General features: G+C 43.6%; 2 protein-coding genes across 3 annotated transcripts in view; one reads left to right on the forward strand and one right to left on the reverse strand.

Annotated features, from left to right (window-relative positions):
- Positions 1 to 38,276: 38,276 nt before the first annotated feature.
- Positions 38,277 to 113,785, reverse strand: TMEM182 (transmembrane protein 182). The gene is made up of 5 exons (XM_036263028.1): positions 113,490 to 113,785; positions 113,200 to 113,299; positions 111,496 to 111,594; positions 62,568 to 62,705; positions 38,277 to 40,081 (listed from the first exon to the last, which is right to left on the reverse strand). The coding sequence occupies exons 1-5, from the start codon at positions 113,619 to 113,621 to the stop codon at positions 39,861 to 39,863; spliced, it is 690 nt and encodes a 229-aa protein (XP_036118921.1). The 5' UTR covers positions 113,622 to 113,785; the 3' UTR covers positions 38,277 to 39,860.
- Positions 113,786 to 134,796: 21,011 nt separating this feature from the next.
- Positions 134,797 to 144,179, forward strand: part of MFSD9 (major facilitator superfamily domain containing 9) — a 22,028-nt gene continuing 12,645 nt past the window's right edge. The window contains exons 1-3 of one of the 2 annotated variants that reach the window (XM_036263472.1): positions 134,797 to 134,878; positions 140,416 to 140,503; positions 141,492 to 141,535. In XM_036263472.1, the coding sequence (XP_036119365.1) occupies positions 140,434 to 140,503; positions 141,492 to 141,535 (114 nt within the window). In that variant the 5' untranslated portion in view covers positions 134,797 to 134,878; positions 140,416 to 140,433. Of the gene's footprint in view, positions 134,879 to 140,415; positions 140,504 to 141,425; positions 141,536 to 144,179 lie in introns of both variants that reach the window. The other variant, XM_036263471.1, reaches the window with a different exon arrangement.

Consider the following 144,179-nt stretch of genomic DNA (forward strand, 5'->3'; position numbering starts at 1 on the left):
GGCTCTGTGTGTGTGTCTTTCCCCTTCTGTCATTAGCAGCTGCCCTATCATGACAACACCCAGGCAGCCTATGCGCAGGTCCACACGGCAGGGAACTGAGCACTGCCAGCGACTACATAGATGAGCTGGCAGGATTAGTCAGGCATGGAAGCGAGCGAGGAAGTGGGTTCTTTAGCTTGAGTTGAGACTTGAGACCATTGCAGCTCCAGAAAATATCTTAATTGCAGCCTCATGAGATTCCCTGAGCTGGAACCATTGTGCTTAACCATCATAGATGCCTGACCCACAGAAATTATAAAATGATAAATGTTTTTTTTATTTAAGACACCAAGCTTTGGGGTGACTTGTTACATTGAAATAGCTAAATAATACATATTTTGGTACCTGAACATGGGATGCTGCCACAAAAATACCTTAAATGTGGTAGTAATTTTTGAACCAGACAGTTGGTGGAAGCTGGAGGGATTTTTAGGAACATGTTAAAAATCATAAATTTCTTTGAACAGACTTGTAGTAGCAGTCTAGATTTTGAAGACACTGTGAGGACTTACAAGGAAATGACAAACATAATTTTGGAAATTAGAAAAAGGTGTTTCCTAGTTATACAATGGTGGAAAGATTTGCAAATTATCACCTGTAGTAACATGAAAAGTACCTTATGTCAAATGAACTGAGGAGATTTTCAAGCAAGTTGTTGAAGGTACCAAATGGTTTCTTTTTGCTGCTTACAGTAAAATGCAAAAGGGGAGAGATAAATTGTGGGAAAGACTGTTAATCTAGGAATTTCTGGACTTCAAAATCCTCAGACCCTCAAATAAAGCAAAAGTTAAGAAATGGCTTCCAGTTTTCAGATCCCGGGCACTGTCAACAAATTATGGTCTAGAGATGCAGCTGCAGGTGGGATCATAAAGCCTCTCCTAAGCCCTTAGAACTATCAGAGTTGATATCCCACAGTACTATTCATTCACACAGAAAGCCCTTTAAAAAGATTAAGAAGCACATCACAGTTCCTCTCAACTGAACTTCAGGACCTCTAACAAGCTTAAAGTTTTATTTAAAAGGGATCTGGAGGTATGACTTTTGTTTAATGTAGTGAACCACAAGGAGATTTTAAATAAGTCCACAAAGCTTTTGAGAGAATTATGTTAGGAGAAATATAAATGGCTTTGACTGAAGGAGCCGGAGATGGTACATCATGGAAAGGCATTCAGACCCTCTCCCAACTCTACTGGCAGGAAAGGAAACTGCACAGATGCAAACAATGTTCCAGTTCACGAGAAAGAAAAAGGATTTTGAGGATGGAATCAAGAGCCATGGATAATCTTTCCACATCTTGAGACCTAATCAAGAACTTCTAATATTTTTCCCAATTAGATTTCAAATTTGCTATGGACCAGTGACTTCTTTATTGCCCCAATTTTTTTTCTATTTTTTAAACAAGAACATCAGTATAGCAATTACCCTATGTCTTTCCCATCATTGTATATTGGGAACGTGGAAGACAGATAACCTCTCCCCTCAGTTTCATAGATTACAGATAGAGGATCTGTACATGAGCAGTGACACGCAGAGAACTATGCATGAGGCCCCTCATCCATGTCTGGACCTGATCCCAATGACAGATTCTTAACTCTGAGCTAATGCATTATTGGAAGGAGACGTCTTTGTGTCTTGAGAGGATGTGGATGTACTTCTTAGGTTAGAGGGACAAGAATCAAGGGGGACCAGAGGGAAGTTGAATTAGGCAACCTATACAATGGGTACAGAACCTGTACATGCTCTCTGTGCTGGCCTCTCATTAGACTTCCATCTAGTTAGAAATAAAAATTTCAACATTTTAGATGCAAAGATTACAATAAACAATATTCCACTCTGATAAGGACATACAGTACTTGTCCTAAAATTTTCAACTATAAAAATAAGTTATTTATTAGTTCTACCTTAGACACTGTTCTGGTTTTGCCAAGCCTCTGACATATTTCTGTTTTGTATGAGAGATGATGTGCACAATATAGGGAGAGACAAAGTCATAATGTAGAATCTGGTGAAAAATAATCTATACTCATTCTACACAAAGAGCAGTCTGCAGATAGCCTGGTCTTCTAGTTGTTCAGTTCATGCGGAGAAAAGAACAGGGAGTTGAGAGCAAGTGTTACGAGACCTATACCGCAGTTTGGCATTTCCATGACACCCAAGTGTGTGGCTGGTGCCTCCTCTGCTTGAGCATTAGCTGCACCTGGGAGTTGCTGAGCTCATATTTGGAGTCACGTGGCTGGCCTGGCACAGTACACAGTAGGACAGGAGTCCGTGTACCACTGGAAATGTTAAAAATGTGTCTTCCACAGCAATAATTTGAGAAGCACTGATCATTTACTAGTGTCAGTTTATGTGCTACTCGACCCGCTAGCTTTACTCTCTGGTTGAGTCACCCAGCAGCGGCTGACCATGCACTGGTCACCCTGCTGGGAGCCCATGCACACTGCCAGCTGCCACACCTGCCCTCTGGCAGGCTAATGTCCATGGGGGCTGGCTTGTCCAGTGGCTACCTGGACGGAGAGGTGTCACAAGTCAGAAGTTGGGATGTCATCCCTTGAGGAAGCACCGATAAACTGAGACGAGAGATGCGAGAGAACTGTAGTCGCGTTCTTCTTCCTTCCTCACCCCAGGCAACACGCTCAACGTGTTACAACGGGGCCTCTCCGAAGCTCAACAGCATACACCCTTTTGTCTTGTTTTCCCTCCTTCCCTGCTCCCTGTTTCGTTTTTTCTTCACACCATCTTCCTGGAATTGCATACCCCAATTAAGTGTGAGCATACAAACTTTGGTCTCAGGCTATGTTTCTGGAGAACCTGGGCCAAGACAAATATTATGTAAAGTGAACCCATAAAATGCTTTAGACCATGGCTCTCGAAGTGTGGGTGCCAGATCAGTGTCATTTGTGACATTGGTAGAAATGCAAATTTGGGGGTCTAACTAGTAAGAACTAATAAATCAGAAACTCTGGGGATGGGACCCAGCAGTTTGATTACGAAGCCTTGCAGACAAGTCTTTTGCGTGTACGTTTGACAATTACTGCTATGAACTAGCAATTAGACCTGCAACCAGCTTCTTGCATCTTGAAGTGTAGCAGTGTGATGAAAGCTGAACGCAAGGCTGGACCACTTCTTATGTGAACTATCACCTAACTAGACAATATTATAATGGTATATAATCTACTTGCTAAATATAACATTTCTGTAATAGTACCAGATCAGTTGAAAAAAGAATTCTGTATATTAGATTTATTGTGACTTCTATTTTTTTAAACCTCATTGTTTTTTATTTTCTCTTTTTATTACCTAGCCCCATGCAGAAATAACTCAACCCTCCAGACTGGTACTCCTGCTTCCTTAAGTCATCTCCCTGTCATGTAATGTATTTGACCACTCATTGCATCCCTCTCTCTTCTTCTTCTTCTTCTTCTTCTTCTTCTTTTTTAATCCTCACCAGAGGATATTTTCCACTGATTCTCAGGTAGAGTGGGAGGGAGGGAGGGAGGGAGGGAGGGAGAAACATTGATGCGAGAGAAACACACTGATTGGTTACCTCCTGCACAACCCCAACCAGGGCCGGGAATCAAACCACAGCCGAGGTACGTGCCCTTGACCAGCATCGAGCCTGCAACTTTTTGGTCTGCGGGCCAATGCTCTAACCACTGAGCAAAACTGGCCAGGGCACATTCCTCCTTTTTGATCTACCCTCTAAGATAGCTATCTAAAATAACTACCTGGTTTTAAACAAAGAATATTAATTCTAGTTTTTAGACTTTTGCAACAGCAACATTCCTGAAGGTGCATGGAGGCCCTGTAGGCTGTTGACAGCATCAAGTTTTGTAGCTGCTGCTCTGCTCAGCACCCTGAGCGCAGGTGGAAGCCCCGGGAGCTTTGAAATCATGCACGGCTTGCCCCCCCCCCCCAAGAAACCCGGATATTGGTCCAGGGTTGGGACCCAGGCATTGTCTATTTCAAAGCCCTGAGGGTTATTCTAATGTGTAGCCAGGGTTGAGAAACACTTTGAGGCCAACTCTAGCTCACAGTATGCTTTCACTTTGCTCCTTGACCCCAAGAGCTCCAGGACAAACACACTGAGTATTTCATGTGTTTCTGCCTTTTAAAGGTGATTTAAAGGACAGTCCCCACTACCAATACCTTGCAGCAATCATAAAGAGTTCTTCTGGTAAAATGACGCTCTACAAGTAGAAGTCAAATCAGGATCCACTGAAAATTACTCTCAAGCTGCACTTCCAACAGACACATAGGACTTTGGGTTTTGTAAAGTTTGATTTTGTAAAACTGGTTTGTACAGTTTGGTTTTGTAATAATGGTTTGCAATCTTCTCACAGAATTGCCGCTTGTGCTCCTGGCTCCCTTAGGCCATTAGAGGGAACTTGCTCTACAATCCTCGCCCAAGGACTGCCACCTGGTGCTCTTCGAGGCACCTGCTGGGTCGCACGGGAGCCCAGACCTGGACTGTCCAGCTCCGTGCACCCAGTGCGCTCTCCAGGGGCTGGGCCCACTCTCAGGAAGGCTTTGAGGGACCAGAGCCCCTGAGCCCCCACCAGACTTCAGCTTTATCATTACTCAGGTTTGGGTGAATGTTTGTGTTTTATTCTTACCTTCTATCCCTTAGTGAAAACCCCATCATCTCTAATAACTGTTTGTCAAGAAAAGACATGAATTCTGTGTAACAACAGAAGAACACTGCACTTGCTTTTCCAGGTAGCCTTAGGCAATACCATTTTATCTCACTTTCTCCATTTGTCACATAAAGACGAACTTCCTGCAGAAAGAAGGGAGGTACTTTAGGATGGGGCACTTTTGAGAGAAGGAATTAAATCTCTACAGCACAGAAGGAGGTCTATAATTTTATATATATATTAAAGTCTGGCAAAAATATAGTACGAATTTGCTATTAAAATATTATTTGCACCCTATCATTTCTAGATAAATTCACAAGTGGAGCAAAAGCAGGGAGGTGACTCACACTGCTTGTGTACGTCTTGAAATTGATTCAGAAGCATCAGCGCTCACTACAAAAGAGCGTCACAGTTTAGTCAGGATGGCTCAGATCCAGCATCTATATTTAGGATAAACAGTGTAGAAAGGAGAATCATCTAGCAACAGTCTAAAGGGGAGGGAACTTGATGCAAAATCATACTGCAGCTTTTCTCGGATGACCATACAATTTCTGAACTTTTGTTTGTCATTGGACACAAACTGAAATGTCTAAAGATTTTACCTGTTCAGCTGCGAAATGCATTTTAACTAAAATTCTCTATGAATTTTTAAATGGGCACTTACACCAATCCCTCAACTTAACTTAAGACCTATGTGATATGCTTAGATTAAGTACAGATGATTTTGGCATTTAACTTATATCAAAAAACCTCATTAAAATTCTGAATGTACAGAAACATTTTATCTGGTTAATATTTTGGCTCCGTTTCCAAGGGGGTGGCAGTGTTCTCAAGGCACTGTCATTAATTCCTGTTTTCTTCTCATCGCTGGTGGATCAGCAGATAAATAAGTTCAAACTCAGGATGGGACAGAAACATAGGATCTATTTTTTAGGTTTTTTTTTAATTTTATTTATTTTTTTATTGATTAATTTTTGTTACAGATGTTTCTCCTTTTTTCCCCCACTGATTCCCCCCTCCCCCTCCCTCCCTGCCCCTTCCCCAATTGTTGTCCATGTCCACTGTTCATGCATACATGTGTATAAGTTCTGTGGTTCATCCCTCCCCCACCTCCCCACTTTTTAGGAGATTGTCAGTCTGTATCCCGCTTCCGCGTCTCTGGGACTACCCCATTCCTCAAACTGTTATGTTCATTATATTCCACAAATAAGTGAGATCATATGAAATTTGTCTTTCTCTGTTTGGCTTGTTTCACTTAGGATGATAATTTCAAGGTCCCTCCATGTAGTCTCAAAGGATAAGAGATCTTTCTTTCTTACCGCTGCGTAGTACTCCATTGTGTATATGTACCACAGCTTCTTGATCCATTCGTCTACTGATGGACACTTGGGCTGATTCCAGATCTTAGCGATTGTAAATAATGCTGCTACAAAGATGGGGGTACATATATTCTTTCTGATTGGTGTTTCAGGCTTCTTAGGGTATATTCCTAGAAGTGGGATCACTGGGTCAAATGGAAGATCAATTTTTAATTTTTTGAGGTGACACCATATTGTTTTCCATAGTGGCTGCACCAGTCTGCATTCCCACCAGCAGTGCACTAGAGTCCCCTTTTCTCCACACCCTCGCCAACACTTGTTGTTTGATGATTTGTTGATGGCGGCCATTCTGACAGGTGTGAGGTGATACCTCATTGTTGTTTTGATTTGCATCTCTCTGATGATTAGTGATGATGAGCATTTCTTCATATGTTTCATAGCCATTTGTATGTCCTGTTTGGAGAGGTGTCTATTTAGTTCCTCTGCCCATTTTTTAATTGGGTTCTTTGTCTTCCTTTTGTGGAGTTGTATGAGCACTCTATATGTATTGGAAATTAACCCCTTATCTGATATATCATTGGCAATTATGCTCTCCCATACAGTGGGTAGCATTTCCGTTTTGATGATTGTATCTTTCGCTGTGCAGAAGCTTTTGAGTTTGATGTAGTCCCATGTGTTCATTTTCTCCTTTGTTTCTATTGCCTTAGGTGATGTGTCAGCAAAAATTCTGCTGCGTATGATGTCTGAAATTTTGTTACCCACAGTCTCCTCTAGGATGTTTATGGATTCATGAGTTACATTTAAGCCTTTTATCCAATTTGAGTTTATTCTGGTGTAGGGTGTAAGTTGATGGTCTAGTTTCATTTTTCTGTAAGTAGCTGTCCAATTTTCCCAGCACCATTTATTAAAGAGGCTGTCCTTACTCCACTGTATGCTCTTGCCACCTTTGTCAAATATTAATTGAGCATATTGCCTTGGGTCCATTTCTGGGTTCTCTATTCTGTTCCACTGGTCTATATACCTGTTCTTGTGCCAGTACCAGGCTGTTTTGATTACAGTGGCTTTGTAGTATAACCTGAAATCTGGTATTGTGATCCCTCCAACTTTGTTCTTCCTTTTCAAGATTGCTGTGGCTATTTGAGGCCTTTTTTGGTTCCATATGAACTTTTGAAGTAATTGTTCTAATTCTGTGAAGTATGCCGTTGGTATTTTTATGGGGATTGCGTTGAATCTATAGATTGCTTTGGGTAATATGGTCATTTTAATGATGCTAATTCTCCCAATCCATGAACAGGGTATGTGCTTCCACTTTTTTATATCTCGCTCTATTTCTTTTTTCAATGACCTGTAGTTTTCTGCGAATAGGTCCTTTATTTCTTTGGTTAAGTTTATTCCTAGGTATCTTAATTTTTTGCCGCAATGGTAAATGGGATTGTTTGCTTAGTTTCTCTTTCTGTGAGTTCATCATTGGTGTATAAGAATGCCATCAATTTCTTGACGTTAATTTTGTATTCTGCTACTTTGCCAAATTCATTTATTAAGTCTAGTAAACTTTTGGTGGAGTCTTGGGGTTTTCTATGTACAGTATGATGTCATCTGCAAATAATGACAATTTCACTTCCTCCTTTCCAATTTGGATCCCTTTTATTTTTTCTTCCTGTCTGATTGCTGTGGCTAAGACTTCCAGTACTATGTTAAATAGGAGTGGCGAAAGTGGGCATCCTTGCCTTGTTCCTGTTCTTAAGGAAAATGCTTTTAGTTTTTGCCCATTGAGTATGATGTTGGCTGTAGGTCTTTCATATATGGCCTTTATTATGTCTAGATATGATCCCTCTATTCCCACACTGCTGAGCATTTTTATCAGAAATGGATGCTGGATTTTGTCGAAGGCTTTTTCAGCATCTATTGATATGATCACGTGGTTTTTATTCTTCATTTTATTTATGTGGTGTATCACATTTATGGATTTGCGAATATTGTACCAGCCTTGCATCCCTGGGATGAATCCCACTTGGTCATGGTGGATAATTTTTTTGGTGTATTATTGGATTCGATTAGCTAGTATTTTGTTCAGGATTTTGGCATCTATGTTCATCAGGGATATTGGCCTGTAGTTTTCTTTCCTTGTTGTGTCTTTTTCTGGTTTTGGAATTAGAATTATGCTGGCTTCATAAAACGAGTTTGGAAGTCTTCCTTCTTCTTGAATTTTTTTAAATAGTTTGAGGAGAATGGGTATTAGTTCTTCTTTGAATGTTCGGTAAAACTCCCCCGTGAAGCCATCCGGGCCTGGGCTTTTGTTTGCTGGGAGAGTCTTGATTACATCTTCAATTTCTTCTGTTGTTATTGGTCTGTTCAAGTTTTCTATCTCTTCCTGATCCAGTTTTGGGAGACTATGTGTTTCTAGATATTTGTCCATTTTGCTTAGATTTTCGAATTTGTTGCCGTATAATTGTTCATAGTAGTTGTTAACGATCTTTTGTATTTCTGTGGTGTCAGTTGTTATCTCTCCTCTTTCATTTCTGATTTTATGTGTTTGGGTTCTCTGTCTTTGTTTCTTGGTGAGTCTAGCTAAGGGTCCATCAATCTTGTTTATCTTTTCGAAAAACCAGCTCTTTGTTTTATTGATCCTCTGAATTTGTTTTTGGTCTCTATGTCATTTATTTCTGCTCTGATCCTTACTATTTCCTTCCTTCTACTTGCTCCGGGGTTTTATTTTTGTTTGCTCTCTAGTTCTTTAAGTTGTGAGGTTAGGTAGTCTATTAGAGATTTTTCTTCTTTTTTGAGGTAGGCCTGTAGTGCTATGAACTTCCCTCTCAGAACTGCTTTCGCTGCATCCCATAGATTTTGTGTTGTTGTGTCTTCATTTTCATTGGTTTCCAGGAAGTTTTTGATTTCTTCCTTGATCTCCTTGGTGACCCATTCATTGTTTAATAACATGCTATTTGGCTTCCATGTGTTCAAATGTCTTTGTATGTTTTTCTTGCAATTGATTTCTAGTTTCATGCCATTGTGGTCTGAGAATATGCTTGATATGATTTCAATCTTCTTGAACTAGTAGAGACTTAGTTTGTGCCCTAACATGTGGTCTATCTTTGAGAATGTTCCATGTGTACTTGAGAAAAATGTGAATTCTGTAGTTTTGGGGTGTAGTTCTCTATAGATATCTATTAAATCCATTTGGTCTAGTGCTTCATTTATAGTCTCTGTTTCCTTGCTAATTATTTGTCTAGAGGATCTATCCAGTGATGTGATCGGGGTGTTGAAGTCTCCTGCTATGATTGTATTGCTATCGATTTCTCCTTTGAAGTCCTCCAATAGTTTATTAATATATTTTGGTGCTCCTATATTGGGTGCATATATGTTTATCAAGGTTATATCTTCCTGTTGGATAGATAGGATCTATTTTTTAAATCCAGGAAATGTGTTTAATGATTTTGTACCAATTATATTGGTTTAGCATCCAGCCAGTTGCTAGAGGAGGACGTGAGTTTGTAAGCAGACGAGTGGTTTTGGGTGCTGAGCAGGGTGTTTCTCTTCCTCTTTCTCTTCTTTGCAGTGACCTAGGTCTGGGTTTGCATATGCTGGTCAGTGATTTCCCTGAAGCAGTTCGGATACTCTGACTCACGGGCTCCGGTCACCAGGGACGAGCTCCCGAGTGAGCGGGCCTCTCCACTGGGGTGTGGCCGCGCCGCAGACCAGACAGATGCCAGGCTCGCCGGAGAGTCCGAGACTGCAGAACTGGTTACTTGCCTTGGCTGAAGGTTTAGTTTTAAATTACAAGAACATAAATACTCCAGGTAAAATAGTTCTTACCTAATTTTATCTAACAAATAAATTGCAAAGCTCCGTTTCAGAGCTTCAGTGTGCACTAGCCACATTTTAGTGAATTAATTTCTCCTCATTTACTGACTTTCCAACAGTTCTAGCTGCTCTGCTCAGTCGTTCTGAAGTCAGGCCTCTCACTCAGGTGTTAAGTGTCCCGAGTTCACTGGGCTGACTCTGCAGACCCAGTGTCGCTGGGGTCGCCCGTTCTGGGCTACCCCTATTCGACGGCACAACGATCTGACAGGTACGCCGATCAGATGGATTCACTTCATCTTCGAAGCGTCAGCTACAGATGGTTGTTCATGTTCCAGAAGTGAGTTCCAGAGTCACGTTCCAGAGCAGAGGGCAAGCATGACTCAGTAAGTTGGTGCCAGGGACTAATGCAGAACCAGCTTCCAGGTCACCATTGGCATTCCCTGGGCAGTGCCTGTCACTGTTTTGTTTTTATTTAAAAAAAAAAAAAATTTTTTTTCTTTATTGATTTTTGGAGAGAGAGGAAGGGAGAAGGAAAGAGAGATAGAAACACTGACGAGAGAGAACACCGATTGGCCACCTCCTGCATGCCCCCCACTGGGGATCGGGCCCACAACCTGGGCATGTGCCCTGACCGGAATAGAACTGGTGACCTCTTGGTGCAGGGTCACCGCTCAGAGGCTGAGTTGCACCGGCGGGCACTGTTCGGTCTCTGATGAGGGTGCAGTTTTGTGAAGTTGCACCGACCCGTCCAGGAGTCACCTCACAGTAGGAGGGAGGAATGAGATAGTAGGATGCTGTCTCCCTGGAGCCCTCAGCAACTGGGCGAAACAGTCGGCTGCTGTCTTCTGCGGGGAAAGCAGAAAGGGCATCTGACGAAGGGGTCACAGCCGACATACAGGTGTTGGGCTGCCGTCATTTTCTATCAAAGTAGCTGAAACATCCTGATGTCTGATGCTTACAGTAATGCAAATGGGAAACCTTCAGTCTTCAAGCAAAAGAAGACAAACGACAACAAAAGAACTTCTTCTCTACCTTGGAATGAAGTAATCAGGAGGCGAGCTGGTGATGGTGTTGGCAGGCAGGCAGCGGGCTGCTCAGCGGCCATGCCCCCTCTAGCCAGTGAGTGACCTTAAGAAAGAGGGACGATGCCAGGGGAGCCACCAGCCGGCCGGACGCACTCCTTCTGCAGGCACTGCTACTAGGACGGCACCAGGAAGCCCAGAGAACACAGGGTCAGGAAGGGCAGGTCAGCTACAACGTGGAGGAGCACCCAGGAAGGAAATGCTGTGCCACAGGTGGTCTTTCCTGAGAGACCTTTATTAAAATAAAAATCTCTGAAGTTTTCCTGCTGATGATCAGAATTTAATCAAGTCTCAGGTCTATCAGCAGCTGGATGCAGTGGCCCTGGAGGATTCAGTCATCCAAATCCCAAACGAATCTGCAGGACAGATAACCCGCTTTCTTCCACAAGTTAATGGCAGGAAGAACAGAAGAATGTCAGGGAGGTAGTAGGAAGACAGGAGAGAGGGGCACCTGTTCTAAAGGACACTGAGGAGATACACCAAGGCGATGCACTCAGTGTGTGCATCTCATCTGGATCCCGATCTAAACACATCAACTGTAGGAACACATTTTTTAGCTAATTGGGGACAATTGAATATAGCCTGGGTATCACAATATTATTGTTAATTTTGTTGATACTAGTATTGAGGTTTATTTTTAAAAGAGGGGTACTTTATCTAATAGATAGATAGTATCCATTGTTGAAATAATATAATATCAGAAAATTGTTGTTAAATAGTCCAGAAAAAGGTGGGGCTGGGAATAGGTGAAGGAGACAGGAGGGCGGTGATATCGTGGAATCAGGGAACGGACACATGGGGTTATTGCATGGTTCTTTATACTTGTATGTTTGAAAGTAACTTCAATGCATTTTTCCAAAACTCTGCTAGTTTACTGGGGGAAATTATTGATAATATAAGTTACATATAATGCTATATAAAGTATATATTGCTCTTTGATCCATCCTGAGGTGAATTTTCTTGTGCTTATCACCTTTCTCTTCACACACAGGCACCTTTACCGTACCAGTTGCCACGCCATGTCCCCTGGTGCTGTGAATGCTATATATCAAATCCTGCAAAAGAAAGTTGGCGTTTGAACAACCTACTTAAACAAAGTGTCTTCTATCCCATTTGATAATCTACCAATATTGAGTCCATCTTGTTGTGGCTTTTCTCACTGAAATCTGGAGACCCTGCGATTTTTCTCTTCTCCTTCGTCCCTTGCCATGGCGCACGAAGACAGAAAGAAGCACAGGGAATGGCTATTTCTTTTCTTTAAAAAATCTCATTCCTTGAACACATTTTAACATATTATCAACCAACTTTGACAACAATATAACATAGTATGTTAACTGAAAGTCAAATTAACACTTTGTATTCAAATTCCAAAAACACAGCACTGTCATAATAAAGCTGCATTTATATGTCGAGGAACTAAAACGAATTAGAGCGTTCTCATGAAATTGAGCATCAGCTGGCTTCGATTTTCTGGTTTGAATTTCCAAAGAACAAGAACTTAGACCATCGTGCAAGGATAAAATTCCAAACAGATAAAGGTAATAAATAATTCTTTCTCACTGAATTTAAAAATTTCACTAAAAATATATATTTCTCTCCAAAAACATTTCCTAGTTTTGGGTACTTGTTTTATTTTTGCTTGAGGGGTGAGGTGGTGAAGGACATAAACACACCAAAAACGTCATTGCAATAGCAGCCCTCCTGGTTCATGAGTGCTGTTTCTGAACCAGGGAGACGCTGCAGGTGTTCAAAGATGCTAAAAAAAACATTGTTGTATATATTTCCATTTTCCTCGAGTTGCTGTTTCTCTCCACCCAAGAGAGGCTTTTGGTTTTGCTTCGCAGTCTTCAGGAAAGTCACTGTCTCTGGTCCTACGCGTGCAGAGAGACTGGAGCCCCGTGACTGCTCTTGTTGAAGGCAAACGGCTGGGTCACCATCACCCAGAGGCGGGGGCTCTGCCTGCACCTCGGCGCAAATCCCCTCTGGTGTCCACGAGTTTAGTGAACAGGACAATTCGTTTCAGTTCCTGTTTTCCTCGAGTTGAAAAGGGCCGTAAATCATACCACTGTTGGGAAGATCCAGGGTCCAAGTGCTCCGGGGACGGAGCAGGAGCAGAGCGCCCTGGAGCTCTCCAAAGGGGGCGCCTTGCCGGCCCTCAAGCCCGCCGGCACCGTGGTGGCTCGTCCGCTCTCCTGCCGCCGGACGCGTCCGACCCCAGGACCTCCGACTCCAGGACTCCCGACTGCTGCCCCCTCCGTTTAGAAATGTATCTCAGGCCAGCTCTGCGCGCCAACCCCTGCTTCTCCTTCTGTCCCAGCTCCACTGTCCGCACCCCGGAAGCCTTCCTTTACCCTGAATTAACCTGCTCCAGACGCGAAGCCCCAACATGTCCTTAGGGTCCTGCGTTTTCCATACTTATTGGTGGGTGAGAACAGTTGTTAGTAACTCAACACCACTCCTGCCGGACCTTGAATTCTGGCAAGAACGGAACTGCCGCTCCATCCACCGCTACGCCCGCGCGCTTGGCACACAGCAGGGCCAGCATAAGCATGTGCCAGGAACGTGCGGTCTACGGAGAACACACAGGTTTGCGCAGAACCACCAGCGGAACCCCGCCCAGGTCCAGCCGCGGGAAGTGTGTGGGGCAGGCAGGAGAGGGAGGAGTTTCAGGAGGGTCACAGGGTCTCCCAAATGGCCAGCTGTGGATACACACACAGATGCACAAAAGGCCAGGGTCACTGCAGTTCATTGGACGTTTACACTGTGCCCAGCACTAGCCTAAGAATGTGCCAGTTCTTCTAATGCCCCAGTAATCCTGAAGAATTAGAGATTAAGATTATAGCGCTTTACAGATGAGCCGCTTAAGATACAGGGAAGTGCAACGAACATCCAAGGTCACCCTGCTAGCAAGTGATGGAGCCATGCACTGCAAACTGGGGCGAACTGGGGACCACTCTGCTTAGCACTATGCCATTCTGCCCAACCCAGTACCAGCAGGGGTGCCTGCATCCTCGGGGTATCTGTAGCTGCAGGCGCACCCTCAGCCAGAGACATAAACCAGGAGAGAGGAAACATTCTTTTTTCCTGAGCTGTAGTGTAAACACTGTTGTATTTCTTTCAGTTTGCAGAACAGGCTACCTGTCAATAAATAAATTTATGTCATCAAGCAGAAGGCTGTCACCTAATATACAGGTGAACTGGTTCCTCATATGCATAGTTCCTGGGGAAGACTGAGTCATAACTATGAGTACTTACAGAAGCACTCTCTTTATCCAATGATAATAATTCTTATGATTCTTATAAGAATACTTGCTATAAAAACAGACACTATGCAACTTTGGAAAAATTACTAATCTTATTTGTGCCTCGGTTTCTGCCACTGCAGACTGGGATTAATAAGAGTACCTGCCTTGTAAGGTTGTGGTGAGGGCAGGTGAGAAAGTACTTGAATACGGGTAGCTGATTTGTGCACCAGTTCACGGACATCGGCCCACTAGCACGCGTGCCCTGCTGGCCCAGGACCTGGGACTGGACTGGGAGGAAGAACAGACACACGGCGGCAGCCCTGGGGCTTTCCGGGGAGCACAGTCTTTGAGTGTCACAGTCCAAAGCCGCCCTCCGTCTGCCCGCAGGGCTTCAGCCTTCCTGCCTTGCTGCTGAGGCGAGTCTCTGCCCCCATCTGGCGAGCTGAGCAGTTCAGCCCAGAGGAGCTCTGGGCCTCCGAACGGAGGAAGAAGGCCACTCGCAGCAGCAGCACAAAGGATGTAACTACTGGGGTGCAAAGCTCTTTTAGTGGCTGGACCCTAAGCTAATTCCAGACTTATGGGAAACCCCTGTGCCCATCATCCTCTGCACCCCCACATCTCCCTGCATGGCCAACCTTTGCCCTACAGGGCCAGTGAGAGGTCCTTAGCCTGAGAGGTCAGCAGAAGGCAAGGCAGGCCCACGCAGAAGACAGCCACAGGAAGAAAAGACATTTGTCCCAAGGCCAGACTGGCCTGGCTCCAGCCTGGAGGGACCATCCCACCTCCCAGTCAGGAGGGCCCGGGGAACAAATCAGGCCTCCCGCCTGGATGCAATTAGCTACCAACAGGCTCTGGGAATCTGTGTGCAAAGGTTTCCATAGTGCGACCCTGGCCATTTTCCATAGCCATCATTTTGTTTTTAAAAAAGCCTCATGCAAAGATAGAAATATCTGAGACAAGGTGGCCTCTGCTGACCACCAGGTCACCATGGAGGTTTCTGGTCACTAACCACTCTTCATTAATCATCCTGACAGGAGCCATTACAAAGCCGACATTCTAGAAAGGAAAGTTGGCATTTCCCTCTGCATGTGAACCGATGAGGGATGGATAATTGGAAGCATTTTTTGAAAAAATAAATACTATACTCCCGAGTTCCCTTTAATTATAAGTATAAGCTTCCTTCATTCATTCAATAAATATTTATAAGACACGCACAGTAGGGGAGGGACACTTAAATAATGAGAATTTAGGAATAAGACTGGGGGAAGATGAAACACCAGCATTTAACAGGAACATGACAGAACAACGTGAAGACCTGCTCTGTTCCCACCTGGGCTGAACTTCGGGGCGAGGCACTAAATAAGTGGGACATAAGTGGCAACACAGCCCAAATGTGATAACCATCAGTGACTGGCTCACAGCAGCGGAGGAAGATGTCACTGAAAACTGAAGACCTTTCAGGAAGGGGCCGGGCCTCGGGGCTGTGAGATGGGGGGACAGGGGAGAGGAAGTTCCATGTGGAAAAGGTTGGAATTCATTAGGAGAATCGCCTGGTTGCAAAGAAGAATTTCTCCGGGAATTGTGGGAAATAACATGAGTTGGGTATTTGAACTACATCATAAGTGGAATAAATCTCCCATATGTATCAGATGATGCCCTGTCATTTGCTGACGAGAGAGACACACGGGTCGCAGACAAAGCCTTACTCTTTAGCAGGACAGTACTTACAGAAGGGACGTGCTTGTGGTCCGGGCAGCTGCTGAGAGGTACCTATTTTTTTCTTAATAATTTTTTTTTCTTTATTGATTTCAGAGGAAGAGGAAGGGAGAGGGGGAGAGAGAGATAGAAACATCAATGAGCCCTGGCCGATTTGCTCAGTGGTTAGAGCTTCGGCCCGTGGACCAGAGAGTCCGGGTTCGGTTTCCACTAAGGGCACGGACCTCGGTTGCAGTTTGTCCCTGGTCCTGGTTGGGGTCGTGTAGGTGGCAGCCATTCAATGTGTCTTTCTTACATCAGTGTTTCTCTCTCTCTCTTCCTCCCTCTCTCCCTCCTGCTCTATCTGAAGATAAATGCAAAAAAAAAAAAAAGAAACATCGATGAGAGAGAACATCAATTGGCTGCCTCCTGCATGCCTCCCACTGAGGATTTGGCCCACAACCTGGGCATGTGCCCTGGACAGGGAACAAACTGGCAACCTCTTGGTGCATGGGTTGATGCTCAACCACTGAGCCACACTGGCCGGGCTAAGAGGTACCTATTATAAGTAAATACGTGTCAGGTGACAGGCCCTTTGCTCTGTGAGATGTCACCTGGCTACAAAGTTAAGTCTGTTCTCTGTGAAATGAAAATCAGGAAGGTCTCAGCAGGGACACAATTAAAATAGGGCTTTAAGGAGAGCCTTCTATCTGTGAAGTGCACTTTAATTTAAAGGTAGAACTGACCTGAGGTCAGAAACATATATGGTGTCTCCTAATGGAATCCCGAGGGTATGGTAAGCCACGCCCGTTCACCCCCTGTACTGGGTGTGGATCCGGGGCCTGGCCGCAGTGTTTGGAGAAAGCCCCTGGCACACTCAGCAGCCACTGAGCAAGGACAGCAGACTCACACCTGCCAACAAGCGACTGGACAGCAGCAGGCAGACAAAGGAGATGCTGCACGTTCGAAGGCGCCATTGCCAGGGCAGGGGTCTGTTTGGACATAGAAGAGGATGTCAAAGTCGAATTTGAGGTGATCCCAACAGTTCAAACTCAGGGAAAGGGGACAGCACTGTGAATGGAATAAAGAAAGCAGAAGGTGCCATTGGGCCATAGAGATCATGAGTTTGCTTTGAGTCCCAGCAGGACATATGAGCAGAGACGGGCAGTAGGCATGGGGCCCAAATGAGATAAGCAATTATTGTCCTAGGGGTCGTAATTTACACATGGCTAATAATGTATGAAGAGCATCTATTCAAAATGAAATTAAAACATTAAGATAGTAATGATATCTCACTGGTATTTCAGTGATGCATCTGGATTCAGATTTAACTAACCGCTTGAGATACTTTTGTGACTGTTACTTTAGTTAACAGTTGCAGTGACCTGACATGGAACTGAGCTGCCAAGCTCTGAAGGATGTAAAGCACCCAAGGCAGCGCTCACATGGGGGTGGAGGCCTGCGACTCTCCAGCCAGCGTCTGGATTCCCTGGTTCTTCCGGTACACCGTTGCCTCCCAGGTTAAAAAATAAACAGCAAACAGGACAAGAAATGTATACTGCTGTCAACGCTGTGAACTCCAGATACCTAGCTTCTGAATGTTTGTGTGGATAATAGTTCCACTTCCTAAATCTTAAAAATCCAAGTGAACGAAAGAGTTCAGACACACGTGGCTGCAGAGTCGCAGCCTGGGGTCAGCAGAGAGTTCTTTCCTGCCCCCACGCCACTGTGCGCAATTTCAGTTGAAGGTCTTCGATTTTAGCTCACTAAAACGCAGCTCCTTTTTCTTTCCATTTTAATAATTCCACAGTGACACCTGGTGGGAAGAAAGACGTGCCCGCGTGTGCCTGCAGGGAGCTCCGGCCTGTAGAGCGCACGCAGCCCTGGGGCAGGGACCACTGCCGCTGCCCCAGCCCACCTCCCACTGCCCGGGTGCCACTGAGGGAGCTCTCCCAGGAGAGCGAGACCCGGCCGGCTCCCCTCCAGCCAGCTCGCAGCAGGACCTCATAGCCTGTGACAGTTCTGGCTCCTCCCTGCCTGGGCTTACAGCCCTGCTCGCCCCTGCCCCCGCATCCTGGACGCTGTTTGTTTCCCGGGGCCTCTGCGACCCTGCACTGAATACCACAGCAACAGAGGTCCCCTGGCAGCACCGGGAGACACGGCTTCCGCGGAGTGCCACCCGTGCGAGCGGTGAGCGGAGACACGGCTTCCACGGAGTGCCACCCGTGCGAGAGGTGAGCGAGCAGAGACACGGCTTCCGCGGAGTGCCACCCATGCGAGAGGTGAGCGGAGACACGGCTTCCGCGGAGTGCCACCCGTGCCCGTGCGAGAGGTGAGCGAGCGGCGACACGGCCTCCGCGGAGTGCCACCCGTGCGAGAGGTGAGCGAGCAGAGACACGGCTTCCGCGGAGTGCCACCCGTGCGAGAGGTGAGCGGCGACACGGCTTCCGCGGAGTGCCACCCGTGCGAGAGGTGAGCGGCGACACGGCTTCCGCGGAGTGCCACCCGTGCGAGAGCTGAGCGGCGACACGGCCTCCGCGGAGTGCCCCCCGTGCGAGAGGTGAGCGGAGACACGGCTTCCGCGGAGTGCCACCCGTGCGAGCGGTGAGCGGAGACACGGCTTCCGCGGAGTGCCACCCGTGCGAGAGGTGAGCGGAGACACGGCCTCCGCGGAGTGCCACCCGTGCGAGAGGTGAGCGAGCGGAGACACGGCTTCCGCGGAGTGCCACCCGTGCGAGAGGTGAACGGCGACACGGCCTCCGCGGAGTGCCACCCGTGCGAGAGGTGAACGGCGACACGGCCTCCGCGGAGTGCCACCCGTGCGAGAGGTGAGCGGAGACACGGCCTCCGCGGAGTGCCACCCGTGCGAGAGGTGAGCAGAGACACGGCCTCCGCGGAGTGCCACCCGTGCGAGAGGTGAGCAGAGACACGGCCTCCGCGGAGTGCCACCCGTGCGAGAGGTGAGCGGAGACACGGCCTCCGCGGAGTGCCACCCGTGCGAGAGGTGGGCGGCGCACACCAGGGCGCTGGCCTGGTCCACAGGGCAGGACGGCAATGTCTGCGATGTGTGTTTCACTAGGAACCACCTAATATAAACGGAATGAGTGTGTCCACTAGGCAGTTCGTGCGGCGGCAAGTCTGGAAACTTATACAAATGGGAGGATGACCCGCAGAGCAAGCCCAACCTGGGGCTCCTGAGTTATCGCTCCCTAAGGCTGGTTTTCCACTTTCTGGAAATACTTTGCTTTCTGTGGAAAAAACTGGAGTTACACATTGTCAAATGTGTTGTGTTTTAATCACCTTTCTTCACTTTTTATCCCTCAGCTCTGCTTCAGCCCATGATGTTGAGTGGCCCCCATTTGCTGTACACAAATCACAGTGACCTGACCCAGAAATACCCTGGATTCACGTTGGGTTCTGCCCCATTTTAGGGGGATGGGCCCTTGGGAACACAAGGGAGCATTTGCTAAATTGGGATCCCCTCCATAGGAGAGTTACACTGAGATAAACAGTCGTTCATTTCTCTGTGGGATGTGTGCTGTGTGCACTGAGGCCACAGGATCAGGAAAATGCAGCATCCTAACCTGTCCTGTTAGGTACACACCTTCCCCAAACGCTATCCAAACATACAATTCTCGATCTCATGCAATCGAGATCCTTAACCCCCCCCCAGTCCTCCTCCACCCCACTCCAGCCTGTCCGTCCCCACCACTCTTCCAGCTGAGCTCAAAAAAGCCTTTTGGCAAGTTCCTGGATCTCCAAGAAAAAATTTCTTTATAGATGGAATGAGCCCTCTAGTGGCCACTGTTCAAGATACAGCCTCTAGTTTTGGGATCTGAGGATGCTGAGTCAGTTTCCTGTTTCTTTTGAAGACACACCCAGAGCTAGTAATTCTCACTATAAATTGATGTAAATCCCATTCCTTGTTACTTCCTTTCCCCCAAACAATCCTGCATGCCTGTTCTCGTTTGCAGCATCCTGAGAATCCTTCTCTTGTCTGTGATACTCTGTGCGATACATTCCCACCAATCGGCTGCTGGAGAAGCCATCTGGAATCCTCCCCCTCCTGCTCTTCTGCTGCTGACGTGCTGACCTTCTGACGTCAGAGGCTCGGTGCTAGAACAGTCTGGGAACGTGGGCAGCTGGTCAGGTGGACTAGCAAACACTCTCTCTGAACAGAAATGCAATGCAAACAGGACCCTCCCCACAGAGGGCTCACATCACAGTCTGGCCAGGAAGTACGTCTAGATATATCTAGAACTATATCTAAATATGGGAACCATGTCTGAATGTCATGATGTTTCAATATTTATCCAAAAATTAAACTGTTGCCTGCCAATCCACCATATCTAACACCTGCATCTGTGCTTTTATAGTGCTCCAACCAGACTACAAAGGCACTTTCCGCCCACATGCATGAGGGTGCTCTGTGGGTACAGGTCTAGGCTGGACACACAGGGATCAGAACTCGGTGCCGACTCAGACATGTGCTGCCCAGGGTGCGAACTGCTCTAGCTCCATCGAACCCCAGTGTTTAAATCGACAGAGAAATCCACATCGCCTTCGACACAGCTTTGCTGTCCTCCGTGGGGTCCCAGTCAGTGAGACAATGGCACGAATCCAGCAGTCAGCACCCACTGTGTACACACGTGAAACATTGTTTCAGAGGCAAGAGGAAGACTCCTAGTGACCTAAGTGCTCTGGTCAAAGGCAGGAGAGAGTCAAACCAGCCGATGGAAATCTGTCACATGCACAGTCACTGCTGGTCATGTGGCGCTATCTGGGGTCTCACTAACAATGACTGCCTGCTGTTCCCCCAGGCGAGGTACAGACTGCTCACATTACCTTGGAGAAGACTGTGGGTCCTTCACCATCCTCACCTCTCTCTCCCCCTCATTTCTCACACACACAATGTATCTTAAATTAATTCCCTCATCACCCTTCCTCTGCCAATGGCTTGGCTGAGGTCTCAGGGTCTCAGCCTGAACAGCGGTGAGACACTTATGGACTCAAACACCTTCCGGCCGTTTCCCGGAGGTCCAGTCTCCGCAGAGCCCAGGACTGCTTCTCTCCTCTCCCCTGTTTTAAAAGTCATCGGCAGCCCCCTGTTGTCCTCAACAAAGGTTTCCAAAGTGTTTTCAGGATTTGGATTCCTTGAGATGTCACTACTGACAATGGAAAAAGGCTTCTCTTTGGGAAATGGCCAAGGTGCCCTGTGAGTCACCAGTGGGGGGACCCAGCAGGTATCGCTTCTCACTGAGATATGGAAGCTGAAACGAGGTGCTTTGTTCATCTTCACTTAACTGTATTCTGATAAATGAAGGGTTGGGCCTGAAGGACCGTCTCCTGCCAACACAAAGATAAGAAGACGCACTAACACGGGCAGGGTCAGCTTCCTGGCGAGTACCCTGAGCAGTCACACCGGGCCCACACTTAGGACCCAAACTTGGTCTCCTGCTCTGCTCTTTACCTCTCAGTCATCTTCAACAAGGAGCCCTGCGTTTTCCTTTCGTACTGGGCCCTGCAGGCGATGCCACCAGTGCTGCCGGGCGCTCTCAGCTCCTGCAGCGTCTGTGGAAGACCTCTGCCCAGAGCGGTGAGAACCGAAGCCAGCCTGTCCCCTGGGGTGTCTGGAAAGCATGAGAGTGGTGCACCCCAACCACCTGGGGCACAGCAGCCCAGCAGCCCCAACGCTGCCTCCTGCCAAGCCAGCTGCCTGCTCCTGTCTCCACCATTGCCTTATTCACCACGTTTCAGACACAGGCACCGCGGGTCTCACCAAGGTGGCATCACAGCAGCTGCGGAGTCCGACAGTGCCCCGAGCCTCTGCACAGAAGGAGACCTCACTCCCTACCTCTGAGTCCTGCACCAGGCCTGATATTGTCGAGAACGCCCCGCCCCCACCGCTAACAAGATCAAGTCCTCTGCAGTCTGTCTCTAAAAGGTGGGCAGTGTTACTGTCTGTGCTGGTCTAGTCTCTAATTCAGGTTGAAAGCAAATCAGTTTTCTGAGTTTTCTAATGCTTGACATTTTTGGAATTTTGACCCCTTAAATTGAAAAAGAAAAGCCACAAACTTCACCTTCATATGCCTAATATATTGTTTTCAAAATTGAATTGGGTTGGAACTAATATTCTAAGAATTCTCTATTCTGTATGAAAAAATTCAAAACCCCACGGGGTATTATAGAACTGGGAACGAAAACCACCTAAGAAAACAAGGACCCTGGGAGGAGGCCCCAGGACCACACAGCTCTCGTCTGTGGCTGCTGTTCACGCACCGTGCAGGCGACACATGTCAACGGGATGGCGAGGCTGAGCTAGGTTTATGTGTTACACTCAGAGAGCTCCTCTTTTGCTAACACAAGCCTTCAATTCAGTGAGTTTAAAGTAGCACCAGGTCTGAGAAGCTTGGAACACCGCGGTGTGTCAGGATCCTCGGGAAAAGCCACAGCGCGCACCTTCCACGAGACCCCTCCGGACCGACCGGTGACTGAGAAGCAGGGTGCGGGTCAGAGGGCAAGGCTGACAGGGGCAGGGTCTCCTCCTGTGTTCCTCCAAACAGCGCGGCTTCCAGTGAGCCCTTCGCCAGGCTGGAACCCATGTCTCCTTCTGGAAAGGAGGGGCGCAGCCCAGCCTGCAGCCTCACCTGCCCCACCTGCGCTGTGCGCCCTGCGCTCCCGGCTCTGGACTCGATGTTGGGCAAGGTAGGTCCCTTTCTAAACGTCCGTTTACTTCTCTGTCAAATGGAAAGACAGAATCACAGCACCTGCCTCACAGGATGTTTGAGAGGATTAAGTGAGAGTATTGTTTAGAGTGCTTACCTGCTTACCCAGTGTCCGGCAGGGAACTAAGCGCTCACAGACTTCCAGCGCAGTGAGACAGCCGGCACACATCAGAGGCCCCAGTGCAGAACGCTGGCGACAGCGCCGCCGCAGGGGGCTCGCTCACGGACGGTCACCGTTTCTTACAAAACTACACCCACTCTTACACGATTGAACAGCCATGCTCCTTGACATTCACCCGAAGGTGCTGAAAACACGTCCGCACAAAAACCTACACACAGGTGTTTATAGAAGTTTTGTTCATAATTGTCAAAAGTTGGAAGCAACCAAAATGTCCTTCAGTAGGTGAATACATTAAAAACAAAAACCGTAGGTACATCAGACAATGTAATATTATTCAGTGCTAAAAAGAAATGAGGTAGCAAGCCATGAAATGATATGGGAGAAACGTACATGCATATTACTCAATGAAAGAAGCCAACTGAAAAGACAACTACTATGTGATTACAAGTAACATGACATACTGGAAACATTAAAACTGCGGAGGCAGTAAAAAGATCCTTAGCTGCAAGGGGTTAAGCAGGAGAGAGGGATAACAGGGGAGCACAGAGAATTTTAGGGCAGTGAAACTACTCTATATGATACTGTGACAGTGGATACCTGTTATCATACATTTTTCCAACCCCCAGAATGCACAGCACCGAGTGAGCCCGATGTAAGCTGTGGACGTGGTGGTGACCATGCACAGTGGAGGCTCATCAGCTGCAGCGAAGGCACCACCTAGTGGGGTGTTGATGATACTGTAGGCCATGGAAGGTTGGGCAACAGAGTATATGGGGAGGACATTTCTGTAGCTCCTGCTTAATAATATTGCTGGGAACCCAAAACTGCTCTAAAAAAATAGTCTATTAAAAAAATGTTAGCTGTGGGTATTGTTATCTAAAACCTCTCCAGCTTTAGATCCTGATGTTATATGTAGCCAACAGTATTTGTAGAGTGGAGTTCATGTTTATGGAGCATTGGGTTATCCTGGCCTCCGGAGGTGAATGTGCAGAGAAGTCTTATTCTACTGCGAAAGCACTTCCCCCGACGTTGGCTTTCCCTAAGTTGTCACATTTATTGAGCCTTTCCGCCCCATGCGTTATAATTGCTTTGTGTGCAGTTGATTACTATTATTATCGTTAATTTCCAGAGGAGGAAACGGGCACAATGGGTCCTCACCTAGGTGTTATTCGGGCATAAATAACACCTCCAGTCAAACAGGTGAGGCACAATTTGCATCTCGACATTAAATTAGAACTAGACCCTAGGAGAATTTTATTCCTGAAATAACCACCACTAAGTGGGAAAACCAGAGTGATTAACAAAGGTTCCCAGGCTTTCATAACAACTTAGCCCTGAATTCAGAGTCTGAGCCACCTGCTTGTGGACTGGACTGCTCTCAAGGCCTGAGGGCTGTCCCTGGGCGGAGTCGAGGGTCCAGACAGTGGGCTTAGTGTCCGAGCACTGGCCCCTCGAGCTGACTGCACGGCCACAGTCATAACCTCGACAAGTCCTTGAACCTTGCTAAGCATCAGCTCATCAGTTGTTGTTTTTTGTTTGTTTGTTTTCCATTTGCAGAGTGGAGATAACACTCTGATTTTCCACCTCCAGGGCTAAGGAGAAACATGTAAATGTACAAATGCAGATGCAGAGACGGCTCCCACAGCGATAAGTGCATCGGCGCGTCCTTCTCAGGTCTGCTCGTGCGCAGAGCTCACCCACAGATTCTCCTTCAGCCTCACAGGAGGGGCCAAGGCAAAGGGGCCAGGCTTGGCTCGCTGATGGCTACAAACAGCTATAGTACTACCAGAGAGAGCCTTGTTTAGTTATCATGATGGTCACAAATCATCGAGCACAGAAATTAAAAGGACAAGCCCAATCAATGATCTGAAGGACTGAATACTTACTCAAAGCACACACACGCTGTTTAAACTATATTTCTACTAAACTAATCAGTAACGTGAGGTTAGCTGTGCTAGTTTGCTAACTCAGGCCCTGTTCACAGGTGGAATAGATTGCATGCCACTGACCCCACCATGATTCAGGGTACCATCGCCATGCTGGGCTACTTTAATGTCCTGAGCCTCCTGATATGATGCACTGGGAAGGGTGCGTCATTCCTTCCCAGAACCCATAGCTCCACCCTGTCAGAACATCACACAAGAACGGAATGAGACACTGGACAAGGCACTTGTCAGTGTCGTGAAGGGCGAGGAGGGGCCCTGGACTGGAGGAGGCTGAGGATGCACTGCAGCTAAACCCAGGGCGGACCCTGCACGGCCCAGGCACCAAGAGAACGGGTGGGAAAGACTGGCGGGGTCCGAGGGGGGCCCAGTGAGGGGAGCCGTGCCCGGTAATTTCTTGCGTCATTCGGTGCTTCCATGAGTGTGAACTTCAGAGACAGCGGTGAAGGGATGGGCGGAAGTTCTCCACTTTATCTTTGCAACTGTGCTGTCAGTTTAAATTTATTTCAAAATCAAAAGTTTGAGAAAGAAAAGCATGTGCTTGATCATCCAGGCCCGGGGCCAGCAACGCCAGGGCAGCACTAGGGGCGGATTAGGTGGAGCCGGGGATGAAGTAGTAGCTCTGCGCTTGAAATTGAGGCCGAGGGTCAAGTTTAACACACTTATTCCTACAAAAGTCTCTCCATAGATGGTTTGTACCAGAAGTGAACGAATAACAGAAGTGTTTGACAAGCTCCTGCCGGCCCCACCTTTAGCCCCCCCAGAGGCTGCGCCCGGGGGTCACTGCCCGTCCGTTTCCGTGACCACTGCAGGGGCACCAGCTCCCCCCTTCCACACTGTCAGCATGAAGTATGCCCTTTGGGGCTCAGAGTAAGAAAACACCAAACGCCGTCCTGATCCAGCCTGGGTGTGTTTGGAGACTCCCCGACATCACTGAGGAGAGACCCGGCAGGTCTCCCCGGCCCGGCCCTGACCGTGCGGCGTGGCCATGTGCAACTGGGCAGATCTGTTATCAGGCTATAAACTTTTTAAATTATTCAAAGAATTACATTGCGTAAATTATGATAAAAAGTTTACTTTATTACTAGGCAATTCTTGAGGGTAGGGGAGAAAAAAAAAAAGTAAGACATGAATAGTTTCCCCACACAAAGGCTGTGCTGTGTAGAACATATTTTCCAAGGGGCAGATGTGGTTGTTTCCCACTCTGAGCGCCAGCTGCCTCTGCATCTGAGCCTGTGAAACTTAGCACCGAGCCCAGCTGTCCCTCAGATGATGTGATGAACGGGGTTTGCCATAGTTCCGGCTTCTTTTGGCTTATATTTACGTGCTGGTCTTGAACATAGCTGTACTGTATGATTCTGTCTTTGGCTCAAGCATCTCGCCCCAAGTCTGTGTTCCACGAGAATAAGTCCCTTTAAGGCCTTCAAAGGATGATAATCAAGCCATCACCTTATCAAGTGGAGTGAGGCCTTTTCCAATCAGAATTATGAAATGTTGGTGATGTGCACATGGACATGTAAATACAGTAAAAAAGGCAGCAACACCTATGACATTAACAAAATCAGGAAGTATTTTTAGTGAAAAGAAATTAGAGGAAGCTTGAGGAGAATCATTGAAACAGAAGGGTTAATTCAGAGCTCAGAAATTCATCCTTGGGATATGTTTTGATTTATGTACAAAGTGACAACGTGGCAGAATGAAGGCTGTAGGCAGAGTCCAGGGGAACACGTGGCCACTGCTCCATCAAGGCCAGGTGGTCATCTGTCGTCCCCCACACTGGCATGGAGAAATGGGCACAGGAAAGGCCAATGTCAGCATTTTCCATCTTGAGTTTTCTCTACTTGTCATACACATTCCACCTTTATGTAAAATGTAGGTCTGTGTACTACAAAAAAAAAAAAAAAATTGTAGCAAAACTTGTAAAAGGCTTTTCTTGACAATACTGTGCTGGTTGGGCACCATGTCTGCAGTGAGTCGGGGCAGAAACGCCCGTGAGGGAGCATATCTCCGAACCAGAGCCTGTGCGGTGATTCTTCCCGGCTCTTCTTTTAACGTGACCATGTGGGACATGTACGCAGACAGGACCCTGTCTATAAATGGTCCGTGTTCCAAAACACTGTCAGTTGGTGAAAACTGGACTGTACTTCCCATTGCTGCAGTGTCGTGAGCAGTGTTTCTTCCAGGCAGCTGACCACGGCCCCAGTACCAGAGCCGACCACGGCCTCGGGCGCCGCTGGTACGAAACGCTAAGCCTGGTGCTGGAAGCGCTGAGCTCACACCAGCTGCGCGCCAGCACGCGGCGCGCTGAGGCCGGAGTCCACAGCGCAGGGATGGCCATCACGACACGGCGGTCAGAAACTGACTATCAAGTCTGAGGATTCCGATGCTAAAATGATAGGTAACGGTTCGGACATGTGAGATGAACAACAGTAACGAGACATCTATGAGTTATAAGAACAACCAGGAGGGCAGGGCAGAAATCAAGCTCTGCGAGACGTAACCCGTGAGCAGAGCTGGGTGAAAGGAAATTCTCAGCTGCTACAGCGTTTGTGACCACCCCTGGTACAGAAGCTCTATGAACATACTCCTTGTTATACTTCAACTATTACCCTACAGGCAATAAAGACACTGATCTATTGGCCAGGAGGGAACTGCCCCTAAATTGTTTTTTTCTCTTTTGGTTTGGCGTTTGGGTTGCCAAGAGTGTGGACAGGCGCAGTCTAGTTTAAATGGGGGAGGAGAGTGTTCCAACAAAATGCATGGTGCAGTAAGAGAAAGTCTCACAAAAAGCCATGAACAGGACTTATAAAGACCTAGGATATCGATTCCTGGAGCTGAGGCCAGGAGCCCCCAGTGGCCACGGCAGCAAAGCCTCTGGCTCTCACGACAGCCACCTGGCGAGAACGGGGCTCCCTTACCCCTCCACGCGGGCGGCTTTCTGACCCGCAGGCAGAAACCTGCATGTGCTTTCTCATGGCCTCCACCTCTGCAAGCCTTCTGACTGCTGGCTCTGTCTCCACTTCTTCCTAGCACCTCTGGTGGGTCCCCGAAACACACCCTGGGAGGGCAGCAGCAGGGGGACAAGAGGGAATCAGGGAGGGAAGAAGGAAAGGAGCCCGGCCACCGAGCCTCCCCGCGCTCCGGAGGCCGCGGTCCGGCGGCTAGACTATGGACTGGCTGTCTGTGGGCCCGGTGCCCAGGGCGTGAACGAGGGACCTGTTTCTAGGAAGCGTGACAGGACCCAGCTCGGTGACATTAGTACATTTTTTATAAGTGTTTTTGATAAAGCACTCTAAGTAAATAAGAAATTCTTAATCCGGTAATGCTCAGTGTAAACGAACAACTCCACCTGGCGAGAAACATTAGCTATCTCATTCTGTCAGCCTTGCACGTCAACTGCTGCTGGAATTGAAGGAGTCATTGCCAATTAGTGTACATAAAAGAGAAAGACAGAATCAGTATATTTGCTGACTTCTGCTCTGTTCCAACTCTTTAAATGAATGACTTTTCTTTTTCTAAATGACCAGAATATTTGTTTAATAGAAATGTTTATATGCGGCTTCAGTTTCCTCTACATCATTAATAAAAGTACTGTTGCTCCGGACCAAAACTTCACAGCAGCTTGATCCATTTACTCCATTAAGTCACTCATTTAGTTAATGTTCATTGAGCGCCACTGTGGAGACTCGGTCAGAGAGGGGCTACCGGCGACATTCCCCTGACCTTGGTGGCCACTCATGACACTTTGACTGACACATCGTCTTGTACCAGAACCAGTGGGGATGTCAAAATCAAGACCCGTTTTCCTGTTGGCCTTTTGTAAAGAAAACATGTGAAAATCTGGAACACTGGCTGTCTACTTGTTTTCCAAGCTCTTTGAATGATTCCTTTAATTTTAAAATTAAATAGTCTTTTCTAAGATTATGACAACTATTGGCCATGAGCGAAAGCATGTGCTTGCCTCCGCTCTCCCACACCTACGAGCAATTCTGTCCTATTCTCGGGGACCCGCCACGCGTGACCTGGACACCGCCACGCCCTGCTCACTCATCAGGTAGGAACTTGACTTCTCTTCTTTGGTTAACAGCTGCACAGAGTCCACCCAAAACTTTCCACTGCTGTACTCCACACGTCACTGTTCCCCAGTGAGCGTATCAGCCAGCTCTTTGGGAGCTGCTTGTTTTCATGAGTACCCTGTGAAACGTAGACATTGCACGAAAACCGAGGTTCAGATTCGCTCTTCTGAGGCGCCACCCAGCCGCATCTCCAACCCTTGCTGCAGTTCTGAGGAAGGGGAAATAGTTTCTTTCAAGAAACAATCTTCTAAGATCAACAACACACAAAGTACTTCTGCTCAAAAAGAGAAGACGAGAGGAAAGCAAAGAAAAAAGATTAGACTGTATGGCCTTGAAGTGAGATTTTTTTTTTTTTTTTGAATCTTCACCCAAGGATATGTTTAGAGAGAGGAAAGGTTGGGGGGGTGGGGAAGAGACATTGATGTGAAAGAGAAACATCGATGGATTGCCTCCAGTATTTTCCTGAGTGCTCCGACCAGGAATCGAACCCACAACCTGGGTATATGCCCTGACTGGGAATCAAACCCTCAGCCTTTTGGAGTACGGGATGATGCTCAGGCTAGGACATTTTTTGAAGTTATTCACAAAAGCAGTGTCAACTCTGGACAGGTCATTTCACTCTAGCATTTTCTATTCTCCACACTTAGAAGCTCTTAAGCAATGGAGGAAGAAGAAAAAGCCAATCTGTCTGATAGCAGAGTATAGCAGACTGACAACTGAGTTTCCCCTGTGGTGCAAGACACTGCTCCAAAAAAAAACACGTGAGAGATCCTGCCTTCACACTTAGTTTCAAGGAGACCTGAAGCTGAGCTCTGTTTAAATCGGGTAGCCCAGCTGGAACACGTGGGGCCCCGCAGTGCGGGCGGAGCTGTGCAGCGACAGTCCTGGTGGCAGGTCGGGGACAGGCCCGCGGCCCCGAGCCGTGCCGGAGGGTGAATACGGCTGCCGAGCAGGAGAGCCGTGTCTCACAGCAGTGCTGTGTTCCTTTAGAGATATGTTTCAATGTGTTCTCCATTTTAAAAGAGTACTAATTCATTTTTTTTTTTTTTTTTGGTTGGCCAACCACCTTTGGAAACTCACCTAAATAATTTCTGAAATAAGTTACCTTTTTTGGTGGTCTGTTTCCTTTAAAAGGGACATCATGTGGCTATTGCCACCCATTTCCCTGTTTTTCTGGCTCTCGTCCCACACCTGGGAAATCTTAAAGCAGAGGCAGCGAACTGTAAGATGTTCCTGACATGAGAATACGAATGAAGACCTGGTCCTGGAAAAACGTATCCACTAAACTGAAAACATAAGAAATCCTGAATCAGCAATTATAAAAACATGGAAACTGAAAACAATAACAACAATAAGAATACAAATAGTGGCTAACTCTTGTTAAGCACTTCCTCTGTAACCAGCACTGTTCTAGATCAAGAGATCAGGAGGTCAGAAAATCAGGAGATCAGGAGGTCAGGAGGTCAGGAGGTCAGGAGGTCAGGAGATCAGGAGGTCAGGAGGCTGAGACAGAGTTTATGGAATTGCTCAAGACCATGCCGCTAATGGAACTCCGATTCTGATGCTGGCTGTCACTCTCTCTCCAGAACCCTCTCTCCTAACTGAAGGTCTCTTGCCCTGCTACTCTCATGGGTGTTTCTGGGAGCTCTGTTAAGAGCCAGCTGTAGACTGGACACTTCAATTATATTGCTCAGAAAAAAGTGAGGGAGCTCAGTAATCCGCCTGCGGATACACAGATCGGGTTAGACTCAGTCTGTCTTTCTGCAACCACAGACCTGGACAGCCTCTCTAATGCCTCCCATGGCTTCCAAGAACAAGAACTGTAAGATGTTCCTGACATGAGAATACAAATGAAGAACTGGTCCTGGAAAAACAGTATCCACTAAACTGAAAACATAAGAAATCCTGAATCAGCAATTATATGCTGATTATATGGTAACTCAAAACAATAACAACAATAAGAATAGCAAATAGTGGAAGCCAACAGGAAGCCAATGCCAGGTGATACTGGCTTTCTAAAGAGCAGATGTTCTTCTTTGCCTCCAGGGTGGCATAAGCCATTCAAGTGGCTTCAGACTTCTATTGCCTCACAGCAGATTCTGGGTCACTGAGGTCACTGAGACTGTCACAGGGACTTTGACATCCACACCATCCCTCTCGTTTTATGCTTGAGCCCAAAGAGTACCTCGAAGTGAGTAGTAGTCAGTGGAGGGTTCTGTGTGTGCAATTTGATTTTTCTTTCATGCAACTGATTCAGCATGTAACCATGCACAGATATCTCTCTGTTTTCACTCAAATATGTTAAAAATATCTTCCCTCCACTGTTCGGGAGAATTCAATTGTTATTATAGAAAGAGCGTAAATTTTTAGACACTTAGATACCCACGCCGACCCCTCCTAGCTGTGTAGCCTGGGGCAAATTACACAGCTTCTCACCTTCAGCTCCCTTCACCCCCAGTGGGACTGGCCCCACCAGACAGCGTGGGAAAAGCTCCCAGACACAGGAAGTGCTCAAATATCAGGTATCGCCATTGTTAATTCTGTCTTCATTTTCATTTAGTGGAAATTTACAGAGCATTCTTTATTTTTCTAATATGATTTTTGATGGTTGACAAGTATTTAACTCACAATAACCTAGGGTAGATGGTCACTGTTATTTCTCCCCTTAAAGTTATGTCCACGTGGAGAACAGCAAAGAGGCTGCTAAGACCAGCGGCCTGTCCTGGAGCACAGGCCAGTGCCACGCTGCCGGCTGTGCTGGCCTGGCTGTTACTGAAAGACTGCAAATATTCTTTGAAATATTTATTTTAAAATAGTATTTTTCTTTATTTATTTTAGAGAGAGAGGAAGGGAGAGGGAGAGAGATAGAAACATCGATGAGAGAGAACATCGATCAGCCGCCTCCTGCATGCCCCCCACTGGGAACTGGGCCTATAACCTGGGCATGTGTCCTGACCGGGAATCAAACTGGCCACCTCTTGGTGCATGGGTCAATGCTCAACCACTGAGCCACACCAACCGGGCTCTTTGAAATATTTAAAGACACAAAATTAATATTTGGTAAAAAATTAAGTTTATAAAACTTTATTCAGTATGAACCTCTTCTGTTACCTATTAGAACCATTTATACTGCTTGACTCTCATGGTGGAATTACACTATGGGTGAAATGTGTTTCTTTCTTTTTGCCCATTTGTACTTTCTGAATTGTCTAATGAATATGTATTAATTTTGTAGAGGGAAAAAACAGCTTGGAGCATTAAAAGATTCAACTTTTTTTTTTTCTGTCCTATTGTGTCTGTGAATAAGCCTTGGAAACTTTTTTTCTGAAAGCTTGGTATGTAGTAACATTGTAGGCTTTGGGGTTCACCATTTTGTGATTAAAGTAACAACTTTATGAAGCAACCAGCTTAATTTGGAACATCATGCTTTCTATGCACTATCATGTGCACTGGTAAAAGTATCAGAAATCAAAAGTGGATTCATAATGTTGTCAATAGATAAAAACCACAATATTTACAAGAATGAAATGTACTCCGTATTCCCAGTTCCCTGAGACACTTCACTGATGGTGCTAGTGGTCATTCAGGCTAATTATATAGAGTAATAAAGACAACTGCTCTTCTCTATTCCCTTTAAAAAAGAAATTCCTTTAACTTTACTACTGATGAATTAATACCATAATTGCTTAGAATCTAAATGAAGCCAATTTTTTAAATCCTCTTTCTGATCATTTTATTTCATCACTCCTCTCATATACTATGCTGTATCTTAGGGTATTTTCCAAGATAAAAATGGATAACTGAAAACTGCAGAATCCAGCTCCAGGTTCTAGTGTAGCATCTGTATGTCTTGATGGCCCTCAAACAGGGGCTGAGCAGCCCATCCCAGCAGTGATGGGCCTCTTTCTGACAGTCACAGATTTTACTAGGTAGGAAGAAAAGGAATGTCATCAGATATAAGCAAGAAATCTTCGCAAATACGTGTCCAGATAAGCAAGTCAGAGGGCACTTAACTAACCAGGAAGGTGGGAAATCCAGAGGCAGTAACATTCTGACATGCTGAGTCTGCTGTCCTTTTCTGTTCCCAAAGTTTCATCAGCTGTCTTTCAGCTGTGTTGACTCCCTGGAGTCTTATTTATATGCTTGGCTTATAAGCAATATATCTGACCTATGCAAGGAGATTTGCCAAACTTTCTGTAACCCCCGACACCCAATGTTGGAGCTAGTACATGGTAAATGTACAGTAGAATTTTCGTCAAACTGAGTGTAATGAGAACTTTCTACATTCTGGATATTTTCTAACATGTGGCCTCCTTTGAAGTGAGGTAGGTACTGTTGTCCCTCCATGCATACATTAGCATGCTCCCCAATCCACTCTGGTCCTGGTCCTTCCTCACATCATTGGCTTCTCTGGACAGAATCCTTTTCAAAACACATAAACTAGCCCTCATTTTCCCAGGTCTTAAAGTTTTCTCTGGACCTCACACTCTCCCTCCAGCTCCACGACTCTTTGCTTACCTTTAAAGAGTCTGCTTCTAGAAGCTGCACACGCTTCCCCCACTTCCTTGCCTCTCATTAACTCAGGCCAATTACAGCTGACTTTTGTTCCCACCACTAGGCCAAGACTTCTGTCCTCATTTCACAAAGGACCTCCAAGCTTCCACATTCAAAACTCCCCTTTCCTTCCATCTTAGCCATCATCTCAGCAGAGAAACCCAGTCTCTTCTTTTCCCACTGCATTTCCACCCATCGTTCTGCGTCTACGCCGACCTCTCTGCAGGCTGTCCTCTCGCACCCTCGGGCGCTGGGCGCTGCAGCGCAGAGCTGCCCCCCCCTCCTAGGCAGCTGGGCATTAACACCGGAAGGCGCGAAGGGGACGCACTGAGGAGCCTCCTGGACTGGGAAGCTGACTCCTGCGTCCGGCCTGCTCCACTAGGAAGCTACAGCTTCACACGCTCCCCGGAGAACCACGGTCAGTTCCTGCAGATTCGTGGGGGGAGGGATAGGAAAATTAAGGGGAAAGTCCTGTGCTGGACACACGTCCCGCCCCGTAGAAGCCAACATGGCACAGGGGAGGGGCCTCCACTTGAGGCATGCGCAGTCGGAACAGGACGGCCACAGGGGGGGGCCTGGCCTAAGAATGGACGAGGGACACAGACCCCGCCCCCTCCCCAAGATGTGGGAAATTGATTAGTTGGGAGGATGACCCATCAGAAGCCCTCAAAGGTTTGGGAAACTGATTGGATTGAAAAGGCGCCTGGTCCTTGGCTTCCCTTCGAAGCGGGAGATGCTACAAGCCGCACTCGCGCGTGGGCGCAGTGCCCGGAGCGCGCGGGGAGCGCAGGCCAGGCCGGTCACAGCGGCCGGGACAACCGCACGGAGCCGGGGCGCAGAATGGGTGGCCGCCGACCTTTATTCTGGGCGGAGGCAGGGTTGGACCTCTTCCTCAGGAGGACAGTGCCGAGACCCAGGAGCTGAATCCGGGCGTCCTCTGCGCTCGCTCCAGCTTCTTCCACAGTCTCACCGCGGAACCTGCACCGACACCGCGCCAACTCCGCGAAGGCTCCGATTCCGGCGGCAACAGCCTCATCTTCTCCGGGACTTGAAATTCGGTGCGTCCCAAGTGTTAGTGTCCATCTCACACTGCTCCTGACTGCCATGCCCAGTTGCCTGCCATATTTCAACTTGGACATTTTATGGGCATTTCGAATATTACATCATCAAAATGAACCAGGGATGCCCGATACCCCAGCTTGTTCCTCTCCTGGCTGATTCCAGTCTTCTCCGTCTACCCATTGCTCAGCCAGGAAATCTGGGAACAAAACTTGATTTGCCTCTGTTCGTCCCATATCCATTCCACCAAAAGTCCTTTCACTTTTTTCCTTTAAAGTATACTGCCGTGGCTCAAGGACTCCGAGTGGCTGGGCCTTTCCGACTTCCCCACCTCGTCAGAATCCTCTCCCCTGCCAAGCTCGCTTCTCCTTTCGGCGGCTCTCCCACGCCCCCCCGAAGGTGCTTCCCGCCACTTTCACCCACGGCCCTTCATGCAGGCCGTGTGTCAGACACTCAGAATTCTTTCCTGCAATTCAGAAATTTCTCCTTACAAAGAACTCCCCTAACTATCCATCAATCATGGTTTTATCTGTAATTATGTCTCGTATATCTTACTTGAGGGTATTTATCACCATTTACAAATTCAGCTCTCTTTTGTTTACTTATTTGTTGTCCATGTTTCTTCCTTGAATCTTAGCTTAAAGAACGAAAACACCATTATCTGTCTTGGTTAATAAAATATGCCCGCTATATAGCACCATTTGTGACACAATTACTGTAGTTGAATAAACGAGTAAATATTTTAGATGAAGAAACTGAGCCAAAGTGGGCAGTAACTCGTCAGGTTATGAGCTGCAGGCCAGGGCTCGGGGTGCAGGTGCTCAGCCTCGGGTCGCACCTGCCGGCACAGGGCCCTGCCAAGGTGGCCACGTGAGGAGCTCCTGGAGATCCACTTGACTCTGTATCAGTCGAGGCATGTTGCTTTAAAAAGGAATTCTTTTATACAAAAATATTTATAACTATTAAAAAATATGCATTCATAGCTATCCATTGCTAAGTATTAGTTGCTAGAAGATGCTCAAAGACAGGGCCATTGCCAGTGGGCATTCGTGGGGTGAGACATGACCAGTCCATTTCACGTGCATCAGCACATATGCCCTGGGTGAAAAAGAGGGGCCATGACAGCAGGCACTGAGTCTCCTCTGCACCCCACTCCCCAGCGGGACAGGCATGCAATAGCGTAAGGACAAAATGTGCTTCCTTTCAGCCAACCCCAAGAACTCAGGTATGCCCGAGACAGATATTTGGATATGTGTATATGCACATATAATTAAAATGCCAGCATTTCTTATTTACAAACATATATATAATAAATGTGCAAACTATCTGTGTATATTCAGATGTGTTTCTATTGACATTTATATATATACACAGTTTTATCTAAACATTTATATAGATATGCATACATACCACATAGTACATACCTAGACATTTGGGTATATGTGTACACACACACACACACACACACACACAGAGGTTAATCCAACTTTCTGTTTGACGTCTCTTCAAATATTTATATACACCCATAAAATTCTTGAGAAAACAAAGGTTTCTTGTATTTTGGGGGGAGGAAGACAACATATCAATATTTCTTAGAGTGTCTTTGTATTCACCACACCAAAATATGAGGCAGTAGGCATTACTTTTTACCTATCACTTTTTGAAAAGCTATTGTATAAAGGGAGAGCCATCTACATTTTTAGTGAATGTGTCACAGTAACTCCTGGACTCCAAGAAGATTGAGAATATTAAGGTTTTCGCTGTGTGTCCTGATCCCAGTGAGCCTCCCCACCCCAAATGCCCTGCATAGTACTCAGGGTCAGAGCAGGACACCAGCTGCTCCAGCCATGCTTATTTCATACAGACAGTTTAGACCACTCCCGCCATTTGTGTGAGCCAAGACATCATCAGTACTTAAAGAATTCAAGATCCTTCCAATTTATGCATCGACACCACAGATAAATTACACACACACACACACACACACACACACACAAAATAGAATGATTAGACCATGTGATTCTTGATATATTCCTAACAAAGTTCAACCATCCGGCTGCCCTTCAGTCTTTCACAGTCGTAGCTGCACATCAGTGAGAAAACCAGCCCTTCAAAAGCCGGAGCGGGACTGCCAGGCAAGCTCCACGCCACTGCCCGCTGACACGGGCCCGGCTGACCCTAAGGTTCCTGAAGACAGCTGCTGGCACTGGCCTGGTCTGCAACCAGAACCTCCGCGCTCCGCTGGGCAGGTTCCTTCTTTCCTCTTTACCTGCAAACTGAGTTAAATATCCTTTCGTTTAGTTTATGCTTATTATAGTACGTGTGATGTTAACTATTTCCCCGCCCTCCTTGGTTTTTACCATTTCTAATAGACTGTCTTCCTAAGTTTCTGTTGGAATTTTTCTATCTACATTCGGTCACTGCTGAGGGAATGTCTCAATATATTTAATTCCTTCAGACAAGCAGCCAGGACTTAGTTCCTTATTATCTTCCCTTTTGTGTGAGTCCTCAAATTGCTGATGGTGTCCCACCAAAATAAAATTGGGGACCATCTTCTTACCCATTAATATATTTCTCTCCACAGAACCCCCACACTCCTGGCCCTTCCCGCAGGCTGCCGCCCCGCCCCCGGCTGCCTGCCGCGGAGCTGGAGTCTCTGCGGCCTGAGGTGTACTTTCAGGGACACGCACGCTGAGTTATGTGTGGGACTCAGCACATCTTCCTCAGAGGAGTCAAACATAAAACAACACTCAGAGAGACACAGCTGTATTACTGCACCCAAGAGAAACCGAGTTTTAAACATGTGCTTATCTCAAATATATTCATTTCCATCGTTCACTTTCTCTCTTTCTACCCAAACTTACCATTGTAACACATACACATTCACATGTTGATGATAGATGACAGATGACAGATGATAGATAGATAGATAGATAGATAGACAGATAGATAGATAGATAATTACCAAATACTGACACCTCTGCCACCATATACCCTTATAAGTGGATTTAATTTTCAAATTCAAGAACCATATTTCATAGATTAGTCATAAAAGTGACTCAGTGACCAGAAGGAACCCGCTCAGCACACTCGAGTCATCATCAGCCCCACGTTGCACAGCCTCATCCAGCTTCTCTGTGAGGTCCCCCGCCCTGCTGCCTGGCCAAACTGGACCCACTGAACAACCAGCAGGTGGAGAGATCACGGCTCGACCCAAGTCCAAGGGCATGACTCACTCCCTCTTCTGTCACTTCCATAATGGTCACAAAAAATATCTTATTTGTCAAATTGAAAGTTTATGATGCAAATCTATACTCTTAAGATTTAATACTTTGTTTGGAGTCTTCTGAAAATTAATCAATATATGCAATAGAGAAATAAAAGGAAACATACTATACCAAATCAGACATAAGACTGTTACAAGAATATACCACATATATCTGCTGTTGTTAAGTATATTTTACTATGACAGCAAACACAACTCACCTTCCTTCCTTCCCTCCTTCCTCCCGTGGTGTCGATCAGGAGACGTGCTGGAGTATGTGACTGATGCATTACAGCCACAAAGTACTTCTGAAGTGTGGGTCTGTGTAGAAGTGTCACACATCCGATATCCAGCCAGTTGCCTTATGATAACTATATGGTAGCCACATTAGACAGTGAGGGTAGCCATCTGACATGTATAAATGTTCAAACTTTCACTGAAAGCAGCTTGTATGTGAAATTTAAATGACATATAACACACCAGAAAAAGGCTCAGTTCCAGAGTTCTACAAAAAGGAATTGTATTTACAGATGACATGAACTAATGCAATACATCTAGCATTGTCTGGAGAACTTAATGGCATGCCATAATTTAGCATCACAGTCAATATGCATAACAGAACCCATAATTATTTTTTTAATCATCAAGCCAAAAGCAAAGATCTAAATGAAGCAATATAAAAGTGAAACAGGAAAATGAAACTACCACAAAATCATTTATAATATCATTAAAATGGCTTGAGAAACTACTTAAACTCCTGGAGCTTTGTTGCCGTTTTTTTGTTTGTTTGTTTGTACTATATGCAAGCCCTAACCATCCCTAAACACTCAAAGGCCACTCATGATTCTACAGATAGCTCAGACGCTAGCCATTGCTCCAGACGACCCTCCCACGCAGGGCGGAAATGGAAACACAGGGTGTGGAGAAGCGTAGCCCTCTGCTCCACGGCACCTCCAGGCGGCCCTCAGCCTGCTGCTGAGTCCCGCCTTGGCATCCAGGACACCTGTGTGCAGAGTCTGCCGCTGAGCCAGGCTCACTGCGGCGCCCACTGTTCCTGCAGGAGCACCGACTCCTCCCTGGTGGAGGTTTCCAAAATGCAAACACGATCTAGGCTTCTCAGATGGATTTGATTTCAGTCAAAATGAGTGCCGGACAGACATCTTTGATATGCAAAATGTTTATGCTAATAAATAATACAGAATTATTCCACCCCTACCCATCCCCTTGCAAAAAAGCAGTTTTCTTCAAAGAGATGAATGGAAATAGCAAATCTGTAAATGTTAAATACGTGTTGTAAAGATGAAACACACTGAGGGCAATAATTAAGGGAATCAAATGATCAGAAGAACTACAACCCATACAATCTTGGAAAAGTTAATATTTCAGTCTTTAATAAAGCAAGTCTATTATCATCCTCATATGGAAGCATTTTGTGCATATTAAAAGCGCATTTCATCAATAAATTTTCATAAGCTGAACATATTAGCAACATAATTTTAAGTGGGAATTTAAAAAAATCAAATCGAATTATGTGTAAGCTAAGGTTCTTGGTTTTTACATATTTTCAACTATATTAAATAGATAATTAACCCACTTTAAGTTCTAAAAGTCCAACCTGCATTCTTTGTATTTTGGTGTACAGATTTCTACTTTCAAATGTAGGTCGAGGTCAGGTAAGCATGCACACGGAGCGACTGAAGTGAGGGGACCAAGCACGGCTGCTCAGAGCGCAGGGAAGGTGGAGGTCCCGGTTTAGTGCGGCCCATGTTAACTGACGAGTGTGTGCGGCTCCTGCTACGGGAACAACTGCAATCTATTTTTAAATCATGAATCGCTTGCCCAGAGGAGTCAGTGAATGTAGCTGTGGGTGTGGATGTGTAGGGAGGAAATGGAGTAAATTCTCTGACGTCTGTTTTCCATCCTTAGTCATCCTCCAGAGGGTTTGAAGTACAGCGGACGTGCATACGAGAAGCGGCTGCAGCCACACCCGACTGGCCCTCATGGCTGTGCTGTGGTTACGCTTGTGTGTGTTTGCAACAGGCATGGACTCTGACACATGCGGTGAGAGGGAGGCCATGGCCTCCCCGAAGGACTGGGTTCTTGACAGCACTTAAACAGATGAAAACTTCTTTTGGTGTCTGGAGAAGTTTTAGAACCTTCTTATTAGACAAAAATCACAAGTGAAATGGTTAATTCAAATAGCAACTAAAAAGTTACATCAACTAATTCTATGCTAGGATCACTGAAAGAAATAAAAATAAAATATGCTGTTTTCAAATCACTGGTGGCAATAGTTTGATTAGTCATGAATCTGAATATGCCGTCCAACAACTAAGAATAGTAACCCAGAGAGCAAAGAAAAAAATACTCCTGCTGGGGCCAGAAAAAATGACCAGCCATACAGAACAGAAGGCGTGAAGTCCGAGCAGTCTTTCATCTTCATGTTCTTGTAGCTCTCCATGTCAGCCACTGCCTGGACCCAGATGACGTAGAGCACCACCACCAGTGAGAACAGGATGCCTGAGGAAGACCAAACACACACCTTTAGCCTTCTGAAGATGTTTTCCCGGACACTCACCAGTCATTTACAATGATATACCTCTAAAATATAATCCTGCTTCGTGTCAGCCCCCTGAGTGTGAACTGTATGTGCACAGTGGCGGGGTCTCATCTTCCGAGCACTGAGGTGAGGCTGCAGCAGCACAGGACCCATGGCGAGGTGACAGAGGACGTGCTCGCAAACTTCCTGTGTGCCAGGCGCCCTAGCGGGCCTGTGAACAGGAGCCAGAGATCTCTGCCTAGGGAACTGATTCTAACATTTATGCATCTTTACTGGCGCCTCGTTTGGCATGAGCACTGTTTATGTACAATAAACTGGTATAAAAAAAAAAAGGTATTATTAACAGTTAACAAGGTAAAAGACTGGTACTTGGTCTTTTTAAGTATGTGCAAATATAGCTAGTAGTTTTCAGAGCTGATTTCCAGTTCAGGTCTTTCAGACTAGTACTGTTACATTATAATAACACAAATAACTAGTGTTACAGTTAAATATGGCCGGATAAATAAAAGCCAAGGTAAGTACCAGATAAGAGAGAGATGAAAACACTAAGCTAATGTAAAAGAATATATGATTCTTTAAAATTGAAATATATATGTTGAAGATTGATTGCAGCATAAAGAAACATTTCCTTTTTTAAAATAAGTTCCTTATAAATTTTGGATATTAAGCCTTTATCAAATGTATCAGTGAATATGGTCTCCCATTCAATGGGTTTTCTTTTTATTTTGCTGATGGTTTCCTTTCCTGTGTAAAAATGTTTTAGTTTGGTGTAGTCCCGTTTGTTTATTTTTTCTTTTGTTTTCTTTGACTGAGGTAATATATGAGAAACAATGTTGCTATGAGAAATGTCCAAGATTTTACTACCTATGTTTTCTTCCAGGATTTTTATGGTTTCGAGTCTAACATTTAAGTATTTAATCCATTTTGAGTCTATTATTGTATATGATGTAAGTAGGTTGTCTACTTTCATTTTTTTGCATATATCTGCCCAATTTTCCCAACACATTTATTGAATAGACTATCCTCACCCCATTGTATGTTTTTGTCTCCTTTGCCAAATATTAATTGACCATATAGGCATGGGTTTATTTCTGGTTGCTCTATTCTGTTCCATTCATCTATATGTTTGTTTTTTATGCCAGTACCATGCTGTTTGGCTTACTATGGCCTTGTAGTATAGTTTGATATCAGGCAGCATGATTCTTCCAGTGTTGTTCTTTCTCAAGATTGCTATGGCTATTCAGGGTCTTTTGTATTTCTATGTACATTTTTGGAATATTTATTCTAGTTCTGTGAAATATGCCATTGGTATTTTGATAGGAATTATGTTGAATCTATAGATTGCTTTGGGTAGTATGGACATTTTAATGATATCAATTGTCCTTATCCATGAGGATGGTATATGCTTCCACTTATTTGTATCTTCTTCAGTTTCTTTCTTCAGTGTCTTTATAAATTTCCAAGTACAGGTCTTTTACATCCTTGGTTATATTTATTCCTAGGTAATTTTTTAAATAAATTGTAAGTGGGATTGTTTTCTTAGATTCCTTTCTTATAGTTTACTATTGGTATATAAAAATGCAACTGATTTTTGGATATTTACTTTCTATCTTGCTACTTTACTGAATTCATTTATCAGTTCTAGTAGACGTGGAATTGCTGGATCATAAGGCAGCTCCATTTTAAAGTTTTTGAGGTAACTGTACACTGCTTTCTACAGTGGCTGCACCAACCTGCATTCCCACCCATAGTGCATTCCCACCATTTCACTTTCTTCCACATCCTCACCAATACTTGTTATTTGTTGACTTTTTGATGATAGCCATTCTGACAGGTATAAGGTGATATCTCATATGGTTTTAATTTGCATTTCTCTGATGATTAGTGATGCTGAGCATCCTTGCGTATGTCTATTCACCATCTATACGTCTGTAGAGAAATGTTTGTTCAGTCCTTTGCCCTTTCTTTATTTGGGTTGGAAATGCAGATTGGTGCAGCCACTGTGGGAAGCAGTATGCAGTTACTTGAAGATATTAAAAATGGAACTGCCTTATGACCCAGCAATTCCACTTCTGGAAATATAACCAAAGAAACTCAAAACACTAATTTGAAAGAATATATGCATCCTATGTTCACTGCAGTGTTATTTACAATAGCCAAGATTTGGATATAGCACGAATGCCCATCAGTAGATAAGTGGATAAAAAAGCTGTGGTACAGCCGGCTGGTATGGCTCAGTGATTGAGCATACACCCAAGCACCAAGAGGTCACTGGTTCAATTCCCGGTCAGGGCACATGCCCAGGTTGTGGGCCTGATCCCCAGTAGGGGGCATGCAGAGGCAGCCAGTCAATATTCTCTGTCATCGATGTTTCTCTCTCTCTCCCTCTCCCTTCCTCTCTCTCTAAAATCAATAAAGAAAAAAAAATTAAGAAAAAAAAGGTTTGGTATATTTACACAATGGCATACCACTCACCCATAAAAAAGAAGGAAATCTTACCTTTTGCTACAGCATGGATGGACCTGGAGAGTACTATGCTACATGAAATAAGCCAGTCAGAGAAAGACAAGTACCAACCATATGATTTCACTTATGTGTGGAATATAATGAACAAAATAAACTAACAAAGTAGAGACAGACTCATGGATACAGAGAACAGACTGATTGCTGTCAAAAGAGTGATGTTGGGGGCTGAGTGAGAAGGGTGAAGGGCTTCAGCAACGAAAAAAAAAGAAAGACTCATGGACACAGATAACAGGATGGTCATTGCCAGAGGAGCAGCGGTGGAGGTGGGGGTTAGAAGACAGTAAAGGGGGGATAAATGGTGATGGAAGAAGATTGGGCCGGTGAACACACAATACAATATATAGGTGATGTATTGTAGAATTGTATACATGAAAGCTGAATATAATAATTATATTAACCAAAGTCAACCCAATAAATTCAAAAAGAAACACTGCCTTGAAAAAATGAGGGAGAAGACTGAAAATAAAAGATTCTGTGGAAGAGAAAACCACAGGTTTGAGGTCAAAAGCCTATTAAACAAAGAAAAGGATTGGTGAGGAAGGGAAGGAGGGAGGGAGGGAGGGAGGGAGGAAGAAAGGGAGGGAAGAAGGGAGAGGAAGGAAAGTAGGAAAATGTTTAACCACTAACTGGAAGGTAACATCACAATTTATCAACAATTTCAATGCAATTGTAACCCACTTGTTCAAAAATACTGTTGGATTATGAGAGTAGAGAAAATATTATAGTGTTGGACACTTGATCTTAACAAGTGAAAGGGTTAGCAACATTTTAAAGGGTAAAGGTAAAAGTTTGCAAAAGGCGGAAACCGAAAAATGTGTTGCTTGCGTGATCTTTGCTCAGCCTTCTGTTGAGTGAGGATTATCGGATTATCCGCAAGGCAGTGAATCACCCAGCAGATGCAGGATGAGATACCAGACCAGTCCAACTGCAAAGTGGACAATGGGCCAGGCAGCGTACGTCAGCAGGAACTGCAGGAAGCTAGAAGTAGAGTATATAACCTACACCCCAACTGTTATTTGAGGCTGACCCCTTTTCGGCTCAGCCCACCTGCACCCAGGCACATGCAATAAAATCGCTTTGCTCTATATTGGCCTTGAATAAATGCTAAAATTTGAGAATACCATTAAGCATCTACTTTCCCATGTGACTGTGATTGTAGGAACAGAAGGGAGCCAAGGGGCACCCACTAAGCGGATTCTCTAGTGAGTGAGTGACAGGTCCCACACACACCCACATATCCTGAGGGGTTCAAATTTGTCCTGAAGCAAAACGCACTTGAAATCACTTGCTATTTGTCCAAAAGTTCAATCCAAACATGTCAAGTACCTATTTACTCTTTGATTTAACAAAACTGACCCATCAGGTTTAAGATCTCCATTCTCTAAATCCTGGTTTCTGACAGAGAAACAGAACTGTTACTAGGAAGCGGAGACTCGGGCATACTGGCAGGAGAGGGTCACTTGGAAGAGCTCAGCTGTCAGTCAACTTTCTTGAATTAATTGTGCTTCTACAGTAGCCAGGATGTCCTCTCTCTCGAGCCATCAATTTCATAAATGATCTTAACAAGTAAACGCGAAGGAAGAAGCGCTCACAAACATGTCAAGGTGTGTCCCTATCACAGCGTACAGTTGCTCATCATCATGACACAAGCACAGAGCACGGAGCCATCAGCACAGATGCTTCCCTAATGGGAGACAGCCTCCACGCTGTGGTCTGTGCTGTAAAAGCAAGTACTGGAGCCAGGGCAGAGCCTTTAACCGCTGACAACAACTGCATCGCAGGGGACAGAAAGCCCTAGCGAGGCAGACTCCCCAAGCCCGAGGCAGACTCCCCAAGCCCGAGGCAGACTCCCCAAGCACGACCTCAGATTTCACAACAATACGGCAATGCCAGGTGTTGTCTGGAAAATGCATTTCAATACATGTTTTCAGCAAATATGCGGACAGTAATCTCTGCTAATGTAAAGGTTTGATGTAGTGATTTGCATACTATTTGCAATGCGAACACATTGGAAGCCTTTGTTATTAGTTGATATGGTTTTTACCTTCCTGTGAGTCTCCTGTGCTTGCGGGTGTTTTTTTAAGAAGAAAAAACTGCCTTTGTGAAAAAGCAGTAGCCTGATACACATTTTCTAAAGTTGCAAAACCCACTTCTTAGAGTGTTTAAAAAATGTATTGCTGATAATCATGTAAATGGTTCTTAATAAGGAAGAATTACTGACATTTAAATATTACTGTTATTTGAAGAGCAATTACATGCTGAAAGCAATGAATAATAGGCGTTGCTATCACTACAACATTTAACTTGTTCATTAATTGAAGATACAGTCCATTTAATTCATTTCAGATCACTTTATGATTAGAGCTTATGCGTGGGGTGAAAGTGTTTCCTTGCCCATTAAACTGCCAGTGTTTCATACACACGTGTGTGCACAACGAAGGAAAAGAAACTAACAAATATGGGGCAGTATTTACACCAAATGCCAGTGGATTCGCTGACACAGGGCCCTGCATGAGGAATGTAGCCAAGAGAGCGGCCAGGAGACTGTTAAGTACAGGTAAAATGATCACATAAACAAACACTTTGAGGGTAACTGGGCCAGGTTTTTCACTGCCTGAAAGGGGAGCTATAAATGTAAACACAGGAGAGCTAGAATGAACTCTGTGGTGTGTGTTTGGAACTGAATGTATCAGTGTGAATTTATGGAGTTGGATGGATGAACAGAGAAGTAAAAGCGTGTGTGTATTAAAATACACCTGTGCATATAAACCTAGATATCTTTCCTGACAGGGTCTGGGATCAACAGTACCCCCATAGCATAGTGCGCATTAAGTGCCCATTAACAGTACTCCCATAGCATAGTGCCCATTAAGGCTAGATACCAGGAACCGGGGCATCTTGTAGAAACAGCTGAATTCAGGAACAGCAGGCCCACGGTGAATCTGGAACGTCTTGTCATACCAAAAATCAAGATGTGATCAAAGAATGAAGCGGGGGGTAGTGTTCAGAAGCCAGATTGATGGGACTTCCCATGGCCAATTCTGAGACAATTTGATGATCAAATAAATAATGATAGTGGCATATAATACATCATTGAATAACATATGAATCCATGTGCCCAAGTGATACAAATAAAGAGTGAGAAGAAGGGAAAGCTTATCCTAAGGAATGCTGCCTGTCAAATGCTGAAGAAATGGTTGAAGTTGAAATAACCACTCGACATTCATTTAAGTAATAATTCAGGCAAGAACAAAAATGGGTGCTAAAACTAGTGGATGAAATTTGGAGGAATAATACATATTTACAAAGGTTACAAGTTTCTTCCCACAAAACACTGAATAACTCTAAGTAGGAAAATAGTTACTTTATGCTAAAGAAACCTAGCAAACATCACCTTAGTCAAGTGAGCAAACTTAACTCCACTAGTGACATGGCAAATGGGTGTCATTTACCATCTCAGGAGATGCAATGGAAAGAACACAGTATCACTGCTGTGATACTACAGCCAAAACAAGGAGCCTAAATCCTATCACAAGGAACTACTGGACAAACCAATTCAAGAACATTCTAGAAAGTTAATGGCCTGTACTTTTCAAAAGAGTCAAGGTTATGAACGACTTACTTTGGTTTGCTGGAGAATCAAATGACACAACTAAGCGCAAAGCAAGGGCTGAGTGTCTTTGTTATGAAATACACTATTGGAACAGCTAGTGAAACTTGAATGCTCTGGGAAAAGGGACTTGTGACTTCTATGTAATTCAGGAAAACATTTCCAAAGAACACTTGTTTGATGATTTGTTGATGGCGGCCATTCTGGCAGGTGTGAGGTGATACCTCATTGTTGTTTTAATTTGCATCTCTCTGATGATTAGTGATGTTGAACATTTCTTCATATGTCTTTTGGCCATTTCTATGTCTAATTTGGAGAGGTGTCTATTCAACTCTGTCCATTTTTTAATGGGGTTCTTTGTCTTCCTTTTGTTGAGTTGCATGAGCACTCTATATATTTTGGAAATTAACCCCTTATCTGATGTATCATTGGCAATGATGTACTCCCCTACAGTGTGTTGCCTTTCCATTTTGATGGTTGTTTCTTTTGCTATGCAGGAGCATTTGAGTTTGATGTAGTCCCAAGTGTTCATTTTTTCCTTTGTTTCTGCTGCCTTAGTTGATGTATCAGTTAAAATTCTGCTGCCTATGATGTCTGACATTTTGTTGCCTACATTTTCTTCTAGGATTTTTATGGATTCATGAATCACATTTAAGTCTTTTATTCATTTTGAATTTATTCTTTTGGGGGGGGGGTACATGCCCCTAGCAGAAACCCAACCCAGGACTCTCTGGTCTGCAGGCCAACGCTCCAACCGCTGAGCCAAACTGGCCAGGGCTTAAGTTTATTCTTGTGTATGGTGTAAAGTTGATGTCTAGTTTCATTTTTTGCATGTAGCTGTCCAATTTTTCCTAACACCATTTATTAAAGAGGCTGTCTTTACTCCACTGTATGCTCTTGCCACCGTTGTCGAATATTAATTGAGCATAATGTTTTGGGTCCATTTCTGGGTTCTCTGTACTATTCCATTGATCTATGTGCCTGTTCCTGTGCCAGTACCAGGCTGTTTTAATTACAGTAGCTTTGTAGTATAACCTGATATCTGGTATTGTCATCCCTCCTTCTTTGTCCTTCTTTTTCAAGATTGCTGTGGTTATTGGGCATCTTTTTTGTTCCATATGAACTTTTTTCTAGTTCTGTGAAGTATGTCATTGGTATTTTGATGGGGATTGCATTGAATCTATAGATTGCTTTGGGTAGTAGGACATTTTAATGATGTTAATTTTTCCAATCCATGAACAAGTTGCGTGCTTCCACTTTTTTCAATGTCCTGTAGTTTTATGCAAATAAGTTCGTTACTTCTTTGGTTAAGTTTATTCCTAGGTATCTTAATTTTTTTTGCCGCAATGGTAAATGGGATTGTTTTTTTGTTTCTCTTTCTGTGAGTTCATCATTGGTGTATAAGAATGCCGTCGATTTCTTGATGTTAATTTTGTCTTGCTACTTTGCCAAATTTATTAAGTCTAGTAGATTTTTGATGGAGTCTTTAGAGTTTTCTATGTATAATATCCTGCCATCTCTGAATAATGACAGTTTCACCTCATCCTTTCCAATTTGGATCCCTTTTATCTTTTCTTCCTGTCTGATTGCTGTGGCTAAGACTTCCAGTACTGTGTTAAATAAAAGTGGTGAAACTGGGCATCTTTGTCTTCTTCCTGTTCTTAAGGGAAATGTTATTAGTTTTTGTCCATTGAGTATGATGTTGGCTGTAGGTCTTTCATATATGGCCTTTATTATGTCTAGATATGATCCCTCTATTCCCACATTGCTGAGTGTATTTTATCAGAAATGGGTGCTGGATTTTGTCAAATGCTTTTTCAGCATCTATTGATAAGATCATATGGTTTTTATCTTTCATTTTGTTTATGGGTGTATCACATATATTGATTTGCGAATATTGTACCAGCCTTGCATCCCTGGGATGAATCCCACTTGGTCATGGTAAATAAATTTTTGATGTATTGCTGGATTTGATTTGCTAGTATTTTGTTCAGGATTTGGCATCTATGTTCATCAGGAATATTGGCCTGTAGTTTTCTTTCTTTGTAGTGTCTTTTTCTGGTATTGGAATTAGAATTATGCTGGCCTCATAAAACAAGTTTGGAAGTCTTCCTTCTTCTTGAATTTTTAGGAATAGTTTGAAGAGAATGCGTGTTAGTTATTCTTTGAATGCTTGGTAAAGCCATCCAGAGTTGGGCTTTTGTTTGGTAAGAGAGTCTTGATTACATCTTCAATTTCTTTATTGTTATTGGTCTGTTCAAGTTTTCTATCTCTCCCTGGTTCAGTTCTGGGATACCATGTATTTCTAGAAATTTGTCTATTTCACTTAGATTGTCGAATTTGTTGCCATATAATTGTTCATACTATTTGTTAACGATCTTTTGTATTTCTGTGGTGACACTTGTTACTTCTCTTTTATTTCGGATTTTGTGTATTTGAGTACTCTTTCTTTGTTTCTTGGTGAGTCTAGATAAGGGTCCATCAATCTTGTTTATCTTTTCGAAAAACCAGCTCTTTGTTTAATTGATCCTTTGAATAGTTTTTTCGGTCTCCATATTATTTATTTCTGCTCTGATCTTTACTATTTCCTTCCTTCTACTTGCTCTGGGGTTTTCTTTTTGTTTTGTTTCTAGTTCTTTATGTTGTGAGGTTAGAAAGTCTATTAGAAATTTTTCTTGTTTCTTGAGGTAGGCCATAGTGCTAAAAACTTCCCTCTCAGAACTGCTTTCCCTGCATTCCATAGATTTTCTGTTGTTGTATGTTCATTTTCATTGGTTTCCAGGAAGTTTTTAATTTCTTCCTTGGTCTCCATGGTAACCCATTCATTGTTCAATAACATGCTATTTAGCCTCCATGTTTTCATGTTCTTCTTGCAATTGATTTCTAGTCGCATGCCATTGTGATCTCACAAGATGCTTGATATAATTTCAGTCTTCTTGAATTTGTAGAAACTTAGTTTGTGCCCTAACATGTGATCTATCTTTGAGAATGTTCCATGTGCACTTGAGAAGAATGTGAATTCTGCAGTTTTGGGGTGTAATTCTCTGTAGATATCTATTAAATCCATTTGATCTAGTGCTTCATTTAGAATCTGTGTTTCCTTTTTAATTTTTTGTCTAGATGATCTATCCAGTGATGTCAGTGGGGTGTTGAAGTCCCGTGCTATGCCTATATTGCTGTCGATTTCTCCTTTGAAGTTCTCCAGAAGATTTTTAATATATTTTGGTGCTCCTATATTGGGTGCATATATGTTTATCAAGGTTATATCTTCCTGTTGGATAGATCCTTTCAATATAATGTAGTGGCATTGTTTGTCTCTAGTTATGGTCTTCATTTTGAAATCTAATTTGTCAGATATGAGTATTGCTACCCCAGCTTTTTTTCCTTTCTGTTTGCTTGGAAGATTTTTTTTCCATCCCTTTACTTTCAACCTATGTGAGTCTTTTGTTGTGTGGTGGGTCTCTTGTAAACAACATATATGTGAGTCATGTTTTCTTGACTAGTCAGCTACTCTGTCTGTTTATCGGAGCATTCAATCCATTTACGTTTAAAGTGATTATTGATATGTAATTATTTATTGCCATTTTTGTTTAGTGTGGTTCTATTTTTCTTCCTATTCCTTCTATGAATTACAGCAGTCCTTTTAACATTTCTTGTAGTGCTGGTTTGGTGCTAATGTATTCCCTTAGCCCTTTTTTTTTTTTTGTCTGGGAAGCTCTTTATTTGACCTTCTATTTTGAATGACAGCCTTGCTGGGTAGAGTAGTCTTGGATTCAGATCATTGTTTTTCATGACCTTGATTACTTCATGCCATTCCCTTCTGGCCTGTAGTGTTTCTGTTGAGAAGTCAGCTGATAGCCTTATGGGGGTTCCTTTGTAGGTAACCTATTGCTTATCTCTTGCTGCCTTTAGGATTCTCTGTCTTTAATTTTTGGCATTTTAATTATTATGTGTCTTGGTGTGGGCCTGTTTTGGTTCTTCTTACTTGGGGCTCTCTGTGCTTCTTGAACTTGAATGCCTTCTTTCTTCACTAAGTTAGGAAAGTTTTTTGTCACTATTTTTCAAATATATTCTCTAACCCTTCCTCATTTTCTTCTTCTTTGGGGACTCCTAGGATGTGAATGTTATTACATTTCCAGTTGTGGCACAGTTCTCTTAAGTTGTCTTCCTGTTTTTCAATTGATTTTTCCTTTTGGTTTTCTGATCGGTTGATTTTTTTCTACCCTGTCTTCTAATTCAGTGATTTGGTCCTCAGCTTCCTCTACTCTACTGGTTAGTCCTTCCAATATGTTCTTTATTTCTACTATGTTATTCATTTCCACTTGGTTGGCTTTCAATGTTTCTATATCTTTACTCATGGTGTTGATGTCCTTACTCATGCTGTTGAGATTCCTCAAGATCATGGCTCTGAACTCTACCTCTGATAACTTGCTTAGCTGCATTTCATTTATCGCATCTTCGGCAGAGTTCTCTTGTTCTTTCATTTGGGATTTGTTGCTTTCCTTTACCACTTTGGCTATCTCAGTAGGTTTTGGAACCTGCCAAATTTTCCCTGTGGGTGTTGGTGTTCTGCTGTTTGTGGCTCCCTCTACAGGGTTTGGATGAGCATGGGAGGGCTCATGTTAAACACCCACTGTCAAGTCTTACTTTCCTGGGTAGATTTGCAAGTCCAGGAAAGGTTCAGTTATCCTCTAGCTTTTTGCCTGGAGGCTATTAGTCTCAGTTACTCAGGGCCTTGTAATGTAGCCCTCTGGTGTTCTGTGTAAGAGGATTTCCAGAGGGTAGGACAGATGCTGGTTATTAATGAGCCTCAATTTGCATTTTGTTGGCTCACCTGGAGGGGGCTGAATCTCTGAGGAAGGGGCTGCTCTTTCTCCCCACAGCTCTGGGAAGTAGCAAGCTAGCCACAATCCTTTGTGGCTGTGACTCAGCAAAAACTCTGAGTGTCCTCCAAATCCCGGGTGTCCCCACAGAGTTCTAGTCCAGTCTGCCCTCCCTCTGCCAGAGCCCAAGGTGAGTGGCTGTAGCCAATCTAGTGCCCTGTCCTGGCCCTCTGCATTGTGGAGCCTGCTTGGAATTTTAACCCTGAGGGTGCTGCTCACAGCTAAGACTGCTGCTGTCTGTAGGCTCCCAGCCCACCACCCTCTGGCGCCTCCACAGATCCTACCAGTGTCCCTGGTTATATGGTCCTTTTCTGCTGCTTTTCTGTTGCTTTTTTCTGATGATTTGTCTTTATTTCAGTTGTAATTCCCGTTTGGTCCTGGGAGATCGTCTGTGTAGCTTCCATTCACTCTGCTGCCATTTTTTCTCTCCACAATAGTACCATTTAAAAGTATTATATTAAGCTCAAGTAGTTTGAATTTTTTTCTAATGGGTAAAAAGCATTCAGGTTTATTGTTCTCATTCTTTTAAATGAGATATAATTTACATAGAGTAATATACAAGTTTTAAGTGAATGTTTTAATGAGTTTTGATAAGCATAAATATCAGTATAGCCACAACCCATGAAAAATAGAACATACTCATTCCTGTCACTCCAGAGAGGTACTCCCTGCCTCTACGCCACCACCCCTCCCCAAAGCAACTGTTGCTGTGGTATGGCTATACCTTCAGAACTTCAAAGAAGTGAAATCATAACAGTATGCAGTCCTTTCTCTCTGCTGCTTTTGGTCAACATGACTGAAAACCATCCATGCGGCTGCATTACTAACAGTTTGCTTCCTTTGGCTATTGAGCAGTATTTCATTGTATTTATCTATTTATCCACTGGTGAATATGTGGACTCTTTCTAGGATTTAGCTATTCTGTGTTAAGCTACTATGAATAGCTTAATTTGTGATGCTCTAACTCAAATATAGAGTCTTGAAATTATGGATACATTTCCTTAGACAAATGGTTTTGAAAAAAAAAAATGGCAACAAAATCTTTTTCACAAAACATGGTCTTGTATCAAACTGATAAAATGGGCTTACTGATGCTACGGCGGTGACCTGAAACATAGCTGCTCAAGCTCACCCACCAACGGCCTAGCAGCCCTACTAAGAGTGCAGTGAAATTACAAACCACTGCCTTACATTACCCTTCCCAGACAGCACTCTGTCAACTGAACGTTGACAGGCATCCAACAGTGCTCACTGAGCAATCAAACTCCAAGTGCTCAGATCACAGGATTTTTTTGTGACTGGTTATTTTCAGTTCCTTAATTCTCTTTTTAACATTCATTATGTATTATTTGAAGCATATAAAGTATGACACATAAATGAATGCTATGAACTCTATTATAAAATGAAGCTCCCTGCGGAGCCAGAACACTACCCTAGAACCAGTTTTTTCTGGAATTCCTTCAGGAATAGAGTTGCCCCTCAGATATTCAGGGAGAATCTTTAGACTTTAAATTTGAGGACAAAATTTAGAGGCCTGAACGCGCTAGACTCTTTCTGAGAACTGGGGAGATCGGACCCCTTCAGATGGAATCATTGTGCCCCTCAGTGTATAGGTGACATTGGAATCCATTAGAATTATTTGATTTGAGACCTACATTCACACAAAACTTTGGATAATATCTGCAAATTAAGTTATTGATAGGGTTATTACTTTCATGTAGTATTTTAAATGTATACGTTAATGTATTAAATGTAAACACTTAAAAATGCCATAATATTTCCAAGCCAGTTTTTCTGTGTATCAGCTTTTTAATACAGTAGGCATCTTGAAAATGGCAGTATCTGAGGCCTTCTCAAACTTCTGAGGAGGCTGGTGTGTCTTGCTAAAGGGGGGACGTGGCATCGTCAGATCCATTTCAGATGCTAAATTGTATACTTTTTCCCTAAACATTATATGATGAAGAAAGAAAAATTTGCCAATTCTACATTTTCTAAATAATAGTACTTGTTCTTATATTGTAATAGACTTTTAAAGTAGTCTTGTATACATTATTTATTTCATGAAAAATTAGTTTCTCTAGAAAAATAAGCTACAACTTATTTAAAATAATTTAAAATGTTTTTGTAATAGTTCTTTCTTCTTTAAATTAATGTTATTTTTTACGATTAAATTATGCTGTTTTACAAGTCATATTTCAGAAATCATAAAACAAATGCAGAATGGTCACCATAACCATGATTGACTTATCTCCATTCTTCATTTTCTAATGGTCACTTTTCCACTAATTTTTCTTCAGCTTTCTAAGATCGCCTGAACAGTTTATATAGTTATAATTTCATAACTGTATACTCTTATTACATCTATCTGACTCTCAAATATTCATTGCTGCCCATACTTCATTATATTACTTTCCAAATATATTAAATGCCTCTTCCCTTCATTTTCTGGTCTCGTGTTTTTATTTAGTCACCAAATCTATATGTCTATCAGATTTCACAAATATTGATTATTTTCTTAGATTGGCAACAAGCATAGGCATTAAATATCTTGTACATTCAATACTCAGTACTCTCTTGAGAAACAGTTATTGATAAAAAATGATCATGAGGGTTTATCCATCTCTACAAGTAATCAGGGGTTTAATCTGAAAAGCACAGTTTAAAGTTGAGGAAGTGGGGTCTCTCAACAACTGAGTTTCAAGAAGTAGGAGGAGCTGGAGATCACAGGCTGGATTCTGACTACCCTGGTTCTAGGTTTACTGTCTAGAAAGCTTCACACTTTATTGGCTAAATAACCAAACTTAAGTAAGTTTTTTGCTTCTGTCTCAGTTTTTTATTGAAAAAATAGACATAAAGTAAGTGCCTAGCACAGAAAGCAGTCATGAGGAAGTGGTGGAAGTACAGCAAGGTGCCTGCAACCTGGCCAGCACAGGATCAGCATTGGCTAGCACTATTATCATTATTATTATTACGCATTGGCATGAGATACTGCTAATGGCTCGCAAATAGTATTCCCTGAAATATTTTTAAAGCATCAAAACTTCTCATTTGCCTGCCTATTTCAGGACTGGCCAAGAGGTAAGGGAATAAATTTGCCACTCTGTCTTCCAGTTCTAAGATTTCATAGAGAAGTGAGAGAAAAACTGCTTCAAGAGCCATGTTTTACTGGAATGCTCCACCAGGTGGTACAAATCACCTCTCAGTCCTATTAATGAACGTTTTAGAAAAAATAACATCAACTGAAGCCGGACTTGTGCTTAGTCACATTAAGGACATTTTCTGCTTCAAGTGTCCAGTCAAGCAAACCGGCCCCTCTCCAACAGCCCTGCAGGTACAGGAAGTCAACATTCTTTCAGGATCCAGCGTATGTTGATCTAATCATTCAGCTGAATCTGCTCCTATGCATTTCTCTTTCTACATGAGAAAACGTAAAGAAAAAAATGTCCTCAGAAAATGCATAACAAAATTTAGTAAAGAAACCAATATGCTTTAGCCACTCACTAGGAGTCATTTTTAAACAAAATTATTATCTGGGTTAAGAGTGTGGAATGAAATGGTATTTACAAGGAAATGAAATCCCTTACAGTACTGAGTAAATAACAGATGTTAATGATACCCATACTTTGGAAAAGGAAAAGTAAACAAATAGAAACTCATTCTGCCTTTTCACTATGACAGACCTAACCCCAACCCAGAGATCCTATTTATAGGCCAGAAAGACTCTTGTTGCCTTACATACCTGAGAACTCCCTTTCAGGGTGGAGAGTAATCAACCCATAATGAAATGTCAGTTAAGTAAAAGCATTCATTTGCCAGGCCTGTCAGTCTAGTTCTCAGAACAACAGCACAGATACATTTGTTAAAAGGGGGTAGGAGCCGGGCTGGTGTGGCTCGGTGGCTGAGCATCGACCCAGGCACGGAGAGGTCGCCGATTCCCTCCCCGGTCAGGGCACATGTCCAGGTTGTGGGCCAAATCCCCAGTGAGGGGCATGCAGTAGGTGGCCAATTGATGTCCTACCTCATTGGTGTTTTTATCTTTGTCTCCCTCTTCCTTCCTTTCTCTTTAAAAGCAATAAAGAAAAAAAAAAATGTATCCCTGGCCTGTTTGGCTCAGCGGTTAGAGCGTAAGCCTGTGGACCAGAGAGTCCCGGGTTCGGTTTCTGCTAGGGGCACGTACAAAACAAAATAAAATAAAAAGTAAAAAAAGAAAGTTAAAAGGCGGGGGGGAGGGAACACGGATTCAAGTTGGAAGCTCAAGTTTTTCCAGATAAGTTCCACCAAAGTTGTTACTGAGTTGACTTGCACTCACTGGGTCTGTGGAGGCCGGAGCTAGACCATTACTCAGAGTGCCTCCCACAAGGACACACACCACGCCCGGCGGGGCGGGCTCGGGAGAAGGACCACCTCTCTCTGGAGAGATGGCTCTGTGTCCCTCTTCCCCTCCGCACTCTCCCACCCTGTCCGTAGCCTTCATCTGGCTATGAGGCTGCAGACTCAAAGAACTGGGTTTGGGTGTCCCTCTTGAACTCTTCCTCTGGGGACCTGTCACCTCACTTTACCGTCACACATCTGCCATATTGGCCCTCATTCGAAACCCAGTAAGGACCAGTCTGAGTCGAAGGGCCTGGTACACACATTTCAACTGATGAGCACCGTGAGGAGAAATAAACTTGCAAAGATGTGTCTGACTCCGGAAAGAAATGAGGCCCTGGCCAGTTTGGCTCAGCGGTTAGAGCACTGGCCTTCGGACCAGACTCGTGGGTTCGATTCTGGTCAAGAGCGCACGTACCTCAGTTGTGGTTCGGTCCGCAGCCCTAGTTGGGTCGTGTGGGAGGCAAGCAGTCAATATGTCTCTCTCACATGGACGTTTCTCTCTCCATCCCACTTCCTCCCTTCCTCCCTTCCTCCCTCCCACTCTATCTGAAAATAAATGGAAAAATATCCTCGGGTGAGGATTTAAAAAAAAATAGAAGAAGTAACGAGGCTTTAAAATATTTCTGCAAATAAAATCTCTTCACAGCTCCCTTCTATTTAATATTAACCAAGGTTGACTTATTCTGCACTTGACATTTATATAAAATGTCAGGTGAGGGACATTTAAGTTCCACGTGAAAATCTGAAGGAAGTATTATAATAGGACAGTATCCAAAACAAGTTTTCCAGAACAATTCCTCACCGTGACGACAGAGCACACAGGAAGTGTCCCCAGCAGTCAGGGTTGGCATCTGCAGTGGCTGGTTCTCCTGGCCCTGCTGAGAAGCAGACTTGGCGCCTCAGCGCCTGGTTGGGCCACACGCGCCCGGCCACCCTGGCTTAGATCACACATCTGAGACCCTAATTCTGCTGCAAGAAGAGTATCTGCTGGCGTATAAGGACCCTGAACTTTTATTGATCACTCTTTCTTTTCCTACCGCCCACCTGCAATAAGCCAGCTTTGAATAAAATGGTCAGTCCTGGAGCTGGTGAAATATTCTGTTCCCTATTGGGAAGCTATGCTTGTGATTTCCTGGGGAAAGCTCACTTCCTGCCCACAAAGAAAGACTGGAAGCTTCGCAAAGGCCATTCTGGCAAGAACTCCCCGGCCCTCGGGCATGCTGTCCTCACAGGTGCCCTTGATGTCCAGGGCAGCAGCTCACAGCGGGTCCCTCACTGCCTGGGATGGAGGCAGCAGGTGCTGGGCCCAGGCTGAGCCTGCAGGTGACAACGCCGGCCTCTGGGCAGTGGGCAGCTCTTCCCTGACCCCTTTGCTCTGGGTGCCTGCCCAGGCAGCTCCTCTCCCCCCACCCCCGCCACCCCACACACACACCCCACACACCTTCCCCTCAGGCTTCTGCCCCTGCTCCCCACACATAGCCCTCTCCCCTCCCCTGCCCCCGCCGCCTCCCCAAACACCCCACCCACCTTCCCCAAGCCCTCTGCCCCTGCTCCCCACACTTAGCCCTCTCCCCTCCCCCCCCCGCCGCCTCCCCAAATACTCCACCCACCTTCCCACAGCCCTCTGCCCCTGCTCACCCCACATAACCCTCTCCCCTCCCCTCCCCCGCCACCTCCCCAAATACTCCACCCACCTTCCCCAAGCCCTCTTCCCTGGCTCCCCCCACACTCGCCCCCGGCTCCCGCACACTCGCCCCCGGCTCCCCGCACACTCGCCCCCGGCTCCCGCACGCTCGCCCCCGGCTCCCGCACGCTCGCCCCCGGCTCCCCGCACGCTCGCCCCCGGCTCCCCGCACGCTCGCCCCCGGCTCCCCGCACGCTCGCCCCCGGCTCCCGCACACTCGCCCCCGGCTCCCCGCACACTCGCCCCCGGCTCCTGCTGCACAGGTTCTGCTCTGCCTGGAGGAAGCTGTGAGGAGCGGGCAGGACACCGAGCCTCCTGTGAGCCAAGTGCTCAGGCTCTGCCCAGGAAAGGAACATCTGAAATGTGTCCCTTGGTTTCTGTGAGCTTTTTTCTCTATTGGGTGTGGGGGTCTCTTGTGGTATGCATCCATCTTATTTATCTTATCTCATGCAGAAATAAATGGTTTACTGATGAGATGCTGCAAATGGGGGGAAAAAAAGAAGAGAAACCACAGATCTGATTTACTTCTGCGTCAGCACTACCTGCTAGTGGGGGACCTTGTGTGCCTTCAGAGCCACCCATCTCCCTAACACCCCTCTGAGTGCAGGAGTAGCTGCACTTTTGCAGAACACTGTCCTCCAGGCCAGGAGGGGGCAGCAGTGGTCACAGGAGGAGGTGTTTCAGGCCCTTTGTCCCACAAGACAGAGGGCTGGCTGCCCGAGGAGGTTATGTCAGCTCACTCATAGTGGCCCTGGTGACCAGCAGCAGCTCGGACACAGCTGTCCAGGCGAGGGCCGCGGCCTGCAGTCCCAGAAGCAGGAGCCAGGCCCGGACTTCGCCTCCCCGAGGTGCCCAAGGACTGGGACCCCGCAGAGGTCCTTTCCTCCCTCCCAGACATCCTTCCCGGAGGAGGCCGCTGTGTTCCCCTGACATACACCCCACTCAAAGCTCTAACGAGGGGTTTGGCTGAGACTCAGGCCTTTCTTTCCAGGCTGCCAAGCAGAGGCACGTAACCTGTTTGCCATTCTGGAACAGGCGATTTCAGTGGTGGAAGGAAAATCCTTCTCCCCCGATATGCTGGTAAAGGAACAATTTCCAGTGTTTGTGGCTTATCATCTACTGCCAGTGTCCCAAGCACCCAGATCATGTCTGTATTCTTTCTTGTACACTTAGAAGTCTTACTGATGAACAGTAATTCCTATACTGATGTCTCTTTGCACAGCATTAGAAAATTCAGCTTTATGAAATTTCCTCCACATACCCTAATGCTTTGTATTGGGATGTCAGCCCATTCTCCTCCTTCTGCACCTTCCCTGCGGCCGCCAGGGCACAGGGTCAGGAGACAAGAGGCATCCCCTTGGCATCTAAGACGTTTCCAAAGCCCACATTAAAACAATTTCAGGGTAAAGGGGGCTAAATGGAGACGGAAGGAGACTTGACTTGGGGTGGTGAACACACGACACAATATACAGATGATGTATTGTGAAATTTTTAAAGATCAAAAATACAAAAAAAAATGTCACTAATGATTTAATCACTGTGGAGGTGTGTGATGAGACTGACACAGGCTTGGCATCATAATGCCTTGAAAATGACCACACACTTGGTCCAGAACGGAACTCCCTGGGGAACCTGGCCTGGTCGGCGAGGAGGCCTCTGCCAGCTCAGGGAGGGGTTACCAGAGCAAGAGGAGCACCTGGACGCTCGCCCCACCACGTAGCACCAGCATGTCCGCCGTGTGTGGAGTGCCCCAAACAATCTCGCTGATGCCAAGAGCCATTCTGTGTGCACACCCAGCTGTGGCCATCGGTCCAAGCGAAGAGCACGCGATCTTGTCTGCGGTGCTGGCAAAGCAGCCCCAGCCCACAGCCCCGCGCCCTGCTCCTCCCTGCCCTTTGAGCACAGCGTGGTGACCGGCAGCATGGGGACCACTGGCGGCGGGACACAGCGAGGCCTACACCCCTACACCGAGGCGTGTGGGAGTGCTGGGTGCATGGAGCAAAACCACCTCATGTTGAAATATAAAATCTGACCAAGGAAAGCATTATAAATGCAGTTTACCTCAGTAAATGGCTAGGTGCATGGTTCCATATTAAATGTGATACAGAAATAATTTGGCACGGCCACAAAGCTAGTGTTTATTTCACACTTTCCTCCTCTTTGCATAGCACAGCATGTCATTTCCAACTTCAGCTTTGAAGAAAATAAGTTGCCTTTTATATTGTCTGGGAAAATTAATAATAGAAAATTGACTTTTAAAATTCTTCTGTCAATAATTATTCAAGTTTAAGGATGATTTATTGGCCCCGTAACTACTTGAACAGATTGTTTCATGAGATGAAAATTGCAACTAGACGTTAAACTTTAGTTACTCCTGAGAACATCATTTTCCCTGTTGGAACTGATAAGATGAACTGTAATATTTTATCTCATCCAACAGAATACCTCTTTCTGTTCTTGGGGATCAAACAGTTCTACATGAACAAAAAAGAATTGGGCCATGAAGGAAATTAAGTCAAATTTTAAAGGAAGTGACCCCATAATCATTTAGTTCAGTGGCTTTCAGAATGGGCTGCCATTGGACACCGCTCAACTCCCAGGGTCAAAGGACCTGAACAAGGAGGATCTCAGCCCATACCCACATGTAATAAAAGATTCATTGAAAACGAAAATCCGCTTGTCACGGGCATATGAGTACATATCAAATGCTTTGTACGGATCAGTATCAAATGCTTCTACAAGGTTCTTGGCCAAATGCAACTGCTTTAAAATTTTTTATTAAAATATAGTTGTACATGATATCATATTAGTTACAGGTGTACAATATAGTAATTCAACATTTATATACCTTATGAAGTGATCACTCCAAAAAGTCTAGTTGGATATACTCCTTTCTCACACAATTATAAAATGACTAAAATTTTTTCAAAAGCACTAAACATAAACACACACACACACACACACACACACACACACTTCTCTAAGACCAAACTTGGGAGCAGAACGTTTCTGAGTTTAGATCAATTGTGCTGCCCATGGTTAGTGTTAAACAACTGTGATTACACATCACTTTTATTGACAAAGATTACAAAAGAAAATCAAGGAATGAGAAGAAAAAATATTTATATATTTTAGCAAGGAGCTGTTATTTCTGGGAAGATCAGGGGAAAATATGCACCTTAACTAGCTTTGAATGCAATGAGAGTAGAATGTGGTTTGGGGAGGAAAATATGTGGAAAGGCAGATGTTAAGTCAGAGGGGTTTGGTATAAGGAGCTATGAATTGAAGAGAAATGATAAATTGTGAGATCCAAGTGAAGAAGCCAGACACAAAGGCCACATATTTGATTCCATTTATATAAAATATCCAGAAAAGCCAAATCCATAGAGACAGAAAGTAGATCAGTGGTTGTTGGAGTGGGGTGAGCAGAGGAGAGGATGGGGTTTCTTTGAGGTGATAAAGATATCCCAGGACCAAACACTGACGCTGTTTGAACCACTCTGTAAATGTGTTAGAATACACCGGACTATATACTTTAAAATAGTAAATTTTATTGTATGTACATTACATCTTAATTTTTCAATGTTATTTTAAAAATTATGAGCTGAAATGGGTAAGTCTGTGCCCTTAAGAAACCAGTGAAGAACAGAGGTTGAAATAAAATAGGCTAAACAAGGCTCTTGATCTCAGTGTTTGTTTTTTGTTGTTGCTGTTTTTTAATGTTCATTTTATTTTATTTTATTTTGGTTTTTTTAAATTTTGTTACAGATGTTTCTCCTTTTCCCCCCACTGATTACCCCCTCCCCCTTACCTTCCTCCCCTTAATGTTCATTTTAAATAAAATATTTAAAATGTTTATTTTTTTATTTAAAAAAAATTTATCTTTACTGTTGCAAGTATTACAAATCTCCCTCCTTTTATCCCCCATTTACCCCCCTTCCTACCCTCCACCCCACTCACTGCACTGTTGTCTGTGTCCATGGGTTATGCATATATGCATATAAGTTCTCTGATTTATCTATTCCCTCCACCCCTCCATCCCTCTTCCCGCTGAGGTCTGTCAGTCTGTTCCCCACTTCTGTGTCTCTGGATCTATTTTGTTCATCAGCTTATTTTGTTCATTATATTCCACAAATAAGTGAGATCATGTGATACTTGTCTTTCTCCGAGTGGCTTAGCATAATATCCTCCAGGTCCCTCCATGTCATCTCAAAGGGTAACAGATCCTTCTTTTTTTTACAGCTGCATAGTATTCCATTGTGTACATGTACCACAGCTTTTTTATCCATTCATCTACTGATGGACACTTGGGCTGTGTCCAGATCTTAGCTATTGTAAATAGCGCTGCTATGAACATAGGGTGCATATATTCTTGGTGTTTCTTTGTTTCTGAGCTTCACAAGCAGAGGGTCCATATCTGATTATTCCTTTTATTCCCTCTGCAGAATTAAGCACAATATTATGTAAAATGTGTGCTTAAGAAACTGTTAACTGGTCACTGATTAAATCCTGGACAACCTCCTGGGCTGTCTTTATGATGGCGATAAAGACAATGACACTATCCATCCTGTTCTGTCCTTTGCTCTGGCCACCACCTCAGGTAGACATACTCTGTCCTTCTGATCCGCTGTTATAATATGGCACAGTCATGTAAAGTTCCGTCCGTGTCATTCTGACATTTGTCTAATTTTCTAGAATTGTTATCTTTACATAACCTTGGGCTTATGTTTTCAAGTCAGTGTTCTGGTTTTTACTTCCTAATTAAAGGAAAAAGGCTTAAAATTCACAAGACTTGCCTGTTCAGTTATTTTTCTTTAATTTGTGCTATGATTATTTACTAGGAATTAGGCTAGTTGGAAAGCTGACTAAAGTAACTGTTGGCTTTACAATAAAGAGACTGTGCTCAGATAATGCACGTGAACCACAACTGAGAGGACTGAACAGGGACATTGGAGGAAAAGGTGCTTTCTCCTGTGGGTGGATGAAGAGTCAGGAGAGCATCATCATGGGGCTGTCCTTTTCAGAGAACACGGCAAAGTTCACCTACATCCTGATGTTAGAGACATGATATGTCCCCGTTTTCAGACAGAAGATTAATGGGGTAAGAGAGGTTAAAAGGCTCTTCAAGCAGAGATGTCCCCTCTGTTGTCCTCTTTCAGATAAGTGGGTACAATGAGCAAAGACTGCCGTGCAAAGTGTGTTAGCACGTGGAAAAGTGTCTGAGGTATGGTTAGCACTCAGAAATAGTACATGTGAATGTAATTGTATTCCTACTGCTAGAATCCTGGTACCCAAAGCTACAAATAAGAAAATACAGCGCAAGGGAGAAAACTCGTGGCCAGGGAGCATGCCCATAGCACAGCACGTACCTGCGGCAATGTATGAGCCGCCCCCGGCCTTGTAGAGGACGTGGCTGGCGAAGGGGGCTGCGCAGATGATCAGAAAGCTCGCGGTCACCACAGCAACCACCCCCAGGAGCATCAGGACTGCCCAGAAGCCACGGTAAACTGGAGATCCCAGGAGACAAGGAGAAAAGAGAAACATACTTAGATTGTAAACACAGCAATGGTGACATGGCGAGTTGCTTTCCTCTTCATTTTCTCATTTCAGCCATAGCACTGCCAGGTGGATCCCAGGCTCTGGGTCCTGCCGTATCCTTATGCGGACACCTCACCAGATGACGTCAGACTCAGGGAAGTCAACCTTCATTTAGCTCATGCTAAGGACCTGCCCCACTCACAGGTCGAATACACGTTGGGAGCTCAGTTCCCGACCAGATTTTCCATTTTAGAAGTGGGAACATCTAAAGTTCTAGAAAGATATGTTTATAATAAAAATGACAAGCATAGCCCTGGCCGGTTTTGCTCAGTGGTTAGAGCGTCAGCCTGCGGTCCAGAGAGACCCGGGTTCGGTTCCCACTGAGGGCACGTACCTCAGTTGCAGTTTGTCCCTGGCCCTGGTTGGGTTGTGCAGGTGGCAACCACTCGATGTGTCCCTTTCACGATGTCTCTCTCTCTCTCTCTCTCCCTCTTACTCTATCTGAACAAAAAATAGAAAAACGTCCTTGGGTGAGGATTAAAAAAAAAATGACAAGCAAATTAAAAAGAAAATGTTTATAAACAGACTGAGATTTTAAACTAGATATATCTAAGGTTTATTACTTTCTGTTAATCTTTGTTCTTAAAAATATTCAAAATGAGAAGTTATAGTGATTTTTTGTTTAAGGACCAACAAGGTTGACTTAATGGATGTAACTGGTGATAAACAGATTGTGGGTTTGGGGATATGTTCACAGTAATCAAATAAAGAGAAATCCTAATGATTGACTTTAAACAGAATAATTACCAATCTATTAAACAAGTGTATCATTTTCCAAAGGCTAAAACACTAAAATAAATTCTTTTTGGTGTAAATAAGGGAAAAATTTAAATTATAATTTTTATGCAACTATAAAACATTTATAATGAAGCAAAGAATGTTTTATCTCAACAAGCCCACCTGGCAAAGAAAAAATATGTCAATCTACTGGAACAGTAGAGAAAAACAGATGGAAGAAGGGAATTTGCAGAGTCAGTGCAATGAAGTATGGTTTTGTGTGAGTAAACTCAACCTGGAAGGCAGCAGGAAAAAGCTCAGCATTCACCTCATACCAATGCTGTTGGTTTTCATTCACATCATTTATTTTTCTGTCTATCACATGACAGGTTCTGTGGCAAGTGATAGGGGTAAAAACATTAATAAGAGGCAGCCCAGGGAATAAGCAGCCCATTCGGTTGCTCCCCCGATCACACTAAAACTGGATCAAATATGGCAATCAACTAGCTGAGGGCTCTGGAAAGTAAACAATAGCAAGTAGATTAAGGAGGGAGCTCAAATCTATAGCTGAGATCAACTGAGCTACAAAAATTCTTTCTAGTTTTTCCTTTTTTTCTCCTCCTGGATCTGACCTGAAGACAAGCCAAGTTGGGAACTTTGTGAAAGGTGCAAACAGAAAAGAAAAAAAAAAAATGCTAGTTGAGGTCATCATTCTGGTTATAGAATCGGGAGGAAGTGTGGGGACATCCCCACATTTACCTTTCTCTGTGTATTCTCTCAGTCCTGCCACAGGCCAGCTTCCAGAGCAGATGTGCACTGCTATCCCAGTGGAGGCAGGGGCACGCATCCCACGTGATGATTCAGTCCTTCAGACAGAAGAATTTGGCACCCACTGTGGTGTGCTTTTCTCTTCTCTGCTCTGCATTGTGGTGCACTGCATGGGACTGTGCCACAGCACAGGAGGCCACGGCTCTGAGAGAGCACAAACTGTCTTGCCAGAAAATGTGGGTAAAGGGGTCCCAGTAGCCAGAGTATGTGAAAAAAATCACACAGACAAGAGAGAGCTAAAGAAGAGAATCTCTAGTTCTGTGTTTGAACCTACACAGGTAATGAGCTCACTTCTCAAGTTGTCCATATGTAGAAAATGTCAGAGAAGTATAAGAAAAGCTTTAAGGACTGAATTGCAGTTCTTGGGTGATAAAATTATCCAAGTACCAGAGCAGATCTTGAGTGGTGCATGCCCCAACAGACCCAAACAGCATAAAAACAACTGAAAATGTAATTGACATTGAAACTAGTGCCACAGAAGAAAAGAACAGACTGTGCAGGTTGATTGCCTGTTCAAACAATATATCAATATTTGCCAGAGAGTTTTAACAGTGTGCTGAGTCTGACAGTGTAATCTTCAAAATGTCCAGGATACAATCCAAAACTATTTGATAAACTAATAACCACAAAAATATGACCAATCCTCAGAGCAAAAAGCAATCAGCAGATGCCAACCTAAAGTTTCAGATATATGAATTAGAGGACAGATGTTAAATTATCTATTAAAACCACTTCCCATAAACTAACGTGAACACTCTCAAAATGAACAAAAAGATATATATTCTTAGCAGATAAATAGTCTATTAAAAAAAAGAACTGCTTACCCTAGACAGTGTCATGGTCCCATGCACCAAAGTGTCACCAGTTCATTTCCAATTCAGGGCACATGCCCAAGTTGTGGATTCAGTCCCTGGTCAGGGTGCATACCAGAGCTGATTGATGTTTCTCTCTCACATCAGTGTTTCTCTATCTCTGCCTCCCTCCCTCCCTTCCACTCTTTCTAAAAAAATAAATGGAAAAAATATCCAAAAGTGAGCATTAACAACAACAACAAAAGAACTAAACTGAATTTTAGAGTTGAAAAATACAATATCTGAAATTAAAAATCCATTATACAAGCTCAATAGCATAATGAAGGTGAGTGAAGAAAGAGCAAGTGAACTTGTAGAACAAGCAGTAAAAAGTATCCAATCTGAACAATAGAAAGAAAAAAAATTGCAAACAAAAATGACTAGAGAGTCTCAGAGACTTGTGGGACCACATCAAATAGCTCAGGTTTGTGTCATTAAAGCCCCTGAAGCAGAGGCAAAAGATGTCAGTGCAGAAAGAATAGTCAAAACATCGTTCCTCAAAACCTCCTAAATTTGGTGAAAGATAAATTTATAGAAACTCAACAAACTCCAAAGACGATAAATTAAAAAGTATATATATATACACGTTTATATATGTGTGTGTGTGTATCTATATCTATCTATCTATCTATCTATCTATCTATCTATCTATCTATCTACATATAAGCCCAGACACCTAGTCAAATTACTGAAAACCACAGACAAAGAAAAGTCTTGAAAGCAGTGGACTGTGGGCAGGTGGGGACGCCACACTATATGGACTAACAGTTGCAGGGACCGAATGTTGACCATGAGAAGTGACAGCAGTCAGAAGACATCTTCAAGGTGCCCGAAGAAAAGACCTATCGACCTAGAATTCTGCTTCTGGTAGAAAGGTCTTTGAGTGATGAGGATAAAAGAAAGTCATTTCTCACGCGGGACACAGGGTTTGTCACAGCAGACCTACTCTCCAAAGACATGTGAAAGGAATCCCTTTAGACATGTGAAGGGAAATGACTCCAGAGTTCACTTGAAACTTCAAGAACGAAGCTGAGAGATAACAGGAAAGATATCTGCATAAATATAGTATTTTCCTCATTGTTATTTAAAATATATTTGACTATTGAGTTATTAAAAAAATACACTGTCAGCATAATACAGTAAAGAAATATAGGTTTTGGAATCAAAGAAATCCAAGTATTTACCATTTATATGTGCATGTAACCTTGAACCAGCTGGGTCCAAAGAAGCCGTGGTAAGCCAAGGCCATGTGCAAGCAAGAGGGCAGGAATTATGAACCAGGCTACAGAGAAGGCGGGAAAAGCAGGACACAGCTCCCCATAGAGAGAAGTAGAGAGACTAAGAAAGAGAGAAAATGCCTGGTGAAGGAGAAGGAGAGAGAGAGTCAGACAGAAATGGGGTAAAAGCTCCCCAGAGCACTCTTCCTGTCCTTCATTTGCTCCGACACAACAGCCTGCCTTTGATTCCCAGTCCCCTGCAACAGGCAAGAGCAGAGAGCTGTGCTCATGGGAAGGGGATCTGGCCGCCTGGAAAGCTGTGATGATGAGAAACAGCTTCCCAGTGACGTTCCTCACTGCAGTCCCCAGCATGCTTTACTTCTCTGCCTGTGCTTCAGCTTTCAGAACAGCATAGCTTCAGACGTTCTGGGAAATTCCTGTTTCTTAGCTAATGGGATTACCTAGTTTACAATGTGGCACGCTTTGAGTCCAGAATTAAAATGTTCAGTAGTAATGAAGAATCACCTTGTGGAACTGGGTTGAGTTCTTTCACTGTGTGAAGTAAGACTCGGCCATCAGAGAACCTTCAACATAAAGTGAACTGAATTAAGTAGTGTGTTTGGGGGTCAAACATGATATGGGAGCCCCTCCACTTACTAATTTGTGACTCCAAAGGACATCAGTTTTCTAATATGGACAACAATATTCTTCACCTAAGTTTATAGGAAGGATTGGGAAAATATATGAAAGGTAGCATGCAGTAAGCACTCAAATATATTGGCTACTATCATTACATATTTTGTAATAAAATGTTTTTGTTAACAGTGCAGTTGACACTTAAAAGATATCAGTCCACTAATCTCATGAATGTAGCATGGGAACAAGCTTTCATTTCTAATAATAGAGCTGTAAAGTTTTGGTGGGAAGGATGCTTCTGTTTGGTTAGGATGTATTTGTGGTTTATATTGTTTACGATTCCTCGGTCTCAAATGTGTCTCAGAAAACACTTAGTTTGCTTCCTTGTTCTTTATATGAACCCATTAAATCTGAAAAGCTTCTTCTTTGGAAGCTCTGGACTGTGCCAAATAAAAACATCTCTAAAAATCCATCTTCACCATTACATACAACCCGATACTTAAACAATATTGAATTTCTTAGTTCCTATTAGAACACAAAGCAAGATTTACAATGTAAATGGATGTGCATATACTCTATATCATCACAATTTGTATTTAAAAAAAAAAAAAAAAGCATCATCTGAGTCTGTGAAAGGCCGGAATTAATGGCAATGTTCGAAGAAACGAAGTTCTGATTCTAGACAAATTGGTGAATTGACCTAACAAAGTGTTTCTTGGTCAAGTGTGTAAACCCTGAGAAAAAAAGACACCTACTAAGAAGGACTACTGGTGGCTAACTGGGCTCAAATTTATTTATTTATTTATTTATTTATTTATTTATTTATTTTATTTTATTTTTTATTTATTTATTTTTTTTTATCCTCACCTGAGGACATTTTTCCATTTTTTGTTCAGGTAGAGTGGGAGGGAGAGAGAGGAACAGAGAGAGAGAAACATCGATGTGAAAGGAACACATCGAGTGGCTGCCACCCGCACAACTGACCAGGGCCGGGGACAAACTGCAACCGAGGTACGCGCCCTTAGCGGGAACCGAACCCGGGTCTCTCAGAACCGCAGGCCGACACTCTAACCGCTGAACCAAACCGGCCAGGGCTGGGCTCAAATTTAAAAAAATAACAGCCTAGCAGCCATTTCTGCACATGGCACTTTCAGGCAAACTGCCTTCACAGAGAAGCCTGCAGGGACCTGCCTGCCTGCGCTGTGTTTCTGCTATTTGAGCAGCCTTCAGAGAGGCATTCCTGGGATCCCATTTCAACCAATAGGATTGAGTCTTTCCCCATCCAATCAGAGCTGCACAACTCCAGCCAATCAGAGCAACTTTATTCTAACTAATCAGGACAGTGCCATTTGGACCAATCAAACTGTAAGGATCTGGAGTCCTCATTTGCATGAGGACAGACTAAGCAGGGACCAAGGGCAGGAATTTCTGCCCATCTAAAGCACCTCCCGTCTGGCCCTGGGAGCACACTTCTCCTTTCCACTGAAGATTGTGTTTCCCCTGGTTGAGCTGAAACACTAAAGATGTCTCATCGGAGTGGGGAGGGGAGCAGACCAGACCATGTCAGCTGGAGAGGGGCCTGGCCCCAAGGCTGCCTCATAGCTATTACATTACAGTTGATCTGTTTCTACTGAAGAAAGCTTCTTTACTACATCCAAACTGGAGATTAGGTTAGTGCTGAATTGGTGTCAACAACCAATGATCGGCAAGTGTTGTAATGAGGTGCTTATAGAAATGGTTCTTCCAGAGACCTCAGTTTCTTTTCCTGGATAAATTTTTTTTCCCTTTCAGTATAACTTTTACTACCAATTTGTTTAGTAATTTCATTCTAGTAGATCTAGAATCATCAGCCCAGAGTATGTTGAAATTCCATAACAATATATTCCATACAAATACATCATTTCATATATTTTTTCTTAGATGCAGTATTTTCTAGTTTTCACTTGAAGATTATCCTGGTGTGTTTTTTTTAGTATAAAAAGACATCCAGTCATTACAGATTGTTGAGTTTGTTAGAGTGTATGTGGAATGCAAAACTATGTTCCTGATGTCTCAGTGTCTTTGTTTGTTTTTTAATCCTCAACCAAGGATATATTTATTGACTTTTTAGAGAGAGAGAGGGAGAGTGAAAGAGAGAAACATTGATGAGAGAAACATCAATTGGTTGCCTCCTGTACTTGCCCCGACCAGGATCAAACCCACAACTTTTTGGTGTATGGGATGATGCTCTAAACAACTGAGCCCCCTGACCAGGGCCTGATATTGCAGTTTTATTTATAAAAAGTACATAACATAGAGTATTAACTGCATTTCAAATTTAAATATATATCAAAGGAGCTCATTGGGGTATACCTGAAAGGTTAAATTCCAAAGTAGCATATATAGGAAGTGTAGGGAAACATCCATTAAAAATCCTTTAGGGAGGAAACAAATATCATCCAAAACTCAGGACAGCAAAGGCCATGAAATAAAGTGGACTAGTAATCGGACACATTAATATGTGTGCATGTCAGTGAATGTGTGCAGACCACAGATGGAAAGCTAACGGCAGATTGGCATCTGTTCTTAATTCCATGTGGAGGGTTAGAAAAACAAAACCCTACCATGTTTTTCTTCCAGTAGGAATGTAATAAACAAGCAAACACTAAGACCTCATTAACTTGGACAATGGGCAAAAGCAGCCTGAAGGTTTAACTGCGGATTGTTTAGAATAAACTCCATTCCAAACCATTTGCATCCAGCCAATAGATGTAACTGGCGTCTCACAAGGGACCTGGAGAAGGGCCCTGCCCGCCGGCTTGAGAATGGGCACGCTGATGACCACCAGAAGCCACTTACTTTAGCAAACACATGTCTGCCTAGGTGCCAGGCACCAAAAACCGCTAGAGTAGGACACAATCCTTGCCCTCACAGGTTCCGTTGGCGAAGGAAAAGCAAATCCGCTGACCACTGCGAGTGAGGTGCCCGAGCAGAGGACGCGGGAGAGGACGGGCCGGCGGGCTGCCACACAGGCCACTCGGGCTGACGCGGGAGAAGCGCGGGGTCAGAAGGCAGGGGCAGGCCGAGCGGTCAGAGGAGAGCTCTGGCGAAGAGAAGGTGGCTCCCTGCAACTGTTACCAGGGAGGCGAGGGGACGAGAAAATGAGGAGCCCGGAAGGCAGTCAAGGCCTCTGCGCCACCCTATCTTCAGTCCTCCAGGTGTCCAGAAGGGCGTCATCAGAAATGACAGTGGAAAAGCACAGCCACGTTTGCATCAGGGCATCATGCTCGCAGCGGCACAGAGAAGGAAGCAGCTGCAGGAGGGCAGAACACGGAGAACTCGTGGGGGGCCACAGCGCCCAGTGGGCCCCAGGCCAGGCATGGGGACAGATGAAATAAGCTTAGTGCCACAGGTGACCCGGCGTGAGAATCCCGCGACGGCGCAGACCGTCGCCACGGGTTTCACTTGTATGCCAAACGGTCGTGCTGCTAGGATACTAACAAAGCTCTTGATTTCCTGACACAATTTACACAACAAACTCTTTCATACAGTCAAGTAAAAAAAAAAAAAATCAACCCAAATGATCACAATTCCAAATTCATAATTTTTGATAAATTATTCTGTGTGCACATAAAATGTAAACATTATATTTGCCGTTTAAAGATAAAGTTACTATTCATTTTTCACGACTTCATCGCTCCGACACCTCGCGAACCGGTGCTGAAGCTCATCCACGCAGCACGAAGCCTACGAGGTGTCCCCGCGAAGCCAAACCAAACAGCCACCCCCGCGTGCTGGGCGCCAGGGGCCCGCGCGTGGCTGCAGCGCTGCGGGAGCCGCTCTGCCCCGCAGCGAGCTGCCCGGGCCGCACACACCGCTGGTCTGGGCAGTGCTGGGCAGGTCCACACCGCGGCGACGCCAACCCACGGCCGGGGAAGGCTGTCCAGCGTGTCCCGACCGCTCCGGGCTGCGGGCAGGGGCAGTCATGTGATGTGCAGAAGGAGAGCATGGACTACTCACCTCCCTGCCCTGAACACCTGCTGCCAGTGGCGGAGTGACTGCACCAGAGGAAGGGGGTGCCTTGGGCGCGGGGCAGGGCCCTCCCCTTCCCTGCTGGCTGTGACCTTGGGAAAGTCCCTGAAGCAGAAAGGGGTTTCTTCACAAAGGTGGAGAACTTTCCAGGTCTGAGGGGAAATCCATGCTCATTATCTCCTTTGCTCCGCCTCAGGTCACTGGGGGCCAGGGAGGGCTGGGCCAGGTGCAGGCGAGGTAAGAGGCTGTGTCTGCAGTGCCAGGGGTCACAGCCTCGAGGTTCCAGTGGTGAGGTAATGAGACCTCAGAGCGAGGCACAGGGGTCAGAACACGCCATCCCAACACACGCCACTTGGGCATAAGAATTACTGTAATCTGCTATGGGAATAATTAGAGCAAATAAGAATCGACACGTGCAGAAAGAAACCTAGGCATTTTCCTTAGCTAACCAAAAACAGAAACTTCAGAGAAATGACAACTCCATAATGAACTCTTCCAGGGGAGTGTATGGCATGAAGACAGAAAGTCAGCACCAAGACGCGGCTGCAAATAGGCTTATAAAACACCCCTTCTCATGCATTAGCTGCCATGCATAGTCCCGAGTCACCATCTCACAATTTACCACACCTAGACCAAGCGCCTTTTCCCTTTGTCCTTACATCTCCACATGTATTGTCGCTTTTAAAAAAAAAAGGTATAAGAAAACCCTCAGGCATATCTGCTTCCTGCACGTGTATATGGGATCTTTTGCAGGGCCCGTGACTGAATCTGAGAGGGCAGAGGGAAGTCCTTTCCTTCCTTACAGAGTCACTGTGGACAAAGCCACTCAGATCCTGGTTCAGGGGGCAAGGTGAGTACCCCGGCTTCAGCCTCCTGCTCCCAGGTCCTCCCCTGACTCCTGCTGCCTGGACTGGTGGCTCCCATCCCTGCCTCAGCATGGGAGCCACTTGGAGGGTTCTAACGCCACACCCACAGCAGGATTCCAACCAGACCTTCTCGCTGAGACTGTCAGGGTGGGCACAGGCACAGCATCTGGGAGAGTGCAACGTGCAGCCAGGTGGAGAGCCACAGACCCCTGGGTCTCTCGAGAGCTCCTAATTGGACAGAGAAGATGCTCTGCCTGTGCCTTGGCTCAGCGTCTCAGGTGGTCTTCGCGCTGCCTCCACCGCAACCCCTACTGTGTATCTTTTAAATGAGCCTCAGAGAAGTGAAGTTCCAAACACTAAGCAGCCAGGAAATAGCAAGGGCGGAATGTGAACTGAGGGCCGCCTGCGCTCTGTCTCGGCCACCGATAGTATCTGTGTTTGCCATGTGCTTCCAAATAAATTATCACTGCTCCATCTAAGTGTCCTAGGCTCATGCCCTCCTCTCTGGCCCTCCTACGGCATCCTCCCGAAACGCTGACATTGTGCTGACAGGTGCTGAGGGGAAACGCTGTGCTCATGCTTCTGGCCTTTGCAATACTCTGTCCTCTGGCTGAACAGACAGCTTTCCCGCTGTCCTTCGATGTCTGGTCAGGCATCCTCCCCTCCTTGAAGGGACATAGTGCAGCTACCCTGTTGTTACCGCCAAAAGGCAGGAGGATGTAGAATCGGTAGGAATATAGACTCAAGAGCTAGAATACCTCTTAGCAGGTGTGTGACCCTGGGTAAGTTACTTAGCTATCGATGCCTCACCTTAACCTTCCTTAAATGTGATGATGACACCTATCTTCCTGTGTTGTCAAGTGGATCAGAGAAGTGAGCACCCGTCAGACAGCACAGGAGTGGCATGCTTCATTTCTTATTGTAAACTAACAGCAGACTCATCGGTGTTCCTGGACCCAGTCACTGGACCCAGCACCCGCCCTGTCCTTCCTTACATGTCCACCTCCACTTCTCGACGATGACGTCCTCAAGGCAAACACTCAGTCTTGGTCATCTGTCTAACCCCAGGGGAAGTTCTAGGCCTGGCATGTAATAGATGCTCAATAAAATGCAAACGAGGGAATAATCAATACTTTATCACTCTGTTCCCACGGAAATCTCAGGGTATACAGCCAAGGTTGTGGAAGAGTTAATAGCCATAGAACAGAATGAAGCTAACTCATTCAAAACAAAAGTGAATCCATAGTCTTGGCCTCCTGACCGCAATAGTTGGAGAGGCTTTATCACTGAAATCCTCTTAGAGAAGACCGCTTAGAAGAGGAGAGCTGAGAAACCAAGTGATGGCTGCTAGCACCAAGGTAGGAAGTGAGGACTGTCCACCCTCCCGAAAGCAGCACATGGAAATGAATCCAGAACGTCAAGAATTTCTGTAAGTATCCTGCCCAACTCTGAAAACACCAGAAGAAAGACAAATGTCCTCATTCACCAAATTCCCCCTTTGAAAAACTGTATCTATATCTGAGAAGAAGTGTTACCCTTTATATCAATAAATGAAAAAACATGTTGAGGACCACTTTGTCCATGTACTTCATTAACATTAGATTTGAACCTGCTTACCCAAAGCATTTGAAGAGACCACTGAATATCAATATCGCAAAGTCTTGCTCACGTAGTTGTAAGTATCCTATTGTAAGTATTCAAGGCCCCTGACTCTTCATTTTTATATCAGTCAAATGATTTCTCTCTATAAGTTTCTAGCACCCTAGAAATCACATTCCTCCAGGGAATTTTAAGGTATTTTATCTCAACCCTGAATCCAGGAGTCTTTCTCATAGGGACAGGACCAAAAAAAAAGTAGTTTTTGCTAAATCTGCAACAGAAAAGTTCATTTAGGAATTCCATGGCATTAAAATAATGTCATATGCCACCTCTATTTATCATAAAACACCCAAAAAAAGAATGATTAACAACTGAATTGAATTCCACTCTCATCCACCTATGCTCAAGTTGGTGGTTGATTGAAAAAACACCTACCTTATATCATGCACCGTGCTAGGGAGGCACTTACTGGGGACCTGACATTAAAAAGTACAACATGTGCCATCAAAGTCTACTAGAGAAATAATCACAACCCGGTGACTGCCAGCTATCCCGAGTCAGGGAGAAAACTCCCAGTACGGCGCACGGGAACAGAGAAAGGGCACTCGGCCCAACCTTGGCCTACTGCACAGGGCTTCTTGGCGGAGTGATTCTTAGGAGGGAGAACAGAAAAGTAGGGAACGGAGACCGAGAGCAGACAGCACACCAGGACCCAGCCGGGAAGCAGGAGCGCGGCCAAGGGGGATGGCACCGCGGGAGCAGGTGTGGGAGCAGGTGGCCCGAGGAAACCGGAGACAGATCCTCGTGGATCGCTTCCCGCTGGAACAATTCACCCACACTGTATGAAACTTTCCCTATAAATCATGTGAAAAATCACTGAGTAACGTAAATTAATACTGGCTGTTTATCCACAATATTCAAACCACTGGCAAAACGTTGCATTCTAGTTTGAGGGGGCAGTATTTTTGTGAGAAAAAAAATACAAATAAAAAAGCAGAAAAATATATATTGCACTTTTTTCTTGTAGAAATGTTTATTTTCCTAATATATTTTTAAAGGGGTAAAATGCTATGAGATAAAGCCACCAAGAAAATCTGACAGCACCTTACAGTAAGTACCTGCCTGGTGGGGAAGGTGAAATGGGCAAAGAAGCCTTATCAAAGAATTGGAACAAAAAAGAAAGGAACCAAAAAAGTTTCTAGGAAGAAAATAAAGGTATTAAGATGAGAGTGACCATCAGCTGCTGGGGTGAGAGCCAAGTAATGGCCTGTCCCTGGCGGCAAGTGCTTTGGAGGGACACCTGGCCGCCCCGAGCAAGGACCTGCGGGCTCTGGGCCGTGAACCACGCGTGCTGAGCGCGGGCTCAGCCCGAGGGAGAGGCGTGCCTCCTGGGGGCCGACGCGCAGCCCGGGCCGGCATCTCGGCTCGGCCAGCAGGCCTCATGCACTCCAGGACAGACGTCCTCACTGTGCTTATTCACAGACTGAGAGTCACAATTTCTCACTTTGCAGGAAAGGTGACCTTTGATGCTCAAAGTCAGTATTCACCAAGCACAGGACTTAAACCCTTCTTGGGCATCTTCCATTAACTGGGCCTCTTTTAGGGATCAATCTGAAAAAATATGCCAGAAATGCCTACTGGCAGCCAGCCGAGCCTCACTAACCCGCCAACTATTTGCTGTATGTCTTTAGAAGCGAGTCATTGAAATGGCCTCCCTAATTTTCTGTTTGTTTGTTTATTTGTTTTTCTTATAAAAAGGTAGAGCCAGAAGTTTTAGAAGTAACTGCCAACTCTTCTGCTTAGAGTGGTTCGAGTCCCAGCAAGTGATGGTCAATGTTTCCCTTTGACAGTGGACTGAACTTCCAAGTCTCTGCTCCACAGGAGCAGCCTTCTAAAACTGTCCATTTTAAGCAGAAAATAATTGGAAAGATCAAAGATAGTATTCCTGTAGCTATTCTGTACATGGTCTAGTGGGAGATTTGTATTTTTTTTTATGTTTGTTTGTTTTTTAATCCTTACCTGAGGATGTGTTTTATTGATTTTTAGAGAGAGAGGAAGGAGGAGAGAGAAGGAGAGAAACTTCCATGTGAGAGGGCATCGATGGGGTTGCTCCCTTAGGTGCCCCAGCCGGGACGGAACCTGCACCTAGGTGTGTGCCCTAACTGGAATCAAACCCACAACCTTTTGGTATATGAGACGATGCTCCAACCAACTGAGCCACGCAGCCAGGGCGGTCATTTGGTTTTATTTATTTATCTGCAGTGACAAGATTCCTCTTTGGAAGACTTCCCTCTGTCTACTTGGCACAGCAAGGTGGCACAGCAAATCCCGCCCAGTGCCTGGCAATAGCTGTGGCTCTGGAAACAAGGTGACACTTTGATTTCCATAAACATTTCACTCCCCTTAACAATACTGAATAAGTACTTATTGGTGTGAATAGTAGCGGTGGCCATTCAAAGATTTGAAGAAATGAATGTGAATACTAGGAAAAAATTATAAAAATCTATCATCTTTTTAAATAACTATATTTAAAAGTCACTTTAATTTTATTTTTATACCCCCAAATCTGTTTGCAGAGTTACAAATAGTAAAAGAAAACTGATATTTACTCATCATACCAAAACTAAAAAGTAAAATAACAGAATTTACCAATTCTTCCCAAATTAATAAATGGATTTTTTTAAAAGTATATATTACTTGTACATGAAACAATGTCCCTATAGTGTTATCAAGAAAGGGATTATGGCCCTGGCCGGTTTGGCTCAGCGGTTAGAGCGTCAGCCTGCGGTCCAGAGAGACCAGGGTTCGGTTCCCGTTAAGGGCATGTACCTTGGTTGCAGTTTGTCCCCGGCCCTGGTTGGGTCTTGCGGGTGGCGACCACTCGATCTGTCCCTTTCACATTGATGTCTCTCTCTCTCTCTCTCCCTCCTACTCTATCTGAACAAAATATCAAAAAATGTCCTGGGTGAGGATAAAAAAAAAAGGAGCGGATTATGGAAACAACCATCAAAATGGAAAGAGATCCCACTATATGGGAGACCATAATCACCAATGATGCATCAGATAAGAGGTTAATTTCCAATATATATAGAGTGCTCATACAACTCAACAAAAGGAAGATAAAGAACCCAATTTAAAAAATGGGCAGAGGAGCTATATAGACACTTCTCCAAACAGGACATACAAATAGCCAAGAGACATATGAAGAAATGTTCAAAATCACTAATCATCAGAGAGATGCAAATTAAAACAACAATGAGGTATCACCTCACACCTGGCAGAATAGACGCTACCAACAAATCATCAAACAACAAGTGTTGGCGAGGGTGTGGAGAAAAGGGGACTCTAGTACACTGCTGGTGGGTATGCAGACTGGTGCAGCCACTATGGAAAATACTAAGGTGTTACCTCAAAAAGTTAAAAATTGAACTTCCATTTGACCCAGTGATCCCACTTCTCGGAATATACCCTAAGAAACCTGAAACACCAATCAGAAAGAATATATGTACCCCCATGTTCATAGCAGCACTATTTACAATAGCTAAGATCTGGAAACAGCCCAAGTGTCCATCAGTAGATGAATGGATAAAAAAGCTGTGGTACATATACACAATGGAGTACTATGCAGCTGTAAGAAAGACAGATCTCCTATCCTTTGAGATGACATGGAAGGACCTGGAGAGTACTATGCTAAGCAAAACAAGCCAAACAGAGAAAGACAAATATCACATGATCTCACTTATTTGTGGAATATAATGAACTAAAGAAACTGATGAACAAAATTAACCCAGACACATAGCCTCAGAGGAGGGGGAGTTTGTGGGGGGAGAGATAAACCACAGAACTTACATGCATGTATGTATGACCAATGAACATAGACAACAAAGCTGGGGATGGGGCGGGGGGAAGGGAAGGAGGGTGTCAGTGGGGGAAAAATGAGAAACATCTGTAACAAAAACAAATTAATAAATAAAAAAATTAAAATTAAGATAAAAAAAGGATTATGGAAATTCAGACGCTCATTGCAAAGTATGATCTTTGTGCGGAGAAACCTCAACAATCTCATCACTGGCTTCCAAACGACAGCAATAATCCCACGTCACAGTGCTGTCCCCAGGATCCCAGGGGAACATAATCAATCGGTGGGCCCGCAGCGCAGGAGCCTGCGTGTGTTCCCATCAACCCAGTCAGTGAACGATAAGACATGAAGTAAGCCACTTTGTGATGACATGAGTGATTTTTTTAAGATAAAAAATAAATGTCTCTTTTCATAGATTTTTCAATAGATTGATAGGTTTTAATCCCAAACCCTACAAACCGTATTCACTAGGTGTCTTCAGCTTCACATGTCCAAAGACTCCTAAAGCTTCCTCTTTAACAGCAGCCTTCCTCAGCTCTAATTACAGCAACTTCATCCTTCCAGTTGGTAAGGACAAACAGGGTCAGCATTGACATTCATACCCTACACCCATCCATTAGCAAATCCGGTCAACTGTTCTTTCAGAGCATGACCAGATGCAGTGAACTTCTGCTTCCAGGAAGATGAAGCAGACATACATTTCCCTATTGTTTCTCTTATTCGCGACTAAAATTCCTGGAGATTATCTATGAAATAAAAGAAGAAGTTCAGAAAGATGAAGAGCAGAGGCAGACAACCTGGGGCGGGGAAGCCACGGAACAGTGCAGTGGCGAGCTGCCTGAGTTTCTCCCGGCCTCATGCATCTCCGGCTCGAAGCTGGAGGAGCCAACAGGCACCGACAGCAAAACCTGGTCCCCCGGACCAGGTCCCAGGAAAGGGGCAGCAAATCAAGACAGAAAACATTTAAACAATAACAGAAAACAATTTATACCTGCTTAACTGCAGTCAAACACCACAGAAGGAAACTTCAACAGAGTCTGAGTGGAGGGTCTAGGTCCCACCTTCAGCAGACCGTAAGGAACACTGCGGCCACCCCCACCCTCCCTGCAGGGGTGGTGTCAGAAGAGGAAGGGAGGCGAGACTTTCCTTACCACCAGGTGTTAGTGGAGATGAAAAAGCCAGCAAACAAGAAATGCCAACAATCACAGACAAGACAAAACAAAACACCCCAACAAAACTATTTAACCAAGGACCAAGTAAAGGGCCACCTAGCAAGGCAAGAAACTTTCAGAAAATAACCACTTTATACCAGTCTAACATCACAGAATATAGCATTGGCCCTCAGCCGCACTCTGATGAGCAAAGACCAAGAGGAGAGCAACACTTCAACCCTTGACAGGCGGTATGAAACAAGGTGCCCCTCCTCCACCACCACACATGCACACGAGGATGTGAATGAAAAGACTGAATAAGGAGTCAGGACTTTCATGTCTGCTAGGGTAATGAAGCCACCATGCACAGAAATAGTAGAAACCATGTGGGGATCCTAGACTTCCACCCCTGCAAAATGGAAATGAGACATCCTTCCCCCATAGGGTATTATCAGAGGAGGCCCAGTGGACAGTCAAAACTTTCAACGCCACCCAGAAATAACCAGGTCACCCTTCACACACACCATGTCAGGGAAGCCATGGCAGAAGCTGTAAGGATCCAAACCGAAGCCTTCTGGCCAGGATGGTATCAATGGAACCATAGTAGGAAACCAAACTCTCATTACGGCCCAGCAGTACCAAGAAGGGCTCCTCCTCATGTCAACACAGACCAAGTGGGGAACCTGAAATTCTACTCCCACCTGATTTTTATTGAGGTAATGTCCCCTCTTTTTAGGATCAGTATAAGAAAAAATAAAACAGAAGACTCAGAGTCTCACAATACCCCCAAATTCTAGGTTTTAATTGAAAAATGACCATCCATACAAAGAACAAGAAAAATCTTAATTTCACTGAAGAAGATCACACAACATGCGTACAGAGTGGAAGGTTCAGTATTAATTAACAAAGACCATAAATAATCCATGACAAAAATGTCTCAAACAGAAAGATGAATATGTTTGAACCAAATTGAAGGAATAAATTCTTGGCACATAAATAGAAGATATAAAGAAGAACCAAAAGGAAATTTTAGAAATTAAAAAATATAATAACCAAAAATAAAAATTCAGCGGATGTTCTGAACAGTGGAATGGAATGGAGAAAGGAAATATATTCAAAACACTAGATAAATTAAAATTAAATGGAATTGTAAAAAAATTAAAAATCAATTAACTTATTATAATAGAGGGGAAAGGATACAAAGAATTAGAAGAAGAATAGAGAAAACAAAAATTAAAATGGCAGGGTTAAGTCCTAAGATAGGAATGATGGAATTAAATATAAATGGTATAAATACACAAATTAAAGAAAAGCTTTTGCTTTAATGTGTATGTGCATAACAGGAGAGTATCAAACTATGTCAGGCAAAAACTGACAGAACTGAAAGCGATACCATTGTAATTAGTTAATTAAAAGTAATAGAAAAGGAGCAAAGGGGGAGCCAGACATTATAGGCACATCATTTGAACAACTTTACCAGGAAGTTACAACTCTGCACTCCTCAGAAAACAACCGGCCTATTCCCTGCAAAACACTGGGGAAGAGACCCAGCAAAAGGAAGAAATATGCATGCCCAGTAAAACTGGGGTGACGTAGGGAAGGTACCTGCCTGTCAATCACACCTGGGAACAAAGATCATTAACCAAAATGGGTGTGGCTATAGCACGCACACACAAATTTGGGAGTACATAATCTCCTAAACAATAAAAGTCGCTCCCTTGTGGCTCTTGTTGCTCTTGATGCTCTTTGCTCCGATTTTGGGGTCCTTGCATTCACCTGTGTTTCCCCCATAGCCACGAGGCCCTGCAGACACCACATGCAATGGACTGATGGGTTACAGCAAAGAACACAAACTATGCTAGCTTGTCGCTAGATTAGACTCTACTCCAACATGGAAAGGAAACTCTGGATACTGGCTCTGATTTTAGCTCTCCTGAGCCCCAGCTATACTTCTTCTATAATCGGGCAAAGGGAAATAAAACTTTGAAAACTCAGGGGTTTGATTCCACAGAAATAAAGGTTTCTATAATATTGCATTTTCCCATGTGAATTAACAAAATTAATTTTCCCGGGATATTGCAAAAAATCCACCCCACTAGCAACCAGAGGAGACGAGGATCGCTCGCCTCCATTTACAAATGGCAACCCCGATGGGACAGACACCGGGAGAACTGACTTATGGAAAGCATGGAAATCATCCCTCTCTGCTCCTTCCCTACAAAAGCCGTGCTCGCAGCCTCTAAACCCACACTTGGAGAGTGAAACAGAGGAGAAGGAGAAATTGACCTGGATTGTGGGAGAAACCTCTCTCCCTAGACAGTGAGTTTTATAATTCAGTCTCACACTGCCTCCTGTATTTGTGCTTGTCTGAATTTCTCACTTTCCTTTCTCTGCCCTACGTCGCTTCTGCTGATTCAGACCCAGCCCCAGGAGAAAGCGGTGTCCTGCTGTCAGCACCAAAGCTGCAGCAGAGTCCAGAAAATGAGGGGAGTGCACGACCCCAGTGTTGCCAGGGATTCATGCTCAGTGCCCAAATTCTCCCAGTTTTGCTTCCGCCTCTTCCTGCCTTCTCCTCTTCACTCAGACAGCACCTGTGTCCACAGTACCTGTTGCCGCCTCCTGGTGCTTCAGTCCTCCAGAACACTGCTTGGGAATTCCCCCTTCTCTGGCACCACACACGCCAGAAAGGCCCCCCGGCCCTGCAGGCTTGGGGTACACCACTCAGACCTCTTGACTATGTGCTGGGGAGGAGAAGGGGGTGCTGAGTATGTGCTCCATTCAAAGCAAATGCCCTTGGCAGTCATGCTGTTTGAGGGTGGAAGTAAATGTTAACTTCTGTTACAAACACAACTGCTGTATATTTTAATTCATGCAAACACTACTATGTATATTTTGACTCATGCAAACATTGCTAATTGTCATCAATACTTCTTCCACAGATATGAGTTATAGAAAAAGCCACAAATGTACAAATAAAGAAATTAAAAATTTTTTTATTACCTAATCTTGAAAATGACTGCATACAAATCTCTGTCCACCCAGATTAACCCAGAATACTCCCCCCTCTCTTAGGAAAAACTGTGTCACATTGCCAAACGTCTTACGGAACTAAGACTGTTAGAAATATAAAAGACAGCAACAGATTGCAAATCCAGATATTAGAGGTCAATTAAAACAAAACAAAAAAAAAACAAAACAAGTTTTTCTACCTCAGACAGTGAAGACAACAGACATTCCTTATGCAGACAGACACAAGAATGGAAGCCTCCAGTGAGGCCAAAAGTCATCAGAATCTCTTATGTGGAGTAAAAGGCCCCACACCTAGATAACTGTATTATTATTTCAGGAAGAGTCTCAGTCCTGGGCATGGGAAGGGACTTCAGACTATGGGCAAATGCAAATCGCTCAGTCAGCTTAGGTAGAATGGGTCATGACCAGCAAGGGGTCATGAGCCACTCCAAATTCTGGTATGTGACAGGAAGCTAGGGAACAGAAAAGACATTCGTACCTCCCTCAGCTATCAAATCTCCCTGTCAAGAGGATAAAAGAAAGGTGGTTTTTTCTCTCCCTGAAGTCAATAAAAATACAATCTCCATTCATAATGCCTCAAAAGTGCCTACTCTGGCAAGAAATTTTATTCTGGGTTTGTCGAAAAAGGGACTGTCTGCCTTTAAAGTGCTAATATCTGGTCTCAAGAACTTTTATCTGAGCCATCTGTTGAAATGCAAAGTCTGAGAAATAAATCTTATTTGAGCCTAAGCTATCTGAGCCAATCAGTTTAACTCAATTCACCTGTGATTTGTTAAATCAGCGAGTGTTGCTGTATACCTGTCTCCATAGAAATATGTCTCTTAAAGTATCAAATATTTGCCAAAAAAAAAAAAAACCTGTTTATAAAAGTTATGGAATATGTTTGCAAATTTTGGAAAGGCTAATTACTTACTTTTAACTTTTTCTCCCTACCTGAGCCATCCAGAATATGTCAATTCTTAATGAGTCATGACAACACATTTCTTTGCATAAATTCAGTAAGACCAATTTCAAACTGTGTGGTCTTTTAAACTAAGACTTTGACTGGAAAGCCATGTCTAAGAGAGACATGCCTGGATTCTGAATATCACCAGAAAGTCTTAAAACATTAAAATTGACTTTCAAAGCCAATCAAAGCCATTATAAAATTGTCCTGATACCTTGCGTGGTCATGTGGTTCATGACAGTCTTTCCAGAAAAGAAACAAAAATTACTTTCCTGAAAGATGGCAAAAAGGGAACCTGAAGACATTCTGGAAACCTCAAGAACTTGAGAAACTTATTAAAACCTACAGGTATTGCAGGTAAATGGATGGCACTTATGGCTTGGCTTCTCTGCCCTGAGGGGCTGACTGCTCGCTATAGCTCAAATCAAGATTCCTTATGAAAAATTCCAGCAAAACAGATTTTTTTAAAGCCTATATAATTTATTTTATGAATTACTATTCTTGTTGTGTTTATGTAAATAATCAGGCCAAATTAAACCTGGACATGCTCTGGCCAGTGTGGTTCAGTTGGCTGGGCATCATCAGTCCATGCACAGAGATTGTTGGTTCAATTCCCAGTCAGGGCACATACCTGGGTGGCGGGGACACTCACCAGTTGTGGGTGTGCAGGAGGCAACTGATCGTTGTTTCACTCTCACATCGATGTTTTCCTCTCTCTCTCCCTCCCTCTCCCTTTTTCTCTCTCTAAAAATAAGTGGGAAAATATTTCAAAAATTATAAAAATAAAATTGGACATAATGTAATCTCTTTGAAAATGAGGGTAATCTTAGAAAGAAAATTATGTTTCAATAAAAGCCACAATATCCAATTATAAATATTTGACTCTGATGCAATTAACTGTCTCCGAAGTTTTGTTTCTAAGGCTATGTATATGTATGCCACACAGAACTCAGCACCTGATGACATCATCAGAAATATTCTAACTGCAATTTATCAGATTGTCACTGTTTAATTTCATTCCAACAAAAGCCTTACATCTGCAAGTCTTCTCAAATGGTTTTTTATTTTACTGTATTCATTAACCTTTTTGTTTACTTCTATTTTCATAGAATATATGCCTATGCCCTTATTTACCTGTTTATTTATTCACACAATATAAACTCACTTTAAAAAACCATTTTCATCACTGTCTCTTAACATGAGACTCAATTGTTTGGACTTATAATTGAGTCAATACAATATGAATGGTCTAGCAACTTCATTTAAAACTCATTTCCCTTTTCTGCCCAAATTGTTCAGATGGAAAAGGCCCACAGTTTCTCATGGGGGAAATCTTGAAATATTTCCATTAGCTTAATTTGAATTAAATATAATTGACTGAAGGACTTCACACATGCCTCTAACCTAATCCGGGGCACTGTAAAGTTAGTCTTCTTTTTTTTTTTTAATCACATGGGTTTTTACCTCCCATCAGAACTTTAATAAATATAAGTTTCCACAATTTTTAATTATGACTTTGAACTTGTCAAGTTTGTTATTTGTAAAATAAAACAAAAATGCCAGCTTGTCCAATTCTGGACATTTTGTATGTCATCTCCCGGAGACACCAGATTGGCATGGCCTTCCTCTTCCTTGCATGAAGATGCCCTTCCCGTTTGCTCCTCCTCCTCTGTCAGATGCGGGAGAATCTCTAGGCCTTGGCTCAGGCAGTTCTATGCTGCTTGATAGCCTAAAACAGTTACAAGAAAATAAAGACCTTCCCCCATTTATTCCTATAAGATTACAAGGCTTAAGTTCTCTAAAGGGGGAACTGATATCACTGTAATTAGCTAATGATAAATAATAGAAAAAAAAGCAGAGGGAAGCCAGATATTATAGGCATGTTGTTTGAGCAGCTTTACCAGGAAGCTACAACTTTGCGCTCCTCAGGAAACAACCGGCCTGTTCCTTATAAAACACTGGAGGAAAGGGTTCAACAAAGGGAAAATAGACACAGTAAAGTTGGGGTGACACAGGGAAAGTACTTGCCTGTTAGTCACACCTGGGAAAAAACTCACTGGCCAAAATGGGCATGGCCTCTGCAAACACACAAAAATTTGGGAGTACATAATGTCATAATCAAACACATTGCTCTCCATGCCTCTCGCTGCTCTGTGACTCTCATGCTTTTGGCTTGTTCTTGGCTTCCTTGCTTTACGCATGTTTCCTCCATAGTCACGTGGCCCTGTGGACCCCACATACAATGGACCGATGGACTACAGCAAGGAACACAACATATACTAGCTTACTACTGAACTGGACTCTGCTCCAACATGAAAGGAAACTCTGGACACTGGCTCTGATTCTACCTCTACTGAAGCCCCAGCTACACTTCTATGGTTGGACAAAGGGAAATGAGAGTTTGAAAACTCAGGGGTAAGATTCTACAAAATAAATCTTTCTACAATATTGCATCCTCCCATGTGAGTCTCAATTCATCTTCTTGGGATATCGCAAAAAGTCCACCCCCACTAGCGACTGGTGAAGACAAGGATCTCTCCCCTCCGTTAACAAAAGGAGAAATCATGGGAAGCAAACGACATAATTCCTGTCATCATACCATGTGTTCAGTTGGGTTTCATTTATTATATTGTCTTAGAATAAAGTATCTCAGAAATAAAGTTAAAGAAAAATGTTCTATTTTGGCTTGAGAATAATAATTATTTGTCTGTAATAAAGGTCAATTGATAAATGGGTTTGAAGAAATGTTAATTCTCTACCAAAACCTAAAGCAAAACAGTTCATTTAAAATATTACGAGAGAGTACTTCATATTTCTTATTATATTTCACTTTTTGTTGAGTAGAGGAAACTATAGTTTAGACTAACTTCTTAGGCATTTATTATATTTTATAAAAATGGAAATGTGTGTTTGAATGTCTATTATGTTTTCTATAAATATTTCTTTCAAGTGCAAATAAATATTTGTCTCTCCAAATAAAAAAAGTAATAAAAAATTTTTAAAGGAGAAAAAGAATGAATTTGTTACCAGTGGGGGGGGGGGGGGGGGGGGGCGGCAGTCCTTGTCCCCACCTGTTGCTTGTGAGAGTGTAATTCTTGAAATATCCCAAGAAAAATAATTCTATGAGACTAGCGTGAGAGGATGAAACACTGTAGAAAGCTTAACATCAAGCCCCTGAGTTTCCCACGTCTTCGCTCTCTCCGCCCCGCCATAAAAGAGACATAGCAAGGGCTTCAGTAGAGCTAAATCCAGAGCCAGTGCCCAGAATTTGTGTTCTGTACTGGAGCAGTGTCCAATCAGCATCAGGCTGGGTTAGACTGTGTCCCCTGCTGCAGCCCATCAGTCCATTGCATGTGGCATCTATAGGGCCACAGGGCTATGGAGAGAACATGGGCCAGTGCAAGGAAGCAGGAACAAGAGAGCCCCATGAGCCGAGAGCCAAGAGCAACAAGAGACAGAATTCCATTGTTGTGGGATTATGTATCCCCCAAATTCCATGAACTTTCAGTGGCCCTGCCCATTCTGGCCAACCATCTCTGTACCCAGGTTTGACTAACAGGCAAGTACCTTCCCTGTGTCATATCAACTTCACTGGGCATGTATCTATCTTCTCTTTTTTGAGCCCCTTCCTGCAGTGATCTGCAGGGAATGGGCTGGTGTTCCCTGGGGAATGTAAAATGGCAGCTTCCTGGTGAAGTTGCCCAAATGACCATGCCTATAATGTCTGGTCTCCCCCTTTCTCCTCTCCTATTATTAATAATTAGCTAATTACAATGGTATCAAATTCACCATCATAGTTGGGATCTTCAACACCTCTCTATCAGAAGTAGGCAGATCCAGCAGGCAGAAAATCAGTTAGAACATAGCTGGACTCAGTAACATCAAAAATCAACTGTATAACACTGACATCTATGGACTACTTCATTCAAAAAAGCAGAATACACATTCTGCTCAAGCTCACATGGAACATTCATTAAGGTAGTCCACATTCTGGCCATAAAGCACACCTTACCACATTTAAAAGATTAGAGATCAAGCAATGTCTACTCTCAGACCATAGTAGAATTAGATTAGAAATCAATAACTGAAAGATAACTGGAAAACCCAAAAATATGTGGACTTAAAAAACACACTTCTATATAAGACATGGGTAAAAGAAGAAATCTCAATAGACTTTAAAAATATTTTTAACTAAATGAAAAGGAAAATACAGTTTATTAAATGGTGTGGAATACAAGGAAAGCAGTGGTTTGAGGAAATTTATCGCATGGAATGTATATGTTAGAAAAGAAGACAGATTTAACACCAATCACCTGAGTTTCTACCTTAAAAACTAGAAAAGTTAGAGCACTTTAAATGCAATGTTAACATAAGCAAAGAAATGATATTAATTAGAGCAAAAAAAAAAAAAAAAACCATTGAATTTGACAATAGAAAGTGAATAGAGAAAATCAACAAATTAGACCAATCCCCTGGCAGCAGCAGCAACATGGATCAGGAGGTGAGCTCGGCCAGGCAGTAGCAGTACCCGGGCACCCCCATACCCAGCAGCACACCAGTCAGACCCACAGACTCCAGAAGCTCCTACAACAACATACTAACAGGAACTGCCAGTCATCAATCCTCCTGGACTCACAGCAGACAAGAGGCACCAACTGGGGGGTGGGGAGGCATGCACCAGAACAGCCTGCAAGACAGAGCAGTTTTATCTGATACACACCAACCTGCCTACACATCCTAGCATGTCTCACCCGGCCCTCCACCAGATGCTAAAATGGTGAGACAAAGAAACAATCCCCAAATGAAAGAAAAGGAGGAACCACAGAAAAGAAACCACACAAAATGGAGACAAGCAGTTTATCAGATAAAGAATTCAAAGCAATGGTGTTAAGAGTGTTCAAACAACTTAGAACTATAAGCAACTTAATGAGAACTACACAAACATAAAAAAAAAAAAAAAAGAGGTAGTAGCTATGAATAAAAATTAAATGGAAATGAAGAATGACATAACTGATATAAAAAATACCTTGGAAGGATTCAATAGTAGATTAGAAAAAGCTGAAGACTGATCAGTGAGTTAAAAGACAAGATAGAAAAAAATACTCATTTAGAGCAGAGAACTAAAAAAAAATAAAATAAAAAACAAGACGAAAGTTTAAGGGAGCTTTGGGACAATATGAAATGTAACAGTATTTTTGTCCAGAAGGACAGAAATTGGAGAAAGAAATAGAGAACCTGTTTGAAGAAATAATGACAGAAAATTCTTCTTACCTGGTGAAGGAAAAAGTCATACAAGTCCAGGAAACACAGAGAGTTTCCATCAATATAAACACAAAAAGACCCACATCCAGACACATTATAATTAAAATGGCAAATGTTAAAAAAAAAAAAAAAAAAAAGAAAGAAAAATAAAGAAAGAGAAAAACTTAAAGGCAGCAAGAGAGATTCAGAAAGTTACCTACAAGGGAGCTCCCACTAGACTGTCAGCTGATTTCTCAATAGAAATACTTCAGGCCAGAAGGGAGTCGCATGAAGTATACAAAGTAATGAAAAGCAAGGGTCTGAATCTAGGACTACTCTATCCAGCAAGGCTATCATTCAAAATTGAAGGTGAGATAAAGAGCTTTGCAGACAACAAAAGGCTAAAGGAATTTACTACCATCAAATTAACACTGCAAGAAATGCTAAAGAGACTATTGTAAGAAGAAAAAGAAGAAACAGAGAAGAGAGAGAAGAACTCAGGCATAAAGAATAAAAGTGGCAACAAATAAGTATCTGTCAATAATAACCTTAAATGTCAATGGCTTAAATGCTCCAATCAAAAGACATAGTATAGCTGGTTGGATAAGAAAACATGACCCTTATATATGTTGTCTACAAGAGACCCACCTCAGAACAAAAGACTCACACAAGATGAAAGTGAAAAGATGGAAAAAATGTTATCCATGCAAATGGAAACAAACAAAAAAGCTGGTGTAGTAATACCCATATCTGATAAGATAGACTTCAAAATGAAGGCCATAATAAGAGACAAAAACTTTTGTTACATAAAATTAAAGGGATCAATCCAACAAGAGGATACAACCCTGGTAAACATATATGCACCAAGTATAGGAGCACCAAAATATATTTTAAAACTTCTGGAGGACTTTAAGGGAGAGATTGACAGCAATACAATCATAGTAGGAGACATTAGCACCCCACTGACCTCACTGGATAAATCTTCTAGATAAAAATTAACAAGGGCCCTGGCTGGTTTGGCTCAGTGGTTAGTGCATTGGCCTGCGGCCCGGAGAGATCCAGGTTCGGTTCCCGCTAAGTGCACGTGCCTCGGTTGCAGTTTGTCCCCGGCCCTGATTGGGTCGTGTGGGTGGCAGCCACTCAATGTGTCCCTTTCACGTCGATGTTTCTCTCTCTCTCTCTCTCTCTCCCTCTCTTTCCCTTCCACTCTATCTGAACAACAACAACAAAACAAACAAAAAAAGGAAAAATGTCCTCCGGTGAGGATAAAAATAAGTAAATAACAAGGAAACAGAGATCCTAAATGACTCACTAAATCAGCTGGATTTATGTGAAATTTACAGAATATTTCACCCCAAAGCTGCAGAATATACATTCTTCTCAAGAGGACATTCTCAAAGAAAGACCATACGTTAGGATACAAACTAAGTCTCTCCAAGTCTAAGAAGATTGAAATCATATCAAGCATCTTCTTGGATCACAATGGCATGAAACTAGAAATCAATTACAATAAAAACACTCAAAAACATTCAAACATGTGGAGGCTAAATTGCATGTCATTAAACAATAAGATCAAGAAAGAAATACAAAACATCCTGGAAACTGATGAAAATGAACACAAAACCTATGGAAAGCAGCAAAAACAATCCTGCAAAAGAAGGTTATAGCAATACAGGCCTACTTCATGAAATAAAAATTTTAACAAACTATATAGCCCTACAACTTAAAGATTTAGAAGAAGATCAACAAAAACAAAAAAGACAAACCCAGAGATAGTAGAAGGAAGGAAATATTAAAGATCAGAGCAGAAATAAATGACATAGAAACTAAAAAACAATACAAAAGATCAATGAAACCAAGAGCTAGTTCTTAGAAAAGATAAAAAGATTGATCAACCTTTAGTCTGACGCACCAAGAAACAGAGAAAGAGGACCCAGAATAATAAAATCAGAAACAAAAAAGGCAAAGTAACAACTGACACAGAAATACAAAGGATTGTAAGAAAATACTATGAATAATTATATACCAACAAATTCAACAATTTAGGTGAAATGGCCAAATTCCTAGAATTATATAGTCTTCCAAAATTCAACTGGGAAGAGTAAAAAACCTTGAACACATCAATAACAATTAAGAAAATAGAAGCTGTACTCAATACATTACCAGCAAACAAAAGGCCTGGTCAGGATGGATTTAGAGAGGAATTTTACAAAACATTCAAGAAAAACTAACACCTATTCTCCTCAAAGTATTTTTTTTTTAAATTTGCCCTGCCAGTGTGGCTCAGTAGTGGAGCAATGACCCATTCACCAACAGTTCAATTCCGGGTCAGGGCAAATGCCCAGATTGTGGGCTAAATCCCCAGTGGGGGCCATGCAGGAGGTGGCCAATTGATATTCTCTCTCATCAATGTTTCTATCTCTCGCTCACTCCTTCTCTCTCTAAAATAAACAACAACAAAAAAAGATAATTTTTTTTTTTTAAATTCAAGAGGAAGGAAGATTTCCAAGCTATTTTTATGAGGCCAGCATAATCCTAATCCTAAAACCAGATAAAGACACTACAAAGACCTGGCCAGAGCGGCTCAGTGGTTGAGTGTCCACCCATGAACCAAGAGGTCACTGATTCGATTCCCACTCAGGGCACATGCCCAGGTTGTTGGCCAGATCCCCAGTGGGGGGCATGCAAGAGGCAGCCAATCAATGTTCTCTCTCATTGATGTTTCTATCTCTCTCTCCCTCTCCCTTCCTCTCTCTCCAAAATCAATAAAGGAAAAAAAAAAAAAAGACACTATGAAGGAAGAAAATTACAGGCCAATATCCTCGATGAACATAAATGACAAATCTTCAATAAAATCTTAGCAAACTGGATCCAGCAATATATTAAAATAAATAGTCCAGCCGGTGTGGCTCATTGACTTGAGCTTCATCCCATGAACTGAGAGGTCCTGGTTCAACTCCCAGTCAGGGCACAGGGTTGTCGGCTCGATCCCCTGTAGGATTTGTGCAGGAAGCAGCCAATTGATGTTTCTCTCTCACATCAATGTTTCTCTCTCTCTCTCTCTCTCTCTCTCTCTCTCACCTTTCTTCTCTCTCTAAAAAATCAATAAAACCATATAAAAAAATTATACACCACAACCAAGTGGAATTTATCCCTGAGATGCAAGGCTGAGAGAATATTTGAAAATCAATAAATGTGATATACCACATAAGCAAAATGAAAGATAGAAATCATGTGATCATATCAGCATATTCTGAAAAAGTATTTGACACAATCCAGCCCCTATTTCTGATAAAAACTCTCAGCAAAGTGAGAATAGAAGGGTCATACCCCAATATAATAAAGGCCATATATGACAAACCTACAGACAACATTATACTCAATGAATAAAAACTAAAAGCATTTCCTTTAAGAACAGGAACAAGACAGGGATGTCCACTTTCACTACTCTTATTCAACATAGTACTGGAAGTCTTAGCCATAGCAATCAGACAGCAACAAAAAATAAAAGGCATCCAAATTGGAAAGAAGGAAGTGAAAGTACAGATGACATGAAATTATACATATAAAACCCTAAGCACTCCACCAAAAAACTACTAGATTTAATAAATGAATTTGGCAAAGTAGCAGGATACAAAATCAACATCCAGAAATCACTGGCATTTTTATACACCAATAATGAACACAAAGAGAAACTAAAACAAACAAACAAACAAACAAACAAAAAACAATTCCATTTACCACTGTAAAAAAAAAAAATTATGATACCTAGGAATAAATGTAACCAAGGAGGTAAATGACCTGTTCTCAGAATACTACAAGGACATTGAAAACAGAAATAGAGGAAGATATAGAAAAAAGTGAAAGCATATACCATGTTCATGAATTGGAAGAATCAATATCATTAAAATGTCCATACTACCCAAAGCAATCTATAGATTAAATGCAATCCCTATTAAAATAACAACAGCATACTTCAAAGATCTAGAAAAATACTCCAAAAGTTTATATGGAGCCATAAAAGACCCTGAATAGCCACAACAATCTTAAAAATAGGAGAACAAAGTTGAAGTGATCACAATTCTGGATTCTAGGTTATACTACAAAACCACTGTAATCAAAACAGCCTGGTACTGGCACAAGAACAGGCATATAGATCAGTGGAACAGAACCGGGAATTCAGAAATTGACCCAAGACATTCTACTCAATTAATATTTGACAAAGGAGGCAAGAGCACACATGGGGTAATGATAGTCTCTTCAATAAATGGTGCTGGGAAAATTGGACAGCTACATGCAAAATAATAAAATGACCATCCACTTACACCACAGACAAGAATAAACTCATAATATATAAATGACTTAATTGTCACTCATGAAACCATAAAAATCCTAGAAGAATATGTAGGCAGAAAAATCTCAGACATCGCACGTAGCAGAATTTTCACTGAACAATGCCTATGGCAAAAGAAACAAAGGGAAAAAATTAATAAATATGACTACACCTAGCTAAAAAGCTGCTGCATAGCAAAAGAAACCACATCAAAATGAAAAGGGGACTGACTGCATGAGAGAACATATTTGCCAATAATACATCGAATAAGAGGTTCATTTCAAAATATATAGAGTACTCATACAGCTCTACAGAAAAGGACAAGCAATCCTACTAAAAAAAAAATGGGCAGAGGACCTGAACAGACACTTCTCCAGATGGGACATACAAATGGCAAAGAGACAAATGAAAAAAATGTTCAACATCACTAATCATCAGAGAGATACAAATTAAAACGACTATGAGGTATCACCTCACACCTGCCAGAATGCCTGCCATCAACAAATCATCAAACAAGTGCTGGCAAGGGTGAAAAGGGTAGCTAGGACACTGCTGGTGGGAATGCAGACTGGTATAGCCGCTATGGAAAACAATGTGGTGTTTTGTAAAAAAAATTATAAATTGAACTACCATTTGACCAAGTGATTCCACTTCTAGGAATACATCCTAAGAAGACTGAAACACCAATCAGAAAGAATATATGCACCCCTATGTACATAGCACAGCTATTTATAAGAGCTAAGATCTGGAAACAGCCCAAGTGTCCATCAGTAGATAAGTGGATAAACAAGCAGTGGTACATATACACTATGGAATACTATGATGCTATAAGAAAAAGAAACATCTCTTATCCTTTGAGATGACCTGGAGGTACCTAAAGAGTATTATGCTGAGCCAAATAAGCCAGTCAGGGAAAGACAAATACCACATGATCTCACTTATTTATGGAACATCATGAACAATATAAGCTGGTGAACAAAACAAATCCAGAGACATGGTAGTAGGAAACAGACTTACAAACCTCTCAGGGGAGGAGTACAAGAGGGGTGGGAATAGATAAACCAAAGAACTTATATGCATATATTCATAACCAATGGTCACAGACAACTGCAGTGAAGGTGAGAGGGGGCGGGAGTGGGCTTGAGGGTGTCAAAAGGGGGAAAAAGAGAGACATCTGTAATAAAAAAAATTAGTAAGTATAAAAAAAGAAAATCAACAAAATGGAAAAAATTTTTAAATGATCAATAAAATCTATCAACCTCTAACCAAGCTAAAATTAAAAGAGAGAGGTCACAAATTACTATTAGGAGAGTATTATGCTAAGCAAAATAAGCCTGTCAGAGAAAGACAAGTATCAAATGATCTCCCTTATATGTGGAATATAATGAACAAAATAAGCTGATGAACAAAATAGACTCAGAGACACAGAAGGAGGGTTCAGAATGACAAACCTCAGAGGAGGGTGGCAGCGGGAGGGAGGAGATAAACCAAAGAATTTATATGCATATATGCATAGCCAGTAGACACAGCCAATACTGTGCTAAAGGGGGAGGGGCAGAAGCAGGGAGGAGGGAGGTCAATGGGAGAAGAAAGAGGGGACATCTGTAATACTTTCAATGATAAAGATACATTTTTTAAAAATAAAAAACATGATTTCACTACCTGTGATTAAAAGGGTAATCAAGGAGTACTATGAAACACTCTATGCCTATATATTTGATAATGTAGATAAAATGGACTAATTCCTTGAGAGATACAATCTGCCAAAACTCAAACAAGAAGAAACAGACAATGTAAATATAGGCCTATATCTATTAAATAAACTGAATCTATTGCTAATAACCTCCCAAACAAAAGTACCTCATCTAGACGGGTTCATTGGTGAATTACACCAAACGTTTGAGAAAGAAATTATACTAATTCTTTATAATATTTCAGAAGATAGAAGCAGATGAAAGAATTATACACTATGCTCAAGAGGGATTTGTCCTAGATATACAAGGCTGTTTCAATAAACAAAAATCAATTAATATAATCTTGACCTCAACAGCTTAAAAGGAAAAATCACATGATCCTATCAATACATGTAGAAAAAGCTTCTGGCAAAGTTCAACACCCATTCATAATAAAAACTCAGGAAACTAGAAATAGAGGGGAAATTCTTCTAATTGGTAATGCATATATACAAAAACTCTACAACTATTATCACATAAATAGTAAGAAACTTTAAACTTTTCTGTGAAGTTTAGGAACAAAGCAAAGATGTCCCCTATCATCATTCCTTTCCAACATCACACTGGAAGTCCTTGCTAATACAATTAGACAAGAAAATAAAATAAACGCTATATAGATTATGAAAAAAATAAAACGTTTTTGTTTATTTGATGACATGATTATCTATGTAGAAAAACTTTAAAAATCAATGCTAAACCTCAGGGAACTAATAAAAGCAAGGTTGTAGGATACAAGATTAATATACAAAAGCCAACTGATTTTCTATACACCAACAATTAACAAATAAAATTTGAAATTAAAAACACAATACAATTTACATTAGTATCCCCCAAAAATGAAATACGTAGGTCTAAATCTAACAAAATATGTAAAGATCTCCTTTAGGAAAACCACAAAGATATGATGAATGAAAAAAAAAAAAAAGAACTAAATAAGTGGAGAGATTTTCCAAGTTTGTGCATAGAAAGATTTAATATTTCCAAGATGCCACTTCTTCCTAACTCGATCTATAGATTCAATGCAATCTCAACCAAAATTCCAGCAAGTTATTTTGTGGATATCAACAAACTGAATCTAAAGTTTATATGAAAACCCAGAATATCCAACATAATATGAAAGGAAAAGAACAAGGTTGGAAGACTGATGTATCTGACTTCAAGACAGTATGGTAGTGGCAAAAAAATAGACATATAAAGATCAATTAAACATAATTGAGTGCCAATAAATAGATGCATATAAATATAGTCAACTGATCTCTGAAAAAAAGAACAAAAACAATAAAATGGAGCCAAAAAAATGGTGCTGAAACAAGTAGACATCTGAATGCAATAAATAGATACAATCTCTAAACCCTTCACAAAAATTAATTCAAAATAGATCACAGACCTAAAAGTAAAACACAGAACTAAAAACTCGTAGAAGATAATATGAGACAACCTGGATGTCATGGGTATGGTGACGACTTTTAGACACACACTAAATAAACAATCCATGAAAGATATAATTGATAAGCTGGACTGTATTGAAATAAAAACTTCTCTGCAAAAGACAATGCCAAAGAGAAGAAGAAGATAAGCTACAGACTTGAAGAAATATTTGCAAAAGATACATCTGATAAAAGACTATGATAAAAAAAAAAAAACTCTTAAAAATAAAAAACAAGGAAACAAACAGCCCAATTTAAAAATAGACCAAAGATCTTACTTAACAAGCACCTCACCAAAGACGATACAAAGACGGCGAATCAGTACATGAAACAATGCTCCACGTCATGTCTTCAGGGTGGTCCTGCAATCACTTTCCTTGGTGTTCACCCAAAGGAGTGGCAAACTTGTGAACTTGAGTCCACACAAAAACTTACACACATATGTTTATAGCAGCTTTATTCATAATTGCCTGAACTTGAAAGCAACCCAATTGTCCTTCATTAATGAATTGATAAATAGCCAATGGAATATTATTCAGTTCTAAAAAGAAATGAACTAACAAGTCATGAGAAGACATGGAGATAAGGTAAATGCATATCTGAAAAGGCAAAATACTGTATGATTCCCTCAATATGATATTCTGGAAAAGGCAAAAAGTACAGTGGTTGAGGTGGAGGGGAGGAATAGACAGTGTACATAGGATTTATAAGGTGATAAAACTACTGTGACATATATGTTACACATATGTGACATTTGTTATGATATATATGTTATGACACATTTGTCCAAACCTACAATGCTAAGAGTGAGCCCTAAGTTAAAATATAAACTTTGGGTGATTATAATGCGTCAATGTAGGTTCATCAATGATAACCAATGTACCTATCTGGTTTGTGATTGATAGTAGGGAGACCTGCATGTGTGGGGGCAAGGGATATGAGAAATCTCTGTGCCTTCCTCTCAATTTTTTTTAAATCCTCACTCGAGGACATTTTTCCATTTTTTGTTCAGAAAAAGTGGAAAGGAGAAAGAAACATCGACGTGAAAGAGACACATCGAGTGGCTGCCTCCCACACGACCCAACCAGGGCCAGGGACAAACTGCAACCGAGGTACATACCCTTAGTGGGAACCGAACCTGGGTCTCTCTGGACCACAGGCCGACGCTCTAACTGCTAAGCCAAACCGGCCAGGGCATTCCTCTCAATTTTTCTGTGAGCCTAAAACTGCTTTTAAAAAAAAAAAGCTTAGTAGATTTGATTGAAAAAATTCATCCAACTATAGGCTGTCTATCAGATACTTCAAATATTGGAATGTGTGTGTGTGTGTGTGTATATATATATATAATATATTATATATATAATTATATATAATTATTAACCCAAATAATGAAGGAGTGCCTTAAAATCAGATAAGTAGATTTCAGAATAAAAACAATTATTGGCAACATCACATAATGATAAAAAGGTCACTCTACCAAGAAGACACAGCAATAAGTCATGTATACACATCTGACAACAGAGCTATGAAACATGTAAAGCAAAAACTGATAGAACAAAAGGAGAAACAGATAAACCCACAATTATTTTGGACCTCAGCAGATGAAGAAAACATACCACCTCTCAACAATCAATAGACCAACTAGGCAGAAGATAGCCACAATACAGAAGAACTCAGCAGTGCCATCACCAGCAGGCTCTCCCTGGTGTTCCTGGCAGCTCTGTGGAGCACACACTATATGCTGGACCACAAAACAAGCCTCATTACGTTCAAAATAATCTAGATCATATAGATTATGGTCTTTAATCACAACGGAATCAAACTAAAAATTAATAACAGACAAATCCCTAAACTCTTGGAAACTAAGTAACTCACTTCTAAATAATCTATGAGTCAGAAGGAATCTCAAGAAAAATTTAAAAACACATTAAATTGGTATAAAAATGAAACATATCAAAAGTGTGGGCCCTGGCCAGTTTGGCTCAGTGGCTGGAGCGTTGGCCTGAGGACCAGAGAGTCCCGGGTTCAGTTCCCACTAGGGGCACGAACCAAAAAAAAATAAATTAAAAAAAAAAAAAGCAAGGAAAAAACAAAACTGTCCCTATATGCCAAGGACATGACTATGTAAAAAATCCTAAGCAATCTATAAAACAAAACAAAAACAAACCAAAACACCCTTCCAGAACTATTAAGTAAATTCAACAAGGTCTCAGACTACAAGATAAAAATCAGTTATATTTCTACTATTAATAACAAATGTAAAACACAATTAAGAAATGCAATACCAGTTATAATTGCTCAAAAAATGAGATACTTAGATGTAAATCTAACAAAGCACAATAGGCCTTGTATGCTAAACACTACATAAGGCTGATGCAAGAAAATAAGTATGATCTAAATAAACTGAAAGATACATTACACTCACAGACTGGAAGACTCAACATAATAAAAATATTAATTTTCCCCAAATTGATATACAGTTAGTCCTATCATCCAAGAAAGATTTTTTTAACAGATATAGACAAGACTACTCTCAAATTTATATGGAAAGGCAAAGGATCTAGAATAGTTAGAATCATTTTTAAAAAGAACCTTGTGGAAGAAATCACTCAGCCCAATTTCAAGACATACAGCTCAAGTAATCAAGACGGTGTAGGATTGGCAAAGGGACAGACACACAGATCTGTGGGACAGAACACATAATCCAGAAATAGTCCCACACAAGTATGACCACCGACAATTTGACAAAGATACACAAGCAATTCAATGGAGGAAAGATGGTTTCGTCAACAAATGATGCTGAAGCAATGGGAAATATATTTGAAAAATAATAAATCGTGTACCTTATACAAAAAGTTACTCAAAATGGATCACAGATTTAAATTTAAAACATAAAACTATGAAGCTTTTGGAAGGAACCAGAAGAAAATCTGTAGGACCTGAGGCTTGGTCCTGCAGATGTGAAACCAAAGGTATGATTTATTAAAGGAAAACTCCGGCCCGGCCGGTGTGGCTCCGAGGTCAGGGCACATGCCCAGGTTGTGGGCCTGATCCCCAGCGGGGGGCGTGCAGGAGGCGGCCCTTCGATGTTCTCTCTCATCACTGTTTCTATCTCTCTCCCTTCCTTTTTCTCCCTCTCTAAAATCAATAAGGAAAAAAGAAAAACTCCATAAATTGGACAAAATTCAAAGCTTTATTATGTGAAAGACCTTAAGGTGATGAAAATACAAGCTACAGAGTGGAGAAAATATTTGGAAACCATATATCCAGTAAATGACTCAGATAAAATATATAAAGTCTCTAACTCACAGTGATGCAATTCAATTAGAAAGTATGTGGATAATTATCGAAGCTGGGTGATAACACCACATGGGTTTACTATACTCTTTTCTCCATTTCTGTAACTGTTTGAAATGTCTATAATAGAATAGTTTTGAACAATTAAAATAGGAAATAAATGGAATCTAGGGCTGATATTGTAAGGTATATAGTAGCCTGAACATATGAGTTTTTGTTTGGTTTCGTTTTCTTGTGTTACAGCTGTTATCCATTTGATAATTTTTTTACTGGTTGTTACATAATTTTTTAAGAAAACAGTCCAGAATCAGGGAAGTATCTTGGTCCTAATAGCCTTATCTTAGTCATTTAAAATAAGGCCACCTCCTGTCCCTGAGCCCACCGTTGCCTTTCTAGTTTGTTCAGACCTGCACAGTATAGACCAGGTCTCCCCCACCGCCTCCCACTCAGTCCCACGCAGAGTAAAGCCCTCCATGGGCCCAGCCTCCCCCGGCACCCGCGGTGGGTCTGGCCATCTCGCTGCGCTCCCCGCTGCGCTGGCGGCTTGCGGACTTCTTCCCGGGTCCTGGCACCCACCAGGGCCCCAGCGCTGGGCTCTGAATCTGCAGCCCTCTCTCCGGAACACCCCTCTTCCGGGTGTCACGTGGCTCGCTCCTGCACTTCCAGGTCTCCACTCAGATGCATGTTTCTTCTGACCCGTTCGAGTGCTCACCACCCCTCTCGAGCCGCCCCAGGCTCCCAGTCCCCAGCCTCCTTCCGTGCTCGGGTTCCACGCGGGCACTTGTGCCCAACATGCTGCGTGGTCGGCTTGTTTTACGTCGCCCGCCTTTCTCCTCACTCAAGTGTCAGCTCCACAAGGGCAGAGAGGTCCACCTGTGCTGGTCACTGCTGTTCCCCAAACCTAGAAAGTGCTGGCACATAGTATGTGCTCAATAAATATTTGTTGAATACATTTTAATCAATCTTACCAAATAAATAGTGGTCAATCTTGGCCAGCACAGAAGGTAATATGAACTATCAGGTACCAGGATGATGGTGATCATGATAATGATAATGGATATTATTTATGAAGCCCTTACTTTTTGCCATAAACTCCGCCAGATACTTGATGCAAGGACAGTATGTGTGTACACACACACTTCAGAGAGCAGGAGGCTTGTCACTAGAGTGATGCTATAATGAATTTGGGTGCCCTGAGGCTGACTTATTTTCAGTGCTCCAAATTGGTAGACTGTCATAAAAATAGCCGACATTTATTGAATACCAACTACACGGCAAACACTCTGCTAAGCCTTTGTGTTACTCTATCTCTTCATTTTAACAACTGTGTGAGATTGATATTATACGTATCTTGCTTTTACAAATGAGTGCAGTGAATTTCACGGAGCTCAGAAAGCCAAAGCCTGGAAGTGGTGGCCCTAGGTGGTGAGCAGACACCTGGATGGAGCTCGCGGAGCAGAGCCCAGGTGGTGAGCAGACACCTGGATGGAGCTCGCGGAGCAGAGCCCAGGTGGTGAGCAGACACCTGGATGGAGCTCGCGGAGCAGAGCCCAGGTGGTGAGCAGACACCTGGATGGAGCTCGCGGAGCAGAGCCCAGGTGGTGAGCAGACACCTGGATGGAGCTCGCGGAGCAGAGCCCAGGTGGTGAGCAGACACCTGGATGGAGCTCGCGGAGCAGAGCCCAGGTGGTGAGCAGACACCTGGATGGAGCTCGCGGAGCAGAGCCCAGGTGGTGAGCAGACACCTGGATGGAGCTCGCGGAGCAGAGCCCAGGTGGTGAGCAGACACCTGGATGGAGCTCGCGGAGCAGAGCCCAGGTGGTGAGCAGACACCTGGATGGAGCTCGCGGAGCAGAGCCCAGGTGGTGAGCAGACACCTGGATGGAGCTCGCGGAGCAGAGCCCAGGTGGTGAGCAGACACCTGGATGGAGCTCACGAAGTAGAGCCCAGGTGGTGAGCAGACACCTGCATGGAGCTCATGGAGAAGAACCCAGGTGGAGCCCTCGCAACGCCCAGTCCTGTGCTCGGCATGCTCTGTCCAGCACCCACCTAGTCACACAGAAAAATCTGGGAACTGTGATGGCTTAGCCCAGCGATTTTTGACCTTTTTCATCACATGGCAAATATAAACTAATTACTAAAACTCTGCAGCACACCAAATAATATATTTTTCACCAATCTGACACAAAAAATAGGTACAATTTTTGATTCATTCACACCTGGTGGCTATTGTGTTGGCTGTCATCATTTTTTAATTTGACAGTCTAAGGGAAAAGAGGCCAGCATCCCTGCTAAGTAGTCAGGTACGATGTTTTAGAAATTCTTGCAGCACACTGGTTGAACATCTCTGGCTTAGCTGGACGGCAGAGCCCCATTTAAGCCAGGGCTGGCCAACCACACAGACGTCATCTCCTCTGCGGGGCACGTTAGTCACCTCCTCAACACCGGCGCCCTCTCCACACGCCCCCTCCTCTCGGATTTCTCTGCAAAGACTTGACTGACATTTTATTTTCTGTCTGCCCACCACAATAAACACTCTAGGAGGGCAAGAATTTAGGGCTGACTCTGAAGCACGGAAACAGTGCACAGCCCATAGTAGGGATTCGATATCTTTTCAACTAACTGAATTCATACTCTCTTCTAAAGAAAGAGCCAACGCTTGGAACAGAAGCACCAGTATTTAAAGACAAGAGAGGCTTAGGCCAGCTCCTTCTAGGTTTGGATATTCTGCATGAAAACAAGGCAGAAGGAAACTAACCATCATTTATGTGCTTCGGTGCCCAGAACGAGAGCTGGGCAGAGTGCAGGCACTAAGTATAATTCTGAAGAAGAGCTTGGGCCACGGGTCCCTGTGCTGGGAATGAATGTCTGGAATGCTCCAGTGCTCCTCATCAAAGGGAATTTTGTGTCCACTCACCCCAAGAAATTTGTAGTGTTTGGAGACATTTTTGATTGTCATGACTGAGGGGTGCTACTGGCATCTAGCGGGTAGAGGCCAGGGATGCTGCAAAATACCTTACAGGGTACAGGACGGCGCCACAGCATAATGACATGGCCCAAAACATCAACACTGTCGAGGTTGAAAACCCTGGTCGAGGGCACCAGGAGGTGCCCTGTCATTAGAGGAGGTTTTTTCTTCTGAGTGTGGCAACATTTTCACAGATATCCCCAGAAGTCTCCCTCGAGGCTGGGCCCATTGTCCACGACGGGAAGACAAGCCACACTATTATAAATTAGCACACAGTCTTGTTTACAGAAGGTAATCACCTCCTTGATTGGAAGAATGTTACATCAACTGCCAACCAATCCCTAGATGTCCATGAATAAATTGTAGAAAACACAACATAACTTGCTCTGGTGAAGTGATTTTTAGTTACAACCTTGCTGTTGGGCCTGGAACTGAAAAGCCGGCCGTGTCTCGTGAACTGTGGCCTGGGAAGCTGCGCGAGCAGCCCCGGGACCCGAACTTCAGCCTGAAAGCGAGGCCCCCACGCTGGCCAGGGCGCAAGGAAAGCCGCCAGGTCCCGAGCTGCCGTGTGAGGCCACATGAGCCACGTGTCTGAACGAAGAGGAGGACTAAAGTGGATATTAAAGCATTTCTAAATATTTAGGTCCTCGACATTTATGACCCCCAGAAAAAGACGGAATTGTATTTTGTTACACCTTGTGATGTATGTTTTTTTCTGCACAACTAAAGCTGAGTGGAAAAAGTATTTTAAATTATTTGGTAAATTTAAGACAATGACCAGGTTCCCTGTATCTGAATATTTAGAAAAATGATAACACCCAGCCATGCCAGTGTAATTGATCTGGAATCGAGAAGCAACAAAATCAGATATGTCTCCTCAATTATTTACTTATTTACATTTACTTTAGACTCAAACCTTGATCCATTTCTGTGCTGTCTGAAACTGTCCAATGTAATTCATTGTTACATTTTGTCCCATTGCGTGCAGTCATAAAGCACGATGTTGTGTGTGCCTACATGATTATTTTATAAGGACCTTGTGCTCTGTAATGCTGTGCTCCTCGGGTAGCTATTCCGAGTCCAAAAGTTGGCTAATTGCAAAGGTCTCCAATTTCTCGCTGTCCACTCCCTAAGCCACCCGAGTGAGGTTTCACATTCCTGCACCCCCTTGCCCCGCCCCTTCAAGACCTCTCCGGAGAAGAGAAGGGGGGACCTGGGGCAGGGCTTGGCTCTCTGGAGGAGCCCCAGGCCAGAGTGTGCAGGAAAGGAATGGTTTCGGGGGAGGAAGGGCTTTACCAACAGCAGCAGGGCCTCCAGCCCAGCCCCAGGGCCTGTGGGTTTCCACGTGGAAGAGGTGTCTCCACGGGCCTCCAGGACTGAGCCTCTGGTGGTAGCGAGCTCTAGGGGGCGTCCAGAACTTCTGCGTGGCCAGTCCCTTTCTGCTCCCTTCTCATTTCCACTCACTGCGCATTGGTCAGGGAGGCCGGCATCGCCTTCCCAAGACTGCCGGACTCGGCCCGCCCGCGCCGTGGACGGGACAGCAGCGGTCATCAGCTCGCCCCCCAGGCTTCCTTCTTCCTCTCTTTCATGGGCTGTCCCTCTTTCTTTCCTTCTCGCACTATGTACTACTGATCGCTTATCACTTTCTTTCCTATTTGTTTCTCAAAGACTGTGTCCGATACCAAAACCACCTCGGATACCCTCACCCGTGCCACTGTGCCAGTTAATGTCTCGCGGGATGTTCGGTTTGCACATCAAGTTACTTGCTAAAGTGTCTGTGTTCCACCATCAACCCATATTCAATGTATCTAAATCCAAACTATATCCGCGTCCTCCACGTCACCGCTGACCCCTGCTGACCCCCGGTTCTGTCCTCCTCACCGAACTCGCTTAGCAGAAGGTGTGCCCAGGTCCGGACCTTTGCAAACAAGTCGGTAGTGCGGTAGAGAAACAACCAAAACCCATTCCTGTCTTTGGGGCCACCATTCACACTTCTGAAAACATACAGTCCAAACAATTCAAACAAATTATGGAAAGTGTTACATGCATGTCATTATGTTTAATGTGGAAGTGGCATCTAACATTCAAAATTTAAGACCATTGGGTGATAACATGGAGAAATGTCTGCTATCTTAGAAACAGAGAAGTGAGGCATACATTCGTATCCCTAATGATTAAGAGTTTGTACAATATGCACATAACAACGTCTGGAAAGAAATACACTAAAATAATATTTATTGTTTGGAAAGTGACCATATAACCTTTTACTGCATATTATTTAAGCTGAATTACACCTTCTACAAAAGGAAATGTCTTCACCATCCAAGATTCCTCCAGCTTTCTATTGTTTGGCTACTAAGTTTTATACATTAATTCTTTAAGTATCATTTGTGTCCATTATTTAATGTTCACCTTTGCTGTCCCACCCTTGCTCAAGCCCTGACAGAGTCCCCTGAGGAGGAGGTGGATGAACACACTCAACACTCTCTCCCAGCCCTTCTGGCTCCTCCTGCTCCGCTCTAGTGGCCAGATGCCAGCAGCGCGAGGCACAGCGACCACGGGACAGACTCCGGTGAGGAAGGCACTGGCGGTCACCTACCGACGGCTCTACTTCTGCTCTTCCAGGGCGGAACAACATGACAGCAACTGTCCACCTGCCGAGGGTGATGGGAGAAAGGGTGACAGGGCTCGTCCCTGACAGAACCATTATGGCAGCTGCCTCTGAACTTCTTATTGTGGGAAAAATAGCCCTTATATTGTCGCTCCTGTCTGTCTTCTGTTACTTACAGCCTAATGTGTTGCTGACAAATATCTTGCCTAGTTGCCTTCCTGATTCTAGTCTTATGTCATTCACTTCATCCTACTTTTACTATATAAGGGTGAAGGAAAAAAAGACCAGAAGAGAATGGTAAATATACAAATGACAATAAAAGCAAAGGACAAGCTGACACGTGAAAACAATTTGAAAGACCTTAAAACTAAAAATCATATGAATAAAAAATTTGAAGAGTAATCTAGATCCTTATGGTAAAGTTTTTCTTTTGCTTAATTTTTTTTTCTTTATTGATTTCAGAGAGAGAAGAAGGGAAAGGGAGAAAGAGATAGAAACATCGATGAGAGAGAACATCAATTGGCTGCCTCTCGCATGCCCCCCACTGGGGACTTGGCCCACAACCTGGGCATGTGCCCTGACCAGGAATCGAACTGTCAACCTCTTGGTGCATGGGTCGACGCTCAACCACTGAGCCACCTCAGCCAGGCTCTTTATCGTAAAGTTTTAAAAAATGCCTGTATCTATCAATAGTTACTTAGGGCACTATATTAGTACCACAGTACAGTACAGTAATGACTCCCAAGAAATAGTTATTCTACATTATTCAGCTTACACTGGATCTAATGGTGAGGCAAACATGAAAGGACATACAAATGGCCAAGAGACATATGAAGAAATGCTCATCATCACTAATCATCAGAGAGATGCAAATTAAAACAACTATGAGGTATCACCTCACACCTGTCAGAATGTTCACCATCAACAAATCATCAAACAAATGCTGGCGAGGGTGTGGAGAAAAGGGGACTCTAGTACACTGCTGGTGGGAATGCAGATTGGTGCAGCCACTATGGAAAACAATATGGTGTTTCCTCAAATAATTAAAAATTGAACTGCCATTTGACCCAGCGATCCCACTTCTAGGAATATATCCTAAGAAGCCTGAAACACCAATCAGAAAGACTATATGTACCCCTATGTTCATAGCAGCACTATTTACAATAGCTAAGATCTGGAAACAGCCCAAGTGTCCATCAGTAGACAAATGGATAAAAAAGCTGTGGTACATATACACAATGGAGTACTATGCAGCTGTAAGAAAGAAAGATCTCCTATCCTTTGAGATGACATGGAGGGACCTCAAGAGTATTATGCTAAGCGAAACAAGCCAATCATGATCTCATTTATTTGTGGAATATAACAAACAAGGTGGGCTGATGAACAAAATAGACCCAGAGACATGGAAAGGAGTATGGTTCAGGATGACAAGCCTCAGAGGAGGGGGGCGGGGGGGGGGGGGAGGGATGAGATAAACCATAGACCTTATATGCATACATGCATAACCAATGGACATAGACAACAATGCTGGAGGGGATGGGAAGGAGGATGTCTAGGGGGAAAAAAAAGGAGAAACATCTGTAACAAAAACAAAATAATAAAAATTGGGGGAAAAAAGAAAGTAAATGAACAAAATAATTATACAGTAAATAATTAAAATGTGTGCTGTGAATCATGGACCTAAAGCATGCGTTTTATCAGGAAGCAGCTGGCTGTCCGAGTATCAGGGGGCAGGGCTGCAGCGGGGAGGTCTCTTTAGGGAGGGAGCCCCCTGCGCGGCCTTGTTAGTGATGGAGGGCGCAGGGTGAGGCGCAGGCGGGGCCTGGGGCTGAGGAGCTCAGGCAGGGTCGGAGTGGCTGGCCTGGGCGTGTGTGCTTGTTCCAACTCATCAAGAAAAGATAAAATTATGTTCAATATGTTCTGCTTAAGAGAAGAGCCAAGCATGAAATTAGTTTTGAAAACGTTCCACTTCAAAAAAATAAAATTAAAATAGTTAACTGTTGGTAATACTATCTGTGATTTTTGTATTGTCATTTTTTTTCAAATATTTAAGCATCTACTAAGCTCCAGGCACGATATGAGGTGCTGGCACTGTAAATATAGGCAGGTCGCACTCTGTGCCGCAGGGAATTGTGACAGCCGACGGAGGTAAGCAGAGAGTGCAGCCGAGGATAAGGAGGACTCGGATGCAGGTGTGGTCAAAGGCTGGGGGGACATCCGAAAGAAATGATTAGTTCACCCAGGGTGAATTACCTTAAAAATTAATCTATGCCCAGCACATCATTATCAAATGATACTAAGTAAATGAACTATGACTGAGTTTAAGCAGGAGAAAAATCAGAAGATCTAAATTCTGACAGGTACTACAGGGCTAATGGAATTGCTGAATGGCCTTCAAAGTACACAACCCTACCTCAAAACCAACACTTAGAATTAGAGCAACCCTCTAGGCTTGGGCAACCATTCAAATCAATAGATTTGAGCATAACTGAAGTTTAGATAACATATTTGAATACAAAATGAAGAAAACACTGAATTATTGTTTGATGATTTGTTGATGGCGGCCATTCTGACAGGTGTGAGGTGATACCTCATTGTTGTTTTAATTTGCATCTCTCTGGTGATTAATGATGAGCATTTCTTCATATGTTTCTTAGCCATTTGTATGTCCTGTTTGGAGAGGTGTCTATTTAGTTCCTCTGCCCATTTTTTAATTGGATTCTTTGTGTTCCTTTTGTGAAGTTGTATGAGCACTCTATATGTATTGGAAATTAACCCAGTTCTAGGAATATACCCTAAGAACCATAAAACACCAATCAGAAAGAATATATGTACCCCCATGTTTGTAGCAGCACTATTTACAGTCACTAAGATCTGGAAACAGCCCAAGTGTCCACCAGTAGACGAATGGATCAAAAAGCTGTGGTACATATACACAATGGAGTACTACGCAGCTGTAAGAAAGAAAGATCTCTTATCCTTTGAGACTACATGGAGGGACCTGGAAAGTATCATCCTAAGTGAAACAAGCCAAACAGAGAAAGACAAGTTTCATATAATCTCACTTATTTGTGGAATATAATGAACATAACAATCTGAGGAAAGGGGTAGTCCCAGAGACGCGGAAGCAGGGTATAGACTGACAATCCCCAAAACAGGGGGGTGGTGGGGGAGAACTTATATGCATGTATGCATGAACAGTGGACATGGACAACAATCTGGGGAAAGGGCAGGGAGGGAGGGGGAAGGGGGAATCAGTGGGGGGAAAAGGATAAACATCTGTAACAAAAATTAATTAATAAATAATAAAAAAAAAGATTTTAAAAGTAAAAAAAAAAAAAGAAAAGAAAACACTGAATTAGACCTGACTGTCTATACAGATAGGAATCAGAAAGAAAGGTAGAAAAAAACCAACATGAGTTTAATGTATTCTTTCACTGAGATTCAATTAAAAGACATGCTTAAAAATTTAAATTTTAAGCACTAAAATTAGCCCTTTCATTCACCGCAGTTTAAAAGATTATCCATAAACAAAACCAGGGACTCGAACCTTCGCTTTAGTTCTGGCAATGACCAGCTGTGCCAAGACAGGTCACGTGGTTTCTCTGAGTCTCAGTCTTAGTCTCCATATTATGAAATAAAATAATTTCATCAGCAGCATCAATGATTCTAAAGCAGTCCTTATAGAAAAATCATGCATCAATATATTATGTGCACTGATTTCAATATTGGTTAACTGTGACTGTAAAACTTCAGGAGAATACAAAGCCATTTTACCAATAATTTGCCATACAGGGATACATCAGATTTTACAAACAATACTTTGACTTGATCCAAGATAAACTGGCAAGTGTATAGGGCTGACAGTTATGAAGCTACATGAAAGAACTGGGTAGCTCTGGAGTGTAGCGAAGACTCATTGCCTGGGAAACACACACTTCCGGTCAGGTAGAAACCTTCTGACAAAATCTGTGCTCTTGTCTTAGATAAAGAAAATAATAAAAAGTCACCCAAATGTAATATCAGATATCATTGATAATATAATAAAGATAAATGAAATGTATATATACTGTCTCTGTTGTAGGACACAGCTCTTCCCATCTTGGTCATTTTTACTTAAAGTACTTTATAAAGTTGCTTAAAATGAATGAACCAAAGAGGAATTTGATCATTTTAAAAATATTGGGATGTGGTTTTGTCATTTGATCCAAAAAAATGACACAGTAATTATATGCAGTGCTACATAATAGTTCTAATTGTAATTGCAGTATAATTATTTTGACATGCATTTACTATCCGTGTCCATCATAACTGTTATGCATAGATTATGTTACCTTGTTTTTCCAGTTCTCCACTATCTCCTGGAGGTGCAGACTTTCAAATATGCAGATTTACATTCAAACACATGATGCCTACGATACCTATCTCATCTCGGGACCTCATCGTATGAATATCAACAATACTAATATTTATGCAAAGAGACAGTGTCCTGGAAAGCCAACCCTAACCTGCTTCTCGGTTCATTTTGGAAAGGGGACTGGCGGGAAAGCCTTTTCTGTAACTGTGTGTCACCGGAAACGGTGCAGCCTGCTCCTCCCTTCCAGCGAGAGGGTTCACATCACACGCGGTGCACGAGGTTCTGACAAGTGTGAATGACATTCCTCGTGCAGATTTTTTCCTTTTGATTTTTAGAGAGTGGGGAAGGAAGAGAAAGAGAAAGAGACATCAATGTCACAGGGAAACATCGATCAGCTGCCTGCTGCAAGCCCCCGACTAGGGGTCCAGTCCGCTGCCGGCATGTGCCCTGCCCAGGAATCTAACCTGCAGCTTCTTGGTGCACACCCAGCCAACGGAGCCACACCGGCCAGGGCACTTCACGAAGTCCTTAAGGGAAAAAGCATCCATACCACCATACACGTTTGCTAGACCAAAGCCACACCCTTTCCACTGTGTGGCGACAAGCAACCGCAGTGCGCAAGCGCGGCTGCCAACCAGCTCACCTCTCCCCACTCCACGCCACAACATGACATGTCAGAAATGCAATGAAAGCAAAGGCTACAGCCTTTGACAAACTTAAAACAAAATGATAAGGTATGGAAATACACACTTTTATAGAAAGATGAAAAAATAGGTGAATAATGGAAGTTCTGTGATGGTTAATTTTGTATCAACTTGGTTAGACTACGATGCCCAGTTGTTCGGTCAAATGCCCATTTAGATGTTGCTGTAAAGGTACCAGACCGGTGGTCACGGTTTATAATCAGTACACTGCAAGGACACAGAGTGCCCTCCAAGTGAGGCCGGGCCTCACCCCATCATAAAGCTGAAGGCTTTAAGAACGAAGACCGAGGTTTTCTGAAGAATCAATCTCTTCAAGACTGAAAAACAGAAATTTTACCAGTTTCCAGCCTACAGACTCAAGACCGCAACACCAACTCATCCGGATCCCCAAGCCCACGGGCTGGGCCCACAGATTTTCGGACTTGCGCCCTCCACAGTCACATAAGCCAGTTCCTTAAAGTCTTGTCCTCCATGTCTCTCTTGTATCTTTCCTCGGGATCCTCTGGGCAATCCTGACTAATATACGTTTATTCAGAATATTAAGTATATTATGTGCTCTCTTTGAAAAACAAGCATTTTTGGCTGTTTATGATAGCAAATTCTGTACCAACTCTTAGTCGTCGTTTTTTGTTTTTTTTTTTATCCTCACCCGAGGATATTTTTCCATTTTTTGTACAGATTGAATGGGAGGGAGAGAGAGGAAGGGAGAGTGAGAAACATCGACGTGAAGGGACACATCGAGTGGCTGCCACCCGCACGACCAACCAGGGCCGGGGACAAACTGCAACCGAAGTAGCGGGAACCAAACCTGGGTCTCTCCGGACCGCAGGCCGACGCTCTAACCGCTGAGCCAAACTGGCCAGGGCTTAGTCGTCGTTTTTCAGCTGGCGAGACATTTTCCACTATCCAGCATCACAGGTCAGGTTCCGAGTGGCTGAATCTCTCTCCTCGGGAGAACGCAGCAGCACCTGTGCCGGCTGAGCCCTGGAGGACGTCAGTCTTGGTCACAGTGTGACAAGCCCCTAGTGTTGGCTCCACATGCTCTCTTCGAAATAACCTACCAACCCTTAGTTGTTTTGTCTCTGTCTTTATCTTTACTGTTGAAAGTCTCACAGATGCCCCTCTTTACTTTCCCATTGACCCCTGCCCGCCTCACCACACCGCTGTCTGTGCCCATTGGTGTGCACACATACACGCACACACGTCTGTGGTTTATGTCCTCCCGCCCCCACCCCTTCCTCTGAGGTTTGTCAGTCTGTTCCCTAGATCCATGTCTCTGGATCGTGTTCCCTCAAAAAATTAAAAATGAGCTGCCATTTGACCTAGTGACGCCACTTCTAGGAATATACCCTGAGAAGCCTTAGTTCTAACGTTAGGATAAGCAACCTTTATTCAAAGCTTCACGAAACCAACTGAGAATAGAGTTGACATATTGAGCTTATGTACTTTCTATAAAACTAGATTTACAGACTACATATTATGTACTTTCCATAGAAACTATATTTATGTACTTTTGATAGAATAAATAGCAAGAAAAACACAGAAAGAAAACCAAAGCATGCTAGATAATCATAACTCCCAGTTAGTGGCATCCGACTTCTCTAGTGTGTCTTATCACAAATAACCAAGTGCATGCGTTTTGTAGGAATAGAGTAACAAAATCAGATTCTCATGTGTAACAACTGTAAAAAGGAAATGTTCTAAAAGCAGAGTGTATACTACAATAGTTTCTATTGTAAGACTAACTGCAGTTCAGTTAAACCCTTAAGAATCGGTTCTTCCTGATAAACAACACTATTTCCATGTCAGAAAACACACTTTAAAAATGTCATCTTTGCCCTGGCCAGTTTGGCTCAGTGGTTAGAGTGTCAGCCCGTGGACAAGAGAGAGCCGGGTTCAGTTCCCATTAAGGGCGCGTACCTCGATTGCAGTTTGTCCCCGGCCCTGGCTGGGGTTGTGCTGGTGGCAGCCACTTGATGTGTCTCTCTCACATCGATGTTTCTCTCTCTCTCTTCCTCCCTCTCTTCCTCCCACTCTACTGAAGATAAATGCAAAAATGTCCTCAGGTGAGGGTAAAAGAAAGTGTTATCTTTATAAGTGGCAAGTAATTTATAATAACATAACTTTTAGATCTACTTTCTATTAGAATTATAAATAGTGTGTCAAAAAATGATATCCCATTCTTTTGTATGTAACAGATTGACATGAGAAAAATTGCAGATGTTGAATTACTTTTTAATAGCCCACAAAAACGTGGTGGTGGGCCGCTTCCAGAAGGACCCGCTGTCCCAGGGACGCCCGGGGACAGAGGACTCACCCACTGCAGAGTCATAGGAGGTGGAGTTGTGCTCGCCTCTCATGAAGGGGTATGGCGACAGGTAAGCCTGGGTGCAGTTCTTGGACGCCGGCTGGTTGCCTGGGAGGAGAGGACAATGGCACTTGTCACTGAGCACTGAGGGGAGACCCGGTCCTCGCAGAGGAGAAGCAGGGGTTCTGGGGACGCGTAGGCTCAGTAAGTCTGCACGACAGATCGACAGATGCCGAGAATTGCTGAGTGAAGGGGTAGATTTTCTAAAAATCTCGTGTGAAGAAGCACCAGGAACCTGGAAAGTGGACACATCTCAAATATCTCGCTTACGACATAATTCAGTGCAAAGAATGCCTGTTTACGTCACCTTGAAATTGAAGGCACCGCATTTCATTTGTTGTCACAACCATACTCTCCAGTTACGTAGCATAAAGCCTACCACGAAGGAATTATTCAAACAATCATAGTTTTGAAAGTCTAACAAGCTTAGATTTAACACTGATAGGTTCCAATCAATATAAGATTTCTTCTATAACTTGTCTCTAGGGAAAAGATGGAAACGATAGATCACATGACTTAATAATTCAAATTTATTTTTAGCATTTGAAGAAACTACGAGTAAGAACTTTTATGTTGTTTGAAAACGTGAAGGCATCATTGTGTGCACTTTCAGGAAAGGGGAAATACTCTTCCTTTCTCTGAGTCCTTGGAAAAATCTTCCTCTTGCACGGTCTTATTTACTCCACTTTGCCAAAGTCTAAATAATTTCTGACACATCACATGTTTATTTTCCTCTCTAAAATGACTATAAGGTAGTCTACCAAATATCTCTCTCAAAATGCCATTTCATCATTACTGTGTTCCTTTTACATACGCCAACTTGACATCAGCTTGCTTAAGTCTTCTGTGATCTCATATTTTGACCACATATTCCATAATCTTGACTGTTGTATAAATATCATACTTGGATTTATCACAGGAATATTTCACAAGGGGACTAATAAATTCAATCCACAATAAGCTTTAGGGTAATCAACAGTTATTTTCTTTGTTGGATGCAAAAGATAAAGGCTAGTTATTTTCAATAAATTGATTTTCAAAGATTAATACAATATAAGAAATACAGTTGAAAGAATGCATCATATTTTTAAGAAGCTGTTCAACTTCAAAAACAACCTTCCAGCTTCCCTGAGAGAACGCAAACATGCAGAGCAAGGCACGTCTCGCTGTTTCCCGCACACTCATTTGAAGCCCAGACAGAGCTTTCATCTGCCAGGGGTGGTAATTAAGTTTCATTACAGGAAAGAGGTTTCTCAACTTGAATCCATAAATATGAAATAATACATCTCTATTTCTGGATTTAAAAAAAATAAAAACATTTATCTGTAGTATAGCAATGGACACACACACACAAAATACTGTAAATAATACCTGTTTGTTAGGGTTAATGAATTTTAAATATGAAAAAGAAAACAGTGGATAACTCAGTTTTACCATAAATATTCAAACTCCTATTTCTATGTTAGAATAAAATAATTATTGCTAGAGCCGTTTTTACTTACTAACAGCAACCACTTTGTGAGCTTTTGAAGACACCCTATTGAAATTCTACAACTAAGAATCCAATCCTATTTTGTTAATGACAGGTACTAAATAAGAAGCTGCTCATTTTAATTTTAAAGACAAAGGAGGACATAAAACAAGTGCACTTACCGTACCAGAACTTCCAGATATTTGAATTCTTTTCGTCCGCAATCCCATTAAACCAGCATCTCCAGAAGAACCCTTCATGGTGAAAAGTAACATTCTCTATCTGCACAGAACGCAATGAAGTAACTTGTTAACACAAGGCACATCATCTGAATGATCACATCCAGGACATTTTTAAAGTAGTATTATTCCGATAATGATCAGTAGCTTGCTACAATTCTCTGGTTTCTAGAGGATCCATAAGGCTATCCTCACCACTACCAAATACAAGAATAGTTGGAAAAGAAACGCACATTCTGTTCACCTGAACACTTCCCCACTTCGGTGACAAGAAGCCAATAGTCCGATCCAAAAGCCACCAGAAAGAGTAAAACCCCTAAAGCTCCAAAGAGAGCTCCGAAGAAGATGGCGATGTTCAGTCTCATCTTCAATCACTGCTTTCCTTGAAAACACAACAGTGAGTTTTACAATGGCAGAGGCCTAGCTTCTCAACAACAGCAAGAAGAAAATAGAGAGTTTTGAGGCGGCAGGATCGTCTTGAGAAGCCTCTCCTAGTTCATGTTGGAGACTCCTCACTCCCAGCCAGCTGGTAGCCTGTATCCCCTTTGCTCTCCCCTGGAGGGGCTCCAGCCCGGCAGCTGGGAATGGCCAGCTATTTCAGGAAACTGATTGAGGAGCTTTCTCTCTCCCATGGGGATCAAAAAATAGCTGACCTTCCCTGACTGTAGAGAGGAGCATCGGGAGCCGGCTGGACGGATCATTATTGCTGCCGGGTAATCCAGAGAAGGAGAAAGAAGATGGAACGGTGCTGGCCCGGTTGTAAGTGTCTGAACAAGTCCTCAGTCCAGCGTGACCATTGCAACCCCGAAGACACTGAAGATATATAAATCGCAGCTATAAAGAACCACAGGGAGTTCTCTTGAATTCAATTGAAGTTGTAATTAATTTAATCCATTTTGGACATTTTGGGGATAGAAAATAATTTGTGGGTCAAATGGTGTAACATAAAACTGGATACAGTTCAGGTTTACATCCTAGACATTCAGATGTGTACTTAAAAGATCCAAAAATATGGTAACAAACTATTTAAAGTATTAAAATGTATTATTGTGCAGCGCACAGTATTGACATAAAAACAGCACTCTCCAGAGCAGCTCCCAGATTTTGTACAAGTCATTCCAAATAATCATCCCAAAAGTGGACTGATGAAAAAATTCTCAAAAGTATATTGTTTTCTGAATGAAGAGGAAAGGATCTGGTCTGCTCTTTCTTTTGTTTTCTTCGTTCTAAGTATCCGTTTCCTCAAGGTCACTCACACTTCGCACCCATACAAGCCACCTGATAGCAATGAACCCACACCTCCTTCATGCCCTGTCTCTATGGTCTGTTTTCTCTTCACGTCTGAACATGCCAGAGAATATTTTAACTACGTGTATAATATTTTAAAACTTGTACTGTCCCTATGGCTATCGGTTCCATATTCTCAATGGTAACGAGTCACAGCATCTTCTACGAGGCATCTGAACTCTCCCAGCTTCCGTCACCACTCTGTTGGGCCTTAGATGTGTATTCGGTGCGGACAGAAAGATGACTCCTCAGTAAGGATGGAGGCCTTGGCCAGCTCCAGCTGAATGCGATGGGCGGGGCCAGAGGTCACGCCCTGAAGCTGAAGCCACAGAATTTGAGAGTTCATCCCAGCTGACCCCTCAGCTATTGCTCACATCTCCTTTAAAAGACTGCCCCGTCATCAAGCCACGCCATCTCCAGCCGGCCGGGTTTAAGGGCATCGAGAAGGTCCACACAGCTCTGCCCCAATGCCTGCCAATATTTTGGTATAGTCTAAGACCTAATACCACCACTTTCCTTATTTGGATGCTGTGTGATGGCCTCCCAGAGGAGTCCACACTCTGATCATGACCACGGGACTGTCCTGGATTACACAGGTGGGCCGTCTAATCACATGACTCTCTAAAAGAGAATCTTTGCAGAGTGTGAGAAAAAGCAATGTAACCAGAAAAAGGCTCAACGAGTTGCTGTTTTGAAGATGGAGAAAGGAGCCCACAGCCAATGTGGGTGCTTCCAGAAGCTGGAAGAAAGAAAGCATTTTCCCTGAGAGCCTTCAGGAAGGAGCAGAGCCCCACCAACACCTGGACGTGGGGGGTTTCTGACATTTAGACCTGCAGGATGTAAATTTGGGTTGTTTTGAGCCACTTATCTCTGTGTAAATTTGATATAGCAGCAATAAGAAACTAATACAGATGTTATTCTATAATTAATGCACTATCAGATCAAATTAAGTTTTTTTGTGGGAGGAAAATACATTTTATAAAAGTGCTTATTGAGAACTTGTGAGGGTCCAGGCACTTTATCGGATATTAAGGTTACAATACAAGCCCTCGACCTTGAGGAGCTCAGGAGCCAGGTGAAAAAATGATCCCCTAGAACGAAGGACATAGAGGCTGTAACAGTGGCCTTCTGGCCACCCCGACACACTCTCCTGCTTACCCACACTGTCTCCCAGGGTTACTGTGGTTGTGCAGTAGTCATAGGTGACAACATTGTCATTCAGAGAGAAAGGAGAATCATTTTAGGAAGGTTTTATTTAAATCTCAATGGTTTGTCATAAACATCTATGCATTAGTATTAAATCTTTAATACACACATTCATACTCATGCACACATAAAAACAACTATATATATATAATTATATATATAATTCCTCACCTGAGGACATTTTTACCTTCATCTTCAGATAGAGCGAGAGGGAAAGAGGGAGGAAGAGAGAGAGAAACATCTATGTGAGAGAAATACATCGAGTGGCTGCCACCCACTTGACCCCAACCGGGGTGGGGACAAACTGCAACTGAGGTACGTGCCCTTAGCGGGAACCAAACCAGGGTCTCTCCAGTCCACAGGCCGAGGCTCTAACCGCTGAGCCAAACAAGCCAGGGCCAACTAGATATTTTCAAATAAATAGAAAAAAGTGTAAAACTTTGTTATTGTTACAATTGATCTCAACTTTTCGTCTTTGTCAAATATATATACATATCTTCTGGACTGGGACCATCAACTACCAAGATTTTCTCACCATATCCAGAAATATGTAAACATCATTATGACAAATACATATTTGTTAAAATGGTTATTAATGCGACCTATCTAATTATTCCCAACCATTCATCATGTGCATCTATCTGAGAAAAGTACTTGCCGTATTGACATCACAACACTGACATCCTTTGGCTCAGCCGTCCGCAGTGCTTACACACAACAGGGCACTACAATCGAACAAACATCCGCTGTAGGACTCTTGGCTGAGAGTCAGGTGCACGGCTTCCTAAGCCATCCAACTGGTGATCCAACCTCAGGGAGGCCCTGGTCTGGCCTGGCCTGTTCTTCGTGAAACTTGGAGAGATGGGATTTGTCAGGGTGTGTGTTTCCTCTGCAGATGCCCACAAACCATCATTTAAAAATCTGCATCACGCTCTCATGGAGAAATAAAATGCAGCCTACAATCCAGGGATCCAAAGGTGTCTTCTTCTGAAAATTAGATCCTTTGCTAGCCACTTAAAACTCCTCTGATTTTCCATGATTCTAAAATATTTCTAACAGTACCTGTTCCCCCGATTCTCTTAGCAGCCTAAAAAGTGGTCTGTGCTCCAGGAATATTGTTCAACAGCTCTGTTCTCATGACCGCTCTACAAATTTAGACATTGTCTCTCTTTTTGTTTTCTTCCTCCTTTCTGGTGAAAGGCCCAGAGTTGAGGAGAGATAGACATACCTGAGCACCAACCTCAACTCACAACAAGCCCATAATAGAACAACGCCACTGCTACTGTTCACACCTATTCCTTATGAGAATACTGAATCTACTTTTACGTCGCTGTGACAGTCACACTGAATCTGCAAGGTGACAGCATAAGCATGGTGTCTCAGGTTCAGACCTGTGGGAGAGCTTGTCAAAAATGTAAACCAGGGTGAATAATTATAGCTAATACTCATGAGCTTCTACCACGCTGCAGACCCCATACTAGGCACATTCAATATCTTAAATATAACTAAGTCTTCAGTAAGAAGAATATGAAATGGCCAATTTCTCCTGTGGGTGTCCACTCTCTTGGTCAGAAATTTTAGCATCTAAAAGTCTTCTTAATGATAGGAGTTAAAGACTTTCCTGATCATATGAAGAAGGCCAGAGGTTTCATTCCTTTGTATGGCCAAGTAATATTCCATTGTATATATGGATCATCTTTATCCAATCATCTATCAATCGACACTTAGGTTGCTTCCATATCTTGGCTATTGTAAATAATGACACAATGAACATAGGGATGCATACATCTTTCTGAAATAGTGTTTTGGATTTCTTCGAAAAAACACTCAGAAGTGGAATTGCTGGGTCATGTGTTAGCTCACTTTTTAATTTTTTACGGAACCTCCATACTGTCTCCCACAGTGAGAGAACCAACCTGCAGTGCCTCTAGCAGGGCACGAGGGCCCCCTTCCCGCCACGTCCTCGCCAACACTTTGTTGATTTATAGATAATAACCATTATGAAATCTCACCAGCAACACAGATGAACTTAAAAGGTATTACACTATGTGAAATCAGTCAGACAGAGGAAGACAAAGACCAAAGAATTTCATTTATATGTGAAATCTAAAACTAAACTTATAAAATAGAAACAAACCCATAAATGTACAGAATAAACTGATGGTGCCAGGTGAGTACTGGACTTATCAGGAGAATTACAGCATATGTTATATAAATGTCTAACCACTATGCTATATACCTTGAACAAATATAACACTGTATGGCAAATGTAATTGAAAAAAGTTTTTTTAAAAATTTGTAAAAGAAAAAGGTCAGCCCTGGCTGGTGTGGCTCAGGAGGTTGGAACTTCGTCCTGTACAACAAAGGGCTGCAGGTTGGGTTCCTGATCAGGGCACAGGCCTAGGTGTAGGTTCAGTCCCCGGCCCTGGTTGGGGCTCATCTGGAAAGCAACTGACTGATGTTTCTCTCTCACCTCAATGTTTCTTTTGTTCTCTCTCTGTCTTCCCCTCTCTCTAAAAATCAATGAACATGTTCTTGGGTGAGGATTAAAAAAAAAAAAAAGTGCAGAGGTAAGCAAAGAGATCTCCTGAAGTCTCACTGACAAAGATAAGTCACAATAATTTATGGGATTTGTTCCTAAGTTTGTGCCCTAAATGTTACCATAGCTTTGGTACAACTTTCAACCTTGAGGTCTCTATATCTCCGAAACTAAACGAAGAGGTAAGGTGCTGAGTGGGCACGTGGCAGTGACCCTCCAAGACACGGTGAGCCTAGGCCAAGAACAGGAATGGCAAGTACCAACTCCCTTGCCCATGTTCTCCCTCACTGACAGCCTTTTAGAATGAAGATTTTGTTGAATTAAGAACAGTGAGAGTTTTCTTTGTAGATGACTAAAATTGAGCAAATTATTCAACTCTGTTCTTTATAGGGGAAGTGAGAACAAGGCTTCAGAGGGTGACTGGGGCTATTAGGTAAGAGGAAGTGTGTCAAATACATTGTTGCATCATACATTCAGCTTCTTTCTATCCTGCCATTAGCTGAATATCATTGTTGATGGAAAAAAATGTTCAAGGAATAAAATAAGAGTCCCTATGCTAGCATTCCACATCTGACTCAGGTGTAGTTTATTTCATCAGACTAACTTCTCACCAAGTGCCACAGCGTGCACATCCTCCTCCCTCCTGGGCCACAAGAGTCCCCAAGTCCTTGCCTAGTTTTACTCCCTCTGGTGAGACGGGCCACTCTCTTCCATCTACCTGATGAACTGTTCAGCAAGCCTTTAAGTAAATACTTGCCCAGTCCACACTGTGTGCTACACATTCTAGGTGTTGAGTTTCCATGAGCATTCTCCAAGGAGACTGCATTATACAACTTATAACACTTTTCCACATTTGTTTAATTACATACTTGCTTTTCTAGACAGTTTCTGAATCTCTGCCTCTTGAAAAAAAAATAGGTCAAGAAATGTTTGGTCGATTAACAACTTAATTTAATAATGAATGGGCAAATGAATCAAAGCCCCATAAAAATGTGCCCCGTTATTCTTCAGGATGTCTTTGGGGATGTTGTTCCCTTCGTCCGCACTGTCCCCTGCTGAGGACCAGTAGGAAACTTCTGAATGCTCTAAAGAAGTGTGTCCACAGAGCACTACTGTCACTTCTAATCTGGAGACACTGTGAATTTATCAAGTATGTATCATTTCCCCGTTCTAACACAGAGTGCTGTGTCCCAGGACAGAGACAGTGAGGGAAGTGTGCTCTCTGACCTCCCTGAGTTTGTCTGCTCAGGGCACCGTGGGTGCTTCTCATCACTTGGCACCTGGAAAGCTCAGAGGCCGGTGGCTTGACGGCAGCACCCTTCCCGCAACCCCACCTGTCTCCTCCCGGTGTGCCTGAGCTCCGCGCACACACCTTCCTGGCTTATCGTTTCATACGCATGTTTGTAAGTTCCTTCAAATGCCCTTGAGGACAACATAAAAATTAAACAGTGAAGCAAAACAGATAGACATTTTGTGAAAGCAGATATCAGAAGGCATGTGTCCAGCTGAGAATGCTGGTTTCACTGTTTTTCATTCTGGAAGCTCCTTGAATGCCTAGTCACCTTGCCTTCTCCCTCGGCCTGCTTATTGCTAGCTGTCGCCACTTCATCTGAGAGCCTCCTGACTTTCTGCAAACTTCCCTGTTGGAGTCTCTCAGGACCGCAGGCCGACGCTCTAACCGCTGAGCCAAACCGGCCAGGGCCCCTGTTGGAGTCTCTTGTCACTTAGAGAAATTGTCGCAAAAATGTTGATTTAGTTTTTAAATTAAAACAGTTGAAAAATCAATCTTCTGAAATCTAGAGTATATGAAAACCATTAGCATGCCAAGATACAATGATAAATTCCCTCGGTTTTTTTGCAAGTTAAATAAAACCTGACAACCAAAGATAATAACGGAAAGTTTTGCCTATTTTTTATTTAGTTAACTGTGTGTGTATGTGGGTTTTTTTTTTTATCCACTAAGGTTATAATTTCCAATCCTGATATTGCAATAGTCTTAATTATCTCAAAATATCTAATGAAACCATTTAAACATTCTCAAAACAAAATTAATTCCTGTTCACTTTAGCTTAAAGAACAACAACAACAACAAAAAAAACAAGAGCACCAACAATGCTAAACAAATTTGTAAACAAATGTAGAAATCAAACTCTTAATGGTTTTATAGAGTGGGAATCATTTTCCAGAAAACTATAATAGGGTTTTGGAAATTTTAGGGTAGACTTTTTTTGGGGGTCACGAAATAATATATTATCAATCCGTAATACTTATCTGCCATTTCAACATTTAAAATCTGAAAAATGGCCCTGCCTGGTTTTCTCAGTGGTTAGAGCGGATTGTGGGTTCAATCCATGGTCCCAGTCAGGGTCGTGCGGGAGGCAACCAACTGATGTGTCTCTCTCACAATGATGTTTCTCTCTCTCTCTTCCTCCCTCCTTTCCACTAAAAAACAATCAATGGGAAAATATACTCAGGTGGGGATTAAAATAATAATTATAATGAAAATAAAATAAAATCTCTAAAAACCAAAAGCTTTAGGCAAAGCAGCCCTGATTGGCATACGCATGCGTATAACTATAATGTGAGCTTTATGTGTTTGCCTGCAGGGCTCCCCAAGTTCCGGTGGGAGTGTTAGGCCACGCACAGTATATGTACATAGTTATCATTCTGAAATCCCCCAAATTCTGTGTTCTAAACACCTCTTGTCCTAAAGGCCACAGATAAGGGATTGTGCTCCCCTAGTCCTACATATAAGGCAATATAAGACAGCAGACTGAGTGATGACCCTAAAATCAGTCGCTTTCCTATGATCATTACTGAAACTGATTTGTACTTTCTGTGAACCATCAGCAGTCTCTACTACTCCTATGAATTCTTTAATCTCTGTTTTGTGTTACAGTTCTTGGTTCTTGGATATCGTGCTCCCTGCTACCTCCCTCATCAACATGACAAAATGACCACAATGCACAACATTGAGAGATTATTCACAAGCCTTCTCATCTCACACAGAGCACAGGAACAACAAATAAGCTCTATAGTGGCAATAAACTCCAAGTAATTCTGGTTTTGTTTATGACCACATACAATGCTTTAGGTGGGTGCCCAGTAAAATTTTAGCTGACCAGATAGTGTTTTTACTGCCTTGAATTGAATTGGGTTGAGTACTGCCATCTGCTGGCCACAGGTAAATTTTGCATTCCATGCATTCCATGGTATACTATGATCAGTGGTTGGGATTTTGATATAATGCAAACACTGTAGTCAAGGATTTATTATTTTCACAGCATTTGGTGCTGTGAAGCTGCAACTAAGATAGTGCCATCACAGTACCCAGGCCTGAGTGATAACTGACACTGAACAAAACTGTTACAAGATTCACGGGCTCATTAATTCAGGCAGTTTACAATCCATTCGACTGAGAGCTATGTACACAGAAGCAGTTATGTTAAAAATTATCCTTCGCTTTGAAAGAGGTTTGCTGCCCAACTCTGGGTTTAATTCCATAAGGAACTCATTAGTGCACTTAAGTGCATTAACTCCTGGAAGGGGCAAAAAACTTGGAACATATTTCTTAAAAACCTGCCCTCATTTGCAATCAATATACAATAAAACATATCAAAAATAAAGCTGGGAACCAAAGCGAAAATTCTTGGATTCATAAAACTAGAAATGAAAATGATGTAACTTGCCTGGCAGGTGTGGCTCAGTGGTTGAGCGTCTACCCATGCACCAAGAGGTCACCGGTTCAATTCCAGGTCAGGACACATGCCAAGGTTGTGGGTCAAATCTCGAGTGTGGGGCATGCAGGAGGTGACCAATTGATGTTCTCTTTCATCAATGTTTCTCTCTCTTTCCCTCTCCCTTCCTCTCTCTCTAAAATTAAAAGAAAAAAAATTTGCAAAAAAAATTATGTAACTTGTAGAAATGCATCTACTATATAAAGAGATAGAAATTTTAAACAATTATAATTTTAATTTAATTTACTCATTCCTTTGTTTTGTTGTCATTCTTTCTGAGGGGACGTGTTACATTTTGTGTGCCAGGAGCCACATAAATGAAAGGGCTCCCTTCTTCTGTCCCTTGGTTGTGAAATGCTTTTCATTAATCTGAGTGCAAGGGCTTGAGTCTTAATTTAAAGAAAGACATTTTTATTTATCCTCGGCTCTGGGATATGTTACCTTCTCCTTAAATATCTTTGCCACTAGGCCCTTTTTCGTTGGTAAAGATGAACATGGACTGTCCTCTGTCTTCAGGATCGCCAAGGTGCCACCACCGTACTGTGGAGATGGCTCCACAGCCTTCTCTTCTGTTCCGCTCAGCTAAGTCCTTTAAGCTCTATTTAATTTGGTTGCACATGTAGTATAGGGTAAGTGCTTAAAAATTAAGACTCTTGTAACACAACGGCTAAACACCAAAAGTGACAGCAGCAACCAAACAATAGCACCCAGCGCTGACAGCATTCACTTCGTCCCAAGCAGCTGTCTACACGCTGTGGGTTTATGAACTCACTTAACCTCCACAATTACCCACTGCAATAATAAGTGCACAACTTCCCCCATTTCATCAGTGAGGACATGGAGGCAGTTTTGAATCTCTCTGTGGTGAAGTTCCTTATTCTGAACTGTTTTCTGTGTACCCTAGAATTTATGTCTTGAATCGCGAACCCCCACTGTGACTGTATTTGGAAATAGGGCCCATTAGAACGTGATTAAGGCTCAGTGAAAACTTGAGGCTGGACCCTCATGTGTCACCCCAGAACATGGAGCTAAGGCCAGGAGTCAGATGCTATAGGCAGATTTCAGTTCAACTTCAGTTGTGGAAGAATTATTATGATGTGAAAAAGTAAGGTTTCCATTTTCATCTTGGAGGTGTAGAGAGCTACAAAGAGCATTCTGCCTACATTTTCTACAGACAAAATGTTAGACAAACTTCAAATGAATGACTTTTCATGAGAGAACTGAGCTCTCGGGGAAACAGCCAACAAACTTGACTTTGGGAAAAACAAGGGCCTGTAGGGAGAAGCAGGCCTGTATCTGCTAACCTATAGTGACAGTGCTGACCGCCTATCAGCTCCTAAGGATATTCAGCCAAATGTCTAATGACGTCCTATAGGCCAAGTATGGCTGGTGCAAAGACCCTGCAGGTCCCATTAAAGGGGACTTGCATCAACTTGCTTTTCTTCAACAAAACCTACCAAGTGCTTACAAAGAAGATGGGGATGGGGGGCGTAAGAACCACCTTCCATCTTGGTATGAACCGAGGGAGCAGAAAAGTAGCCACTGCCAAACTCTACCAACCTCTTCCCTGTGAGACAAGAGCCTTACCCACATGGCGAAGCACAGCAACGCCGTCCCGGGGTGGAAACCCATGTAGCTTAGACGAGAATGTTAAAGCAGCAGAACCACTCCGATGCCACATGGTGGATACACATCATTATGTATTTGTCCAGACTCACAGAAGGCACACCAAGAACAGACCCCAGTGTAAACTCTGGGTGTGGGTGCACAGGGGTGAATGCAGGTTCCCCGATTATAACAAATGCACCGCTGTGTTGGGGATGTCAGTCAGGGAGGGAGCTAAGCAGGTGTAGAGGCAGGCAGTGTATGCAAACTCTCTGTACTTTATGCTCAATTTTTCTATGAACCTCAAGCTCTAAAATCTCAAGGCTATTAAACAAACAAATAAAAAACCTTTCTACCTGAGCAAGAAACTGGACTATCTGATGTCACTACCACAAAAACAGAAATGGGAGCATTTGGAGGCCACACCCCAAAACTCAGGTCCCCGAGCCTGTGTGAGACTGCACCCACCTAGGACTGCCTGGCTGAGACAGTCAGATCAAAGAGTGCTCTCCCCGTCAACGCCAGCTTGCTCACAAGAGTGGAACAGAAATGATGATGGAACATGCCTAGAACTGCAGGAGAAGCCCTGTCCACACTGCAGACGGATGACCCCAAGCCAGGAGCGGAGCAGATATAAGGAAAAACGCTCTAACAGACGTGCTCATACCTACACACAAGGCAGACAAAGCAGTGTTTCCTGACCTCAGTACTACAGACATTATGAAGACGATAACTCTCTGTGTGGCAGCAGGCCGCTGTCCTGTGAATTATAGAATATGTGGCAGTATCTCTAACCTCTGCTCACTAGATGCTGGTGGCACACCTTTATTTGTGACATCAAAATGTCATAGGCAAGAGGAGGGTCCAAGATGACAACAACTGAACTTGCCCCTTGCACAGCCCCCCAAATATATACCCACACATAGAGCAGTTCCCCCTGGACACAGAGGGGTGATCGAACAGCTGTTGCACAATACGCAGAAGAGAGACCTGCATGGAGAAGGCTGAGGAACCACCGGAGCTCTCTGGGACCTGTGGGCACTCTCCAGGATTGGAGGGACCTGTGAGCACCCTTGTTTATGTTCCCCCTCCACCTACATAATGCAAGCGAACCATATCCAGGTGCTCTGGCCGATACGCAAGGCCACCTCATCATATTCCCAGCTGCCTGCCCAGAGCCAGCTCCAACCTGGACAGCAAGGGCATCTCTATGCACAAGCACAGTGGGCTGCGTGGCCCAGAGCCCACTGTGGCCCCAGCCAGCTGAACCAACAGGGCACCATCACACACTCCCAAGCCTGCTGTGCCTGCAGGTGGTACCCCAGGTGCCACACACATGCCTGAGCTCCAACCAGCCTACCAAAACCACCAACACAGACACAGCAGTCACGTCTACACAAAACCATTTTTTTCAAGATTGGGTGAGATATCTATTTATCAATTCATAGAAACAAACACAGAGAGTAAAACAAAACAAAACATAAAAAGTCCCTAATGAAAGGAAGATAAGTAATTTAACTAATGAAAAATTCAAAGTAACAGTCATAAAGATGCTCACCTAACTTGAGAGTAGAATAGAGGACCTCAAGGAAACTTCAGCAAAGAGTTTAAAAATGTAATAAAGAGCCAATTAGGTGCATGTTGGTGGCCCTGCTTTCTGCACGGTGGAGGCTGTGGCAGGCGGGGGGAGCATGGCCTGCAGGCCACTCTGAGGCAGCCAGGCACCTGGTAGGGGGAGCCTGTCGGGATGGCTGCGAGCAGGACCTAGCAGCCAGACCGCAGGACGGCTGGTTTCCGGGGAGCAGGGTGGAAAGGGCAGCCTCTGAGTCCTGCCAGCAGCACCAGGAAGCAGGCCTGGCCCCTGGCAGGGCGCTTGGCACAGCTGTGCTGCCCAGTCCACATTAAAGCAGCACCCCGCTGAGCAGCAGCTGCGCCCCGGCCCCAGAGGGCTGCACTGCAGCAGCAGCTCTAGAGCACCTCACAAAATTGCAGTTGGGGCTGTGACCATTGGAAAAGAGGACCTGTACCTCAACGGGACGGGGAGGGGAAGGGCAGGACCTAAAGCAAGGAGGACCTAGGTCTCTGCGGCAGTTTTGTTACACCAACAGAGTACCCTGGTTTCTTCTCGCAGGGCTGGGGCCCGGGTCCCTACCCTGGCAGATAGATTGGGCCAGAAGGACCATCTGAGTGAGGGATGACCATCTCTTGCATGGAATCAAGGCTGCTTGAAGCCCACGTGGCAAAGGTTGAGGGGCTGCCTCTACATCTGCTCATGAACCACGAACCCTGGACTACTCCAGACTGGACCATTTCAAGCTACCAAAGAGGGGACCCCAGAGCTGGCAGCCAGCAACCCCAATGACTGGAAAGCTGGAATACACTGGCCTTCCCCTTGCCAGGGCAGCAGGAGAGGCAGAGCCTCTGTGGCCCAGCTAGTGATGGTTCAGGGACAGGGCAGCCACTGCTGCCCACGTGCTTTCTCCTTACCTTGAGGGAGAGCATGGCCCAGTCTCTTGTGGCTTGTGGCTGTCCCTTCTGCAGCACATGCCCTTGTGTCCTTTGCACCCAGGGTCAGAAGAGGCAGGCCATGCTATGACTGGTCCAGATCTACAAGCAGCCTTCTTTCAGTACACCCAGAACAGGGGGACTGAGCCTTCTGGGTGGGGTGGGGGGGAACCCTTCCACAGAGAAGCTGGTGCTCTTCTGCGCCCTGCCTGTGTGAGACCAGGTGAAGGTGTGCAGTCTGGCCCACCGGCCGCCGGAGCAACTGGCCCCACTACTGGGAGAATAACCTCTGTGCGCACGAATTCTGGAAGACTGGCGCGCACTTTGCCCACGTCCAGGCCCACATCGTGGACATACTGGCCAAGGCCCACAAGGGGACGGTCTGGGCGGGAGGAACTGGGTGCTGGGTGTCTCTGACTGCCCAGAGCTCCTCCAGGCCCAGTCTGGACCAATCATGCTGCAGCCCAAGTGAGCAGAGGCTGTTTCCTGCCAATCACAAGACTCTGGGGGCCTGACACCAATCAATGTTGCAGGTGGGCGGAGCCTATATTTCACTCAATCAATCACGTGGCTGAACTCCTTGAGTCAACTTCTGGCTCTGGGCCAGTCTCCTTTAATCAATGGCCATCGTAGGGGAACTGGAGGTCCTCAAGGGTAGGGTTTTGTTTCATGCTTTTCAAGTAGAGGTGATAGGAGAGGGGCACATAATAGAAAAAGAGTCATAGTTGTATAATTGCTATTCACTATAAAAAAGGGGTTTTCTTACATACCCTGGGAAACTGCCGGATGTGTTGCAAGAGGAAGAACAGGTCCTAGGGATAAGCCAGGCCAGGAGCCCAGATGAGCCTGTCACTCAAAGAACATACATTTTAAGCACAGATCAAAGACAGAACCTATCTGAAGGGAGACAGCATTCTGGGCTAATCTTTTCCAGGACTAATCTTTGCAAGGACGATGATAGAAGGCAAACCCAGGGAATTCACTAACTAGATTTTTTCCTCACCATCTAACCCTATATACGAGCTTGCTTGAAATGAAATGCCAAAGTGGTCTTTTCAGGGTGGTATACCTGTCACTCTCTCAGATTGCTGTCTATATGATGAATAAAATGCACTATAAAGATTCAACCTTGTCTCTAGTTATTTGATACCAGTAGCAGGAGACAGCCTGGACCTTTTGTCTGGTTTCAGAGGTGGCTTCTGGCCTCAAAGAAATATTTTCTTCGGGCTTAGTCAAAGCTGTCGCAGTAGCTTGGAGGCCTGACCCTGCTAGGGACACCAAGAAGAAAACAGAGAGGAGGGCCTGGGCCAGTTTGGCTTGGGGTTTTTTGTGGCCTCAGGGTGGTCTAGGGGCAGTTCTCACCCCAGAGGAAAAACCAGAGCCCTCCCAAACTACGGCAGACCTCCGACAGAATTTTAATCCCACACTGCTTTTATCACGTAGGTCAAGATGGGTGAATCTTGACCCACCAAAGAAATACAGTGAGAATACAGAGGAAAAATAGGTCCCCTCATCCCCTCTCCTCCGTCTCCCCACTTTGGCCACCCTACAGAATTGCCTTTCTGACTAAGGTAGTTAGTGTCTCACCAGAAAATAGACCATATTCACCTCTTGTTTGGGGGCAGAATTCACCTAGGGTCTAACTCTGGAACACAGGTATAAGAAACTGGGGCGGAGACAAGGAAGCCCCCTCACAGCAAATGTAAAGTGCTTCCCATTCAAGTATATCCTTGGCCCCTACTGTTGTCTACAACCTTAGGCCCTGGGCCTCCCTCACCAGCCTACTTGCTCTGGGGGAAAAAAAATATCAAAACTTGCTCTGGGATTGACTGGGACACTGTTGCTTTACTCATTCTCTCTCTCTCTCTCTCTTTCTCTCTCTCTCACACACACACACACACACACACACACACGCCTTTGGCTGGCTCCAGGGTGAGGGATCAACATGTTGGAAAGAACACTGGATATTGGAGCCCAGCTGCCTTGTGCATGCACCTTCTTTGTTCACCCATCACCACAAAGAGGAGTAGGAAACCTCTTGCTTGGGGGTGGAATTTGCTTTGGGCTTATAATTTAGTTAACCTGAAGTTATCAGGTATGGCTGACAAACAAATATTCTTTAAACATTCTAAACTGGATATGGAAGTAGCTGGATGCCTAGCTGGGGAGTAGACTTGCCCTTCTGCATGTCTCCTTGCCTGCCCATGAGTTCCCGCCCCGATGCTCACATCCTGCCTCCCATTCTAACTTTCCATTGCCAGCTCTGGAATGAGCTGGGAAGCTAACAACCAGGGATTAAAACTGGAAGCTATTCACATGACTAAACACAGTTTAAGTCCCTAGAGGAAGCTGCTGATGGCATTCTCACCCTTCAAGGTCAGGGAGAGCTAGGAGGAAAAGGAGGGCTTCTGTGCAGCTTCCAAACCACTACAAGAGCCCTTCTTCCCAAGGGTGACAGTATGAACACCACCCTTTTTCTTAGTGAGTTGGTATCACTAAGCAGTCTTCTGGCCACCGGTGTAGCTCCTGCAGCTGACTGGGGGAACAGTAACCAGGGGATATTGGAGTAGGGTTGGAGTGGGTCAGTGGGCACTCTTAAAATTTAATATATTGAAAATTTAGCTTGAATCTGTTTCTTCCTAATTCCAAAAGTAGATGGAATAAAATATGGGGGTAGATTTTAGGGGGTCTTTGGTGGATTGCCTCTCAGGGTGCCGCCCCCCCCCCCCTCCACACACACACACACACCATTTTAGAGAGCCACAGCCCAGTCATTCTTGATGGTCTCATTTCAATGCTTCCTGAAGTAGCTGTTTTGAGTGTTTACAGCATGAAAAACATTGCAGTTATGCCAAACAGTATAGAACAAAATAATTATTTATTTTTTGTTTAAAACATTAATAAATTCCCATTCTGAAAGAGGTAGATCCCAGCATCCAACCCAGATCTCCTTTTCTGCAATAGATATTTACTTTTATTTATTTTTCATTTTGATTGAATTTATTGGGGTGACATTAGTTAATAAAATTTTATAGGTTTCAGGTGTACAATTCTATAATATATCATCTGCATAGTGTATTATGGTTTTAGTTATTTAAAAAAACTTTAAAATTTTTCTTTTTCCTTTTTCTCTTTCTGATTTAAGAAGAATGAAAACACTATAAAAGAGAACCAATTAAAGCTAAAAAAAAAAAAAAAAACAATTGAAATGAAAAATAAACTAGAAGCAATCAATAGATTAGATTATACAGAAGAACAGATTAGCAATCTGGAAGACATAATAGGGGAAGTCACTCAAACAGAAGAGCAATAAAGTAAAAGAAGAATAATGAAAATGAGGGCAGTTTACGGGACTGCCAGAACAACATCAAGCACACTAACATTAACATCATAGGCATTCCAGAAAGAAAAGAGAGAACAAAAAGACCAGCAGCAGAAAGTTTAATTGAAGAAATAATGGTTGAAAATTTTCCTAACTTGGGAAAGGAAACAGACATCCAGGTCCAGGACACACAGAGAGTTCCAAACAAGATAAATCCAAACTCAAACTAAGACATACTGCAAGTAAACTGGCAAAAGGTAAAGATAAGGAGACAATCTTGAAGGCAGCAATAGAAAAATATCTGGTCACATACAAGGGAAAACCCATAAGGCTATCACCTGATTTCTCTGCAGAAACTTTATAGGCCAGAAGGAAGTAGGCAGGTTATATTTAAAGTGCTGAAAGAAAGTAACTTACAACCTAGAATACTCTACTTGACAAGGTTATCATTCAGAATTGATGGAGAGATAAAGAGTTCCTCAAATAAGCAAAATCTCAAGGAGTTCATCACCACTAAACTGGCTTTACAAAAAATGTTAAAGGGTTGTTTTTTAAGCATAAAAAGTCATAACCAGAAATAAGGAACTATAGGAAACAATTTTGTTTGCTTGACAACCTCCCAACAAATATCTTCAGGCTTTGAAGGTAGGTTGCCACAGCAGCTATCCCAGTTATTCCCTTCATGCCTCTGTTGGTGATGTTCTTGTCATGTGCCACTGCCCTCTAGAAACAGTGAGCCCATAATTTCTCTTGCCAGTAACCTCCTTGAGTGCTTAGCATGGCGGAGCTTATTATTAGCAAGGTTGGGTTTTCTCTGGGCACAGTTCTCTACGAGGACTCGTAGCTTCCTTAAAGCTGGGTAAAATATCTGTCAGACTGGTAAGTCATAGCACCTGCACCACGGGCTCCCTGATCACTCACTTCTAACCATTAACATTTACCCAACCAATGAAGGCATTAAACATCTGCTTCAGTACTGGCAGGCTGCCATCCAGACAAAGTGTACCATTTTCTGCTCCTGCTCATTGGGAACATGCCCTGGTCACAATCAATGGAAACAGGAGGTCTTTCCGTTTTTTCCAGTCTGATACTAGAAGTGGTATTTTGTGCTTATTTATATTGATCTGACTATTAGTGAGGTTGAATATCTTTTTTTTTTTTTTTGCTATATAGAGAAATACCTGTTGTATTTCTTCTTTTGTGAATTAGCTATTCATTTCTTTGACTACTTTTCCTGGTGGGAGACTTTTTGTTGATTAATTTTTATAAGAGCTTTATTAAGATTTTCACTCACTGTACAATTCACCCTTTGAAAGTATACAATTCAATGGCTTTTAGTATAGTCATAGAGTTGTGCAACCATCACAACATCTAATTTCAGAACATTTTCATGACCCCCAAAAAGAAACCCACTACCCATCAGGAGTCATTCTTCACATGCTGCTGTCTGTGCTGGTCCAGAAAACCATTTTCTATCTTTATAGATGTGCCTGTTCGGGGCATTTCACATAAATGGACAAAAGAAAGAAAGAAGGAAGGAGGTAGGAAGAGAGGAAGAGAGGAAGAGAGGAAGAGAGGAAGAGAGAAAGAAAGAAAGAAAGAAAGAAAGAAAGAAAGAAAGAAAGAAAGAAAGAAAGAAAAAGAAAGAAAGAAAGATGTGAAGAGAAATATCTCACTGGTAAAGGCAAATATATAATAAACAGTGAATCAGACATTTAAAAGACGAGTATGGAGCTTAAAAGACAGTAGTAGCAAAATCACGAACTACGGTAAGTAGCTAGAGAATACACAAAACAAAAAGATCTAAAATATAACATTAAAAACATAAATCAGGGTTTCATCTTTTAATTCAATAGAACCTTTGCTCTGCCACCTGGTAGACACACTGCCCTCTTGGGATCAAAGTCCTCAAACAAGAGAGCTCAATGTTGCCAAGATGAAAAATAAATGTTCTACGAATAAATTATTACATATAATAGTGAGAGAATCCACTACCACTTCTACCCTTTGATTCCCAAACTATATCTTCTGGATATAAGGGAGACAGCACCATATAATGGTCTCTAATTCAAAGAATATACCATATGTTTTAAGACAGAACTCCATTCTTTTAGGGTGTTCTCTCCCATCCAGCACTGTAACTGAGCCTGCAGTAAGTCATTCCTCCATTTAATCAGGCCAGCCTCTTCTGAATAATGCAATGTGATAAGATCAGTTAATTCTATAAGGATGATCCTATTGCTTTATTTTCCTTGCAATGAAAGGAGTACACTGATTAGGAGCAATGCTATGTTAAAATGCCATAGTGGTAGGTAAATGTTTTGTGCGTCTATGAATGTTGTTGTCAGGAGTATTAGGAACAAAGAAGGCAAATATATCTGCAGGATATTTGTTTATTCTACTAAGGATGAATATCTGACCCTTCCATAATAATAGAGGTCCAATACAGTCAACCTTCCATTAGGTTGCTTGCCCAGAGAATGATGGCATAGCAGGAATTAAATGTTAGTCTCTGCTGTTGGTAGATTATAAATTAAGCTGTATCCTTGATAAAAGTAAGTCCATGCTGTTGAGTCTATGTATAGTCTGCATCTCTGCCACCACAGCTATTTTGTTTATGAGCCCACTAAAGAAACCCTGGTGTGGGTGCGGATGTTCAAAGAGTACATCATTTTGTCCACACAATTATTAAGTGCCTCCTCTGCAGTAGATACCCACTGGCAAACATTCACATGGGACAAATGTATGTTCTACATCCTGTGTCCCTTGAGATATCCATCCACCTATCTCTTCTCCAGACTTCTTTGTCATTAATCTTTCATATCAGTTACATCTCGCCTGTTAGATACTGGCCATGAATAATGTAGTTTATCTTTGGCCATCTCTCACTCCAGACAAAGTGAACAACCAAAATGCTATTTGGAGTTCTAATCAACATAAGATTTTCCTCCACCACTATCCTTCAGTCACCCTATGCTGCACTGCAGTGCTTCAGCGGGCCACTTTGCGGTGATACCCGGAACATCATGCAGATCTATATTTGTACACCGGTCTCAAGTATTTTTTTCTTCAGTCAACTGGTTGTAAGGAACTTCCCAAGATGCCAAGAAATCTCCAAGGGTTCTACTGATAATATATTAGCAGTCTTTCAATGATTTGGATGCATAAGCAATTTCCTCCAAGGTCACACAGTGTTTACCTGCTCCCGGGAGCATACTGAGGTTTTCTCCTAGCTATTTATCTAGTATCCACAATTAGGTGGTTTTGATAGGTCATGGGGAACATGTGCCATCCCCCTTCAAGGCATCTACCCTAGGTGGGTAATCACAAACTTTTCAAGCACAAGGAGATTAGTTTTCTCAGATGCAGGACAAACTACTTCTACTGGCGAAGGAAGCCAAGGGTGACTGGGACTGAAGATTATCAGTCTCGTCTGAATCCGACCATACACCTTCATTTTAAATTCATGATCTCATTCTTTCTGAACAGCACCCTAACGTTCATGAGACTCTCCAAGATTGAATTCAACATATGTAATTTAGACAACTGCACACTAAATTAAGATTTCCATCAAAACCTCACTAAAAACAGACACTTCTTGATACCACAACAAGAGAGGAGTAATAAAATAAATTTCTAAATAAAAGAGGGGCTACCAAACATAGTTAATATTTATGAAGTGCTTACTGTGTCAGGTGCCATGTTAAGTAATTTAGCACACAATTTGGTGTCATGCTTCAGTTAATTTCTTTCACTTCTCTCAGAATAAAACCCCAGAGCTCTTCCATGGCCTTTAGGTCCTGAATGATCTGCACCCATGCCTACCTCTCTGATCTCTGAGCTTGCTCAGAATTTTCAGCCACATATATCTCATTCAACTCTTCTCAGTTTACAGGTCATCTCTGCCAAGTGGCCGTTCTAAAATAGTTCACCTTACCAGTCTCCACAGTGAGATTGTGCTTTTGCGCATTTGTCACAATATAATTTTATTTATTATATTTATTCTTTTACTTATTGGATATTTATTATTTTTACTTATCATGTTTATGTATGTGCAGGTATTATCATCACTCCGGGAAATGATACCCTCATCTCAGGCAAAGACCATGTCTGTCTTGTTCCCATTTGTACAGCACCAGGGAAGTGTTCAGTAAGTATTCGCAGAATTGTCACAACTTGTTCTACATCATCTTCTCCTGTTTTTCAAATAGGCAAACTGAAGCTAAGAGGGGCTAAGTTAACTTACTCCAGGTCACTCACAGCCAACTGGTGCCTAGGCCTAGGCGTCCTCCAGCTGAAGCTGGTCACCACCTAGGCCGGCCCTGTAATAAACCTGACAGCTATCAGGGCCACACGCACACCTGACCACCTTGGTGACCAAAAGTAACCGCACAGGATGATCTGGTCATGCATTCCCAGCTGTACGGGTCGCAGTGGGTGGTCCCATGGCTTCCTTAGCAAAGGTCAATCTCTGCGTAACTGAGCCCTGCGCACTGTTCTCCGGCACACAGGATGGAGCTCCTTAGGAATCCGGCGGTTTTCTTCCCCAGACCCCCAGGCACAACCACAGGCAGCAGACAGACCGGGAATCCCCACTGTTATCCAGGCCCGCCCACCATCTCCTGGTCTCTGGCTGTGAACTGTTGCTAATACTGTTGGCTATTATCCACCCTGTGCCCACCAGTGTAAAAGAAGCATGGACCTCTCCACTTTGCTTTGTGTCCGGTCCTAGGGTCCCCGCCCCCGCCTGCTATCCCCTCTCCCCCTTCTCGACCTGCCCCACGGTTTTCATGCTCCTTACACCTTCGCCTTGGATTCTGATGTACACAATAACCTGCAAACGGCCATTCTGCAGAGCGTTTACTCAGTCCACTGATTTCAGCTTCCAGGTATAGCCTCAAAATCGGGCTCCAATAAGCGCTTAGAAAACTCCTACAAGTTCGGACGCTCTTTCGCCCACAGCCCCACACTCTGAGGTGCCGCTCATCACACGGGTCCCCACTGCGAGAAAACGGCGTCAGCGACACCATCACAGACGCCGGGCGCCTGCACCGCCCGCGGCTCTCGGGAGCCGGTGTCCACTTCCGGCCTCGGCCGCGCGCGCCGCGCCCGCGCCCCTCCCCCTCCCCGCGCCTCCCGCCTCCCGCCTCCCGCCTCCCGCCGCGCCCCCCACTGCGCAGGCGCACGCCTCGTCCGCGGGCGCGGGGCGGGCGGCTCGCGGAGGCTCCTGCGGCGCTCGCCCCGCTTCCTGCCGGCATGGAGCCGGGCGCCGGCGCGGCCTGGGCGCGCCCCCGGGCTGGCGTCCGCGACGCCCACGCTGAGAGGCGCGAGCCGCGGCCGGCGCCCGAGGCGGGGGCTGGGGGCCCCGGGGCCGCGCGAGCCCGCCTCCCCCTGCTCTGCCTCTACCTGGTGGGCTTCCTGGTGAGTGCCGCCGGGGGCCCGGCGCGGGTGCGCGCGCCGTCCCGAGGGGCGCCCGCTGCTACCCTCCGTCTCGCAGGTGCGGTGCGAAAGCATTCGGAACCAGGGCTCAAATACAAGCAAAAGTAAAATGTTTTGAGTGACTAGGGACCTGCCAGGGAGAGGACAAGTCAGGGGAGGGGTCTGAACCGCTAGCCCAGCGACTTGAAAAGTCAGGGAGTCTAAACCGCTGGATCAGCGATTTGCTGGAGGAGAAAAGTCACCTGGGGGCAGGTCGCAGCCTTTGGTACTTAAGTGCCTGTTGTTAGGCACGCACCTGGTGCCCAGCCCTACCTGGCCTACGGTTCCCGTTCCCACCCTGCGGGAACCTGCCAGGCACCTGCTGGTACCTCCCTACCAGTTAAGCCTCCCTTTGCCCCGTAACCCACTTCGTTCCCTACTTGGCTTCATGGCCTGTGGAGCTTTCACTTGCCCCGCGCCCCCCCCCGCCTCAGGAGTGGCTCCTGGACCCAGCCTCGCCAGAAGTTGAACCCAGGTGTTAGTTGATGTGGCAGGTGCAAGGCATGCAGGGTGGACAGCAGGAGTTCCTGGCTGCCTTATGGCAGTCTTTTACCAGGCCAGGTCTGGGAAGTTGCTGTTGATGACCCCACATGGGCAGATTTTAGGGACATTTTCTTTTGTTTTTTTTTTAATCCTCACCCGAGGACATTTTTCCATTTTTTGTTCAGATAGAGTGGGGAGGGGGAGAGAGAGAAACATCAACGTGAAAGGAACACATCAAGTGAGTGGTTGCCACCAGCACGACCCAACCAGGACCGGGGACAAACTGCAGCTGCCAGGGCTAGGGACATTTTCATTAGGGTTCCTGAAATGTTTAAAATGCATGTCATGGTGAGTTATACACTTCTCCCTGCTGACAAACTGTTTACATATTGTGGGACATGGGGTTTTGTCTTAGTTTGTGTGGGTGTCTTGGTTGCCATACACTCGTTCATTTTTCATGGGATTTCTGGAAACCTGTGTGTGGTGGTGCTGTGCACTCCTGTCACTGTGCTAGCCTGTGCCTGGAAGAATTTACAACCTTACTAGGAAGCGTGTGTTGGTAGTTTGTGGACCAGCATCTGCAGGAACCCTAGGCCCACCTTTTCACTCCTGTTTCCAAGTCTAGGCCTGGTTCAGTTGCCCTGGTTGTGAGCTAATCCAGGTTGCGACATAATTGGGACAGAGACCCAGTAGGATTTTCTCTTTCTGGGCCTGACACTGTCTGGACAACAACAGGGTGCCTCGCTTGAGTGAGGACCCTGAGTCACACAGCTAGGAGAGGAGCAAGGAGGCAGTCTTCCTCCCTGTCACAGTGCAGTGTTCAACAGTCCCGAAAGGTTTAATGTTGAGTTAATAGTTGTTACAACAACAGGGAAAGCATATTTACCATGTTACTGTAAACACAGAACCATGGGCAGTCAGGGAGGCCAGCTTTTCCAGGGGGAGCTCAATCTCCCATGAACATTGCAGCCACCCCCAGACATACTGCCTTTGTGTTCAGAGCCTGACACTTCTTCTGATCCAGTTTCTTTAAATCTTAGTTGAGTCTCAGGGTGCAGATTTGTCTTCTGCCTTCCTGTCCAGTCACCCCAAATTTAAAACTGTTGAGTGTGAGTGGTTCTTCAAATTTGGGAAGGGGGTTGGCTGCCATTCACCTTCTGGTAGAATATTGGGACCTCAGATGGCATTCCCATCTGGTTCTGTCAGATGAAGAAGATTTGGACCCTCACCAAGAAAGTCCACACTGGAGTTCAGAGAATTTTGGAAACCAGTATGACCTAGAATTCAGAAAGCTTGAGTTATTTACAGTGTGTTTGCAGATTACTCATGGTGATTGGCTGCTGATACAGACTTGATATTCAGTGCTCCTTGTGTTGTCCATGTGCTGTGCACATGGCCAGTCTAATCTGGCGAACCTGCCACAACATTTAATAATTTATTCAAGACAGTCATCAGGTCTCTGATATCTTAAGGGGAAAATGTAAGATTGCCCCAAAGTTTAAAGGGAATAGGGACTTTCTCTTTTATTAATTTTGTTTTATTTATTTATCATCACCCGGGGATATTTTTCCATTTTTTGTTCAGATATAGTAGGAGGGAGAGAGAGAGAGGGAGAGAGAGAAACATCGACGTGAAAGGGACACATGGAGTAGTTGCCACCCGCGTGACCCAACGAGGGCCGGGGACAAACTGCAACCGAGGTACGTGCCCTTAGCGGGAACCGAACCCGGGTCTCTCCGGACCGCAGGCCAATGCTCCAACCGCTGAGCCAAACCGGCCAGGGCAACTTTCTCTTTTTTTAATGGCAAATGTTAACAAAATATATGCAGCTTTGGGTATTCTTGAAGCATCTAATGGCTCTGTTAGGCAACAGCTAAGGAATATTACATATAACTTTGTTATGATTTTTAACATAGAGACATAAAGACCCCTAAACTTTTGGGGAAATGGTTTCCAACTGGGAGAGGAAAGGAACAGGGTTAAAGAATTCAGTTGCCGAAATGTTCTGTTTTTTAGCTATCTGTGCTTCTAGGTTTTAATTGGTTTAGGAAGAAAGTCCAAGATGAGGCCCTTTTTGGTCAGCAAATTAAGAAGCTACTAAGACCTAAGATTTCAGTATCTTCTTTCTTCCAGGGACCTGGTGAGATTAGTATTTCATTTTGTCACTTTAGTCAGGTGAGAATTCATTTTTAAAAGATCCCAAAACTCACCTGGCCATTGTGACTCAGTGGTTGAGCATCGACCCATGCACCAGAAGGTCATCATTTCAATTCCTGGTCAGGGCACATGCCCAGGTTGTGGGCCCAATCCCCAGTGGGGACATGGAGGAGGCGACCAGTCGATGTTTATATCTCTCTCTCTCCTTCTCTCTTTCTCTCTCTCTCTCTCTAAAATCAATAAAGGAAAAAACAATTTAAAAACAAAATAAAATAGAAGATCCCGAAACTCTTCAATGTATTCATCAGTTTGCACTGAGGGATGTAGATGTTCTGCAAGGGGGTTAAGTGGCCCCTTCTCTCCTGATTTCCAGGTGCCAAATTTGAAGTTGCCTTTTATATTAAATTAAGAGACAATTTTGGAAGAGAACTTCTTCAGAGGAAAGAGCAGCAAGCCTTCTTTGAGAAAGATAATATTTTTCAGACTCACAAAGTACTGAAGTAATACTGATCATCTGTTATGAGTCTTGTGTTTTTATATTTATCTTCCTGCGCTCTTGGCCTGTCTATGGAAACATTTCTGTCCCAGCCCTTATTTAGAATAACCATTCCAATATTAAACGACAAGCAGTACTGGGAATTTTTTTGGAAAAAAGATATCTTGCTGGATAGTTCAGTTTCCTTGTATTAAAGATACAGAAAATTCAATAGATAACATATGTATTTTGAGTCTTTTAAATGATATAAAACATCGGTAGGTGGATGGGACAAAGCTGAATAGCCCCCACCACAAAAGTTGGCTGAGACTCAAAAGAAATTTTAAGTTCAGTAGTTCCCCCTTGCCTGCAGTTTTGCTTTCCATGATTTCAGTTATCTAGTCAACCTTGGTCCAACTACATTAAATGGAAAAATCCAGAAGTAAACAATTCATAAATTTTATTTTTAAATTATTTTTTCTTTATTGATTTTTGAGAGAAAGGAAGGGAGAGGGAGAGAGAGATAGAAATATTGATGAGAGAGAACATAGACTGGCCACCTCCTACATGCCCCCTACTGGGGATTTGGCCCACAACCTACGCATGTGCCAAACCGGTGACCTCTTGGTGGGTGAGTCGACGCTCAACCATTGAGCCACACCGGCCGGGCCAATTCATAAATTTTAAATTGCACCACTTGAAATCACACACTGTCCCTCTTCGTTCAGGCCTAGACACGAATCATCCCGTTGTCCTGTGTATCCACGTTGTCCACAGTACCTTCCCGATTGTCACTGGGTAGCCTTCTTAGTTATCAGCCTGACACAGTGCTTGTGTTCTAGTCACTGTCCTAGTAGCCTAACGCTGTGTCACATGCCTGCACCATTCACCTCGTGCCATCTGGTCCCACAGGCTTTGTGTCAGCTCCCATCAGCACAAGAAGGGTGAGTAGAGTGCAGGCAGGTGTTTAGAGGGGAGACATTCTCATAACTGTGACTACAGTATATATGTTACAGTTGTTCTGTTTTAGTAGTTACTTTCTTAGTTATTGTAGTTAATCTCTTACTGTGCGTAATTTATAAGATAACCTTTATGTATAGGAAAAAACATAAATACAGGTTTTGGTACCCAGGTTTCAGTCACCCACTAGGTTCTTGGAATGTGTCCCCTGTGGATAAGGGAGGACTGCTGTAACCTTAGATCAGAATAGTAAGCCTCAGTTCTCGTAGTATAAATATATGAGCTATTTAAGATCACTGGATATTAAATAGCCATCTAAAAATTTGACCATGGGCAAAAGACATTGAAAAGTGCAATGGGAAGTTTATGTTTCTATAATTAGGTGAATGTCCAGCTACCAAGAGAAGCAGGGATCAAAAGATTACTTGTTGACTGAAAAAAATTTGTTTCAAGTATTTCTGTTTAACCAGGATTACAAGAAAATAAATTCATGTTGATTATTAAAGACAACAACAACAAATCAAAACTTTGTGTGCTATGTGTTTTTCTTCTCCTAAACCAGTTGAAGCAAGTAACCAAGTAAAGTAGGAAGAGAACAACACTTAAAGGAAAAATGACCAATCTGTTAAAAAATAAAAAAGAATCAGTACTTATTCTCAGAACTGAAGAGAAAATACGTTTGAGCTTCTCCTGTCTGTCAGACTTTTCTCTACTGCTGTCTCTTACTGCACACCGTGTTTCTAGGAGGCCTGTTTACAGATGGTAGCACCATGCTTGGTAGCATTAGTCACTGTCCAAGGACACACGGCAGTTTGTAGATGGTGGAGCTGGAATGGAGATCCGGCTTTCTGATCCCCTGGCGCATGCACTTTTTGTGACTTACCTGCAGACGGGGGCCTTGTGTTAATACCCCAGCCTCCCTGCTTTATGGAGACTTTCTTTTCAGGGATTACCTTGTAAGGCTCTAAACCACTGATCAGTTACTTTCCCTAAATGTCGGAGAAAATTCATATTATTAAGTAGGTGCTGCTTTGTCAAGAAATACACATCATCCCTACTTCCTTTCCCACTGCATTCCCCACAAAAATTATCTTGTTTTTTTATTTGCGGAACTCGTAGCACTTCCTTCTGAATGTTAAAGATCAATTATAAAGAAGCTGAAGTTAAGAAGGGTTCTAGGTCAGCATGGCCAGCACACTCATAGGTAGCAACTGCTTTAACATTGTATTTGGATCCTTGATAACTTGAACCTGATGAGTATAGCATAACATAGAGTTCAATTATCATTTCTTATTTGCTCAAAGTTTTAGGTGGTGGTTTTATTTGGAAAATCAGTTTATAATTAGGACCACTTGAAAACACCTAGACTTGTTTCTAACTCGAGGTCATCGGTGTCGTTGTTCAGGATTTGTTTGGTGTCAGCATGGTTGTCCCTTTACTGAGCCTTCACATCAGGTCTCTTGGAGCAAGTCCGACCGTTGCTGGAGTTGTAGGTGAGTGGTTGTGCTGCACATTTTCAGGGCACTGAATTCTACACCCCCTGAACTGAGTGAGGAACTGGAAACAGGTCAGTCTTATAGCTAAGTACTATCTAAAGGTAAATTTAAAAGGCTATGAAATGAATTCTCAGGATATTTAATTTATCTTTTCCTGGGCTACCTGCGTTCTGAGAAGTGTTGTGACATGCAGGAGAAGGATATTTGGGGTAAGCCTGCACAAGTTGGCTGTCAGCTCTCTGCACCAGCACCACGTCTCAGAGCTGTGAAGTGTTCCTACCTGCGCAGCAGAAAATCTGTCCGGGAGCCACTGAATGACCAAAGGGGCAGGAACTAGCAGGGCTTCGGATTGTGCTAATTAATGAAAAATTAAGACTTACAGTCCTTGATCATTCACAAGCTGGGTAAGCAGACGTTCTAGGACAGTTTTGTACGTGATATTCAGTAAGTCCTGGTCTGTGCCAGATTTGTATTTCTCTCAAAAAGTGCACTTAGAGTTATACCGGACCACCTGGCACATACAGGCTTTTTTGAAGAGCGGAAGAGACGTTATATGATACAATGAAGGTCAAAGCACCCTATAAAACTGTGTAAGTTCTTTATAAAATTACAGCATTTGAGGAAACTGAAATGTTAGAGACATATGTGGTAATGTTAACATTTTGAGACTTAGTAGAATTTTCCTAGACTTCAGTGACTTCTCCCCCACGTGCCCACTGCACCTTCACAGGAGCGAGAGCCCTCACAGAGTGGGAGGGCCAGCCTGGCCTTTAGGCTTCCTTCTGCTCACCTTCATTTTATTTTGAAGACCTTGTATTAATTATTATATTATACTCTTTCAATTGAAAACAACTGTGGGGTAATTTCTCTTTACAAAATGATCGTTTTTCCTAATGTTTCTCTGTTCATTTCTGTGTAGTTGTGACCCCACTAACCCAGCTCGGTGGCGGGCTGGCCGACGCACTGACCTGTTGGTGTTTTGCAGGCTCCTCCTACGGCGTCCTGCAGCTCTTCTCTAGCACACTGGTGGTAAGTCGCCCGTGGGCAGTTGTCCGCGCATGCGCCGCCCTGCACGGGGCGGTGAGGTCCGGTCGGGGCTGGAGGGCTGCCAGGCGAGACGGGCAGAGGAGGGTGCCCGTGCCGTCCGCAGCAGGGCTCCTTCGGTCGCCTCCCCTCCTCGCTGGCCCCCGAGAGCCGCTGGCTGGAAGGGTCGGTGGCCTCTGTGAAAAGAACACACCGAGTCAGAAGGGGAGCCCGCCTTTCAAAATGCACCATGTTTTCCCCATGATTCCCTGCTGACTCGGAAAAAGAATGGTTATCACCAGATTTATCGTTAGTTTCATTTAATTGGCAGTAATTAAATCCTTGTGTGCTTCTAGGATTCTGCCTGAAGCGGTGCTTTGAACCACATGGCTTGTTAACTGTAAGACTTAGGGTACAGACAGGAGGGCCGCTGGGAGGCGCTGGCGGTACGCCTGCAGCGGGTGGCCGGTCGCTCCCCTGCTGCCCATGCAGCTGTTGGACATTCAGAACTTACCTGATCGGCCCCTTCTCGCTCCTCCTCGAACCCCACTCGCCACCCTGGTCTGAGACCTCGGCGTCCAGAGGGCCAGGCAGGTCGCACGGACAGTCATTTGAGTCCCACGAATTGATGGGCTATGGCCTTGGTTAGTGAGCACAGTGTATAGTAATATACTTCCCAGACTGGCTTGCACGTAAAATATGTTTTAAAAAAGAAAAGAAATTCGGTCAGATTTTGTAATGAATTCTTAGGTAAGGAAATAGCTACTTCCTGACTTATCTTATTTGTAAGTCTTTCATAGATTAAATTTGTATAACAATAATGATTTTATTCTCATTTAACCTTTACAATGACCCAGCAGAGTAGTTGTCTGCTTTTATTATACAGGAAGAAATTCAGACTCCCAAAATTGACATGGTTTGATGACATCACCTCATCTCAGCAATCAGACCCTAAGCCTGGGCCATTGTTTTCCTCAAAGTCATTGCCTTAACGAGCATCTGGTTGTCCGGGAGCGGGGCGCTGCCGGTGTCCTGGTTCCCATTCCTCCCTGTGAAAGGGGGACATGCTCAGTCCGCAGCTGCTCTCTGTCGTCTGGACACTCACGACCAGTACGGCCAGTGCTTGCATCGCGCGTTCATGTTGGACTGCTGAGTCGGGGCTTCCGGGACTGCTCGCTCCTGGGAGGGGGGCCGGCAGGTGTCCCCAGGATCACCTGTGAGCCCTGGAGCAGGGCGTGGCCAGGCCGCCCTCTTCCCAGCAACCCTTAGCTTGATCCTCTGTGCGCCCGGTAGCGGGAATCCATAAGGAGAAGCGCTCAGAGCTCAGAGGTCCTTCACACGAAGTACCAAATACGAATGTTTCTTCAACTGGTGCTTTTGTAAATACTATAATGATAAGTGTTATAAAAACATTTTAATTTTAAAAACAAACCTTTTTAAAGAAAAGGTATGCTGTGTCAGATTTGACTAATAATTTTAACCTACCTACTTTAATAAAAATGACTAGTGTTTATTAAGTACTTACTGTGTGTCAGACCCTGCTCTGAGCACCATATTTTATTCAGTATTTACAAAAGCACCCGGTGATAACTACTCTCGGCCCCAGCTCTGGTGATCAGGTGTCTTTAGTGACTGATTTTATGTACAGCACAGAGCAAGCGTTGGGGAAAAGACCCTCCGAGGCAGATACTGTTATCATTCCTGTTTACAGAGAGACAGGCCTAGAGGTGTGTCTCCATGTGTAACTGGTAACCAGGTGGCCTGTGGACTGCTGACGTCAGGGCTGACTCCAGACAGCCCCGCCCAGGGGCCGGGTGTACCTGCCAGATGGCATCCCTGCCCTGTGAACACAGGTGCCAGTGAGCTCTGAGCAGGGTGGGAAGAGTGGAGAATTTCTAAAATGCACTGAAATGAAAGCTAGGGACAGGGATGGATCCTGTTTATATAATGCTGACAGTATTTTGGAAGATCTGCCTCAAATTTTTTATAAAGGAATTTTATAACCATTTATATCCTATGTAAAGAGATCTTTTGCATATTTAAGAAGAACATAAACACATCTTTAACAATGAGGAAAGGGCATGAACAGAGGCGCTCAGCCTTGGACAAGGTGGCCAGGCAGGCTCAGGTGTCTCGGTTAACTGGAGAGGGTGGGGCAAGTCAGCGGGCAGCCCCGGGGAGTGAAGGAGCAGCGTGCCCGTGGACCACCTTGAGCCGGGTCCAGGGACGCAGCACTGGAGCCCCTGCGCCTGACCTTCCCCAGACGGCGCTGTGGCAGTGCTAGTGGTTTGTCCATTGACACTTCTTTCAGACAAACCCTCACCCAGAAATATAAAACGGCTCAGTGTGGAGGTGCTGTAGTTGGGCAGGGTCTCTCGGTCAGGCTTGTGTCCATCTGTGCAGAACTTCCAAAGTGTAAAGAGAAAAATGTGCAGCTGACCGCCAAGGCTGTCCAAGAGTCAGCATCCCGGGTCGTCCTGCTCAGCTGTCCATAGTCCTTAGCTGGACAGCTAAGGACATGCTCAGCCTCTGGCATCCTGGGGATGCTCTCAGCAGGAAAGGGCAAGAGGAAGCCCCTCCTCACCTCTAAAGAACTTTCTCGGAAGCCTCACCAGTGACGTCTGGTTGCATCTTTGAAGGCCAGAACTTC

The sequence above is a fragment of the Molossus molossus genome, unplaced genomic scaffold (genome assembly GCF_014108415.1).
Source record: "Molossus molossus isolate mMolMol1 unplaced genomic scaffold, mMolMol1.p scaffold_m16_p_15, whole genome shotgun sequence".
NCBI lineage: Eukaryota > Metazoa > Chordata > Mammalia > Chiroptera > Molossidae > Molossus > Molossus molossus.

Excerpts from the sequence above, each read along its gene's own strand:
- TMEM182 (XM_036263028.1), bottom strand. The coding sequence starts at position 113,621 with ATGAGACTGAACATCGCCATCTTCTTCGGAGCTCTCTTTGGAGCTTTA. Across the intron at positions 111,595-113,199 it reads TATCTGGAAGTTCTGGTACG|GCAACCAGCCGGCGTCCAAG; the intron begins GTAAGTGCACTT and ends CTCTCCTCCCAG. Across the intron at positions 62,706-111,495 it reads CTCCTATGACTCTGCAGTGG|TTTACCGTGGCTTCTGGGCA; the intron begins GTGAGTCCTCTG and ends TGGGATCTCCAG.